The sequence below is a fragment of the Diabrotica virgifera genome, chromosome 10 (genome assembly GCF_917563875.1).
Source record: "Diabrotica virgifera virgifera chromosome 10, PGI_DIABVI_V3a".
Lineage (NCBI taxonomy): Eukaryota > Metazoa > Arthropoda > Insecta > Coleoptera > Chrysomelidae > Diabrotica > Diabrotica virgifera.
The window spans coordinates 80,480,975-80,625,153 of NC_065452.1; the positions used below are offsets into that span (position 1 = coordinate 80,480,975).

The window sequence follows — 144,179 nt, forward strand, 5'->3', positions numbered from 1 at the left end:
CTTTGTTAGATAAATATAAACATTTATTTGAAAAGTCAGTTGGTGAAATAAAAGGGTTAGAGGCTGAAATTTATCTAAAACCTGGTACTAAAGCAAAATTTTGTAAGGCCCGTCCTGTAGCTTTTGCATTACGCCCTAAAGTTGAGGCAGAATTAGAGTCCTTAGTAAATCAGGGAGTCTTAAAGAAAGTAGCATTTTCGGACTGGGCAACTCCTATTGTTCCTGTAGTTAAACAAAATGGGGACATACGCATTTGTGGTGATTTTAAAATCACATTAAACCCTTGCATTGAAGTGGATGAATACCCTTTACCTACACCAGATGACCTACTTTCCCAATTAGCAGGTGGGGACAAATATACAAAAATAGATATTACGAAAGCTTACTTACACTTGCCAATAAAAGATGAAATGAAACATTTACTTACATTAAACACCCATAAAGGTTTATTTCAACCAAATCGATTAATGTTTGGAATTGCTAGTGCTCCTGCCAAATGGCAACGTTTAATGGAGCAAATGCTACAAGGAATAGATGGTATTTCAATATTTCAGGATGATATAAGAATTACAGCTCCAAATAATACCTTACATTTACAAAGACTTGAACAAGTTTTAAAGAAATTATCTGAACATAATTTACATATAAATTTGGATAAAAGCGAATTTTTCAAAGACGAGATTGACTACTGTGGATATAAGATGAGTAAAACGGGTGTGTCTACTAGTGCAGATAAGGTAACTGCAATTGCAAATGCTCCAATACCTACAAACAGAACTCAAGTTCGGAGTTTCTGTGGCCTAATTAATTATTACAGACGTTTTTTAAAAGATACTTCTACAATTTTACAACCATTAAATAATTTACTTAAAAAGAATGTCAATTTTAAATGGTCGAATACTTGTCAAACTGCGTTTGACAAAGCAAAAAAACTCATTTGTTCTAGAAATGTTTTATGTCACTATGACCCAAATTTACCATTAGTACTAGCAACTGATGCATCACCCTATGGGGTAGGTGCAGTACTTTCACATATCTTTTCAGATGGTACAGAGAGACCCTTACAGTTTGCTTCTCAAACTCTTACTACTACACAGCAAAGGTACTCACAAATAGACAAAGAAGCTTACAGCATAATTTTTGGAGTAAAAAAATTTTACAATTATTTATGTGCTAGGAAATTTACTTTGCTCACTGATCATAAACCGTTAGTTCAAATTTTTGCACCTGATAAAAGCCTACCAGTTTTAAGTGCAACAAGAATGCAACATTATGCAATTTTCTTACAAGGTTTGAATTATGACATTCGTTACAAAAATACAGATTCTCATCTCAATGCTGACGCACTTTCACGTCTACCTATAAAATCAGAACAAAATTTCACACATGATGAGCCAGATATTTTTGAAATAAATCAAATTGAAACTTTGCCTACAAATATTAGAGATCTAGCTTTTCATACAAAAAATGATCATACCTTAAAAAAATTACTTGTTGGGTTAAAAACAGGAAAACCTGTTGATAAACGATTTAGCTTCAATATAAATCAAGCTGAATTTTCATTACAATCTGATGTTATTATGAGAGGACAAAGAGTAGTTATACCTACTAAATTGAGAAATAAAATTTTGACAGAATTACATACTGCACATTTTGGAATAGTTAGAATGAAATCTTTAGCTCGTAGTTATTGCTGGTGGCCTCACATAGACCAGGATATTGAGTCACTTTGTAAAAATTGTTTAGAGTGCAATAAGCACAAGAACAACCCAATTAAAGATAATTCTCATATATGGGAGCCACCAAAATTTTGTTTTGAACGAGTGCATGCTGATTACGCTGGACCTTTCAATGGAGGTTATTATTTTATATTGGTAGATTCCTTCAGTAAATGGCCTGAAATTCATTTTACAAAAAATACTACTACAAAAACTACTATTGAAATTTGCCGAAAAATTTTTACAACTTTTGGTATTCCTAAAGTTTTTGTTACAGACAATGGTAGACAATTTGACTCTCATGAGTTTAGAACTTTTATGAAAGATAATGGAATTACACAAAAATTTACTGCACCCTACCATCCTGCAACTAATGGACAGGGAGAGAGATATGTCCAAATACTAAAAAAATGTTTAAGGGCTATGCGAAGTGAGGGAAATGACAGGGAGTTTGAATTATGTAAGCTACTTATGCAATACCGCAGAAGCCCACATACAGTTACAGGTAAAAGTCCCTCAGAACTTATGTTAGGAAGACAAATAAGGAATAGATTAGATTTACTTAAACCTTCATGTAGTGATAGAGTTACCTATACTGATATGAGTCTAAGAAACTTTGATATAGGAACTAGGGTTTCCGTGAGGGATTATTTTCATTCTAAATGGCAATTTGGCATTATTGTACTCAGATTAGGGTTATTGCATTATTTAATTCAGTTAGATGATGGTAGAACATGGAAACGTCATGTAGACCAAATACGGCAAATTGGGGAATATACTCCATCTCAAAATAATCCAACATGTTACATTCCGGATACCATTACTCACAATTTGATTCCGAGGGAGGCATCAATTCCAGAGCACAGTGTCTCACCACCACCTACCGAAGTGATTACTGATGAATCCGAAATTTCAAACAATATGGAAAGTTCGAATAGTGTACCTGGGGCTCAAACTGAAACTGAGGAACCCATTTTAAGGCGTTCCACTAGAGTAAGGAAACCTGTTACCAGACTGAATTTGTAAGTACTTTTACTTCTAGTTAACTTTTGTAATTCATGGTCAAGGGAGGAGGTGTTATGTTCGTGTAAAACTCCCTTAACCATGAATGTAGGTTGGTACTACTGTCATCTGAACGACAGCTGTCACATACTTAATACTGCGATAGAAAATGGAAACCATGTGCATAATTCTTTAAAATAAAGTATTTTACATCGAGTATTATTTCATTACAAATACTTACGTCCTTTAAGTACAAAGGACTTGACATAGGTATTTTACGTCATCCTTTTGTTGTAGTACTTGATTATTTATTGAGACGGTTGGGCACGTATCTTTTCGATTAGTGAACGTTATATGTACTGACTTGCTTTCGTTTACTTTAATTCGCCATGTTTGTAACCAGATATTTATACTGTCGAGATTTGTCTGGAGCAGTTGCGAGGCGATGTACGGGTTTGAGTGAGCTGCAATGATTGCTGTGTCATCTGCATATGTGGCTGTGATGATGTTTTGGCTTGTAGGAAGATCTGCTGTGTAGAGTAGGTAGAGAACTGGTCCAAGGACACTACCCTGAGGTACTCCAGCATTGATTGGATATAAGTTAGTGCACTGATCTTTAACTTTTACAAGGAAATGGCGGTCGGAGAGATAGGACTTGAGGATTAGAAAGTAGTTGAGAGGAAGGACTTTTCTTATTTTGTATAGCAAGCCAGTGTGCCAGACTTTATCAAAAGCCTGCGAGACATCCAAAAAGGCTGCAGAGCAGTATTGCTTCTCTTCTAAGGCTTTGTTTATGGAATTGCAGACTCGATGAATTTGCTCGGTGGTAGCATGTTGTTGTCTAAATCCAAACTGGTGGTTGGGTATTAGCTGCTTTTCCACGAGGATTGGCTGTAATCTGTCTAGTAAGAGTTTTTCAAAAACCTTTGACATCACTGAAAGTAGACTGATAGGTCTATAGGACTTAACTTCTTCTACAGGCTTGCCTGGTTTGGGTATTAAGATGATTTGTGCCACTTTCCACAAAAGGGGATAGTAACCAGTTCTTAAGATTGCGTTAAAACTCTGTGTCAAATATTGCACGCCTTTCTTGGGAAGTTCTTTTAAAATTCTTGCAGTGATTAAGTCGAACCCTGGGGACTTTTTCGGATTCATATCTGTTTGGATTTTGTTGAAAACTTGTTTGGCTGTGAATTTCTCCAACGGTGCTTCTAGTTGGTATGGATATTCTAAATACAATTGAATATTATCTTCTGCATCAGAATTGTTGTTTTGGGCATGTGGTTGGAACACTTCCTCCAGGTATTTGGCAAAGACTGTAGCTTTTTCGTTGTTACTTTTAGCCCATCGTCCGTTACTGGCCCGGATAGGCGGATTAGAGAGTTGTGGTCTGTTAATCTTTCGTGTTGCCTTCCATAGCGAGTATTCGGAGGTTTCCGTAGCAGATAGATTTTGTAGATATCGTTTTATGTCGTTGTTTTTATTGTTGTTTAACAAAGTTTTTAGTCGCGCTGTAGCTTGGTTTAATCTATTTTTATCCTGGGGTGCACGGGTTCTTTGCCATACTTTCCTTAGTCTTCTTTTTTCTGCGATTTTTTATTTTATTTCGTTGGGTAAATCTTTGTGTATGATTGTTCTTGGTTGTTTAGGTGTTGACTGCCAGCCAGCTTCCTGAATTATCCTATTTAATTGATTTACTGCTTCGTCAATTTCGCCATCCGATTTTAGTGGGATGTTTAGGTCCAGTCTCTCATCAAGGATAGCCCGGAATTTAATCCAATTGGTATATTTACTACTTAGATATGGTGGAGGTTGTGTTTCGAGGATATTCGTAGATATCATGACCAAGACAGGAGAGTGGTCGGATGAAAGATCGAAACAAGATTGTGCTGTCTGGGATTCAAGTGGTATTCCTTTAGTCACACAGAAATCAACCAAATCTGGAATTTTGTTTGTGTCTGTGGGCCAGTATGTGGGTTCGCCAGTAGATATGTATTTAAGGTTGTTGGTTTCCATTGCCATGTATAATTGCCTACCTTTCGGAGTTATTAGCCTGGATCCCCAGTGAGTGTGTTTTGCGTTATAATCGCCGCCTGCTAGAAACCTGTTTCCAAGTGTGTTGAAGAATTCTTGGTATTGATTTTTGGCTATAGTATGTCGTGGTGGACTATATATTGCAGTTACTGTTAAAGGACCGTTCCAGTCTTCTATGCTAATACTTGTTGCTTGTATATAGTCTCTTTTAAACTTATTTAACTCGTGGTGTTTTATAGATGACTTAATTATGATTGCAGTTCCTCCATGTGCAGTGCCATCTGGATGTTTGGTGTTATATATTGCATAGTTGGGAATTCTCAGATAGCTTCTATTTGTAAAGTGTGTTTCAGATATTAACATTATGTCGATGTTGTGTATTAGTATAAAAGCTTTAACTTCTTGAGCATGATTTGTTAGCCCGTTGGCATTCCAAATAGCTATTTTTAAGAATTTGATCATTTTGTTAATTTAGTGACGACGGTGGTGAGAAGGTTTAACAGTGTACCCATTTGTTCCATCAGGACTTTTAACATATTCTTTAGTTCAGCCATGTCATTTGAGGCGGGAGTATTGGTAGTAATTACTTCTGTTTGGTTTGTATTACTATTCGTAATTTGTTGTGAGTTATTAACGATTTGGGCGTAGGTAACTCCTGCTTGGACATGTTGTGCATGATTAATTGGCATGCTAGGCCTGGGTCTAATCGTTGGGAATTTTTTCGTTTGTAGCTCCTTGTATACCCTGCAACCTTTGTAGTTTGCTGGGTGGTCTCCCTCGCAGAGTACACACTTGACGTTGGCACTTCTTTCTTTATTAGTGCATTGCTCTGTTGCATGATCCCCTGTGCACTTTACACATCGTGGTCTAAGGTGGCAGTATGATTTGGTATGTCCGTATCGTTGACATCTAGAACATTGTGGTATCTCTCTTTTCTGGTACGGTGGTTCAATTTTAATCTTATGGTTTAATAGGAACTCAATGTCATATATATTTCTATTATTATCAGAAGGTTCCAAGTCGACGAAAAATAGTGATAGCTGATCTTTAGTTTTAGGGTGTTTGATGTTCCAAATGTTTCTAACAGTGTGGCCTTTCTCTTCTATTTCCTTTTTTATAAGATTTTTGTCCATCGAGTAATGCATGTTCTTAAGAACAACCCTGAAACTGCGCTTTATTTGATAAGTATGAAACTCTGTCTTTTTTTCCGATAGGGCTTTTGTTATTGTACTATAGTAGTCAGAAGATTTTGGCTGAAGTTTAACTTGATCGGAGCTAAGAACTTTTAATTCGTAATTATTTTCAGCAATTTGGTTTAGTAATTCGATAAGTGGGGGTATGTGTTTAACTCCCTTAATAAATATTGGAGGCGGTTTGGTTATTTTCTCTTTTTCACTTGTGCTTTCATTGTCATTTATTTCATCATCTTTTGACTCGCTATTTAGTGCCTCGAATCTGTTAGAAGTGGTAGTCGGCGAGTTCAGCCAGTAATCGTTTATTTTTGTTTGCTTTACAATTCTTTTGTCTGGACTAGTTCGATGTCTTTTGTTGGAGTTTTCGACTGTTTTCCATTCGGTTTGATTTAATGAGGTGGAAGGTGGGTCAGTATATTGGGGTTGCTTTAAGGGTTGAGAGTAAAATGTGTTTAATGGTTGAGAAATTTGCATATTACCTTGTAATTGTTGATCAGTGCACATTTGATATTTTGGAGCGTACGCCACTGGCTGCTGACTAGTACCCATTGCGTCGCATTGCATAGGTTCGTTAGATTGCAGAATATTCCGATTTATCGCCGTCGAAGCGGAATCCATTTTCGCTTTTTGGGTCCCATTAACAATCGTTTAATTTGTTTCACCACGAAAACTGGATTTTTATTTTTGTATTTATATTTAACTATAGATAAGCAAACTGGTAATATCGACTGTCTCGTTCGAAATTCAAACAAAGACTATGTATTTATATAAATTTAAATACCTAATACGATGTCAAAATAGTTACCTTTTTGGTTTTCGCATTCACCATACAGGTGTTAAAAATATAGGTAAAAAAACATAACCAGTCTGACTCCTTGAGCAACCATTGTACGCGCAGGTTCTTTTTATAGTCGCTTCAGTTGTCTTATGCAACGCTTACGAAACGATGTTGCTTCACAGGAGGTTGCCTAGGCAACGTCAAGACAACTCAAAAATCGTCCACCAAATTAGTGCAGAATAGGGTCGTCTTCTAGGCAATAACAACGTTGTAACAAAACGTTGCCACGCGGTAGACAACTTTGTCGCGTCGACAAATTGCTACTTGGGTACATTTCTTCGAAGAATGTCGCACCTTCAAACATAAAAAACAGGCTTTCTTTTCTGACAATGTTCGTCGTTTCTGTTCCATAGACAATTTTTGTGCTTTAAAACAATTGATACTGTCATGCTGTCCTTCGCAAAAAAATACACCTGTCAACCTCATAATTTATCAACCCAGCAGCGGTCGCTGATGGCTGATCAGTTCCTTGCTTTGGTAATTTTATATTCTTCTTTTCAACCAGGTTATTGGATTTATATTTATTTTCAGTCGATAAACCAAAACCTTCCGTTGCTAAATTAATTTTTTATTCATTTTGAACTTCATTTTGTAGAAAACTCATTAGCCCACTTAATCTTGTCTCCAAAGTTGAAACTTCTGCAGATTCTTCGACATTGTGCATGGATACGGAACCAGAAGGCCTTAAAAACTGTGAAGATCTATGCCATAGTCTGATCATATCCTCCGGTAAACATGACTCAATAAGGGGATACAATATTGCCGCATATTTGTCAGCAGTTATGCCTAAGGTCTCAAGTGAACGAAGTTGACTCTCTATCATATCATATAGTGCAGAAACATTACAAGAACTGCTAGAAACTCGACTCAAAATTAACTTTAAGAGCTCCCTAATATATATTCTGCAGATCCTCTCTGCCAAACCTAGACTTCAAACTCTTTATAATTTTTGAGTAATTATCGGCTACTGCAGGAAAACTCTCCACTAAACGTCTGCCCTTACTACCGTCTACAGTGGCTTGTATCAAATAAGCTATTTTGTCGTTTAAGTCAATCGATGGATCATCATGCACTACTTTGAACTGCGACCAAAATGGAAGCCAATCTATCAAGTCCCCAGAATATTTCTTGAATTCGATTGGAGGTAATTTAAAACTGCGCTTACCTTTTATTGATGACTCTGAACTTACTAAACTGGGTCTGTCTTCACATTTGTACTTCAGTTCATAGTAGCGTGTGCTGTATCTATCCTTTGCCTCCATCTCACTGATTAATTCTGCTTCGGAAGCCTTTTCGACCATAGCTTCAAATACCGCACTTTCCACGACACAAAGCTCATTGTACTTAACTTGTAAAAGTTCCCACTGTACACTAATTTGTTGCCAGGGTCGAGTGTCCACCGTTTCAGATAACAAATTGTCCAAAACATTAGCAGCTGTCGTAAAAGCAGTACGAAGCACTGTTCGGCGTTTTGTTTCTAATTCCAATGCCATATTTTCTCGCTTAAAAAGGTAATAACTTCGGCCGAGCCTCACGACAAACGAATTTATTCGCCGGAAAAAAGTTTACACTAAAATAAGCGGAAACAACTAACTTTTAAGCACGCCCGTATATAAGTCCTTATCGCGGTCGCCAAATGTTACGTTGGGATGTTCACGAGTTACTTCACGCAAAGATCCCTATAGGTTCGAAATTAAATTATAGAAAATAACTTTCGATTACAGAAAATTACCCTATTAAAAATACGCAAGTGTAGCTTAAAACAAAGTTTTTATTTGGATGTTATCCGAAGAATGTTACAAACTCGACTGACTTAAAAACATAATATCCAATATATCTACACATTCCTTAAAAGTGCAATACATTCTTATCATAGGTTTTAATCGCAAGTGGGCTAGTAAGCCCATCATCCATTGACCTTAAAACAACGAAAAACAAACCATATGGCTCGCCGTATGTATAAAGCAGAAATATCTTTTAAACACGAACACTGCCATATACTGACTCGACAATACTGTTAAAAGTGTGATGGAATGATTCTGCTGCATTTGTTGTCCTCAGTAACCCTTCCAGAGTAATATTATTGCAATTCCACATGTCAATTGCAAGAAATAAAGTTGATGTCCCTAAATAATAATATAGGAAAGCCAAAAATGTTATTTACGTTTGTTGTTTCGTTATCCTGCTATATTAATTATCTCAAAATAAAAACTAATTGTATTTCTGCAAAAGAGTCACTATGAAAAACCACGAGAAACTTTCTTTACTTGTCTATGAGGAAAACATAAGTGAACATAAACAATAAACAAAAATCACCACAAAAATATTCTATTGTTTGTAGAAAAATATATTTAAAAACACTAATATATTCTTTCCACACCTTTTCTGGACTGATACATACATAAATTAAAACATTTAGTAACTAACTCCATACTGCCTGTGTGCGCATGCGCGCAGATTAATAAAATTTCACCCTCAATGAAATCGCGCCTAAAGAAGTATAACTTCAAAAAATGTATGTATTCTTCAACATTATCCCTAATCTTTTTAAACAAATCTTCAACTTCACTTTCAACATCTATAATAACTGTCAAAAGGTTGTAGCCTCTTTTTTCGTCAGTGTCATCTTTGCAATTTATGCAAAGCTCGGTACATTTGATTTATTTTAAGAAATTGTGGATAATGTGGAAGAAATTAATGAACCTGTACAAAAACTGTGTAGAATTAACGAAGATCAATAATTATAATCATACATTTTTTTTTTTCAATTTGAGAACGTTTTTGTTTTCAATTAATTTTAAATCTAAAAATGTACGATTAAGTAATTATAAATTTTGTTACAATAAACATATCTGTTTAAATATACTGAATAGTCTATTATGAAGATCCAAGAAACAAATTGTCACCGATTCTTAGATTAGTAAATATTTATTTTTTCTAAAACTTTACATTTTTATAAAAATTGAAATAAATCAAAACACTCTGTACTTAGGTATAGTCTAGCTTATTTTTAAGGCCAATTTAAAAAATTCATCAGGTATACCTTATACCCTACTATAGTAGGGTGTTCCATAAAAAAATAGATCTTTGATATACCACTCTTTTTTGAAGCACCCTGTATATTTCACATTATTTTTAGATTGTAGTGTTAATGGCCCTGTATATTTCTATGAAGAAATTTTTTTTAAATCAAGCCCTTTTCCGTACAGACACCAAGGAGAATAAAATGAACCACCCTGTATATAAATATAGATATATACTATAATTATTATATTTTAATATTTATTCACAAATTTATAATATTTTATGAAAATATTTATCAAAATATATTAGTGTTACCACAGATTAAAGTTGGATTTATAGTTTGACGTAGCGTAGACGTAGACGCAACGCAGACGGAAGAAACGGACTGGAAACGTAAGATCATCATCTCATTGTTTGATTTGCTTGTCTAGAAAAATGCTTTAGAAGAAATGCGAACAATGTGTTTCCCTGTTTAGGATTTTGTCCTCTTCAGGGTTTGAGGTGAATGTTTAGTGTTGGCAGCAAAAGCAAACAGTCCGAAAAACACACTGGGGCAAGCGCCGTGTCCTGGTGTTCTTGGATCCTTGGTTATGCCGGACGGTGGTGTCCAGAAGGCTAAGAAGTCAACAGAGAAGAAAGTTTGATGGATTGTTGTTGGTTCCATAGACATTTACGTGTACTGTCCGTGCTTTGCTCTCGACCAGTCTCCCTAGAAACCATTGTACAACGACAGGCGAACCTGCGTCCCTCGTCGGCGGTCAGGAGGTGGCTTTGAGCGCAGCGTGGACAGTGAGCGTTCGAGTGGAGAAAATAGTTGCGGCTATTTTCTTGGGACGAACAGGTATAATTGTGCAATGAAGTTGGGAAACCGCAAAAAACCAACTTCTCCCTGTTCGGGGTAGGGAAGAGGAAATGTTAGAGGTGGGTACGGTAGGCTAACGGGGTAGCCTCAAGGATGTTTTCGTACTCCACCGGGAGTTCGTCAATGCATGTTTGCATTAGAGCGGACGGTACATGAATCTTTTTGCGTTTGGGCTTTCGGTGGAGTACGTGGCCGGAAGATGAACAGGAACATTTGAGAGATTCTTGTGTGTCGGAAGGGGGGCCGTTGATTACTTTGATTGTGAAGTTCCTGTTCAGAGAGTTTATTCTCTCGGTGATTTTGGGGGTGTTCGAGATGTTATGGATTTCGTTTGAGGGATATCGCCAGTGCTCATAGTTACATCTACGCAAGATTCTTCGCTCTGTCCTCAACAACCTCTCTTGTTTTTGTCTTGAGCAAAGAGAGTAGATACATGATTTGTACTCCATGACGGGTCGAATAAAGGTCTTGTAAGTGTGAATGAGAGTCTTCTTGTGTGTCTTGCCAATTTTTCCCGAGAGAGCGTTGAGAAGTCTGGCCCTGTTCCTTACCCTATCTAAAGTTGCCTTTAGATCTGCGTCCCAATTGAGAGTCCTGGTAAACAGTACTCCCAAATAGTTCACAGTCGGGCTAACAACAAGCCTTTCTCCCAACAGACTCAGAGGATGTTGGTCGTCATCATTACAAATGATTCTATTTGACACAGAAGGGGCGCGAAACACAATTGTTGTTGTTTTGTTCGCATTCAGCGTGACTCTCCACTTACAACACCATTCGCCGACGCCGTCCAACAGAGCCTGGGCTCTTCTGAAGAGGAGTCTTGGGTTGTATCGAGAGGTAGTTGAGAGCAGAGTCGTGTCGTCTGCATAGAGAAACAGCCGAGTACCTGGGATATTTTGGTTAGTGATGTCGCTGTTGTAGATGATGTACAACAGCGGCGCTAGGACTGAACCCTGGGGAACTCCAGCTTGTGGAGTGAAGGGGGTGGACTTTTGATTGCCTATTTTAACTCTGACAGTACGGTTGTGGAGGTAGGAGTGTACAATTTTGGTAAATTGGAAACGTAAGAAAATAATATGCCAATTTATAATTCGACGTAGCGGAATTTTTGCGCATGAGTAGAAAGAATGACTTAATTCAACAACATAGCCTATGCCCTATGCTATAAATTATACATTATACGAACCGTAAACAAACTTTGTGTTTATTTATTTATACTATTATTTATTATAATATATAGGTATCCGTTTTGGTGTTACATGGATTAGGAAATACACGAAGGTATGCTCCTTAGTGCAGTGGTATTTCCAACTATTTTGTTTCATTTCCTACTCTTTAAAATATTTAATGTTTATTGGATTTACCTATCGTATATGTGTGGATACCCCAGAATTAGACTAATAAACAACTCATGTTTATCTGAAATATTGAAACTACACCATGATATATTTTTATTAAATTAATAACTTAAGGCCCGGTCTTTTCACCTCCGAATAACTATTTATTGGGAAGTTTATCCGGCAGATTTCATGTAAATCTGTCAAATAAACCTCCGAATAATAGTATAATAAATACTTTTATTCGGAGGTGAAAAGACCGGGCCTAATTGTAACAAATAATTAACAAAATTCAAATATGTTAATAAACACCTTAACCTTACAAAATGGATGAGGGCGTGTCCACTTTGGGCTTTGGGTGACAGAACAAAATTCTTGATTTTGATTGGCCAGACATAAGAAACGCACTGTAAAAGATGAAAGTTGGTCAACTCTTCCGTTACGCTACGTTTCTCTTACGTTCCGTCAGGCGCTTGCGTTCATTTATAAACAAGAGTACACAAAACTCGGTGTTGAACTTTTCCAGTGCGTCTACGTTACGTCTACGTCTATGCTACGTCAAACTATAAATCCAATTTAACCCAACATTGTTGGGTTAATCTGTGGTGTTACCGTTGTAAATGAATGTTGAATAAAAAAGTCAATTTTCCAGAATTTTCCGATTTTTCCGGTAAATGAAAATTAGCTAGTTGTTATTCGTCGAGTTACCCCAATTTAAAATAAAAATGAAGGCTCTACGTTCTCTGGAAGCTGAGATATTGTAAAATTTTTCAAGCTCTCCAAATTGAACTTTCTATAGCAAAATCTCGACGCGCGAAACTGGACTCCGACATTCTACCCCATCACACGCTCCCAGCTCAGTCAGCGTGAGTAACTTCACTTTAAAGGGTTATTACTCGTTTGAAATAGAAGATATTCCGTACTTATCAATTGCAATATAAAATATAGATATTTATTATCATTCTGTAAAAATTTCAACTCTAAATATTTATAAACAATACAGATGTGATTTTTCAAAAAAAAAAAGTATAACTTGGCTATTATTGGTCCTAGAAAATTTGTTTTTCTTTTTCAATATGTGTTTTTTTACCAGCTTTTTGGTACAATCAATTATAATTATTTATCAGAAAAAATGACAAAGATATTATAATTGTTTATAAGGAAAAAAACTCACCATTTTTTTATCGACTTGTTTAACAACATTTAAAAAACAAATATATTATTTTTTTTTCCTTTCTTAGTACTTTGAGTCTTTAAGAACTCATTTCCCTTTGTCAAAACGCTCTGAAAATACTCCTTGGGCAAGAAGGATTGTTTAAACATTCAATGTCTGGGATAAACATTTACATAACTCGTAAACTAACAAACAGATCTTCTTGAAATTTTGTACACTAAAAAAGGCGCTTAGTTACCTTATGGTCAAGATATAATCAGTTCCTTTACGGCCTATTTTTTAAAAGTTATTAACATTTACAAAATAGTGCAAAAAACGTCGTTTTTTTGCAATTATCTCGGTTAATTATTTATGGATTTTAACTTATAAAAGTTCAGATCAATCGTTTTTTCTTGATACACAACTTTCATAAAACAACTTCTGCTGTAAATGTGATACTAAAAATGCTATAGGCAAAAAACCATATTTTCTGAGTTTGGTCTTTGTTTATAAAAAAATGAGGTCGATTTACGAGTACCTCTGTATTCTGTATGTATTTTTAATTAACTATATCCCCCCTACGAATTTAGCACCTTCAATAATACCTGTATTGATTTTTACCCTGAAATCGCTCATATTTATTTTTCTACCCTGGTGTATAATAGCCCTTTAGGGGTCCTACTCGTCCTACTTCATAGGAGCGCCTAAAGATACAGTGCGGCTCCCTACTTTGCGCATGCGTCAAAATATTTACAACGTTGTCATGTTGTTTACACATTGACATCGCCGGGAAATTCAAAATGCTAGCTCCTTGCAAGGAATCTTTTATTTTGACAAATGACATAATATTTTTGTAATGTAAATATAAAAATAACCTATAAAAATAAAATTCTATTTTGTTTTACCCTTAGACAAGGTTTTACCTGTACCTGTAAAAGGGTATTAAGCAAATATAAGATCATTGAAAAGAGTAAAACGTTGAATTTAATTATTTTGTCAGTTAAAGAACAACATAACCATCATACAATATGGAAATGCTATTTTAGGTTTAGAAGTTTTTAAATACTTTTGCATATTATGGGTATATAAAATGACACCATTGCAGAATCTTCAGTCAGACAGTAGTTGAAGTGCTGTATAATCAATCACAAATTGCCTCAAGAATTGTTATAGAAAGAATATTTGGTATTTTATGCAGAAAAGATTCCCCATATTAGTATGTGAAATGAGATGCAAGTTACCTTTTGTTTGAAGAATAATATCAGCTTGTATACTTTTACATAATATTGCAGTTGTTAATAGAGAAAACATTGAAATACTGGAAAAGGGGGATGCTGTCATTTAATCGAACAAGCTGTGGCAGTACCTACATTTTCAACCATGAGCAAATCTAGTGTAACTAAATGTTGTGTGTGTGTGTTTGTTTTAAAATATTATTCTCCATTTAACTCAAGCCTAAATGGTTCCCACATAACCATTTTATGTTCTTGGTAGATTCAATATTCGATAAATAGACTATTGATTATGTATTTTAGAAAGGGACTACAACGTTAACGGGGTTTTATTGTTTCATATAGTCAATGGACTTTTAAATATGAAAAACCCGCGGAGTGCTACCATTTAAAGGGGTGAGTTTTTGAGAAAGGGGTGAATTAATCCCTAGGCACAGGACGAATTAGGGTGAGTTCTATGCACTTTTGGTACAAACACATCTGCAGGAAAATTGTTCCAGGTTAAATTTACTATCGAAACATTACATTTTAAAGTTAAAAATATTTTTTTTACAAAAATATATTCAAAAGAAAAGCAAGAAAAAAAACTTCAATCCTTACTCTTTAAAATGACATTTAGTAGAAGTCTCTATGATTTATGATTTCCAAAATATGATTTTTCAAAGTTCGCCACTCACAGCGATTTTGGCCCATTTTCCTTGTTACTTCTCAAACATCGTTCTGTAACTTTTTTCTACGTAGCTTTAGGTATATGCAATGTTACATTTAATAGGAAAAAAGATCAATTACCTTTAAAAAATTTTATACTTTTAATGATTTTTGATATATTTTACGATTATTTTTAAATTTCTCATAACTTTTTTTATTGTATATGTAGGTATATAATTGGTAGGTATATTATTGTCTAATAAAAAAGAAAGCTTATTTTATTTACTTTAAAATGGTGTATCGTAAAAAATTCTGGGACTATTTTTAAACAAGATTGGAACCCTATGGAAAACTTTTTTATTATTAACTTTATGAAAAAAAATTATAATATGCAATCATATTATACGGATACTCTTGGATATCCTACGGATATCGTGTTTAAGAATTGTCCTAGAATTTTTTGCAATACACCATTTTAAAGTAAAGAAAATAAGCTTTTTTATTCCACAATGTATATACTTAAACGTACAAGAAAAAAAGTCATAATGAGAAATTTGAAAAAGCATAACTTCCTTAGAAAGAGCTGTATAAATAACCTTATACAATAGACTATTTTAAAGGTAATTAATTTCTCTTTCTACTATTGCATATACGTAGAAATGTGCACGAAATAGTTACAGAACAATGTTTGCGAAATAATGGGGAAAATTGCCCAAAAATGCTGTGAGCGGCAAACTTAGAAAAATCCTATTTCGGAAACTATAAATCTTAGAGAATTTTACCAAACTTCATTTTAAAGAGGAAGGATGGAAGTTATTTTTCGCTAAAGCAATGCCTATACCTATATCCCTGTGGAAAATAGTTATGGGGCTAAAAACAAAATTGCTTTCTTTCATGTTTTTTTCTTGCTTTTATTTTGAATATATTATTTTTGTAAAAAAAAATATTTTTGACTTTAAAATGTGATGTTTGGATAGTAAACTTAACCTGGAACAATTTTCCTGTAGATGTGTTTATATCAAAAGTGCATAGAACTAACCCTAATTCGCCCTGTGACTAGGGACTAATTCACCCCTTTCTCAAAAACTCACTCATTTCAATGGTAGCACTCCATGGTTTTTTCTAATTTAGAGACAGATATGAGACAATAAAATCCCGTTAACGTTGTAGTTCCTTTTAGTTCTCTTATTTTGAACATAATCAATAGCCTAAAAGGTTTATTCCAAGAATAAACTTTTACTAATATTCTAAGTAACTACATACATGAATGTGCTCAGTATATTTGGTCCGAGAATATTCTTCGAAGTATATGCAAAAAACATGAAATTTAGAATGTTTTTATAGTACATGCTATGCTTCTACTACACACATACTGAAAAGAATATATTCCGACGAATGTTGGTAGTGTATGGATCGAACATGAAAGGAAAATCATTGTTATGTAGTATAATGTTGATAATTTTATTTTTATTGGACTGCAGTTTGTTAATAAATTTATAAATAAATAGGTATATTATATTGGTGACTGATTTGATTTTAAGTATTTTATTATTAGCAATTTATAAATACATGATATTGGTGTTTGATTTTGAGTATCCTTTAAAATTTATTTTATATCTCATTCTGTTAAAAGGACTTCCACAACTAGCAAAAATGTATGAACAAGGAAGTTATTTTAAAGGACAAAAATAATAATAGAAAAATTAGCTTTATGGTGTTTTTTTTATTAATTTTTTTGACAGTATGTTTAAATAAACAAATGCTGATGACATGAAAATGAAAGTGTAATACATACTTTTGGCTCAAAACTTTATAGATTATGGGACTTATGTCCCCGTTAAACCTCGGTTAGCTAATCAGGACAGAAAAGTACCTCTTTGGGCCTCCTGCGTTGTAATATCATGTATAATCATAATATCATCATCATTGGCTCCGCAACCCATGGTGGGTCTTGACCTGTTCCAGAATCAGCTTCCTATCCCTCACCTTGGTTTTCCAATTTCGCACTCCTAATCATAATAATAAGTACAATTGTGTTTATGTCTATGTTATGCATACATTTCTGTCCTGATTAAACCCCGGTTAGCTAATGGCGGTTTAACCCGGACATAAAGTACCAGCCCTATATCTAAATAATAAAGGATTAAAATTCCAAAAACCTTTGTTTTATTATATTAACCTGTTTATATTGTTAATGCCATACGTATATTATGTTATATCTTTTGAATTGAACTGTACTTTTTAATCCAGAATTTTAACAAATCCTAAGCTTTTCCACAATTTCACAAGCATATTTGTGCATTCAAATTAATTGAAATTACATCTTATATATCTATACCTACTAAAAATATTTATTTCTTCACAAAAATGTCTAAATTAATAATTATAAAGAATGTCTATGTGATTCTTGTAATTAACAGTTTAAAATTATTTATAGCTTCAATAAATGTCCTTGTTTCATATTGATTTGGGTCAAACCATGCATAATCTGTATCTGAGAATAAACTTTTATTTAGGAATCCTTTTTAATGAATAAAACAGGACATACATAACCAACTAGTTCCAAATATCCAAAATATAAAAATAAATCCAATATCCAATAATCCTATCAAAGATGTGACAGTGACAAATACAAAATACAAAAGTCGCGTTTCTTGTTTCTCAACGTAATCACAGTTTTTTTGCTTATACGAATCAGTTAGTTCACTCTAGTTTTTATGCGGTTCCTGCGCTTGCAGAAACTCCTAGCAGACTGCGCAGTAGACTAGGAGGAAAATGTTGCTGTTGCAAGATTTAAAATATTCCGATAAAGAATATTCCAAAATTATAATAAAATAATTATGATTATCGATTTTTTTCAAAAAGCTGAAAATTAAATTCATAAATGGTAAAATGCTTTACGTACACACTTGTATAAAATTTGAAAAATAATATTTTCTAATTATTGATTGAATGTATTCAAACAATTAATCACAAGTAACTATCTAAATTGGTGACATTTGGCAACAGTGAGTAGACCTGGTTTTTATAAACAAACAGTTGTTTATTTAGAGTTATTTATTATTGTTTTCTGATATTTTGCAATTGTTAAGTTGGTTTACTTCGAATTTAATATGCATTACTGTGGTATTTCTCCAGTTTTCTAAGAAGGTTGGTGATTTTGAATTGGGATTATGATGAATTTAACCCAAAGGCAATGTGTGTTTATTTATGTGGCAAAATTCCAGGCACCATAAAAATTTGAGTTTCTTCCTGTTGCCCATGGATGAAAATCGGTAAGAACGTAAATTCTATTTAATATCATTGACATCATTTTTGACGTGCTGTCGTTTTAGGTTTGCAGAATGAAAAGAAATTGTTCAATGTGATAAACTTCTATGAACAGTCCTCAATATTGTTACATTAACTTTTAAATATGCACTTTACATCTTGAGGAGCAGGCCTTTGCAGAAATACTGAAAAGCGGGTTGCAAAACAATGCAAAATAAAATAAATGAAATATGTCTTGAGATTAAACATTCAAGTTAAAGGTGTGTTCTTTCTTAAACTGGAATGATAATTTTGTAATTCTGTAGGCACATCTATTGAGAAGTTACAACCAGTGGAAAAGTGCCTTAAGGGAATCTATGACATATATAATTGAAGGTATGAGTATATGTTTCAAATTAATTGTTGGATGATTCTGAGAAAGTGTAAATTTTTTTCATGAATTTGGTACGTTACTGTCTTTATCTAAACTCTAAAAATCATTGACATCTATTTTGAAAAACCATGTTCCTAGAAACCATTGATAACAAATATAGACGGTTACCTCTGCATTCGTTGTATCATCTTACTACCCTATCCATAGTGAGTCTAATTTTTAAATCTATAATAATTGTTTATGTGCTGGTTTCATAAAGATGCTTCAAAAATCTATATGGGTCTTACTAGGCAGCACAGCCATGCCTTTAATAGCTTTTCCAATTATATTTTCAATATGCTTATTCTAGTTAAGATTGCGGGACAAAAAGACCACTAAATATTTGAGTTCATTTTTAGGTATCAGCATTGGCTCTACAGCCCATGGTGGGTCTTGGCCTGTTCCAGAATCAGCTTCCACTCTTTCCTATCCTTTGCTTGTCTTTCCAATTTCTCACTCGAGCATGAATTTTTGGTATATATGGGATTATATTGTGATAACGACCAGATCTATGAAAGAATAGTATGTTGTTAAAGAGGATTGTGGTGACACTATTCATGAATATCTGATAATATTGGTTAATGTGAATGGAGTCCAAAATGGGGTTTAGGCTGTTATATAAAAAATTATGTCATTAGCATATGGAAGTAGGGCGACATTATCTGGTATTAAATTATGTGATTGAGGAGAATTAAACCTAAAAACTCTATTTATTCTGCTAATCAATATGATTTTAATATATTTTAATATAAAACATATGTTATTCTTTCTAGGGACATCTCCTCTGAAGGAATTACAATTATTTGCCAGTATGTCAAATGAATTTTCAACATCAGTCATACTTTCATGAATTTATTGATGAAAATAAAACTAGGTACATGATTTATTATTTACTTCCAAGGGATTCTAAGATACTATGTGTAAAAAGTCCAATATGCAGTGATGAGCATGCTAATAACAGGCAAAATATGGGATATAACGCCAAAGATGGGAAACATGGGATGCATTCTGAAGTAAAAAGAGATGAAACTGAGAGAAATTATCGATATAAACATATAAATTAACATTACATTACATAGTTTCCCACCTTTAGACGTATCAGATGAGTATGAGAACTGTCACTGTGCCAGGAGAATTTTATAAAATACTCATGTCACAGATATCTAAAGGTGGGAAACTATGTAATGTTATCGTCGGCTAAGAGTGTTAACCTGCTAACTCCATTTTTCACTGTGAGTGATATTGGGGTAGTTTCTAGGTCTGTGTACCTTCATACCATGTCCCACAAGCCCGCTGGTTCCACTGTAGTTTAGAGATAGCTATTTCCAAACTACATTGGTGTCGACGGGTTTGTGTGGTGGTGTATGAAAATACACGGACCCAGAAACTAGCCCAATATCACTCAAAGTGAAAAATGGAGTTAGCAGGTTAAAACTCTTATCCAAGGTTATGTTAATTTATTCGTTTATAACGATAAGTTCCACTTCTACCAGTTTCATCTCTTTTTATCTCACAAGTTAATATATTTTGCCGGTTATTAGTGTGAGTGCTCATTACTGTATATTTACGATTCTGTGATTTCTCAATATGATGCTGAGTAGGTATAGATCTAAGTAGGTATATAGTAGGTATCTACAATCCTTTCAAAACAGAAATTTATAAGTTCATTTTATGTACCTATTAAACTTTATTTTAAGGATGAATTTGAAATGCTTGTAGGGAATATATCTGTAAAAAATAAAATTGGTATTGTAAAATTGAAATTCTCAAAATATAATTTATAATTCGAATGTATTATTATTTTTTTCCTCTATAGAAAAGTCCTCTTATTAGTTTTCTTATTAGCTCTTGACAAGACATCAGTACTTCGATTTTTAGATTTCTCACAAGGATTCAGATCCGGAAGATCCTGCGTAGACGCCAGTACTTACTTAATTACTTATTCCTCTTCACTCCATGCGGAGCATAGGGCGTCACTGTCTGCCTCCATTCTGTCTTATCCTTTGCACTGATCTTTATTTCTGTCCAGGTTTTCCCAATAGGGCTTTTCATTTACAGTCATTTGTTTCGAGCTTCTGTCATATGTCGTATAATCCGTGTATATTCATAGATATAACAGAATAGATTAGGCCAGTTCGAAAAATAGAGTAACGCAGAACAGTTCGGGTTGGTGGTCTATCTTTCTCTCTCTACTGGCGCTCAGCTTTCTCTCTCTAGCATATGATGGCTGCCGCCTCTGTGTAACTGTCGTTCTATTACTCCCACCTCTTGGTAGATACGCTCACACTCGCACGACAGACAAAGATAGCTAGACCACCGTACTTGATATCAGCGTTACACCCCGATGCATTGAGTGGCATATGACTAGCCTGATCTATTGTTGACATATCTCTGTGTATATTAGTATTATACACAGATTATACAACATATGACAGCAGCTCGAAGCAAATGACAATCAATGAAAAGCCCTATACCATTAATTTCTTTTTCAACACTTCTTTTCCACATTTCTACGGGTCTACCTGGTCTTCTCTTTCCATGTGGTGTATATTCTAGGGCTTGCCTCGCTATGTCTGTGTCAGGTCTCCTTAGTGTGCGTGCTCCATCCAACTCCATTTCCTTTTGCATATTATCTTAGATATACATAGGTTTCTGGTTAGTTCTTGTCCATAGCTCTTGGTTTGATATACGGTTTGGCCAGTAAATGTTAAGAATCTTCCTTAGGCATTTATTTATGAATACCTGCATCTGTCCAATACATTTTCTTGACACTTTCCAAGTTTCTGCTCCATATAGTAATACAGTCTTCACGTTGCGGTTCACGGTTTTAATTGTCATCTGATGTGAAGACCACATTTTCCTTAGCATATTGAATGCGTTTGTAGCGTAGACTAGCTGTAGTAGACAGCATATCTATGTTTTACCTGACAAAGGCTTTCGATCGCATCCAAGTCGAAGACGTCTTACACTTACTGTATAGAAGATACATGCCAATCAATATTATACGAACCATCGAAAACATCTATTTCCATAATCGAATACAGGCAAAGATAAATGGAAAACTAACACAGTTTATACCAGTACAAAGCCGAGTCAGACAATGGAACCCGTTAAGCCCACTGCTCTTTAATGTATCTAATAATGGACGAAATAATAGAAGCAGTATGTAAAGATCATAGTTACAGAATGGGGAACAAAAAACTCCAAATATTAGGTTATGCAAACGACGCCGCATTAATCGCCAAGACAGAAGACAATCTCCAAAGATTAACACACATCTTCAATACAACAGCCAAGAAATACAATATCAATATATGATAATATCAGCAGAAAAAACACATGTATGACATCTAAATACCCACTACGAGGTAAAATCGAAATTGATGGGAAAATATTAAAGCAGGAAGCAAGGTTTAGATATCTGGGAATAGATATACCCAGTTACGGAGATGTTGAAGAGGAAGTACGACAACAAAGCTTAAAAGCAAGTAAAGCGCTGGGATCTCTTAATGACACAATCTGGAAGAACGAACACCTAAGACAAGACACAAAAGCAAGAATCTATAAAGCAGCAATTAGACCTATATTGACATACACGGCAGAGACAAGACCTGACACATCTAAAACGAGACGACTACTAGAAACAACCGAGATGAAAATACTTAGACGAATATCAGGGAAAAGTCTGTTGGATAGAGAGAGATGCGAAAACATAAGAGGATCATGCAATGTAGAAGACACAAATGGATGAGTGACAAAACGGAAACTGGAGTGGAACGAACACATTAGTAGAATGGCAGAGGATAGGATAGTACGAATAGCACGAGATAAGTCACCAAATGGATGAAGAAGTATTTGCAGACTAAGAAAAAGATGGTGCGATAATTTAAACAATTTAGGAGGCTAATATTGAAGAAGAAACAGTCTTTAAAGCCTACCTACAAGAAGGAAGACTCCTCTTGCTACGGCGCGTCGAATAATATATCGCTTGTACTATCCCGGAGAATTTAAAACCGTATTTCCGATTGCATTTTTAAAACTGGAAGTCCTTTGCCAAATATCTCACCTTTAGTACCATCCTTGGATTATAAGCTTTCATCCGACACCTCATTTGTCATTCTATCTGGTTTAATGGCTGAGTAGTTGTGTTTACGGACAGACGGACGTATATAATTCAACGCTTTCACATTTTTTTCAAAACTGAGTGAAAACAATATTTCTTTAGAAATCCATAAATATATTCGCTAATAATGAAACTAATTTGCAGTGGTTATAGCCAACCTTCATTAGTGGAGTAAGTATTAGAAGAAGAAGACCAATGAAGATAAAGTAGAGCCCATTGTTAGACCAAAATTTTGTTTATATAGAAAAAATAATTTAGTTGAAAATAGTGGTACATAATCTCAATGAATCCATTAAAGCTGATACATTTAGTCTTCAGAACAACAGTAATAATTATTTATGAAACTATCGATAAATTGTCAAGAGCTTCGTAAACGTTAATTGTAGAAAAGTATTCCTTATTTCGAAAAATCTATTTCAAATTTGTCCTATTTATTTTCGAGCAGTGTATCAAAAATAATGTTGAGCAGTATAACACACGCTGTTATGCGCTTGCGTCCGGCTGCAAGGTCTCGATGCGCAGTGGGAAAAATGGAACATTTTTTCATAACGTACTTCACGGCAAGTGACTATACTGCTTGTTGTATAAACCTATATACTGTGACGTAATTAGGCATTCCAAATCACGTGATATAATATGGCTGCTGGATGGCAAAACTGTCATCCATGGGCGTATCCAATTATTAAACCACTTCATATTTAAATTGCTATCACAATTTCACAGATTTCGCTACACAATTAACAAAAAATCAAAACCAAACAGGATATTCTTTACAAATTTGTCAATATTTAATGTAAACATTAGATACGCGATGACCACCCCCCTTATCTATGTCTATGGACATGTCAGTTTAGCCATCCACCGGCCACCACTGACAGTTCATTGGAATCCCTAATTAGGGAAACTAACTGACTAACTAAACTGACATGTCCATAGACATAGATAAGGGGGGTGGTCATCGCGTATCTAATGTTTACATTAAATATTGACAAATTTGTAAAGAATATCCTGTTTGGTTTTGTTTTTTTGTTAATTGTGTAGCGAAATCTGTGAAATTGTGATAGCAATTTAAATATGAAGTGGTTTAATAATTGGATACGCCCATGGATGACAGTTTTGCCATCCAGCAGCCATATTATATCACGTGATTTGGAAAGACGCGGCTAAACACAGTATAGGTAATAGGTATTTAGTCCATTCCGAAGTTGTAGTTTTGTTTTGACATTTCCCTTCTGACATAACCTATATGTGTATCATAAAATAATATAATATATTATATACAGGCATATTATGCCTTTTTTGCCTTTACACTTACTTGTGAATTGATTTTTTGTTTTATTTATTTACTGAATATAGAGAGACTTTTAAACTGTTCAAGGTTGTTCTAGCTTTGTTGTTTTAAAATTTGTGATGTTTGTTATAATGATAATAGGAGTCTTATTTAAATTGGTGCATTAAAATTTGTGATGTTTGTTATAATGATAATAGGAGTCTTATTTAAATTGGTGCATTAAATTATATTATTAGCAGTAATTCCAAATGCGAATATTAGAGCAGGGCATTTAGCACAAAATAAATCGATTTTTAAATACAGCACCTAGAGATTTGCAACTTTTTGTATTGTGTTTAGGATGGTGTCAGAAAAAAGGTATACTATAGAAAAATGAGTGGAAGTGACCCCCGGTGCTCAAAAATCCTCCACACTCCAGAAGACAACATGTCTTAGCAGTGATCTTGGGCACCAGGTAGTGCATCCAGAAGGTGACGTGACCATAGACATGTTTAAGTCTCTAGACACGAAAAGTTTAAAGTCTCTAGGTGCTGTATTTAAAAGTCGATTTATTCCTATGTTTTTAGTGCTAATGGTCTATATGTTTCAACACTATATCATGCCCAAAACACGCCATAATAATGTGTTTTGAAATGTCATAGAAACCTCATTTGTGACATTATTTACTTTTAATATTATATGACTACTGCATATGCATCCAATTTTCTGTAATTCTTGACGTTTTCGTAATCGAATTTTATCTGCACATTCTTTTGGCACCATCCCTAATTCCTCTAATTTAATCTAATAGCCTTTTAATAGTCTAATGAGATATGATGTAAGGTCCATCTGCACCGATCTGTTTAATGGATTAAAATTATTTGATGTAATTTAGTATGTTTACAAATTATAAAAAAAGGGTGCCCGATATAATTTTGTTTTGACTATAATTAATGAATAATTAAAAAATTACTTTTTTTATATATTAAACAGTTATTTATGTATCAAGGGCATTAAATAGATGTTTATACCCTAAGGGCGACAAGCTTATAAATTACATAATTATGCATGTGGTGAATATAAAATTTTATGTCATAGCGGTTCATTGCGTCAGTTAAAGTTTTAATTTTATAATATAATAAATTAGAAGAAATACTGTATCGCAGCAGGTATTTAGTACTGTTGGTAGAAAAGTGATGTTGGTTAGCAATTTGGTATTAACATAAACAAAGTTTTTCTATGTGAAATTGTCAAAAAACTCAGAATTGTCAAAAAAGTCAGAATGCAAGAGAAATTCGATATTTCTGAAAAAAAGCCAATAAAGCGACTGAGAATCTATTACCAAATAAACGTATCTATGACAAGGAATATGCTAAATTTCAACCATGGATGACAGAAAATAATACTGAATGCGTAAATGAGACTGTACTACTGGCATACACTGTACAGGACGACCAAGAAAAACATGGAACAATAGGATAAGCAAGATTCTCAAAGAAAGAGGGAAGACATAGAGTGAGCCGAAGGAACTAGCTAGAGACAGAAAAGAGTGGTGTACATTTGTAGAAAAAAATTTAAGAGAGCTTGTACACCTCGACACCTTCGGGTATAAGAGGTTTTCGATTATGTATGCATGTTAATTATAGTCAGAACAAAATTATATCGGGCACCCCTTGTTTTTTATAATTGTTACCATACTAAATTACATATCCAATAATTTTAATCCATTATTAAACAGATCGGTGCAGATCGACATTATATTGGATCCTCTACTATAAATAAAAGATCCAAAGTACCAACAATACTGTCAGTAGTCTTAAAATATATTTATTAAAACATACCAACTGTAGAAAAATAATATAACTTATCAAATCTGTTTATTTAAAAAATACAGCTACTATTTATAATTATTATAAATATGATTTATACGTAATCATTTGATTTTAATTTCACACTATCACTTTGGACGGTTATAGTCTTTCTGGCATTATTCGAATTTCACTTTTATCCAATTGCGGTTGCAACTCCAATAGAGTCATGTAACAGTTTTGTAACTTGATTTGTGGACGTCCGTGAGAGCGGTTGCAACTCCACTGGAGATTCCTGTGGCAGTTCTGTACTGGAAACTGTGTCAGAGAAATCCTAAAAAAATATTTTTGTTAGATTCCAAAGCCACAAGAATAATGGAAACATATAGCAAAGGAATTTGAAGCAAGATTGAACTTTCCCCATTGCTTCGGTGCCGTTGACGGCAAATATATGCAGAGTATTCTACCAAATGGGCAAGGTTCCTATTTTTATAACTATAAAGGATTTCATAGTATGGTTTTGATGGCAGTTATAAATGCTAATTATGAGTTCATAATATACGAATTTGGCGTGAATGGGAGAATTTGTGATGGAGGTGTTATAGAGCAAACAATATTTTACAATAAATTAAAAGAAAATACATTATAAATTCCAGTCTTTGATCGCCTCAGTGGTTCAGATAAAATGCTTAGTGACGTGTTTATTGGTGTTGAAGCTTTTGCCTTAGCTCCACATTTCTTAAAACCGTTTAATCAAAGAGAATTAACAAATGAACGCAAAATATTCAATTACCGCCTGTCAAGGACAAGGCGAGTTGTAGAAAATGCCTTTGGTATTTTAGCTAACAGATTTTGAATTTTCCATACCACTATTAATTTAAATCTAAAAACTGTATATATCATTGTCATGACATATTGTGTACTCCATAACTTTTTGAGAATTAAATATGCTTCAACCTATACTCCCATTGGAAGCTTAGACGTTGACAATAGGAATGGTTTAAGAACAGAAGATTCTAATCTCATTGATATGCAGAGATAACATTATATAAGTATTTCCAGAGACGCCAAGCAAACTAAGGATAAACTTTTTTTATGGTATTTCAATAATGAAGGTAGTGTACCATGACAAAATAGCCATGGTGTAATTCATAATATAGTTTAATTATAGAATTTAATTCAAGTTCTAAATATTGTGAACGTAGATATAGTTTAATAAAGAAATTTTTTTAAATTAATCATGGTTTTTAATTGATAGAAACTTACAAAATACCTTTTCAGGTAGATATGATTATTCCACAAACGCAAATATGCAACAAATATGTGTGTCAAGTGTCAACAATAGAAATAGCAGGAAATTTCTTAGACAGTTAGAAATTCGATTAGCATCTTTTATTTCGACAAAAATTTGGCATCCATGCCCAAAATTCTGCTTAAATTTTTGTAGAGAGTAGAAAGACTTCCGGAGTGGAAATTGAAACACCAATCAGTAGTAAATTAAGAAATGCAATTTTCTTTACACCTACAACAGTGGCTCAATCCCATATGAACATAATACTACATTAAATATGCCACAAGAAAACAGTGTCAGAACTTAGCAGAAATACATAAGTTGATTAATTATTATATTCTATTATTATAAGTATATAAATTTTTTTTGGCAGTAGTACCCCAATATTGGAAAATTAAATACTAAAATGGTAAAAGAAATTTATATGATTTAAAAGAATTCTCTATTTTAGAATGAACTAAAAATATAAAAATAAAATATTGCCTCTTTTAATTTTTCAATCATTAAAGTGTATGCTTCATTCTCTACTTTTCACCTTCCATAATGCATGCCAGCTCAAAAATTTGTACAACTCTTCAATTAAGAATAGGTTTGCAATGCTTCTAATATCACTCATTTCGACTGTCCACCTTGAAACTTTTGCCGGACTGAACTTCTGATGACCACACTTCAAGTAAAACTGCACAGGTAAAATCTTCAGCATGTTGACGAGAGTACAGGCGGCGCTTGGAGGCTTACATGTGATACCGTCTTGCTGCTCTTACCTGCGCAAATGAGTCTCTGCAGACATGGTCTCAGGCAAAACGTAGTGTGTAGCCAGTGTATTATACTACAGACCTCAAGGCTCTGAGGATAGTCAGCATAATTTAGATTGCTCAGATTTCTGCATTATCATTATGAATGATATATGTACAACGTTATGCTGTCATGACATTTGCAAAAAAAATTGTTTGTATTGATGGTACCTATGGAACTAATATTGGTGAAGGCGTTGCTGTGACATACATGATTTCAAATAGAATGAATACTACAATTTCTACCTAATAATATCACTACAGATATGTTTATGAGAGATATAATGGAAACTTTTTATAACGGATGGACAGCAGTGATAATGTGACAGCTGTGTCTAATCGATTATTTTGTTCCTGGCACATTGATTGTGCCTGGAAAACTAATCTAACAAAAATTTCTGTAGTTGAAAAAAGAATGGAAGTATGTATACAAGTGCTTGAAATTTATACAAAGTACTTTAGAAGTTAACAACGTTTAAAAAGATTTGTTGAATTTTCCAACTGGAGAATGATTCTGGTACTGTTAAATTTTATGAGTACCTGAGTAAAAATTATAGTTTGAATACTAAGTCGGGGTTCTACTGTTATAGAAAGGAATTACTAACAAATACAAATATGTACTTGGAGAGTATGCACAGTATTATAAAAAGGTGAAACAACTAGATAAAAGCATGCATAATTTGACACACTACACTCGAGATAAACAAGTGGAAAGACTAATTCAGATAACAAAAGGTTTGTAAATATGTTTTGATTTAATTTTGTCAACATTTTTGTGGCTTTCAGGAAAAAGGACTGATTGATTGACTGCCATTAATTGTAGCCACAAATTATAAATTTGATATTGAAAGTGTGGAAGGAAATGATGAATTTAAAAAATGGATAATTAAAAATAAAACAAACTCAAAAATATGTACTGTTACAGAGAAACTGTTTAATGTATGTTATCTTGTCAGCTACATACTATGTAAAATATGCTACCATTCCTACTCATGTACTTGCCTTGATTATTTTATTAAATTAAATTCAATCAAATCTTTAATTCAATCAAATATTTGCCAGCACATTCACTACCTTTGTATTACATGAGTCACACTAAATAAATAAGTTCCAAGCAGTGATATTTGGGAAGAACTGGAGTCTTCAGCACCTACGCACACATCAAAAACCGAGGGATAGATAGAAATTACATGAGATACTATCTGCTCAGCACTGTAAGTAATTGCATTAGGTCAAAAATGCAACAGTGAAGATATTTTAATGACAGCCGTTAATCAAATTAAAGCTGTGAAAGCCAACAAATTTCACGTTGATCCAAATATGAGACTTGAGAAAATTCAGAAAGGGTGAAACAGGTGTCATTTTCTACCAAGAAAAAGACAGTGTCTACGTCTGGTAAACTATTAAGGAAGCCCAATATCGCAGAGTCCTCCAATTTGAATGAAGTATCCTCTAAATGGTATGTATTTGCATAATGCCTGTACCTATGTGTTGTGAGTACACAATTAAGTAATCAGCAAACTGCATGTCCATTTCTTGTTTAAGTTCACCATTATCTATAAATAGTTTTTCGCAGATTTTAAAACAACAAAACTAGAACAACTTGCAACAGAACAACTCCTCTATATTCAATGAAACAAGAATCAATTCAATTTCAATATACAACTCCTTGTATACAACACAATAAAACACAAAACATAGGTTAGGTTAAATAAAAAGGAAATGTCAAAACAAACTACAACTTCGGAATGGACTAAATACCTATTACCTATACTGTGTTTAACCGTGTCTATTTGGAATGCCTAATTAGGGATTCCAATGAACTGTCAGTGGTGGTCGGTGGATGGCTAAACTGACATGCCCATAGACATAGTTAAGGGGGGTGGTCATGGCGTATCTAATGTTTACATTGAATATTGACAAATTTGTAAAGAATATCCTGTTTGGTTTTGTTTTTTTGTTAATTGTGTAGCGAAATTTGTGAAATTAGGTTGTATGGTAACTTTGACATTGACAAATGAAATATTGTCATCGTGACGTCACCCAGACGATCAATTTTACGAATTGCTTGTAAACATAATAGGATACGTGGTTTGGAGGCTATATTTTGTTATTAAATATCGTTAGTGTTTTAATTTGTGTTTATATCTTGAGATATAATGTATCTATAGATATCATTAAGCGTTTTTAGTATAATAACTTAAACCCAAAACTCTTTTACAAGTGTTCAGATACATTTTAATGTGGTTGCGTTAAGTACCTACTTACTTACTGGATTGCAGCCATCTGAAGATCGTTTGAATAAACAATTATAAACTAAATGAATATATAAAATGGGGAAAATTCCCTTTATTGCACTGAAATTGTATTTTTTTTATAATTTATTGTTAACGTGAAACTTCACAGGTACCTATTGAATGGAATCATAATGTTTTCATAGTTTTAGGTATTATAATCAAGTACCTAACGTAATTAGATGCTCTTAAGGGAAAAACTACTAATTTTGATACATAAATCTTTAGTTTAATCTCTTTTTCACCATGTTTTACATGTTAGGAGGAATTTATAATAATGTGTACTACATGCATTATCCCCAATTCAAAATTATTATATACCTACTCAAAATCATTTAAAAAAGTAAATTGTATTCAACCCATTATTAATATACCTAGGATATTTTAATGATTTAGTCCCATATATACACAAGAAAGAATCTACTTCTGCTTTAATTAAGTATGTAGTAATGCTATTCCACTGCATATATTTAATTGCAATTATATTCTATGATTTTTGTAACTCTACAACTCTACAGGCATCTACCGCATTTTTTAAAGAATATATGAAATAAATAGTCATTAAAAATCCAAACGTATTTTTTTTAATATACATATTTTCAATACATTCCTACTTTCCGAGTTCATTTCAATGAGTGAAGTGAATGAATTTGAACGCTGTGTCTAGGTACACGCTAACGTGTACGCAAATAAAAAAGTTAGGTACACGCGAATTAAACTTCATTAAGCCAGTGACGTCATTATTTAGCGTACACAGTGACTTTATATTTTGGTACACGCTATTTTGATTTGATATGTTTATTGTTTGTTTGATAGAAAAATATTTGATATTATAAGGAGAGGGGAAGGGAAGCAGAACTATTCAAATGTTTCAAACTTAATAATGTAATAAATTAATGTGTATGTATTATATTCACGTTAGCGAAATAAATTTTAGTTGACATGAAATGTACAAAATATTGTTAAAGATTTGTTTACTACGTAAGTCAATTATACCAGTTTATAAACTATAAACCAATGCTGTTGTGTTTATTTCTATTTATACAGGGAATTGAACTTGTTACCATTTTCATAGAAAATATGTTAATATTTGTAAATACCCTATCCTATATAACATAATAAACCTTTATATTTTTGTGATGGGGAAGTTAAGAAGATTTCGAAAATAAAATAAAATATAGGGTGTTCCATTTAAAAAAAACATACGTTTGGTCTGCCACTATGTTATCGAACGCCCTGTAACATTTTAACTAATTTTGTAATATGAAGCTCAAAGTTTCCTACAATTTTTTTATTAACTTTTATTGCTATCTATTACTATAGCCGGTCTACTGAGCTTTATCACACTAATCAATCGCCCTGTATCTTTTATCTTAATACTTCTGCTACCGTTAATCATGAATTTTTGTCTCTTATCTTTTTCATACTGTTTTAAAATCATGTTAAACTCATTAAAAGAACTAAATAATTGCCCACATTCCATAGTTAATTAAAAAAACACTAAACAAATAAAAAAAAGAAACTCTTTACGAATCAATATTAAAATGTGAACACAACGCGATTAGACAAATTCCAACACTCGAACACTCGCGGTATATACTTACCACAGCATACACGTGGCTCAAGTTAGCGTGTATCCAAAAAACCAGTAACAGTACACGCTAAATAGTGACGTCACTGAATTGATGACGTTTCGCGTGTACCTAACTTTTTTATTTGCGTACACGTTAGCGTGTACCTAGACATAGCGGAATTTGAATGCAGCATTCTGGGTGACGTCACTCCCGCCATTAGATTCTCGACGCTGATTGGTGGAAAGTTACCATACAACCTGTCTATTTATGAACCTTGGGATACGCCTATGGATGACAGTTTCGCCATCCAGCAGCCATATTATATCACGTGATTTGGAATGCCTATTTCGGAAACGGCAACGTTGGAGTCGAGGACACGCACGCGCAAATTAGGGAGCCGCACTGTATCTTTAGCCGCTCCTCTACTTCATGATCCTATTCTGCGACATCTATTAGAAAATCTACGAAGTTAGCAACCCAGAGTGACAGTTATTACTCCGTTGGAAATGATGTCACTGTGTGTTTATATCTCACTCATGTCAATGTAAAATGAATCGCTATCTTCGTTTGATCCGTTGACAAGTGCAATTTTTGTTTTAAAATGGAAACTAGAGATTGTGAAATGGGTGGGGTGGTTAAAGTGGAATATATTTACATTAATTTTTTTTATTTTATTTGATAAATTAAGGAAAATATATAGATAAGCATGTAATCAAAAACATATTCTAGGCTGGATTATTTCTAGGAACTCGTCAGTGTTCCTGGAAATACGAATATACCTGTACTTGGGCCATTATTATGAAAACCACTGTAGATGTGCAAATTTATTTTATTGATGTGATAAAAGACAAAAAGACATTGGGTGATTAATGTAAGGGTTTTTCTTGCAAATGCTGCATTCAAAATGTAATTGGCAGTTTTTCATTCTTAAGAAAATGACATGTTTCCATTTTACTTTGTTGTATAGGAAAAAGTCGGTAAAGCTGTCAAATCTATTTATTTGATAAAAAGGAAATGCTGGAAGGGCATAATAATGTTAAAGGTAAGTCTGAATGATAGTCTAGCATTTTTAAAGGCTTTTTATGCCAATTATTATAAACATGAGTCATTAATACAATGTCTACATGTACATTTATTTGATGTGAAAAAATCCACTGACAAGAAGTGTTGTTACTAATTATTTATCATAACGAATAGTGTTTTCAACAATAGCTACCTTTCACAGTAGGTTCAGATTTGATGTAATACTTTTATTAAACAAATACTCTTACATTGTTTACCCATTACCTATTGTTCATTCAATTTGTGTGTAATAATGTATCTGAACAGATTCCAAAATATTGTATATTTATCAATGATATACACCACTGCTTCTAGCACAGTTCACCTCTTCTTTTTGCGGATGATCTAAAGTTCTACACAATTATCAACAATACAGAAGATTGTAGGTAATAATTTTCAACATTATCTTGATCGGTTGAGTGACTGGTGTATGTTGAATGCCATGGACCTGAATGCATCCAAGTGTCATGCTATTTCTTTTGGACAATCGAGAGACCCAATAGAATATAATTATAATGTACAGAATATTCCTGTCGACTGTGTTACTGAAATTCGTGATTTGGGAATTAATTTAGACTAAACTTTTAAATAAATAAATAGTTTATTTACGGTTATACCAATTACAATAATTACAATCATTAAATAATTCATATCATGTTTAACATAACAGTTTTAGAATTCAATAATAATAACATATAATTTACACAAGACAAATAAATAGAATAAATACCTAAATGACAGTTTACAGTGACAGCCTACATTGATTTTAAAAAAAAAATTTCAGCTTTTTTCGAAAACTATTGAGACAGCTAGAAAAAAAGTCTACATCTAAACCATTTCCAGATTGACACATTCGTCTTATAGGTCTATTTAGACAATAGTTTGTTTGTTGGAATTCTAAGTGAAAAACGTCCTTAGACCTTGTGCATCTTTTAGGAACCCTAAGACCTATTCTTTGCAAAATTTGAGGCGAATCTATCATTCTGTTTACAATCTTGAAAAGAAAAACCAAATCTAGCATTAAATGATGATTTTCTAATGTTGGTATATTCAGTAATTTTAAAATGTCACAATACACTATATCTTCTGAAGAAATCCCTAATTTATAGCCTACAAAGCGTATAAGTTTTTTCTGAACTTTCTCAATGTTTTCAATATGACATTTATATAAAGGAGACCAAATAGTGCTGGAATATTCCAGAACTGATCTAACCATAGAACAATACACACTTTTAAAACAATCAACATTATTGAATTCTGACAAGGTTCTTTTCAAAAATCCAAGTAATTTAAAAGCTTTATTACAAATAAAATTATAGTGATTTTTGAAACATAAAGTAGGATCAAAAAATACACCTAAATCTTTGAAAGTGTTTGTTTGTTCCAGAAATATACTATTTATAGAGTAATTAAAACAGATAGGTTGTGTGTTTCTAAAAAAGCGCATTATTTTACATTTATCGATATTAAGTGAAAGGTCATTCTTTGTACACCATTGTGAGAAATTGTTTACATCTTTTTGCACTTTTGCACAGTCTCTAACATCCTTAATAATTCTAAAAATTTTCAAATCATCAGCATACAACAAAATAACACAATTTTCAAAGATTTCTAAAATGTCATTTATGAAACAAATAAAAAGAATAGTCGATAAATGACCACCCTGTGGGACGCCAGACCTAACCAAAATCTCTTCAGAAAGACAGTTCTTGACCAGTCCCGGCGCTAGGGTATGAGACGCCTGCCTGCAAAACTAGTTTAGGCGCCCTTAGGTTTTTTTTTAATTAGTATTTTGTATAACACCAGCACAAAAAAACTCACTTTGGCGCCCCCCAAAAAGGGGCGCCCGCCTGCAGTGCATCCCTTGCAGGCCTGTTATTGCCGGCCCTGTTCTTGACTTTGACAACCTGAAGCCTGTCTGTCAGGTAGCTCTCCAACCACTCAAGTAGGGATCCATAAATTCATATTGCTTCTAGTTTTTTGATAATAAACTTGATAACCCGATCGAATGCCTTTGAGAAGTCGGTATAGATCAAGTCGACCTGAGCCCCTTCCCAAAGGCATCCAAAATGAATTCTTCTAGGATCACTAGATTTGTGGTTGTAGACCTACCCGGCATAAAGCCATGTTGTTCAGGAATAATTAAACTTTTAATTGAAAAAATATTTTTGAAGCAATAATTGACTCAAAAATCTTTGCAAAAATAGAAATTTTGGAAATGGGTCTGTAATTTTCTATACATGTTTTACTACCATTCTTAAAAATAGGAGAAATATAACTTTTTTTCCACTCTTCTGGGAGAGTGCCAGTACTTAATGATAAACAAAAAATTTTTAGTAATACAGGAGACAGAACAAAACGAATTTTATGAAACGAACTTTTATTTGAATCACATTATATGTCAAAAATTTCCAAATCTTTACAAATACTTGGTTTTATAAAAAGATGCACTAAAGACTTTCAGAATATTGAACAATTAAACTACTATATTGTTCTTTAGTTAGACCTTAGACCTCAATCTAGAGCATTGTTCCTGTGTATGGTCTCCATCTTATAATATTTGCATATCAAAAATCGAGACAATCCAACACAAGTTCTTGAAATTTGTAGCATATAAACAGGGTATACCTTTAAGTTACCTAAATCAAGTAAATTATCATCAAATTGAAACCCAACTTGCTTTTCTCTCATTGCGTGACTGACGATTAATTAAAGATGTAATGATGCTTTATGGCATAATTAATTCAACAGTGATGTCTCGGCTACTTGAGCAGGTTTTTATCCATGTACCTCTCGGTAGAACATGATTAAACCAAACTTTCTATGTTCCTATCCACAGAACCAACTATAACGAGCACTAAGATGGGTAAATATTCACTCTGATCTAGATTTTTTGCACCGAAGGTTGAATTCATTTCGGGCCTCAGGTGTATGTTTGTTTGAGTAGTTGTGGAATAGATAGTCATTATTGTGATATGTAAATCTGAATTACATGATTAAGTTTGTGATATTATTTATATTTTATTGTATTATTATTACTATTTTATTGGATTTTAATTATTGACACACATATGAAGAGTACAGGGGGAAAACGATTTGTCACATTTAAGTAGTTTTGAGATATTCCTAATTGTTCTTTAGTTAGACCTCATCTAGAGTATTGTTCTTGTGTATGGTCTCCATCTTATAATATTTACATATCACAAATCGAGACAGTCCAACACAAGTTCTTGAAATATGTAGCATATAAACTGGGTATACCTTTTGAGTTAAATCAAGTAAATTATTATCATCAAATTAAAACCCAACTTGATATTCTCTCATTGTGTAACCGACGAATAATTAAAGATGCAAGGATGCTTTATCTTTATGGCATAATTAATTCAACAGTTTTGTAACCTCAGCTACTTGAGCAGGTTGGTCTCCATGTACCTCTCCGTAGAACACGATTAAACTAAACTTTCTATGTTCCTATTCACTGAACCAACTATGCTTATAACAACTTTTTATCTCGAGCACTAAGATGGGCAAATATTCACCCTGATCTAGATTTTTTTGCACCGAAGGCTGAATTCATTTCGGGCTTCAGGCATATGTTTATTTGAGTAGTTGTGGAATAGATAGTCATTGTTGTGATATGTAAATCTGAATTACGGGATTCCGCAATTACCAAGGATTGAGAACTTGGTACTCGAGAACTTCTAAGAATCGAGAAGTTAGTCAAAAAAATGTCCAGTGAATACTTTCGCTATTAGTATGGCAGAAAGGTCATCAGGTGTTATACTTTCAACTGCTCTCAACATTATTTTACTATTTTTTAGTTACATATACTCAAGTTTTTGTGTAATTCGGTTTATAAAGGATTTTGTAAGAACCTCCACCATTTTTTTTAATATTATGCATGCATTTATAATTTTCTTAAGTTTATTTTATTTGGAGCAGTATTTTATTATACAGCAGTGTGAAGAATTATAATACACCAATATAAGACAAACTCATATTGAAAACAAAGGAGAATAGGCAACTGTATGACATACCACTTGCCAGAGTCTATGTCCTGAAACATTCACGTCAGTTAGGGGTTAACTTGTCAATTTATTGAAAGATTTCAAAGAATAAATCTGGACCTCGCAGGTAAATTACACACTATGTCAACATAGTGTTTTTTGAATAAGTTCCTTTAATCCACTTATTTTATTAGTTGGATTATACAGATTGGTTATATATTATCATTAAAATATGATCATATTGTCTTTCAACCAATTATGTTATATATCAGATTTTTATTAACATCCTAAGTGCTCTAAACTTTGTTGCAAACACACGCTAAGCACAGTTGCGCGAAATGACATAGTGTAGTTTACCTCTGAGGTCCAGAAATATTTATTTGACCTATAGAGTAGAGTAGAGTAGAGTAGAGTAAAGTAAATTTTTATTTGCATAAATTTTTAACATAATTGAGCAAATAACGTCACATTACTAACAATCACATATTAAAAAATGCTACTAATAATCACATATTAAAAAGATATATTAACAATACACTAAAATATACAAACAATACAAATTACATATATGCTGATCAAGGCTGATAGGCCAGGTACTCCACCACAGTATACGGCTCAATGTTAACCAGGTGTTGAAAAACCGTTTTTTTAAAAGCTTTATAGCTTGTTTCCCGTTGAATGTCAGATGGTAGACTATTGTAAAATTTAACGCACGCATACAAAGGACTTTTCTCTGTTAGGGACAATCTGTGAAGTGGAATATTCAAATTAAGGCTTCTTGTGTTATATTCATGATTTGGTTGTAGGTGATAAAATAAAGTAAAATTTTTAAAGAGAAACATAATACATTCATATATATAGACAGCTGAGAAAGTGAGTATATTGAGTGATTTGAATCGGCCTCTACAGGATTCTCTCGCCTTTAGTCCTAGGATCACCCTGACTGCCTTTTTTTGGACTATGAAGACAGTTGAGCTATCCACCGAAGCACCCCAGAAGACTATTCCATATCGCATAAGAGAATAAAAGTTTGCATAATATACCGATAGTAAGATTCCCTGGTCTAGATAGTTTTTCAAAACTCTTAATGAGTAGCAGGCTCTATTTAGTTTTTTTGTCGCATTTTTTATTTGTTCTCCCCAATTCAAGTTCTGGTCAATATGAAGACCAAGAAACTTAACTGATCTAGAAGGTTCTGTGTTTTGGGATAAAAGATTGACTGTATCTGGGAACTCTTCTCGTGATTGGCTGGTTCTAAAGTAAACAAATACTGTCTTATCAGTATTAAGCACCAGCTTATTTCCACAGAACCACTGTTCAGCCTTGTCCAGAGTTTGTTCTGCCACTGTGAGGAGTGTTTCTAATGTTTCTTCCCAAAATAGCATGTTTGAGTCATCAGCAAAGTTTACCAGGTTTGAGGAACCACTAATCACTGCATTTGGCAGGTCATTTATATAGACCAAAAAGAGAAAAGGCCCTAAAATACTCCCCTGTGGTATACCTAATTTTAAGTTTATCGGTTCAGAGTAAACCTTACATCCCTGTTTCTCCAAGCATACTTTTTGTGATCTATCTGTAAGAAATGATTTTATCCATTTCAATGCTGGTCCCTGTATTCCATAACAATATAATTTTTGCAATAGGAGAGCATGATCTAGGCTATCAAAAGCCTTAGATAGGTCTAAAAAAGCACCTAGTGTTTTCATTTTTGACTCTAGTTTTTCTAAAATTTTTGATATAAAATCATAGGTAGCTGTCTCAACTGACCTCCCTGCAAGAAAACCATGCTGCGAATTACTAAATAAGTTGTTTGTAGTAAAAAAGTTTTGTAGTCTGTAATATATTGCTTTTTCGAATATTTTTGAGAATGATGGAAGAAGGCTTATTGGTCTATAGTTCTCCATCTTAGTAGCATCACCTTTTTTATGTAGTGGCTTGACAATTGCCAGTTTTAGACTTTGAGGAAATTTACCTTGCCTGAAAGAAGTGTTGACTATAAAGGATAGAGGAAGACAAATCTCTGATGAAACAAATTTAATTAAGCTGGTTGATATTTCATCATAACCAGAGCTATGCTTGTTTTTTAAGTTATTTATTATATGGCCTATTTCTTTTTCTGAAACAGGAGTTAAAAACATGCAATGATTATTTTGTTCGATATTAATTTGAAAATTTTTTACAGGCTTAATTTTCTTTACAGCTTCAGCCGCAGCATTTGCCATAAATTGATTTATTTCATCAGAAAGCACCTGAGGATCACCCTCTAAACAAAAATTACCTTGATTTTTTGAATTGCCCTTAATCTCTTTTACCAACTGCCAAGCCATTTTAGTTTTATTTTCACTATTTTCGATTCGTTCCTTATAACAATTTTTTCGATATTGAGTGAGTAAAGCATTATACTTACGTTTTTCTGCCCTGTAAATATCTTTATATTCATCATTATTACTAGATAGTGTAAACAAAACATCAAGCCTAGATTTACAGTTTTTTATATCATCATTTTGCAAGCACTGTTGAGATTTTTTTTTATTTGTTGTATTTATCTCTTTAAGTGGAAAACAGTTTACAAAAATTTTTTGAACTATATTCATGAAAGTATCCCACTGATCATCTACTTCTAATGTCTCGATAACAGATACCCAGTCAACATTACTCAACATAAGTTTAAAAGAATCTTTATTCTCATTGTTAAATATTCGTTTTTTTGTTATATTTGAGTCAATATTATTTAATTCAAATTTTACCTTTTGAGCAGTATGATCAGACGTATGGGGATTGAATATAACAGAATCAAATATGTCTAGATTTGTAAAAATATTGTCTATACAGGATTTTTTGTTACCTTGTATGCGTGTATAGTCTTTGATGGAGGGTTTAATATCAAAGGAGCTCAAAAACGTTTTTAATGTACCTGGCCAACCTACACCATCAAGCAGCATATCCAAATTAAAATCGCCAGCCAGAAAAATGATGGAGTCCTTGTCAACTAGGTCACAGAGTATTTGGTCCAGTTTATCTATTAAAATTTGTGGGTTTTCGGTTCGGTATATGGACAGCACTACAATCTTTTTCCCATCAATTTGCACCTCTGCAGCAGAACACTCAAACACTGATCTTTCTGATAAGCTTGAAATGTCTTCCCGGGCTTTTGCAATAAACGGTTCTTTGATATATACCGCACTACCACCATGTTCCTGTGAACTGCCTCTACAATATGAAGATATCAGTTTGAAATTTTTCACATTGTAGTCCCTCAGTTGATCTTCTGTTTTCCAGTGCTCAGTTAGACACAGAGCAAAACATTCATCGTGGTCTTCTACAACAAGATTGATTGCATCAATGCTTGTTGCGATTGACTGCGTATTCAAGTGTATTATTGATATCTTTTGCTGTGTCTTCTGACACCTGGGTGCCTCTGAACGTTCTGAAAATGGTTAAATATTATACCATTAGGCCATAATTCTTCCTTCATCAACTGGGGTATTTTTAGTTCTGGTGCAGTTATTTTAAATGAACTTTTGTATTTATCTGTCCTGGTTTTCATTTTCTCACAGATAACGTTTTCATCCAGTTCTCTTTCTTTTAGGTAGTTGATAATTTCCGGAGTATAATGAAGAAATAATTTTAAGTTTATCCAGAGAAGCATTATATAAGTCTTATTTGGCATTGGTGAAGCATATACAGTGAGGATGTTTGAGTTGGAATAAATTAATTTTCTCGAAAATGCCGAAACAGGTTGATTTTTATTTTTAAATTATAATTTTTTTACATATATGTATATCATACTAGTGGCGTCATCCATCTGTGCGTGATGACGTAATCGATAATTTTTTTAAATGAGAATTGGGGTCGTGTGATAGCTCATTCAAAAGGTTTTTCAATTCTCTATTCACTAATGTAAACAATAACGTAATTATTTATACAGGGTGGCCAAAAAAATTTTTTAATTAAATTACTTAATTGAGACAAAAAGAAGAATGTATCTAATTTATTTAATGCAAAATATGATAAAATAGAAAAAAATGTTAATTTGAAAAATAAACATTACTTTTCGCTTAAATTAAATGTTTAAACTACTAAGAGGCAGGTGGGTGGCAGCTTTTTAACCTTCGGAGTACGAAGACTGGGTCAAGCGTGACCCGAAATTCACTTATTTCTTAATATTTCATGAAATAATTTTTTTACAAATCTGATTGATCGTAAGTTCTCCTTATTTGTTTCATTCTATTTTTTCGTGTATCATTCGTGAACATGCAAATTGCAGTTTTTCCTCTACGTAAAATCTATAATGACGGGTCACTCCTGACCCGGTCTTCGGATTTCGAAGAATTTTTCAATGTGTTTGTAGATACACGTAAAACGCAGCTGTCTCTGTTTACCAGTGAATGTATTCAAGGGCAAATGATTATGTTTGTAGAAATATTAGTGGATAGTTAACCTTGGGAGCAAATGTAGTGTCTAATAGGCACATGTCCATTTCTGATTTATATACCAAGTAAACCAAAGAAATACGGTATAAAGGCTTAGACCCATTGTGACACTGAAAATTTTTATTGCTGTAACTTTGAGATATATACTGGAAAGATTGGTGATCAATCTGAACGTAACCAAGGCCCAAGAGTTGTCAAAACACTTGCAGAACATTGGTATAGGTCTGGTCGAAATATTACAACTGATAATTTTTTTACCGACTTTTTTATCTGAAGAACTATTATCCAAAAATTTAACTCTTTTGGGTACTATCAGAAAAAATAGGAAGAGTTTACCCAAATCATTGCTTGAAATGACAGATCGCTCACTATATTCTTTAAAATTTTTGTTCACTAAAAACATTACCTTAGTTTCATATGTAACCAAGCCTAACAAGTTTGTTGTATTATTATCGACCTTACATAATGAACATGAAATTTCTGATGAAAACCAAAAGTTTAAACCAAATATTATTTTGGATTATAACAAAACCAAAAGTGGAGTCGATATTTTAGATAAATTGATCAGAGAGTACACATTTAAAAGAGCAACAAGAAGATGGCCCTTACGAATATTTTTCAACTTTTTGGATATTGCGTGCTACAATGATTTCGTTCTCTGGAATATGAAAAATCCCGAATGGAACAGCCAAGTAAATATAAAACATCGCAGAAAACTATTTCTGGAGGAGCTTGGAAAACAGTTAACCTCGCCCAATATAAACTGAAGAGCAGAAGCAATACAAGAAGAACCCACCGGATACCCTAAATCCGTAATCGCTGCAATAGAGACCACCAGTGTTAGTGTAAAAAAGCAAATCGAAGTGCCGCAATCTGCAACAAAACGAGGTCGTTGTTATTCTTGTAGGGGTAGTGACAATAAATATTCAAAAAGGTGTGATGTGTAAAAGATTTGTTTGTAATACCCATTCAAAACGCGAAGAAGTCCATATTGTCAAAATTAAATGCAACTACTGCCAAAAAGACCAGGATGGTGAACCATCTTAAAAAATTTAAATACAAAAATTTAGGATTATAATTTTTATGTTTCTTTGTTTTTTGTTAAATGAAAGATACTGTTTAATAATACTGACCATTTAAAACATCCTTATAAATAAAATGAGAATGGGTCACGCTTGACCCATCTTCGTAATCTAAGTAAGTCAAATAATCTCCGTACTCCGAAGGTTAATATCGAATTTAAGCGAAAATAATATTTACTTATCAAATAAACATTTTTTCCTGTTTTCGTACAACAGTAAAATGTATTTTAAATTAAATAAATTATATACAGTCTTTTGTCTTAATTAATTTAATTGGGCAAATTATTTATACACGGTGCCCAAAAAAACTTTTTGGACACCCTGTATAAATAATTATGTTTATATTAGTGAATAGAGCATTGAATAACCTTTCAAATGAGCTATCACACAACCCCTATTCTCATTTAAAAAAATCATTGATTACGTCATCACGCCCAGATGGATGACGTCACTAGTATGATATATAAGTATGCCAAAAAATTATAATTTAAAAATAAAAATCGACCTGTTTCGGGATTTATCTCCAGAATCGCCCATTCTCGAGAAAATGAATTTATTCCAACTCAAACGTCGTCACTGTATATGTCAGTTTTAACACTAGAAGCACCAGCATTTTTGCATACCTAGAAGCACCGGAGCGGTCAAGTTGACGGGTATTAGAATTTTATATCGCCAGTCGTTTTTGTATCCTTTTTTACTAGAAAAAACCTATATTGTGTTAATACCTACTAATAAAAGACATATTTAGTTAATTTAAATAAATTATTAAATTATTTAACCACAATTTATGCAGTAGCAATTTTTTTAAATTTTGCTTGTACAAGATATACACACAAAAATTTTACATAGGTATATGCCAAATTTCACATGTTTTATTTTTGTTGCAGTTCCCTGTTTGCCACTGCCTACGTTTATTATTTAATTCAGGTGTTGTATCTCTGATTTGTACTATCTAGAACATTTTTGATCATTTTTCTCTGGGACAACTGGTTTCCATGGTTAGCTCAAGTCTTCGTGTTTGAAAATTTTTGATTTGTATAATTCCATCTTTTCATTTTTTTTTTATTGACGAATAAATATCCTTTATTGCTCGGGTTATTGTTATCAGCTGCAACACTGCTGGTAGCCTGCTTTCGTAATACTTTTTATGCATCATGACAGTACTTCCTTTATTCATAAATGGTCCCATTAGATGGCTCTACTGAACTACATGTTCCCCTAGAAGTTGATTGTCTGGTCGTTGTTCATCTATCCCTAGGTAAGAAAATCCGTTCAATTAATATTTGGACTAGACATTAGCTGTAAGCCAGAATTTATTTCCAAACTTATCAGGTTTATACGCCATGTACTGGGTGAAGTGACATTTTGCCTTCGTGGGAAAAAGCTGTTCGTCAATAGATATATTTTAGCCAAATATAGGTACAGCAAAATATACAATTCTCAATAGATGGGTTCCATATTGCTGATGCAAGTGCAAATTTATCTGTTGATAATCGCTCAGATCTGTTACTTTTTCTCCATAATAAGGACGGCATTTTTTTATAGGTAGACATCAATATATTCAAAAAGTAATTACACTAAGTACCTACCTGTCAAAGAGAAATTGTAATCCTTAAATAGATGTACTAGAGTTCTAAATTATCAAGTTTCCAAAATCACTATGAATAGGTAATACAGAAGGTCAAAAATAGAAAGCAGTCAAAATGACTGCCCTGGTGCTTCTAGGTATAGAGTAGAGTAACACATCTCAAAAATTAATTATGCTAAGTACCTATAAAGGAGGAATTATAATCCTCAAATATATCTAGGAAAAGTCCTAAACTATCAACTTTCTAAAGCAACTATGAATAAGTAATACAGAGGGTCAAAAATAGAAAGCAGTCAAAATGACTGCTCTGGTGCTTCTAGTGTTAATGGTCAAATAATTTCTATACTAGGTACTTCACTGATTGATCACTTTTCACAAATTACATATTTTAATGAAAAAACAACTATCTTTAAAATTATTTAGATAGAAATAAATTCCATGTCAGTAACAAATTTATAAAAAAAATATATATTTTAAATATCCTAGAAGTAAATTCCCACTTTATGAGATATTTAGTTTAATCTCTGATAAGTTATGTGTTACATCAATAATTAGTCATATAGATAAGAGGCAATAAGTAGTAAACATTTTATTATCTATAGAAGGTGAAGAAAATCAATTGAGCAACATGGGAGCTACTAGAAATATGCCTTCCTCCAGAATAATTGTTCTTCAAGAACGGAAGAAACAACTGGAAGAAGCTTTAGCTAAAAGGAACCAGGAATTGAAGCAGTTATGCATTCAGGTAATTTTACAATTATTGTTTATTTTCATTCATTATACAATTGAATTAAAATAAATATATGTACATGATAATGAACTCATTTTATTTATTTAATGTTTACAAACATGACAAGTTATTATTTTATTATTATTATTATACAATGTTATCGAGCCAAAACAAAGCTTATGTGGCCCAAAGTACAAAATATTTGTAGGTCCTAAATTAAATAATATAACAAAACAAATTCTAAAATAAAAATTCAATAGAATTGGCTTTAAGAAAAAGTTCTTACAATAATAGCAAATTACAAAAAAAAATACCAAAATTAGAAAGTATACGACATAAGATCATGAAGAGGAAACATAAAATATATCCTTAAGTTTATAACTGTTTTCATAAAAAATTGCAAACATGTATAAAGTTAACATAATATTAGGTACAATTCCAGTTAGTTCTCATCAAACCTGTTTTTGAAACTATTTAAACTATACTAAATTTACAATCAAGATGCAGTAGAAATAAACAAACCAAGACACGTTAAATGCTACTAGGAGCACTCCCGAATCATAATTTACAATGTATAAACTTTGGAAATCATGATTTGGGATTTCAATGTATATGCATTGTAAATTATGATTCGGGAATGCTGCTAGTAGCACTTAACGTGTCTTGGTTTGTTTATTTCTACTGCATCTTGATTGTAAATTTAGTATAGTAGCTTCTACTATGTCATTACTTCACGTCATTACATAACTGTTCCATTTGTCAAAAACTCGATTACTTAACTAAAATGTTTTGCCTTACAGTAGTTTTAAAAGACTCCTTTTTAAATTTATAGTTATGACCTCTTAGTCTAATAACATCTTCGCTGATATTAAAAAAATTTGATGTTCCCCAAAATTTCCTTCTAAGAATGATATGATTATGACATCGCCTCTTTCTCTTCTATGAGTTAATGGAGACAACTTCAGCTTTCTTAGTTGAGTTTCATAGTTTATTCTTTTATAATTAAAAGGTAGCTTAGTAGCTCTTCATTGTACTCCTTCTAATAAATTAATGTCTCTTTGCACATGTGGTAATTATTTTCCGATCATTTCTGATTATTGATACAATGAGTACTTTATAGTGTACTGTTTTGTTAAGATTTATAATTATAATTTAAGGAGGCAGAACTGACTGGGGTAACACCCCCTGAAATGCCCTTGGAACCAGGAGAAAACTTCCCTACCATAAGAAGACGTATAGGAACTTCTTTTCAGCTACCTGAAACACTGGTTAAAAATGCTAGTGACAAAGATGAAATGATCGCAGCTTTAGAGCTGGAAATTCAACTACATGCCAATATGGCAGAAGCAGCTTTGGGCTTAGCTAATGAACACAATATGAGTAAGGTAAGCAGAAATGTTAATTAGGACTTTATTCTTCTTTTTTTATTTGTGGAATCTTAACCCTTTGCAGTCGAACATGATAACAAGTAAAGTGTCATACAAATCTTTGGCACATACTACATGTACTGTGTCACTGTTTGACACATGAAAGTGCACTGAGGTCGTCGTGGCCGTTTAATCAGTCCAATATTTCTGACAGCATTATGTCTTTTTTTTTCTATTTATTCTAGAGTATTCGTATTTGGTAGAACTGAACAAAACATATTAAACAAGCTACAGTTGAATTAACAATTGAATGTTGTGTTAATTATACTCTCATTCTCAATTAAACAATTCATGTTTTTATACTAGAATTTATTGTTAAATTTTATAAGCATATTTTAAAGGGAAACTTAAATTAAATTTAGGTTGAACTTTATTACAGACTAGTATATATATATATATATATATATATATATATATATATATATCTCTTTTATAAATTCAACAGAACTCCAGTAGATGGGTACTTTTTTTAATAATTGAACTGGAAGCCTCACTCTGTAGCACGTGCAAGGTCAAACATAATTGCATTTAAAATGATACCTGGATTTGCCGAAAACCCAAAATGTCTGATTCTCAACCGAAATGTATCCGAATAATTCAAATATCCCGTTAAAATTTTTATCTGTTAATGGTTAACAAGATTTACGGCATGCTAGAGATGCCAACGACTAATTCCGTGTTTTACGATTTTCATGTCTGACATGCTAGGCGACTTGTGGGCCAAATTGTTAGTAAATTAATACGAGTAGTAATGGTGTCACGTATAAAGCAGCGTTTAAACGCCGCAAAAATGCGAGCAATTTATTGTGACGATAAATTGTCGCGATTGATTATAAATTGAAACAACTCGATCGTTACAATAAATTGCTCGCATTTATCGCATGCGACTAAATCAGCGATAAATCGATGCGATGTACCATTTACACACAACGATAAATTGAAACAACTGAATCGTTACAATAAATTGCTGCCTAAATTTAAATTTAGACGCCGGGATAAATGCGAGAAATTTATCGTAACGATCGAATTGTTTCAATTTATCGTTGTGTGTACACGGTACATCGCAGCGATTTATCGCTGATTTAGTCGCTGCGATAAATGCGAGAAATTTATTTTAACGATCGAGTTGTTTCAATTTATAATCAATCGCGACAATATATCGCAGCGTCTAAACAAGCTTTTAAAAAATCAATAAAGCATAGCAATTTATCGTCACAATAAATTGCTCGCATTTATCGCGTCGTCTAAACGCTGCTTTAATAATATGCCAACGACCGCAAACGGTTAATACTGTATTTATCTGGTATGCCGTGATGTCAAACTCCATATCTACAAAACTTCAATCACTTGAATTCTTATATATATATATATATATATATATATATATATATATATATATATATATATATATATATATATATATATATATATATATATATATATATATATATATATATATATATATATTGTAGCGTGATTAGTGTAATTACTTCTAATTACAATAAAACTAGCGGTTCGTAATTTATATACGACTTTATTTTTTATTTATACAAGTTTACTTTACAAACTTTAGCTTAAGACTAAACTCTATTCACAAAAATTATGCCTTATATATCCTAGTCGTTATTCTCGATCATTCCGGGCTAAGCCAGCTCTCCGACTATCGTGTGACCTTCCAACAACCGCGCATCGGTTCCACGTATAGCGTGCTTTGATCTAGACTTTTCTCGGCTTACGCCTTGCGGCTGGTGACTCATTGTTTTGCTACATTGCTCCCCTCTTAAGATCTGAGCGTCCCGATCAGCAACTCTAGATGAAGGCCCAGGATGGCGGAATCTACACGACTCTCCAGCTTTGCATACACCCTTCAAGAAGAAATAACAGTCTACTGTCTTTGAAGGATCCGACATCTTCGGGTTCATGCAACACACAGTAATTCGTACGCCAGTTTCTCTGAAGACCACTTCAAGCATGCTTCTCACAATCTTCCAATCCAGATTTTCTACTGCATGGCCTATTTTTGGTAAAGCCAAATCTTTGATGTCATAATTACACACGATTTTCTTCAAATTACTTAGAGCACGCCATATGTTCTCATAGCTTGGCGTGTCCGTATAAGACTTCCTGGTCACCATATACAGCAAAGATCGAGGACCATCTTCCAATCGCAGTACTCTTCCAATTTTAGGCTGCTGATTTCTTAACTCGTCCAGGCGGCCGAACTTTCTATTGAATACGGACGAGATTCCTTTAGTCATCTCGAGGTCTTGGGCAACACAGTGGGCTAGAGAGACGTTTTCTGGAACACCAAACAGATCTTGCTGAACTTCTGTGGTCACGCCGAATCTAGCACTCTTTCTTTCTGCGTAATTTGACATAAATTCCTTAAAACTTGGCTGTGGTGCATCTTTCATCTCCTGTTGGAGGACTCGGGCTTCCTCTGTTTCATTTGAGCCAGCATATGGTGCGAGACGATTTATGTGAATAACTTTTGGTTTACCGTTTGGCAACTTCTTAATTCTGTATATTACGTCATTTATTTTCTTCTTAACTTCATACGGACCTTCCCATTGTCTTTGCAGTTTAGGACACAGGCCTCGACGACGTTGTGGATTATAAAGCCAGACAAGATCACCTACTTCGAAGCTTTCATTCTTACAGCGAGAATCATATTGATCTTTCATTCTGTCACTGGCTATCTGGATGTGTTGTCGGGCAAGTTCATGAATGTTGTTCATTCGTAACTTCAGGCGGTCTACGTATTCTTCGCCTGCAACATATTCCTCGGAAGGTCTGCAGCCAAACTCTAGGTCGCAGGGCAAACGAACTTCACGACCCAACATCAGGCAGGTTGGTGTTTGACCTGTAGTTTCATTCCCGGCCGAGCGGTAGGCCATCAGGAATAAATGAATGTGTTGGTCCCAATCTCGCTGATGTTCAGATACAACTTTGGACAAGTGTTTACCCAACGTTCGGTTCATCCTCTCGACCATTCCATCTGATTGAGGATGCAGGGGTGTTGTTCTGGTCTTATTGGCACCAATCAATTTACAAACGTTTTGGAAAAGAGCTGACTCAAAGTTTCGCCCTTGGTCGGAGTGGATCTCCAAGGGAACACCAAATCGGCTGAAGAATTCTTTAACAAGTACCTCTGCAACGGTAGCAGCTTCTTGATTCGGTAATGCATAGGCCTCGGTCCATTTCGTAAAATAGTCCATGGCTACCAGAATGTATTTATTTCCAGCATCGGTTTCTGGAAATGGACCTGCAATGTCGATTGCTACTCTTTCCATAGGACTTCCAACATTGTACTGTCTCATGGGTGCTCTCTTTTTACCAACTGGACCATTACCGGATGCACACAGTTCACATTTCCGGCACCATCTTCTTACATCATCTTTACAGTTCACCCAATAGAACCGTTCTCGAACCTTTTGCAGAGTCTTCGTAATACCAAAGTGTCCACCTGATGTACCGTCATGCAACTGACGCAATACTTCTGACACTTTACTTTTAGGTACAATCAACTGCAGCTTAGATTCTGTACCATCATCGTTCTCAAAGGTTCTGTACAGAAGATCATCTTTTAGTACCAGGCAATTCCATTGGCTCCAGTAGGCCTTGACTTCTGGACTACATGCACTAATGTTCTGCCAACTAGGTCTTTCACCTTGCCGCATCCAATCCAATACTCTTTTTATACATGGATCATCTTCTTGGGCGTTTTGTAACTGTTGGGGCTGCCATTGCTCATTAACTACGGTGGTTCGTCTCACGGGGCAAAATCGTTCCTCTAATTTGGCACAGTGATTACAATTTGCACTGCATGGTCGTCTCGAAAGGGCATCAGCATTTGAATGAACTCTTCCGGCCCTGTGTTCTATCTCATAATCATATTCTTGCAGTCGTTCTAACCATCTTGCCATCTGGCCCTCTGGATTACGGAATTGTATGAGCCATTTTAGAGCAGCGTGATCTGTTCGAAGAAGGAACTTTCTGCCGTACAAGTATTTATGGAAATGTTCGCAAGCCTTCACTACACCCAGCAGTTCTCTTCTGGTAACGCAATAGTTTCTTTCTGGTTTCGACAGGACTTTGCTGAAATAAGCGATGACTTTTTCCTGTCCATTCTGGATTTGTGAGAGAACAGCTCCTATGGCACTGTTGCTAGCATCGGTATCCAAAACAAATTTTCCTGCCTGTCCCGGGTAGCTTAATATCGGTGCACTGATCAGAGCCCTTTGTAGTTGTTCGAAAGCTTTTTGACACTCCTCACTCCATGTATATTCTTTGCCCTCCTCCGTCAACTTTGTTAGGGGCTTGGAGATATTGGCAAATCCTTTGACAAATCGTCGGTAATATGTACATAGGCCAAGGAAACTTCTAATTTCATGTTTATCTTTTGGTACTGGCCAATCTTTAATTGCATCAATCTTTTCAGGATCAGCTGTTACACCATTACTCGATACAATATGTCCTAAGTACTTAACTTCTCGTCGAAACATGTGACATTTCTTCGGACTTAACTTCAAGTTCGCTGCCCTCAATCGTTGAAAGACGTCTATTAGATTCTTGGCATGTTCATCAAAGGACCTTCCAACCACAATTACATCATCCAAGTAAACCAGGCATGTTTTCCATGTTAGACCTCTTAAAACTGCCTCCATTAATCTTTCAAATGTGGCAGGGGCATTACATAAACCAAACGGCATAGCCGTAAACTGCCAAAGCCCTGATCCTATCGAAAATGCGGTTTTCTCCCGATCGGCTGGCTCCATGTCTACTTGCCAATATCCACTTTTTAAATCGAGTGTGGAAAACCAACGAGAACCGGAGAGAGTATCCAATGTATCGTCTATTCTGGGCAAAGGATAACTATCTTTTTTTGTTACCGCATTGAGCTGGCGGTAGTCGATACAAAAACGCGTTGAACCATCTTTCTTCTTTACCAGAACTACTGGTGATGTCCATGGACTGTTCGATGGTTCAATTACCCCTTGTTTGTCCATATCCTTGATAATCTCTTCGGCTTCATCTCTTTTCGCAAATGGAAGTCGTCTAGGCCGTTGTCTGATTGGCTGAGCGTCTCCGGTATTTATTTTATGCGTTACTATGCTTGTTTTTCCCTTATCCTTCGTGTCAATAGCAAAAACATCTTGATACTCTATCAGCATAGATGTCACTTTTTCCGTTCGTTCATGATCAAGATCTTGGCATCTTTCAATGATCATCTCAACAAGCTCCTTTGGATACTTCGCCTTCGATGATTTCTCATTGGTATTCACAGAGCAAATTGAAGCCACGGGAACACACTGCCCGATCAAAGCTCCTCTACTTAACTTGATAGCAGTTTCCCTTAAATTCATAACTCTTACAGGGATCACATCTCGAACTTTTACCAAAGTTTTCGCCGTTAGGAACTCGACATTATCCACATCTTCGACCATCCTTAAACTTCCCTCTCGGCAGTGTCCATCAAGCATGGTCATCAGAATTTTCTCACTATTACCGGGTATGGTTACGTCGCATGTAGTAAGTAAGCGGATGACATCTTCTTTGTCGTCGTGAAAGGGCAACTCTTCACCATTGATCTTGAGAACTCCATTTTGAACATCCAATATTGCCCCCACTTTCCTTAGTACGTCCATCCCCAATATGAATTCGTCGGAGATCTCGGCAATTAATACTTGATGTTCAACTGTGGTCTGGCCAATGGATACTGACATATTAGCCTCGCCATATGTATTAATTAGCTCACCAGTCGCTGTTCTAAGCTTTACTGTTGCAGGTGATAATTTATTATGGTCTCGTACTACATCTGGACGTGCGATAGTTCTCGTTGCACCTGTATCCACCAAAAATGATCTACATCTATTACTGATACGACCTTCGATGTATAAGTTGTGGATTCCACCGGAGGACGTAAGGTTGACAGTTACTATGGGGGCTCTAGTTCTCGAGGTCGGCAGTTGCCCCTTGGTGTCGACCCGCTCTAGTTTTCCGACGGCTGTACGATCTTCTTACAATTACGACGAATGTGGCCTACGTCTCCACAATTCCAACATCTAGGCTCGCGTCTCTTTGGCATCTGATTACTTAATACTCTCCGTATCATTTCCTCCAGACGTTCATCGTTGTGTTCGTCACTTTCTTCAATGGTTCTTACTCTATGGCCTCGTGAAGTTTGACTAGCCGTTTCGTGTTCCAATGCAATAGCAAGTGCTTCATCTAAAACTTTCGGTCTTGCTAGTCGTAAAGCTTTCTGTAGTTCATTATCTTTCAGCCCATTGACGAAGGTATCTACTGCAATTTCTTCTAAAACGCTGTCTGGCACCTCTGGATAAGCCAACCGCACCACACGAGCCACATCTGCTTCAAATTCTTGCAGATTCTCACTTGCTCGTTGACTTCTACTTCGCAGTTGTGCTTTGTATACTTGTTGTAGATGGGCATCTCCATAGCGTTTTTCTAGACGAGTGAACAAGGTCTGGTAACAATTTTCTTGACCCTTGGGAATTGACCTTAATATATCTGCAGCATCACCTCGTAAAGCAGCAGTCAAGGAAACAGCCTTTTCTTGTTCGGTCCAATGATTGGCGGTCGCAATAGCTTCAAACTGTCTAAGATATATGGACCAAGAGGACTTTCCATCAAATGGTGGTAATTTGAATCTCATATTATGCGACGTTTCGTCTCTCGGTAGTTCATCTTTCACTAAAGGATCTAACGTTGCTGCATTAACTGATGGTTGTACTTTTGTATCGGTTATCCTGCTCTCTAGCTGTTTGATCTTTTCTTCTAAGGTCTCTACACTTTTCTGCATCTTATCGAATGTTCTAGAAACTTCTTCAAATTTCTCATTGTTCTGTTTACAAACTTCTTCTAGTTTTTCGTTGTTTTGCCTACAGACCTCTTTAATTATTTGAGAAGTCTCATCGAATCTTTTAGCAACATTTTCGAATTTCTCGTCGCTTTTTCTACTAACTTCTTCAAGTTTCTCGTCGCTTCTTCTACTAACTTCTTCAAGTTTCTCGTTGTTCTGTCTAGAAGTTTCATCGATCTTTTGAGAAACACTTTCAAATTTCTTGTTGCTTATCTTAGAAGTTTCATCGATCGTTTCAGAAACAGTTTTTAATTTCGATAAGATTACTTGTTCTGCTGACTGGAAGTGGAACGTCTTTGGGTCTTCTCCGTTCTTCGTGAGGACATCCTCGAGTCGTGCTTGTAGGACTATCTTGAGCCCACTGCTGTCCAGATCCCGTTCCTCGAGCTGTTCACGGAGCTGTTTTACTGTAAGTTCTTGTAGCAACATCTTTGGTCGGCACACACGTACTTTCCAAAATGTCTTTTAACAGTCTTTCCGAATACCGAACAATCAACGCACTTTAACTATTCCCGACGAATAAAGTTCAAAAGTCTTTTAAAGTCTCTCTGTAATTCACTTATTTATATCGCACTAAGTTAACCGAACACCGACACCAACTGTAGCGTGATTAGTGTAATTACTTCTAATTACAATAAAACTAGCGGTTCGTAATTTATATACGACTTTATTTTTTATTTATACAAGTTTACTTTACAAACTTTAGCTTAAGACTAAACTCTATTCACAAAAATTATGCCTTATATATCCTAGTCGTTATTCTCGATCATTCCGGGCTAAGCCAGCTCTCCGACTATCGTGTGACCTTCCAACAACCGCGCATCGGTTCCACGTATAGCGTGCTTTGATCTAGACTTTTCTCGGCTTACGCCTTGCGGCTGGTGACTCATTGTTTTGCTACAATATATATATATATATATATATATATATATATATATATATATATATATATATATATATATATATATATATATATATATATATATAATATATATATATATGATCGGTTTAGAACGTCTTGCGGCGTTGTCCGATTCCCAAATTCCATTCTTTCCTATTTTGCCACAGGTCATCCCTGAGGTCTCGCGCGCTCATCGCTTTCCGGATGCCGGTGGTCCAATTAACTTTCGGTCTCCCTCGCTTCCGATGTTCAGGAGGTTGCCATTCCAGACATTGTTTTGGAAGTCTCTCGTCATTCATTCTGTTTACGTGTCCATACCAGATCAGTTGTCTTCTCTCTATATCTTTCATTATTGTTCCTTCTATTCCCATTCGATTTTTAATGTCTTCATTTCTGATATGTTCTCTTCTGGATATACGTAATGACCTTCTGATTGCATCCATTTCCACTACTTCAATTTTGTTTTTGTTTTTTTCTGTAAGCCTCCAAGTTTCAGCATCATATAATAAACTACTCTTAATCATAGTCTCGTAGATATTAAATTTTCTCTTATTCGATATTTGAGTACTCCAAAGAATATTATTGAGACATCGGATTGCTCTTTTTGCTTGTATAATTCTGGAAGTAATTTCTTTGTCATCAGTTACAGTTTTATCAAATGTTACTCCTAGATATTTATAATCTTGGCAGGCTTTAATTTTTTGATTATTTTCCATAGTAAGATGAATATCGTTCTCTTCTGATCCAACACATAAGTACTTTGTTTTATCTATATTGACGTCCAATCCCCATCATGAATATTCCTCGACCAACTTACGCATCATGTATTCTATGTCTTCCCTGTCGTTTGCTATTACGACCTGGTCGTCCGCGAACTGGAGCGTGTAGAGGCATGTATTGTTTATCTCTATGCCCATTCCATTTAATTTCCTCTTCCAACCTTTAAGTGCTGCTGCAACGTAGATTTTAAACAGGGTCGGAGATATGCAACATCCTTGTCTAAGCCCCTTAGTTACTGGAAAGCTGTTAGTAAGTGAGTTTCCTATCTTTACTCGTGAACGTGATCCTGCATATAGATTTTTTAATGCATTGGTGAGAGTGTAGCTTACTGGTGAAGCATGTAGAACTTCCCACATCTTATTTAAGGGTATGTTATCATAAGCTTTTTGTAAGTCAACGAATGTCAGGTGCACTTCTCTGTTTCTGGCTGTTTTTTTTTCTCTATAATTTGTTTTAAACTAAATACGTTGTCTGTACAGGAGCGGCCAGCTCTAAAGCCCCCTTGTTCTTCTTCTTCATATTGGCTATATTCGGACTCTATTAGGTCTCTCAGTATTCTACCATACAGTCTACTGAGTGTGCTGGTCACCGAAATTCCCCTGTAGTTTTCGCAATTTCGCTTATCTCCTTTCTTATGGATGGATGAGATATAAGCCATTTTCCATTCATGAGGCACTGGATGTCCATTTAAGAATTCGACGAAGACTTTTGTTAGCATTCGAAATAGCTTAGCTGTTCCATTTTTAATCAGTTCTGCTGGAATACCTTCTGGACCGCAAGCTTTACCATTCTTTAAGTTTCTCACTGCTTTTATCAGACTTTCTACGTCGATATTTATATGTTCTCCTTCTATTTCTATACCTGGTGTAGCTATATTTTCTAGATATTCGCCTCGTTCTTCTGTTAACAATTTTTTATAGTGGTCCATCCATTTTTGTGACTGTATACAGTGTATGGGTACTTTTTCTTTATCATTCTTTTTTACGGAATTTATAAATCTCCAAGCTTCTGTGGTTTTCCTGCCACCTATATATGTGTTTATCTCCATACCTTTAGACATCCCATAAATCGTTTTTCTCCTTTATAACAGTGTTTCGCACTGCTCGCTTTATTCTGTTGTACTCTATTCGATCTTCGTCATTTTTAGTATTTAACCATTTTTGGTAAAGCTTCTTCTTGGTCAAAACTAGTTCTTCTATTTCCTCGTTCCACCAGAGTTTATTGCTTGGTTTGGTTTTTGGTTGTTCTCCTAACACTTCTTTGGCACTTTTCTGCATTGCCCAGAGCATGTTTTGATATAGTTCTGTTGTGTTTTCTAAATGCTCATTGAGATTTTGATCTAGTCTTCTTTGATACAGCTCTTTAGTACTTTCATGAATAAAGCTTTGAAGGTTATACTTAGGTTCTTTTATTTCTTCTAGTTGTTCTTCCATTTGATGTTCATTGCTTGTAATATAGGGAACTACAATCTTGCTTTTAACTAGAAAGTGATCAGAGTCGCAGCTTGCTCCTCTCATGACTCTAACATCATTTATTTTTAGCTCTGAAACTTGTTTCACAATGATGTAGTCGATGATTGATTTTAGATTAAGGGTTGGTTGCGTCCACGTAAATTTGTGTATATCTTTGTGTTTAAAGAAACCATTGGCAATTTTTAGTCTGTTGTTTTGACATACATAAATTAGTCTATTCCCATTATCGTTGCACGTATCTTCTCCGTAGATGCCTACAATCTCACTATTGTTTTGGTGTCCAGTTCTGCTATTGAAATCACCAAGAATTATGACCTCTCGTGTATTACCGATCTCCTCAATTACGTCATTGAGCTTTTCAAAGAATTCATCCTTCCTGGCAACTGGTTCATCATTAGATGGAGCATACACCGCAATAATAGTGATTCTTTTTTGATGTAATGCTATATTCATTCGTAGCAGATTTTCGTTGATTGCTTCCCAATCTGTTATATGTTTTTTCCACTTGTGTTTGATGAGTATGGATACTCCTCTTTTGGCTCTTTCGTCTTTACGTACTCCACTATATAAGTGTGTGTATTGTCCGTTTCTTTCTGAACCAACTCCTTTTTTCTTTGTTTCCGTGAGTACAACAATGTCTAATTTGATTTTTTCTACTTCCTTTATTATTATCTCAAGTTTCCCGGTTAGCGATTTGACATTCCAGGTTCCTATATTCATTGTCCTTTTCCGTAGCCGTTTTCGTCTTGAAATTTTCCTATCTACATTTCCGAGGCATGGTTTGGGTTTTTTGGTATGTTGTGTTTTTCCTAGTGCTGGAGAACCAGTCCAACGACTAAACCCCCAACTTGGAGGACCAGGATTTTCTGCCGGGGTTTCTTCCCCTCGATTTTATACTATCCCTAAAACCGTCGGGCTGCCACCTCCGCCCCCCAGACCGTTGTGAAGATCTTCTTCTCCGCCCTGGACGCCGTTGTGGACTTCATCCGTAACCCTGGACAAGGGACCCTTAGCAGGTACTTGAATTCTTACACCGTGTAATTATTATTAAACCCATTAATGCCCAAATTATTTTTTTCTGTCAAATTTCGTAATTTTTCTTATACATAATTATCAGCAATACCTATTTTTCTTATACATAATTATCAGCAATACCTATTGTTCTTACCCCATTAACCGCCAAGCAAAGAAATACTGCGATAATATGTAGTATATTTGATTAACTAGAGTAAAATAAACTTTAAAATTCGTAAAAAAATTGTTTTATACTTTGATAATGGCAGGTGTCACAACAACAAAATGGTTCGTTTTCGAACCTTTGGCGGAAATGAGATATAAAAATTGAAATACACAATTTTATTTTTTGTGAAAAGTCTCAAAACATTTAGAGTGTAAATGGACCTGGAAGTTTTGATAAACAAAAATAGTATGGTTAGAACATTGCCTACACCTTCTTCAGCTTCTTTCTCAAAACGAAGTCGAACGGCCCTCTATCTTTTTTGGAAATTATTTTAGATATTTCCAGTTTACACTTTCCAATCCTGTATCTTGCACTGTGCCAGTTGCATAAATTCGACAAATCGACATAATATTGTCTACAACATTACACAACCTCCCTTGTGAAGCTTCCTCCCCTCCCCCACCCTGGAGGTACGTATATCCACTACGTTCGTAATATTGGACCACCGAGGCACTGCCGCACGGTCGTTGGCGCACTGTTGCACGGTCCGGGAGCGCCAACTATCCACTATGTTCACGAACCTCTTGCGCTCCCTGCAACTGCTCCAATCGATACGGTACGCGCTCCTCTACATATAAACCGACACCAATTGGAATGCCGAGGCGGAGCGCGCACTGTTGCACGGTCCGGGAGTGCCTACCATTCACTATGTTTACAAACCTTTTGCGCTCCGCGCTCCCTCCAACTGCTCCCATCGATACGGCATGCGCTCCTCTACATATAAACCGCCACCTATTGGACCGCCGAGGCGAAGCGCGCAATTTTGCACGGTCCGGGAGCGCCAACCATCCACTATGTTCATAAACCTCTTGCGCTCCCTGCAACTGCTCCCATCTACATGCATGCGCTCCTCTACATATAAACCCCCATCTATTGGACCGTTGAGGCGGAGCACACACTGTTGCATGGTCCGAGAGCGCCAACCATCCACTATGTTCACGAACTTCTTGCGCTCCGCGCTCCCTATAACTGCTCAAATCGATACGGTATGCGCTCCCTTACATATAAACCGCCACAGATTGGAGCGCCGAGGCAGAGTGCGCACAATTGCACAGTCCGAGAGCGCCAAATGTGTCCACCATGTGGAGCAGTTGCAGGAGCTCGTAGCGCAAGCATAGTGGATACGTGTTTTTACACATAATAAAGAAATATCCCAACAAATTACTGCCTGTGCATCACCTTGAACTTATTCCTGATCAGACAGGATTATAATATGTCGACTTCCGCCAATGGTTCGTTATCGAACTTTTCAAACACGAGATTTGATGACTCAGAAATTTTTTTTTATTTTTACAACAATTGTACAAATAGGTTAAAAAAATAATGTTTTAATTTATTTGACCACAAAAGTGTTATGCCAATAAAATTACTACAGTAAAAATAAAGTTGTGTCGAAGGATTGAAAATGTCGAACATTTAGAAAATATTTTTGTGATGAAAGCATGAGTTTGGAAATTAAACAAAATTAAATTTAGTTACACTTATATCTTCTGGTTGCTTAAAAAATACAAAAAAAAATTAACGAATTGTCAAAAATAAATTCTACAAAAAAATGGTGCGTTTTCGCACCTTTGGCGCTAAATGGGTTAATATGGAAATATTCATGAAATTGTTTTATATCTTTGCATTTTTGAATTGTGATTCATCATATGAATAGATCACTGGGCGTTAGTGTTGTCATCATTACAAGTATGCACGAATGAGTTAAAAACAGTCATGAGAATTAACATTTTTGCATCTTATAAAATAAGTTCATGTTTCAGTACATTTTTCACAATATGTTAGTGGTTTGGCTTTACAATTTTCTCCTGGAAATCGTCTCTGCTGTTCACGTTTCTCCATGAAGTTTTCTTTTCCATCGAATTTTATGTCTGTAAATAGGTCTTCTCGATATTCCTACTATACTTCTTGTACTAAGAGTCAAGTTAAGTTAGGGAACTGCTACAGATCGACGATATGTCATCAACATCATTGGCTCTACAACCCATGGTGGGTCTTGGCCTGTTCCAGAATCAGTTTCCATTCCTTTTCCTTCGCCTTGGTTTTCCAATTTCGTACTTTTAACACTCAGTAAGTCGTCTTCTACCTGGTCCTTAAATCGTGCTTGGGTCTGCCTCTTCTCCTCACTTCATCCGGTCTCTGGCTATAAATGTGTTGCGATGGCTCCACCTCATTCATTCTCTCTAAGTGGCCTAGCCACCGCAGCCTGTTTATTTTGATAGATCTACCATATTTATGTAATATCGACGATATGTACTAAAGTAATATTTGACTTTTGACTCTTTTTTAGAGAAGCCATGAATTTACTAATGCCATATCAATCAGTCATGTGGATATTGGACAATGTCCACTCTCAGCCAGAATTAACCGGCCACCTTAAAAATGGGTCATTTTAGATGTCTTATATCTCCTAAACCTGTTGTCCGATTTAAGTGATTTTTTTAATATCTTATAGCCTTATTCCTTGACAATATCGTTATAATAATATTGTTGCTAAACAGGTAAATTTTCATTGTATACCGGGTGTACGAATCAAACTGTGTTTTTTTCTTAAAGTTTGCATCACCCTGTGGAATATTCTAGCATTTGTAGAATACTGAAATTAAAATCTAACTATAGCCTCATGCTTTCTCAATATTTTGTTTTTTGATTGATTCACTTATGTTGGATAATAAAAAAGTTAGGTGCTTTAACAACTAGACATGTTTTTTATCAATACAGGGTGTTTTTAAAAAAATTTGGCAAAGTTTAAGGGGTAATTCTGCATGAAAAAATAATGACAGTTTGCTTTATAAACTTCTGTCCGCAAATGCTTCGTTTCCGAGATACGGGGTATTGAAATTTTTTTGACAAACTGACGATTTATTTATTACTTTAAAACCGGTTGAGACATACACATGAAATTTGGTGGGTTTTAAGCCGTAGTTATTGCACATTTTTGGGCATACAATTAAGCATTTAATATTCACCATTGGCGCGCATACGGTGAATATTAAATTCTTGCCCTTTCTTACCTAATCTTACCAATTTCTTACCTAAGGGGTAATTCTTCAAAATTACCCCTTAAACTTTTCCAAAATTTTTATTGATAAAAAACATGTCTAGTTCTTAAAGCATCTAACTTCCTTATTATCCAACATAAGCGAATCAATCAAAAAACAAAAGGTTGAGAAAGCATGAGGCTATAGTTAGGTTTTAATTTCAGTATTCTACAAATGCTAGAATATTCCACAGGGTGATGCAAACTTTAAGAAAAAAACACAGTTTGATTCGTACATCCGGTATACAATGAAAATTTACCTGTTTAGCATCAATATTATTATAACGATATTGTCAAGGAATAAGGCTATAACATATTAAAAAAATCATTAAATCGGACAACAGGTTTAGGAGATATAAGACATCAAAAATGACCCATTTTTAAGGTGGCCGGTTAATTTTGGCCCAGAGTGTAGCTCTGATTTTAGTGGCATATTTTCAAACAAACCAGTAGTGTTGGCCATTTCCTCTATGAATATATTATATACTTGCGGTTAAGAAATAAACGTTTTCCTTTGAGCTTGTGATTCCATCTACCAGCTTGTGCGAGAGGTTCTATATGATCAAAATTAGATGCTATAGTAGCACACTTATTATAGTTTCATTTTACAAAAAGTATTTCTCTATTTACATCTAATCGAAAATCATATGATCCACAAGCTTCTGTACCAAAATTTTTTGTATTTTGTATAGGACTCTTCGCTAATCTATTTTCTCGCAAGGTTCCTGTTGCTCGGTATTCATATTTTTGTAAATAATAATAATAATAGTATCCCGTTTTATACCGCTCACGTGGCTTTGGGAGTATAGCAGGGTAGTCTGCTATATCTAGGGCCTACGATATACAAGGAAGGTAACAGGGCCAGTGCTACGCTTCAACCACCTGTTATTACCCCTGGTTTTACCCAAGGTACTCATTTTATTCAGGCTGAGTCGACCTGGGGCCTATAAACATTTTAAAAATGTCTAGTATATATTTTTGCAAATAAAATAATAAATCTCAGTTGGTAACTAAATTATTAAAAAATACCCAGTAGCTTGCAGGTTCAGAAATGCAAACAAATCAAGAACTACTCTTGATCTTTGAAGGTCAAATATTCGCGATCAGTTTTACACAGTAAGCGCCGGACTCCACTTGCGATTTGTAGTCGCGCGATTGTTTTGTCGCGAAGATTGAACACATGGTTTCAAATATAAGTCAATCCATTTGCGACTAAATAATCGTGGATTGACTTGTATGTATTTGAAACAATGTGTTTAATCTTCGCGACTACAAATCGCAAGTGGAGTCCGGCGCTAAAACAACAACAGTATTCGCTATTTCCACAAAAATTTCAAAATTTGTAGACGAATCGAATATGCTGCCGACATATAAATTGCTTCAATGAATTATGTCCATATTATAAGTACCAGTGTCCTATTTATAGATCAGTAAAATAAAACATGTAATGACGATTCAACAATTTGTATTTTCGAGTTTTATTTATGAAGATACTTTATAGTAAATATTATTCAACAATAATAATCCAGTAAACGATAAAAGAGGACCGAAATGAAACTTTTATTATTAAATGTGTACGAATATAAATGAAGTCAGCAAATTTGTCTGATGTTTATAATTTTTTTATTGAAACGATATTGAATATACAATTTCAATATACGAGAATTTCAATTCAGTTTACTACAGCATAAGATATCTATCGGTAATTTTTCTTTAATTTTAAACAAATCTTAAATCGTAAAAAAAACAAATTTTCAGTGATCTGTAAATAGAACGCTGGCCTATAATGGGTTTATTATTAATACGTGTATTAAATGATGTTTATAGACTATGAAGAGGCAACATCGATCTGAGTATCAGCAACATAAACAAAAAGGTTTAGAATTACAGGAAAAACTGGCAGCGTTGAAGGAAAAGGCGGCTGTAGAACAACAGAAACAAAAGAAAAAGCTAAGAGCTCCTGACAATATTAGCAATGGTAAGATTGTTGTATTAAATAATCTAATACTTAGATTTCCTTCTTTCTTTATCTTCTTTTCTTCAATTTTTTATCTTAATGGGAAGGTACACCACTCAGCTTTTTTAACATTACATTCTCATTCAACACCAATAATAACCGATTATGTCCAATAATTGCCAATTGCATAAATTAAAATTTATTAGTCACTGAGAAATTTTGATTACCACTGATAGAAATTAATCTTCTGAGAACCTGATTATGATTGGGTTTCTTGCGCGGAATTTAATTTCAAATATGGAAAATAATGATGGAAAATGATCAAATCATTCTACAAAAGAACTAAAATAAAACAGAAGAATTGGTTCGTGGACTAATTCCTTAAAATAGCTGAAAATAAGAATAGAATAACAGAATTGACACTAACAAACAACAATGAATTGTGGATATCAAACGAAAGAAAAAGGAATACAACAAAAAAGTACTACAAGAAATGTAAAAAAATTTCAGAAAGAAAAAGTATGTCCCTTCCACCAATAAGTTAAATAGTTAAAAGATTGAAAAAGAAGGCGGAAATCTAACGACAGAATATACAAAATAACGAAAATCTAAGAGACTAAGGGCCGGTATTTTATGTCTCGATTAAACCCCGGTTAATGGGGGACTTAATAAATGCAATTATAATTATTATTAAAATTATAAATAAGTATCATAATTATCATTTCATCATTTATTATAACGTAAGAGACCCCAAGAGGTCCCGATTAAACCCCGGTTAGCTAACAGGGGTTTAATCAAGACATAAAGTACCGGCCCTGGGAATATAAAGAGTGTCAAAAATAACAAAATGCCGGTAGAAACCAAAATAGTTACAGATATGTTAAAAATAGAACAAGACCTTCAAAAAGGGTGTTTGTATTTAACGATATCAAGATGATATGGAAAAATGTGCCCAAAGAGTGGACCAAGACTTTATTATGCCCTTTACGCGAACAGGAAGTATGTTATCATGTGAAAACTACAGGGTGTTGAGAGAGAGACTAAACAAATTTTGCGGAAGATAAGCTAGACAAACTTGTTGGACAAGTTGGAACAAGTTGAAAAAGTTATTCAACAAAACAAGAATATGAAGTGCTTACGACCAAAACTAGGAAAAACAGAAATAAATGCCATCAAAAATACTCAGGGAGAAGAGACCAACGATATACATGAAATATTAGCAATAACACAACAGTATTACTTAGACTTATATCAAGAAAAGCAACCACCGACACAAGAAACTCTTCAAAGATTGAAAACTAAAATAAAAAATGCTAACTCTGACCTACAACCAGAGATTAGCAAATCAGAAATAAAGAAAGCCCTGAGAGAAATGAAAAATAATAAATCACCAGGAAGAGACGGCATTATCGTGGAGATGATTAAAAATGGCGGAAAAAATACAAGGGAAGTCTTATATAGGGTGTCCCAAAAGTAGTGGAACGGTCGAATATTTCGCGAACTAAACATCGGATCGAAAAACTGAAAAATACGTGTTCAATCATTTTTAAAAATCTATCCAATGACACCAAACACCAATCCCCACTACACCCCCTAGAGGTGGGGTGGGGGGTAACTTTAAAATCTTAAATGGAAACCCCCAGTTTTTCTTGCAAATTTGGATTTATTACGTAAAAGTAGCCAACTCTTATTCAAGACATTTTTTCGAACTGTGGATAGGTGGTGCTATAATTGGGAAAAACGATTTATCCTGATACCATAGGTAAAATTATAGAAACGGTCTAATATCTCACGAAATACACTTCCAAATGAGAAACCAAAAAACAAATTTTTAATCTTTTTCGAAAACCTATCGAATAACAACAAACATGACCCTCCAACCCACCCCCTGGAGGTGGGGTGGGGGGTAACTTTAAAATCTTAAATAGCAACCCTCACTTTTTATTGCAGATTCAGATTTGTCATAAAAAATTAAGCAACATTTAGTTGAAACATTTTTTAAAATTTCTGATAGATGGCGCTAATAAATCGTATTTTTCCAATTAAAGCGCCATCTATTAACAATTCTAAAAAATGTTTCACATAAATGTTGCTTAATTTTTCATGATGGATCCGAATCTGTAATAAAAAGTGGGGGTTGAAATTTAAGATTTTAAAGTTACACCCCACCCCACCTCTAGGGGGTGGGTTGGAAGGTCATGTTTGGTGTTATTCGAAAGGTCTTCGAAAAATATTAAAATTCTGTTTTTTAGTTTCTCATTGGGAAGTGTATTTCGTGAGATATTAGACCGTTTCTATAATTTACCTATGGTATCACGATAAATCGTTTATAGCGCCATCTATCCACAGTTCGAAAAAATGTCTTGAATAAAAGTTGCTTACTTTTATGTAACAAATTAAAATCTGCAAGAAAAACTGGGGGTTTCTATTTGAGATTTTAAAGTTACCACCCACCCCACTTCCAGGAGGTGTAGTGGGGGTTGGTGTTTGGTATCATTGGATAGATTTTTGAGAATGATTGAATACGTATTTTTCAGTTTTTTGATCCGATGTTTAGTTCGCGAAATATTCGACCGTTCCACTACTTTTGGGACACCTTGTATACAGGGTGTTTCATTAATAATTGTCCATATAGTAACTGGAGAAACATTAGCACAAAATACGAAGATTTAACCTAAAACACTTAAATAAAATGTGGTTCCTTACTGAGTTACAGGGTGTTTTATCTTAAAATTAAAAAATTATTTTTGCTCAGCATTTTAAAACTATTCGACGTATCATTTTCATACTTGGCAGGAAGTATAGGTACTGTATAAACTACTACATTATGTCAAACAAACGTTTGTGGTTATTACCAGAGGGATACGACGGGGAAAGTGAATGGTTGACCCTTTCCAAATTCTACGCCACTGGCGGAATTGTTATTTTAGTTCAATTTTTGGATTCTCCAATACTTTCTATGAAAATAATATACTCTTCATTTGTAACGATAAAGTTATTATTTTTCGAGATATTTGAAGTTAAAAATGAAACGACACGGTTATTTTGATTAATGTATTGTGTCACTTCATTTTTATTTTCAAATATTTCGAAAACTAATTATTTTATCGTTACGAATGAAGAGTATATTATTTACATAAAAAGTATTGCAAAATCAAAAAATTACACTAAAATAGCAATTTCGTCAGTGGCGTAGAATTTGGGAAGGGTCAACCAGCCACTATCCCCTGTCGTACGCCTCTGGTAGTAGCTAAAAACGTTTCTTTATCTTAATTTAGTAAGGTGCACAGTACCTACACTTTCTGCCAAGTATGATAAGGATACGCCAAATAGTTTTAAAGTACTGAGTACAAATAACTTTAAAATTTTAATCATATGAATCATATCATAAATTAATTAAAATAACATGTGCCGTTTCATATTTACCTTCAAATATCTCCAAAACTAATGACTTTATCGTTACCAATGAAGAGTATATTATTTACGTAGAAGGTATTGAAGAATCTAAAAATGGCACTGGTGGGAGAGCATTTAATGCTAACTTTCCACCTTTTTAAGGGGAGTGGATGGACATCCAATTGCCCCAAAATGTTTATAAAGGACCACTGGAGCAATTAACAAGACAATTAGGGAAATTTCCTTCGATAATTTATTTATTTAATAAGTGTACTGTAAATAAGGGCTGATCCTAACATTGATTTAACTTATCGCAATTCTAGATAAAACGAGATTTATTTATACAAACATTAATATTATATAGTGCTTCGGGGGTGTGTAGAAAACAAAGGGGTTCTGTGAAAACCATGTTAACATAAACAATAACAAAAGAGCGATACATTTCTAAAACACGTAATTTTGCAACACAACGCGTAAACACATATCGTCGTTACTTCAGAGCGTTCTGAGTAAGACTGCACAATTTCGAGTTTATACACTACGCGAAGAGAACGCGGGGGGTATCGGCGGAGAAAACTAGTCATAACAAATCACGATTCATATTAGGGGAACAAAAACCAGTTGTTTTAGAAGCAAAAATGCATGAGTTTACAATTCCTTATATACGTTTTTAAAATATAACAGTTGGATATGTTTAAACTGAAATAAAAATAAGTTGTTTTTACAACATACTGCCCCCCGTTGAAGCACTAGCTTTAACACTACAGAGCATTACGAAGAGAAAACATAAAGAGACAATAAGAGTAATAGTGAACAACTTAATATAACAATACGAGTTAAACTATTAAACCTAATACATAAGATTAACATAATCCTTCACTAGGAAGGGGGCACAATTTAGTTATTGTGCGTTTGAAAATCCCATCCTTAGTCTTAACCGAGGCAATCCGTACGCGGCCATCTTTACCCGGAAAGACTTCAATCACACGTGCCAACGACCAGTAGAGAGGAGGGGTATTATCTTCTTTAATTAGAACAAGGTCATTAGGTTGCAAATTTTTGAACGGGAGAAACCAATTTGGGCGATTTTGAAGTCTATTCAAATAATCAGTCGACCACTTTTTCCAAAAAAGCTGTTGGAGTTTAGAGAGATTCTGCCAGATGCTAAGTCTATTTTCCGGGATAGATATATACTCCTGGTCGGGGAACGAGGTGAGAGACTTTCCTATTAAGAAATGACCAGGAGTGAGATATGTGAAATCGGAGGGATCGTTAGAGAGGGCACACATGGGCCGAGAATTCAGTACGGCTTCGATTTGGGTGAGTACAGTACTGAACTCTTCAAATGTAAGCTTGAGGTTACCTAACAATCTGTAGATGTGATGTTTAGCGCTTTTTATAGCGCTCTCCCAAAGTCATCCATGATGAGGAGATCGAGGTGCGATTGTTTTCCAACGAATTTGAGAGGAGGCGAGAAATTCCTGGATGGAAGATTTAGTTTCATTATTTTTTAAGAAATTATAGAGTTCATAGAGCTGATTTTTAGCACCGAGAAAGTTGGTTGCATTGTCAGAGAATATAGTCTGTGGGAGACCTCTTCGACTGATAAAGCGTTTGAGTGTGAGAAGAAACGCTTCGGTTGTAAGCCCACTGACTAATTCCATGTGAACAGCGCGTGTGGACATACAGACAAACAGAGCTATATACGACTTTATTAAGGGACTCTTACGAAGCTTGGAGGCCTTTATTAGAAAGGGACCGCCAAAATCTAAACCTACATGAGTGAAAACTTGAGAAGAGCATAAGCGTTCTTTGGGTAAATCAGCCATGATTTGAGCTGAGGGTTTGGCACTAAACTTGAAACAAACATGACATTCATGGACTATCCTCTTAATTTCACGCAGACCATTTAAAGGCCGATATCTAAGGCGCAGTTGGGAGAGAGTATTCTGAGGGCCTGCATGATGGAGTCTAAGATGTTCTCTTTTGAGTATAAGACGAACAACATGATTTCTTGAGGGGAGGAGGAGAGGGTACTTTTGATCGAAGGTGACTTCTGAGTTACTAAGACGTCCACCTACACGAAGCATTCCATCTTTGTCAATAAAAGGAGCAAGTGGTAGAAGAGACTTGTTAGAGATAATTTTATTGCCCTTGAGATCAGCGATTTCGGAGGAAAAACGTGAGTTTTGAAGTAATTTAATGATTTTCATTTCCGCATTTTGAAGTTCAGATACTCCAAGAGTACCGGATAATTTTTGGGTGCGAGGTTTTGCGTTATTAGCAAATCTGAGTACATAAGCCATGGTTCTCATATACTTCGTGAAACTGGAGTACCTTTCAGAAAGTATGACGAAAAAATCGACTTGAGCATTTCGAGTATGAAGAACAATTTTTCTTTCTTCAGGTAATTTATCAGAATTAAACTTGGGACTATATTCAGACAAATTTAGGTCAAATTCTCGTAAAAACTGAGGACCTTGAAACCAAAGAGTGGAATTGAGTATGTTAGAGGGCATCATTCCTCTGGAGAGGATGTCAGCAGGGTTATCTTTAGACTTTACGTGTCTCCAATGAGAATCAGAAGAATTTTCTTGAATCTGAGCTACCCTGTTAGCGACAAATTGATTCCATCTAGAGTGATGGGATTTGAGCCATGCCAGAACTATTTCAGAATCGCTCCACATATTTATAGAGCTAAGAGAGGGCAACTTATCCTTTATGATATCAACCACCCTAGTGGTAAGTTTACTGGCCAATAAAGCACCCATAAGTTCCAGTCTTGGAAGCGTTACGGTCTTTAAAGGAGCAATACGGCTTTTTGAAGCAATGAGAAAGCAAGAGACATTTTTCGAATTGTACGTAACTCGTATATAACAGCAAGCAGCATATGCTTTCAAGCTTGCGTCAGAAAAGGAGTGAATTTCAACAGAACAAATTTCATGACTTGAGAAAAGGGGTCTGGGTATACTCATATCCTTGAGAGCAGAGAGATCAGTCACAAACTTTAACCATTCATTTAAAATATTTTAATCTACGGGATCATTCCAATTGATTTTAGAAATCCAAATTTTCTGCATAATAATTTTAGCGAGCACAGTCACAGGATTAATGAGCCCTTGTGGATCAAGAATCTGAGCGATAATAGAGAGTACTTCCCTTTTCGTGTAATTATCCTTTATTGACAATTGAGGTACAGAAATTGAAAATGTATCAGTACTGGGGTTCCAACAGAGACCTAAAACCTTATTCGAAGCATTCTCTGGTGAAATAACATAGGCAGAGTTTGTAGAGAGAGAAGAAACATTTTCCAAAAACATTTTAGAGTTAGAGCACCATTTATGAAGAGAAATGCATGCCCTGTTGAGTAGGTCAGTTATCTCATTATGAGCCTTTAGGAGAGTTTGGGTGTCATTGGCTCCATATAGAATGTCATCTACATAGCAGCCTGTTAAGAGAGCATCGGAAGCCAATGGGTAGTTGCTTTGGTGAGTTTTAGCTAGCTCCACCAAACAACGGGTACTTTGAAAGCTTGCGCTTTTTGTTCCATAAGTTACGGTGTGAAGCTCAAGACATTCGATGTCCTGTTCTGGGGAATCCCGCCACAGTATATTCTGGAGGAATGTGTGATCAGGATGAATTTGTACTTGCCTGTACATCTTCTGTATGTCGGAGGTGAAGACATACGTATAGAGTCTAAAACGAAGTAAAATATCGAAAAGTTCAGGCTGAAGGGTTTTTCCTTTCAATAGGATATCATTAAGAGAGTAGCCACTAGAACTCTTCATGGATCCATCAAAAACCACCCTCAATTTTGTGGTTAGTGATTCTTCTTTTATGACACAGTGGTGAGGTAGAAAGTATTTATTTTCTAAGTGAATATTTGTAAGAGAAAGAGGAACTTTCTTGGCATGCCCAAGAGAAACAATATTCATGGATGAATGACTTGTATTGAGAGTATAAGCTTTCATGCTTCAAAAGTTTATTTTCTAGATTAATAAACCGTTTCTTGGCCATATTGTAAGAGTTGCCTAGACTTTTATGTGCCGTTTCAGAAGTGAGAGGAAGCTTTACCTGAAACCGACCAGAGGGTAAAATTTGAGTCGTTTTGGTGAATATTTGCTCAGCCAGATCCTCGGAGGTGGTGGACTTAACAGAGGGGGTCAACTCTTCCACTTCGAAGAATTGTCGAATTAAATCATCGAGCTTATCTTCCTCAGACGTGGACTGGACAAATAAAGAGACATTTGACCGTGTAGGAGACAACTGTGGGTGATGAATACTTTTATGATGTGCATGAAGGGGTACAGAGCCAAACATGATGTACCCTAAGTGTGTATTCTGGAGAACAGGGAGTCCTTTGCCTAAATGTATCAAACCGTCCAACAAGAGTTCGCTATATATATATCACTGGCAAGAAGAAGATCTATATTTCCAGGGACAGAGTAGGAGGGGTCTGCGAGAGTTACTGTAGAGGGAATATTAAATTTATTTCTGTTTAGGGATACTTGAGGGAGTCTACAAGTCAGATTATCTAAAATAGCACAGGAGACTTTGAAACCATTACCATTTCTTTTGTATGGAAAAATTTCCAGATCGACCATTTTGTTCGAAAATGAACTATGTTCAGAGATAGTAGAGATTTGCAATCTTTTGCTATAAGAAGAGAGATTTAATTTTTGAACCAACTCTTTAGAGACGAACGACGACTGAGATCCGTTGTCTAAAAGACATCTCGCGTGTATGGGTACGCCATCCTTTGAGTAAATAGTAACTAGAGCGGTTGCTAACAACACATCCCGCTTTACTGAGAGAGCAGAGAGAGAAGTCATCACATTTGAGACCTGAGAGGTTTGAGATTGAGAGAGAGAGACAGAATTACTTGGACCGGCTTCACCATCAGGCCAAGTGTTTTGTACATTGCGAGGAGTTGAATGATTTTGTCTTTGAGAAGACCTACTAGAAGAAGAGCTATTCCCATGGTCGTTGTGCAACAGTGAATGATGCCTACCATTGCATACAGTACATAAGCGTTGAGATGAACAATTTTGAGAAAAGTGCTTAGTACCTAGACAGTTGCGACACATTTTATTCTCATTAACAAACTTATACCTGTCCTGTAAGAGAAGATTAGCAAAATCTGTGCATGCATAAATAGTATGTGTAGTATTATTACAAATTGAGCATGTTTTAGAGTAAGAGTTGTTTTTACCATTTACCGAAGAGAAGAGAACCGTTTTAGAGGGAGCTTTATTAACTTTTTTATCGTTATGATCTGAAGAGTTTAACTTTTCCATAATGTCGCATTTTTTCTCTAAAAACTCAAAGAACTTATTTAGCGTGGGAATATCTTTTGACCCTACCTCGTATTCGAACGACCGGTGAGTGGTAAAGTCCATTTTTAGTAAGAATATTTCTATAAGCAAGAGATCCCAATGCTCGACTGGTACATTCATATTTTTTAGCGCGAGTACGGTCTGTTTTGCGGTGACCAAAAATTCCCGTAAGGCCTTTGCATCGGCCTTGACCAAGGATGGAACTTTCAAGAGGCGCTGTATATGTAAACTAATTACGCGCGAATTGTTCTCATAACGATTTCGAAGAGTGTCCAACGCGATTTCAAAGTTTTCTTCTAAAACTTGGATGTTTTCCACCAACTGGAGAGGTTCGTTGCGTAGAAACGATTTAAGGTACACAAACCGTTGGACGTCGTTGAGCTCCTGGTTGTTGATGATGAGAGTCTCGAAGAGCTGGTAGAATGTGCTCCATTCCGAGAATGACCCAGAGAAGTTTTGGATTCTGATTTCTGGGAGAGAAACTCTAGCACTAGCTAGACGTGAAGAAGTGGAACTGGGCTGGGGTGCAAGAGGCTGTAGCGCCTCCATTCTATGTTGAAGACCTGCCAGAGTTGAGAAGTATTTTTCTTCGACTTCTTCCCTATCGCGTTCTTCGGTGCCTGTTTCGTCCAGTTCCTCAATCTTGTCCATAATATCATCATACTTAACGTAACAATTCTTTAGCTCAGTATGACGGAGTTGGAATTTCAAGAGATCCTTCTCTTGTTCAGATTTAGTTTTCAACCAATTAGAGATACGAGTGATCTTTGCCTTAAACGGTGTACGTTGTTTCTTCAATTCTCCCATTGCGGATAGAGGTGTGTAAGCTTTGGAGATAATAAAAGTTCTGAGAGAATACACGAGAGATAAAAATTTGAGAGTCTAAAACACAGCTTAATGTTCTGCGAGAATATACGAGAAATAAAAACTTAAGAGTCTAAAACACAGTTTAGTTCACCCTGTATAATAACTAAGAGTCTCGGAAAATATTGTCCCAACTTTAATCGCCCGGTATGAGTCCAGCGAAATATAAATTCGACCGGTATACTAAAACTTTAGAGTCCGAACTTTTTGAAGAGTCCTCGTATAAGACCGGAGGCTAAATTATATAAAATCACCGGTGTGGCGCGACGCGCGAAAATAATAGCGCGAAGCTTTGTCTACAGTGACGCGACAGCAAGAGATAAAAGATTTGTAACGAGCTTACCAAAGTCCTATTCATTTGCACTACTTGTTTGAAGCACTTAACTATCACTTTGTTGAGGTTGTTTAATTTTAACAGGAAGAGATTTGATTTATAATGATAAATCAGAGTAGAATTGCGATATAGCCAATATGCGGGTCGAAGAACCAGAAATGGTGGGAGAGCATTTAATGCTAACTTTCCACCTTTTTAAGGGGAGTGGATGGACATCCAATTGCCCCAAAATATTTATAAAGGACCACTGGAGCAATTAACAAGACAATTAGGGAAATTTCCTTCGATAATTTATTTATTTAATAAGTGTACTGTAAATAAGGGTGATCCTAACATTGATTTAACTTATCGCAATTCTAGATAAAACGAGATTTATTTATACAAACATTAATATTATATAGTGCTTCGGGGGTGTGTAGAAAACAAAGGGGTTCTGTGAAAACCATGTTAACATAAACAATAACAAAAGAGCGATACATTTCTAAAACACGTAATTTTGCAACACAACGCGTAAACACATATCGTCGTTACTTCAGAGCGTTCTGAGTAAGACTGCACAATTTCGAGTTTATACACTACGCGAAGAGAACGCGGGGGGTATCGGCGGAGAAAACTAGTCATAACAAATCACGATTCATATTAGGGGAACAAAAACCAGTTGTTTTAGAAGCAAAAATGCATGAGTTTACAATTCCTTATATACGTTTTTAAAATATAACAGTTGGATATGTTTAAACTGAAATAAAAATAAGTTGTTTTTACAACAGGCACTAAAATAGTAATTCCTCCAGTGGTGTAGGATTTGAGAAGGGTCAACCATTCACTATCCCCTGTCGTACGCCTCTGGTAGTAGCAAGAAACGTTTGTTTATCATAATTTCATAGGGTGTCTAGTAGTCGCACTTTCTGCCAAGTATAAAAGGGATACGTCGAATAGTTTTAAAATGCTGAGCAAAAATAGTTTTTATTATTTTAGATAGAACACCCTGTAACTCGGTAAGAAACCACATTTTATTTAAGTGTTTTAGGTTAAATCTTTGTATTTTGTGCTAAGGTTTCTCCAGTTACTATATGGACAATTATTAATGAAACACCCTGTATATATTATTGAACAAAATACTAAGTACACGAAACATACCCAGTAATTGGAATGAAGCAATCACCCTATTATTGTTTAAAAAAGGAGACAAAAAAGATCTGAAAAATTATTTACCGATCACCTTGCTTAATGTTATGTATAAATTGTTAACTAATATATTAACCAACAGACTAACTCCTAAATTCGACAATTATCAGACCAAAGAACAGGCAGGATTCAGAAAAGGCTACAGTACATGTGATCACTTACTGACAATGAAGTTACTCATTGAGAAAATAAATGAATACCAAATACCCATATATATACAGGGTGTCCAGAAACTCTACCGACAAACGAAGACAGGAAATTCTTCAGATAATTTTAAGATAATTTAACCCAATTCACTTAGTCCAAAAATGCTTCCTAAGGGAGCTGGAGCTCTTTGAAGATGGCGTCTTCTAATTAGTTTTTCTTAAATACCTCCAGAACGCTTCTATTTAGAAAAACAAAAATTGGTACGCATATTTATCTTCAAGATATAAATCTAATCTATCCATTTCAAATTTCTAGTACTGATCATAGGCGTCCGTTCTAGGTAGGGCAACGGTTATTTTATCTTTAACTTTTTTTATCTTTAACTTTTATGCATTTCTGACATTGGATTATTAAATTGTGAAGTATTCTAGTACTAAAAGGTACTCTTGTTTTAAATCGGTAGGACACACCGTTTTCCAGAAAAATCAATTTGAAAATTTTTCGCTTTTTGAATTAAAAAAAAATTTCAAAAAAAACTGTTTAGAAAGACGAACACTGGTACATTTATTTATATTCCAGAGATAAATCGATTTCATTAATTGCGAATGTCTAGTACTGGTCATAGGCGTCCGTTTTGGGTAGGTCAACAGTTATTTTATAGCATAACTTTTTTGTCTTCAATTTTTGAGCATTTTTGACACTAGATTATTAAATTATGAGGTATTCGAGTACTAAAAGTTACTCTTACTTTATGTTGGTAAAATACTTCGTTTTTTGTTGAAAAGTTCTTTCAATTTTTTCTCAAATTCCAAAAACGAAAAACTTTCAAATCGATTTTTCTAGAAAACGGTGTGTCTTACCGACTTACAGCAAGAGTACCTTTTAGTACTAGAATACCTCACAATTTAATAATCCGGTGTCAAAAATGCATAAAAGTTCAGGACAAAAAAGTTATGCGATAAAATACCCGCTGCTCTACCCAAAACGGACGCCTATGTAAATATACATACCAATTTTTCTTTTTCTAAATAGACGCGTTCTGGAGGTATTTAAGAAAAACTAATTTCATGACGCCATCTTCAAAGAGCTCTAGCTCCCCTAAGAAGCATTTTCGGACTAGGTGAATTGGGTTAAATTGTCTTAAAATTATCTGAGGCATCTCCGGTCTTCATTTGTCGGTCGAGTTTCTGGACACCCTGTATATATGGCATTAATAGATTTTGAAAAGGCATTCGACTCCATAGAACACTGGGCAGTGAAACAATCACTACACAATAGCAGAGTAGATTACAGGTATACAGAACTAATCTCTAATATATACAGTAAGGCCACAACTACGATCCAACTTGGAACAGAATACACACCCCATACCCATCAAAAGGGGCGTTTGACAGGGAGATACGATTTCGCCGAAACTCTTCAACCAAGCACTAGAAGACATTTTCAAGAGATTACAATGGGAAGAATATGGAATCATCATTAACGGCCAATACTTAAATCACATAAGATACGCTGACGATATCGTCCTTATCGCTACAGACAAGGAACAACTACAAATAATGATACAAAAACTAGACCAAGAAGCCAGTAAAGTTGGATTAAATATGAATTACAGCAAAACAAAAATGATAACAAATCAAGAAGATGAGTTAAGAATCGTAGTTAAACAAAACCAAATAGAGGAAGTGAATGAATACATATACTTGGGACAAATAATAAAATTGAATAGAGACAACCAAACAGCAGAAATAAAGAGACGAACGAAGTTAGCGTGGGCCTCGTTTGGTAAGCTCAGCTTCATATTGAAGAATAAAAAATACCCTCAATATCTAAAAACGAAAATCTACGACCAATGTATTCTTCCGGTCCTTACATATGGATGTCAAACATGGACGTTCACAAAAGCGAATATGGACAGAATTCACAAAGAGCAATGGAAAGACAAATGATCAACGTAAGACTGTCAGATAGAAAAAGGAATTCCTGGGTAAGAAATATCACAAAAGTTAAAGATGCTACTCGTCAAACAGCTAAACTAAAATGGAAACTCGCCGGTCATACGATTAGACAAAAAAACGAAAGATGGAATAAAATTATTACAGAGTGGAGACCATGGACATATAAACGAAAGAGAGGGACACCACAGATGAGATGGGTAGATGACCTAAAACGCCAAGCCGGCTCAAAATGGATGCACATGGCTCAGGATAGAGAAAGATGGAGGAGCAAAGGGGATGCCTATGTCAAATATTGGATGTCGCAAGGCTAATAGATAGATAGATAGAAGCTAGACAAATATCAAGCTGAATTTGGAGATATTAGATCAGTTACAGATCATACTTTTACACTTACAGAAATCCATTCGTTGGTTCATAAATTTGTAGCATATATAAACTGCGCGTCATAAAAAACGGGCACCCTAAAAAATGGGTCATTTTTGATGTCGCGTATCTCGTTAACCTGTAGTCCGATTTAAGTGATTTTTTGAATTTATTATAGCCTTATTCTTTGTCAATATCCTTGTAATAATATTTTTGCTAAACAGGTAAATTTTCATTGTATACCGGGTGTACGAATCAAACTGTGTTTTTTTCTCAAAGTTCGCAACACCCTGTGGGATATTCTAGCCTTTATAAAATACAGAAATGAAATCCGTACTATAACCTCAGGTTTTCTGAACATTTTGTTTTTTGATTCATTCTCTTATGTTGAATAATACAAAAGTTATGTACTTTAACAACTAGTCATGTTCTTCATCAGTATAGGTTGTTTGTAAATAAGTGCGACAAACTTTAAGGGGCAATTCTGCATGAAAAAATAATGACCGTTTGCTCTATAAACTTATGTCTGCAAATTCTTCGTTTACGAGATACGGGATGTTAAATTTTTATTATAAACTGACGATTTATTTTATTGCCCTAAAACCGCTTGAGATATGCAAATGAAATTTGGTAGGTTTTAAGAGATAGTTATTGCGAATTTTTTGACTTGCAATCAAGAATTTTATATTCACTATTGGCGTGCATATGGGTAATATGACCGATCATATTACCCGTATGCACGCCAATGGTGAATATCAAATTCTTAATTGTATGTCAAAAAATGTGCAATAACTACGTCTTAAAACCCACCAAATTTTATTTGCATATCTCAACCGGTTTTAAAGCAATAAATAAATCGTCAGTTTGTAAGAAAAAATTCAACATCCCGTATCTCGCAAGCGAAGCATTTGCGGACATACGATTATAAAGCAAACTGTCATTATTTTTTAATGCAGAATTACCCCTTAAAGTTTGTCTCACTTGTTTAGAAACACCCTGTACTGAAAAAGAACATGGCTAATTGTTAAAGTACCTAACTTTTGTATTATCCAACATAAGCGAATGAATCAAAAAACAAAATGTTGAGAAAACCTGAGGCTATAGTTGAGTTTTAATTTCAGTATTTTACAAATGCTAGGAAATTCCACAGGGTGTTGCGAACTTTGAGAAAAAAACACAGTCTGATTCGTACACCCGGTATACAATAACAATTTACCTGTTTAGCAAAAATATTATTACAGGAATATTGACAAATAACAAGGCTATAACATATTCAAAAAATCACTTAAATCGGACAACAGGTTTAGGAGATACGCAACCTCAAAAATTACCCATTTTTTAGGGTGCCCGTTTTCTATGACGCGCAGTTTAGATAGGATCAAAAGGAATAAAATATATAAATCATTGAGCTCCTTGGGCATATCCAGCAGGTAGGGCAAAATGTTCAGCTATATATTTATGGAGGAAAATACACAGTGGAAAGAAATATAGTGCTAAAACGGTGCCCAATCATGAAATGCAGAAACGTACAAGAAGATCTCAAACAAATAGGAGTTCATAATTGGAATGAAAATAGTATATACAGGGTGTCCCAAAAGTAGCGGGACGGTTGAATATTTCGCGAAATGAATATCCGATCGAAAAACTGAAAAATACGTGTTTAATATTTTTCAAAAATCTATCGAATGATACTAAACACAGCCCCCACTCCACCCCTGGAGGTGTTGTTGGCTGGTAACTTTAAAATCCTTAAGAGGAATCCCCATTTTTTATTGCAGATTTGGATTCCTTACGTAAAAATAAGTAACTTTTATTCGAGACATTTTTTCGAATTATGGATAGATGGCGCTGTAATCGGAAAAAACGATTTATCCTGATACACTAAGTAAATTATAGAAACGGTCTAATATCTCAACAAATACACTTTCAAACGAAAAACCAAAAACCATGTTCTTCAAAAACCTATCGAATAACACTAAACACGACCCCCCTCTCCATCCCATGGAGGTGGGGTGGGGGTAACTTTAAAATCTTAAATACGAACCCCCGTTTTTTATTGCAGATTTGGATTCCTCATGAAAAAAATAAGGAATATTTTTATTCGAGACATTTTTTAGAATTGTTGGTAGATGGCGCTGTAATTGGAAAAATACGATTTATTAGCGCCATCTATCAACAAATCTAAAAAATGTCTAGAATAAATGTTACTTACTTTTTTATGAGGTATTCAAATCTGCAATAAAAAATGGGGGTTCCTATTTAAGTTTTTAAAGTTACCCACACCCCACCTTCATGGGATGGAGTGGGGGGTCATGTTTAGTGTTATTCGATAGGTTTTTGAAAAATATTAAACACGTGTTTTTTTGGTTTTTCATTTGGACGTGTATTTCTCAAGATATTAGACCGTTTCTATAATTTACCTAGGGTACCAGGATAAATCGTTTTTTCCGATTATAGCGCCATCTATCCACAATTCGAAAAAATGTCTCGAATTAAAGTTACTTATTTTTGCGTAAACAATAAAAATCTGCAATAAAAAATGTGGGTTACTATTTAAGATTTTAAAGTTCCCCCCACCCCACCTTCAGGGTGTGGAGGGGATGTCGTGTTTGGTGTCATTCTATAGTTTTTGGAAAAATATTAAAAACGTATTAAAGATATTAATATTAGAGATATTAATTAAATATTGCATTTTTAGCGGACGACACAATTTCACTTAGTACAAATGGAAGCGACCCTTTTATAAAGACTGATCCCCGTCATAGTATGAGTTCAGCCAAGCACAGTATAACAGGAGACAGTGCCGTAGAACTTAGGTATCGACAAGAACCTTCAAGGCAATACAGAATTACTGAGTTGCCATACATTGCAAATCAGCCGAATAAACCAGATGATGGACTGAATGGCGGCTTTTATAGATTGAGCTTAAATGGATATAACAAGTACATGGAAAGGTTTGTTTACTAAACTAAGTGATTAATAAGCTCAATAATTTTAATTTTTAACAATATTAAACAACTTCATCTAACGCAAAAATTAAATCACAGAATTGCCGTAAACATTTGCCATTATATAAGCTAGAATTGTGCTAGGTCGTGTAATATAGGGCGTCTTTTTTTGATCTACTAGAAGAGATAGTTATTTAGAAAACAATCTTTTTTGTACCACTTTTCTTATTCTTCATGTGCCTCATCCTTTAAGGACATTGGCGATCATCATGGCCTATTTTACTCTGTCTGCAGCGGTTCTGAAGAGTTCTATTGTTATTTTTCCACTTCGCTGCTTTAAATTTTTCAACCAGGACGTGCGTCGTCTCCCCGGTCCTCTTTTTGCTTCCACTTTCCCTTGTATAACCAGTTGCAGTAACTCATATTTTTCATTTCTTAGTATATTACCAAAATAGCTCATTTTTCTTTCCTTCGTAGTGTTGAGTATTTCTTTTTTCATCTTAACGTTTTCGTGTTCCTACAAACCAAATTTAGATGCAGAGTTAATAGGGAAAGAAACGAAAGACAACAAAGAACAAACAAACTGGACCTGGAAAAACTGAAGATCCAGGAATGTAAAGAGAAGTTCGAACAAGAAGTCGTAAATGAGTTAAGGACGCTAGAACTGCACTCCATAGAGGGCAAATGGAGTAATATCAAAACAGCAGTACTGACAGCAGCAGCGTCCACCCTGGGAAACAAGAAAAAGGAGAGAAGAAGAGCATGGTTTGATGACGAATGCAGACAAGCAATAGAGGAAAGAAATGAAGCACACAAAATGTACATAACAAGAAGAACACGGGAGAGACGAACATTGAAAGAAATGAAATTTAAGAGAATGAAGTAGATAATGGAGTAGAAGCTCTAACTATAGAGGAAGTTCTCGAAGCTATTAAGGCCCAGAAAATAAAGCTCCGGGAGTTGACGAAGTACCAGCAGAACTGTATAAGGTAGGTGGCGACCCCCTTAGCAAGTCACATCCACGCGCTCATCAAAGACATATGGCAAGAAGAGAAAATACCCGACGACTGGAAGAATAGTATGCCCGATCTATAAAAAAGGAAACTCCAATGCAAAAACTACCGTGGAATCTCTCTACTATGTACAGCATATAAAGTCCTCACATATATTATAAACCAGCGGCTCCAACCACTAGCAGAAAATATTATTGGAGAGTATCAGACGGGCTTCCGACGGGGAAGATCGACACTGGATAAAATATTTACAGTCAAACAGATCTTGAACAAATCATGGGAACACGATATTGATGTTCACAACGTGTTTGTAGACTTCAAACAGGCATACGACTCAGTCAAAAGGAACAAACTATACTATACATATATTGGCTGAATTGGCAATACCACACAAGCTAATAAGACTCATTAAAGCCACAATAGATGAAACTCAGGCATGTGTACGAATACAAAGCCACCGGACAGACTTTTTCAAAATTTCTCAGGGACTAAAGCAGTAGGCAAATGCAAACTGGACGAGGAAACCTACTGACCAACCGAACGGTTCAACTGGCCGCTTATGCAGATGATATTAATATTATGAGTAGAACATCAACAGGAGTACAGGAAACATAGGAAGAGTTAAAAACACAAACAAAAATGCTAGGTCTGGAAATTAACACAGAAAAAACAAAAATAATGACTCAGACGAGAAGAAATATAGTCCCACAAAACATACATGAAGATGACATTGAAACGGTTGGAAAGTTTACATACCTGGGAGTAGAAATATATGCCGACGGATCAGAAGATGGAGAAATACGGAAGAGAATAACGCAGGCAAACAGCTTATTTTGCTATCTCCCATATATTTCGGTCTAAAAGTGTCCACCGAAATACAAAGATGAGAATCTATAAAACTTTAATTTGACCAATAACATGCTATGGCAGTGAAGCCTGGGTCCTGAAAGAAACATCCAAAAACAAACTAGACACATTCGAAAGGAAAGTACTGAGGAGAATACTAGGACCTGTGAGGGAAAACGGAATCTTCAAAAGTCGATACAACAACGAACTTTATCAACCTTATAAGGAAGCACCCCTGTCAGACTTCATTAGAATACAAAGATTGCAATGGGCTGGACATGTGATGAGAATGGGAGAGAATAGGCTACCAAAAAGAGCACTGAATGCTAGAATGCAGGGAAAGAGACCGGTTGGAAAGCCAAGAAAGCGCTGGAAAGACACAGTAAACAGCGACGCACAAGCCCTTTTAGGAGTCCGTGTATGGAGAAGAGCAGCCACAGACAAGCAAGGGTGGAGGTAAAAAATAAAGAAGGCCAAGGCTCAATTTGGGCTGTAGTGCCGTAGAAGAAGAAGTTTTCGTGTCCGTTACGTGTTTGCCCATGATATTTTCTACATTCTTCGATGACACCGAATCTCAAAGCTGGCAAGTCTTTTTTCAGTTGCGTCCATAATTGTCCAGGCTTCAACTCCATACAAAAGGACAGATAATGGTTCTCATCTCAATACTCTAGTTCTAATTTCTATCCCCAGTTTTTCCATTGCAAAACACTGCTTTCATTTTATTGAAAGGTCTTCTGGTCATCTCAATGCGTTGTGTTAATTCAAGGCTGCGGTCCCATTGTTCATTTGGCTCACGTCCCAAACAATTATATCTGGGTACTTTCTCTAAAGCTTTTCCTTTAACATAGATTGTTTCGTATTCAATCTTGTACTTACTGACTTTCATGATTTTTGTTTTTTTTTTGTTCGGAGCCGATCCATATCTCTCATAATTCTGCATAGTACGATCAACCAAAATTTGCAGCCTTTCTGTGCTGTCTGCAAGGAGTATTGTATTGTCTGCACATCTGAGGTTATCACTAGGGTTCCGTTAATTATATGCTTTCATTGATGTCTTCTAGTGCCTCTTTAAACATCTCTTCTGAGCACATATTAAAAAGTAGAGGGGATAGTACACATCCTTGTCGTACTCCTCTTCTTATTGGAATTTTTGTTGGTGTACTGGAATTATGGCTTTCTGAAATCGGTATAAATTTGTAATGATTCTCACATACTGATCATCTACATATTTCTGTGTTCCATAATGTTGTATTTTGTCAAAGGCTTTCTCAAAGTCTTTACTACTTCTAGAGTATTCAAACTATCTAGGCTATTTAAGTATTGGGTTAGTTATAAATCGGAGGAACTAATTTTTAAAATGTGTGAATTAAAAGTTTTGTATAAAAAATAGGGATGCTAAAGATTTTCCAGAAAAACAATTATTAAATATATTATTGAGCTGAGATCACATAAGTTTATAATTTTGTATAAACATAAATAACTGGAGATACTTTTCAGGCGGGAAAACATCAACAACGTATATCCAGCTGGGTATATTACAGGATCTCAACAGTTTCAATACAACTCTCAAATGTCATTAAATCAACATATGCAACATAGTTTCCCATATCAACAAAATAGTCCAATTTCTCCTCATAATCCGCTTTTTTCTCAGCACAGTCCTCACTTGTCTCAACATAGCCCTCATTATGTTCATATTTCTCAGCATAAACCTCAGCACAGTCCTCAGAAGTTATCCCAGTACCCTCCGTATCCTTCAGAATTGGCTGATTTAGCTCATAGACAATCTAGTCCAACAACCTCGCTGTCTCCTAAATCTCATTATTATCCATCCCACCCTACACTTACGAGACAAAGTTATCGGCAATACGAGAGTGATGTTATGTATCGGAATCCTCATCAAATACAGCCCCATCAGCAATATGAGCAGATGAATGTTATGGCAGCAGGATTGGGTGGTTATTGGAAAAAAACCCAAACCGGTGAGCTGGTTTGGTACTCATCTTCAGTTGTGGATGGCACATGGCAAAGAGATAAAAGGTAAGCTGTTAAGGTTTTTTTTTTAGAGCTTACAGGTAGATAGATATATCGCGGTAAATGGAAAAGTGGCGCAAGTCACCTGAAAATCATTTTGAGACATTTAGGTTAATGAAAATGTTGATAAGTTAAGTCTGGTAACAATGATAATAGTTATTTTTGTGTTCACGTCCAGCATTGCAAGTAGTGAAACTTAAAAATAAAGTTATGAGAATAGCTACTTGGAATTCAAGAAGCTTGTATGCAGCCGGGAAATTAATAAACGTAACAACAGAAATGGAAAGACTGCATGTAAAAATACTTGGTATCAGCGACGTACAGTGGAAAGGATCCGGCAAATGTCCAACTAGAAACGGCATGTTCTACTATTCGGGAACTGATGATACAAACCACCGTTATGGCGTCTGAATAATAGTCGAAAGGGAAGTCAACAAATCGGTACTAAGTTTTACCCCATATTCAGAACGAATCATAGCAATCCAACAAAAGTCGAACAAAGGAAAAATTAACATTATTCAAGTCTATGCACCGACAGCAGAGAAAGAGGATGAGGAAATAGAAGAATTCTACAAGCAACTAGAATACATTCTGGAATCGACCAAAAGAGAAGAGGTCACCGTAATCATGGGCGATTTCAACGCTAAAGTTGATAAGGTGAAAACTGATGGATGCACTGGTGAATTTGGACTTGGACAACGAAACGGCCGATGTGAACGTCTCGTACAATTCTGCCAAGAAAAAGAATTTGTAGTAATGAACACAATGTTCAGATTACCAAACCGTAGATTTTACACGTGGACATCACCAAGGGATAATGCAGACAACATCGTCAGGAATCGAATCAATTATATACTAATCAGAAGCCGCTTTAAAAACTCACATCACGTCTACAAAAACCTATCCAGGCACCGATATAGAATCGGATCACAATCTGGTGGTGACTGTAATAAATATACGATTCAAGAAACTACAGAAAAATGCAGCTAAACAAAAGATAGACGTTAAGCAACTGAAAGACGCAACTATACTGGAAAGGACAAGAGAACAGGTAAACAACAATCTTAGAAACCTCGTTGCAAAAAATAGGAACACAGGCAATGTAGAGGACAAATGGATGGAGATAGAAAAAGCCCTTATGACAGCTCGTGAAGGCTCCTTAGTTCCAAGCAAAATTAAGAAAAAGGAATGGATGACAAACGAAATTTTGTACCTCATGGAGGAAAGGCAAAGAAATAAAACCAACAAGACAAAATACAAAGAAGTGAACCGTGAGATTAAGAGAAAAATTAGAGAAGCCAAAGAGAAGTGGGTTCTGGAAAACTGCAAGGAAATAGAAGAATATGAAAGAAAGTGCGATAGCTTTAACATGTATAAAAAGATCAAGGAAATAACAGGTAAAAAAGTGAAACAAGTATCCATCGTAACGGACAAAAAAGGTAAAATAATTACAGATTTAAATGAAAAACTGGCAAGATGAACAGAATACATTGAAGAACTTTTTGCAGACGAAAGACCAGAAATAGCAGTGGCAGAACCTACAGACGACACAACAGGGCCTGAAATCCTAAAAAGCGAGATAGAATATGCTATAAGGAACACAAAAGGGGGTAAAGCTGCAGGACCAGATGATATTCCTGTAGAATTGTTGAAACTTATAGACGACGACACACTTGAAATAATGGTAAACCTCTTTAACACAATTTATAGAACAGGCATCATACCATTTAGAATAGCTCGAGACAGACAGTTTCGCCATGTTAATCGCCAACGTCAAGAGGACTTGATAGGGCACGTTAAGAAGAAGAAGAAGCATCATACCAAAGAAATGGCTCTCCTCTACTTTTGTCACAATCCCGAAGACGAATAACGCCAGAGAGTGTTCAGACCACAGAACTATAGCATTGATAAGTCTCACACTAAAAGTATTTTTTTAAATAATTCACAAAAGAATATTTAATAAATTAGAAGAGGACATAAGCGCCACACAGTTTGGATTCAGAAGGGGACTGGTAACACGGGAAGCTTTGTTTGGTCTGAGTGTGTTAATGCAAAGATGTTTGGATGTAAACCAAGACCTCTACGTAGGTTTCATAGATTTTGAGAAGGCCTTCGATAAAGTCAGACACCAAAAGCTGTATGAAATCCTAAGAAGCAAAAACATCGACAGTCGCGACATTAACATCATATCCAGCTTGTACTGGGGACAAACAGTAAAAATCAAGGTTGATAATGAGTTAACCGAAGAAATTGAGATTCGTCGAGGTGTGCGTCAGGGTTGTGTGCTTTCTCCACTACTATTCAATATATATAGCGAAACAATATGTCAGGAAGCGCTCCTAGAGCAAAACATTGGTATGAACATTAACGGAGAATTAATTAACAATATACGATACGCTTATGACACGCTAATAGTAACAGATATCCTAGCAAATTTACAGTATTTGATGGAAAACATAAACACTCATACCAATAAGTATGAAAGTATGGTCTAAAACTGAACATCAAAAAGACTAAATTCATGATTGTAACAAAGAAGCTATACACCATTGTGAATTTATCCATAAATAATCAGCCAGTTGAAAGAGTTACGTCCTACAAATATTTAGGGGTTTGATTCACTGATACTAATGACCAGACAAGAGAAATCAAGAGGCGAATAGAGATAGCGAGACAATTGTTTGTCAAAATGAAAAAGTTCCTATGCAGCCGGGACATAAATATAAACTAAGAACGAGAATGTTAAGGTGTTACGTTTTCTCCGTTCTGCTGTACGGCATGGAAGCTTGGACACTGAAAAAGATAAACATCAAAAACATTGAGGCATTCGAGATGTGGTGTTACAGGAGAATGTGGAAAATACCATGGACAGAAAGAGTAACAAATCAAGATGTTTTGCTGAAGATGGGGAAGGAATGCGAAGTCATAAAAACCATACAAACGAAAAATCTGGAATATCTAGGCCTCATAATGAGAGGAGAAAACTACTCTCTGCTAAGACTCATAATCCAAGGAAAAATCTCGGGAAAGAGAAATGTGGGACGTAGGAGGATTTCCTGGTTGCGAAATTTAAGGGAGTGGTATGGGTGCAGTTCAATACAGTTGTTCAGAGCTGCAGCCAACAAAGTTAAGATTGCTGTGATGGTAGCCAACCTCCGATAGGAGACGGTACTACAAGAAGAAGCATTGCACGTTCCATGACTCCTTGTGTAACTTTTATTTGCGAATTTTTGCGCCAGTGTTAATGTCTCTGCTTTTTAAGTTTGTACGGGCAAAACACATGTATAAGCTTGTTAAATTGAAACATATCTTTGGTCAGGTTAGCCTTGGAAACAATTGTAATCACTCAACTGACGTTCTGAAATGTAGTTAGTTATATTTGTACACGTCACACTGATCAGTTCCTATCATTTGTATTTGACTACTATTAAGTATAGTGACTTCAAAATGGCGTTTGTTATTAACAATATATATTATATTGGTTTTATAGGCCTACGCCTTTCCGTTCCTAATCGCCACTCCTTTCTGTTGTGGCAGTCTTCCTCTCTTAAATTTCTTTCCGACATCGCCTTGGAGATTCCCTTTATCCATGTAGTTGCTGGTCTTCCTTGTTTTCGTTTTCCTGTGGGGGTCCATTCTAACACTTTTTTGGAGATTCTCCTTTCCTTCATTCGTCTTACGTGTCCATACCATACTAGCTGTTGTCTTTCGATGTCATCTATGACTGTTCTTGATTGTTGTAACAACATCTAGATCATAGATATTGTTAACAATCCGTCCAAATATAATCAGCGTGAGGCCATACTAATTTCAACCTGCGGGCAAGGTCATGTTAACAGGTTTTTTCTCAACCATGAAGGAGCCTTGCTCATAGAGTTTTCTCCTTTAAAACCTTTATAGGTAAACTTTAAACAAGATTTATTAAGCAATATGACCAAAACGTCCAGAAAAGCTTGCCATTCATCTGCAAGACAATGCTCTGCATTATGTCGCTTAAGAAGTTAAAAATATACAACGAAAGAAATAGAGGATATTAGAGTATCCACGCTATAGTTTCGATGTATGTATCGCTATACGATTTTCACATCTTTGAACTACTGCAAATGGCGTTAAAAGGCAATCGTTTTCAGATGGACGAGGAAATACAAAATGCCGTTAAAGAATTCTTCGACCTACAGCCACAACAATTCTTACAGGGTATGCATCGGTTGGTGGAACAATGGAATTAATGTGCAAAATTATAGTAGTAATTATTTGGGTGTATTTACCGATAATTTTTTTCTGGATGAAACATATGTTTTAATTGAACAAGCCTAGTGTAGTATATAGTACGTAGTAAAATTCACATTTCTAAGTTCTAATTAAATCATTTTTATTTTTAGATTTGGTAGCCTAGATAGGAGAAAAACTAAAAGAGTATCCAGTCGCATATCACCAAATATGGAGAATAAATCGGCTACTTTATCTACTGTTTCCAATTATCAAGGACAAGTTAGAAGTGCTTCTGTAAAGAATTCACAGGTAATTCAATTATTAAATTTAGAAACCTGAATGTCAAATACAATGATCCGTAGTAAACTTATTACACTTTAAATGTTAATACACAAACTGAGCAATGTGGAAAAAATGTATGCAACTAAGAAAAAAATTATCAGTATCATTTAAAGTCAAAAAGCTCAACTCAAGAAATTTGAGAGAAAGATACTAAGAAAAGAATACGGCCTGGTGCAAGAGGAAGAAGTACATGGAGAATCGAAGTAAAGACGAGATTAATAAATTAACTGAAGGGCACGGTATTGTTAAATTTGATAAAAGCTGGGACATGTTCAGAGACAAGAAGATATAAAACCATCAAAGAAAATATTATGGAATATTATGGCATTGTGGAAGGTTGTGGGACGTGGAAGACTACCTGAAAACTATGAATGTAAGACAATGGAGGAGAAGGACACAAGAGAGGTCTGAATGGAAAGACATAGCCAGACAGGCAAAGACTCAGACAGGGTTATGATGCCAAAAAAAGAAGTTACCTACGCTAAAAATTGGGTATGACCTATTAAGACAAATCGCAGTTTTCTCTCCCATAATTTTAATGTATTTCTTTTCCGTAAAACTAGTCTGATTTTAACCAGTCACACATATAAATTAGGTTTAGTTTTATAGTTTCTAGTCGTTATAGTTTCTAAGCATAGATCTTGGAATCCCTTCCTTTCAAGTTTTGCTTCAAGTTTCAGGTTTAATTTATTCTACGTTTTAGCCGTATTATGGCAGGCAACACTGCTTCCCCGCTTCCCACACCTGTTTCGCGCCGAGATTCATTCAGGAAATCGTCATTCTACAGTGACAATGCAACTCATTCTCATAAGCAATGTTGCCGATTTTAGCGGTTCCTTCAGTGGGTTATATGTAATCAAGCACTAATCAGTCTGTATTTTAATTTATCCTCTATCTTTTACGATTGTAGATACTTAGCCGCAGATCTCAAGATAATGGTCAATTAGTGAGAACACAATCTTTAGGTAGTGTAGGAGCTATAACAATAGATAGTGTATACCCAAATGATGATAGTTCTTCATATGGTAGCGATTGTCGGAACATGGATCCTAACCAAATGTCCAAAAAGCATAAAGAAAAAGAATGGTAAGAATGTGTAAAGAATAATATGAAATAAGGGGGCGGGGCTGTGGTTTGAAAATTTGGAAATTTTCCATTTTTTATTATTTTTTTTTTAAATGAAAGTACATAACTACTCTCTAAAACTTTCAGATTGAACGGAGCAAAATTACCGGAAATACAAAATGTTGAATATCCCTACCTTCGACTCTCTTTGCAGCAGCTTTGCGCCAGCGCGCTTGAGCGTAGTCCAACTGCTGTTCTCCTTATCTTTTGTAAATTATTCCGCGATTCAAAAACATATTCCAGTGTGCATCACTTTACGATTTGGCAGACAAAAAAGAAATTGAAAATTAAAAGTTGTTAAAACTTTAAACTCGTTTTTCTCAAAACTGCTTCTTTCAAAGGCGGTGCACATTGTTACTCAAAAACTACTTGACCGATCCACCTGAAATTTTGCATATATTTTCTTTCGACATTTCGTGAGGTAGCCCTGTCGAGATAGTTTTAGCTTATTTTTTGTTTAATAATAATAAATATGTTGATATTCAACTTCTTTTACAAAAAATTTTGCTATTTTAACTTCAGAGTGATACCAAAATCTCAAAAATCGTTAAACCTAAAAAATCTGAACAGTGTTACCTCAAGAAACAAGTTAATAAAATATTTTTGAATTTTTTGTTTCACATTATCCAATGATGAGCTCTGATATCCATCGCAAAATTTATTTTTGTTGGAGGGGTCTTTAAAAATTTTCCACCGTTGGCTTATTTTTCAATATTTTGCCTTGAATTTTTTTTTAATATTTGAATTGTACTGAATATGTATATTTAATTTTAAAATAACAATTCTACCATAGTTTAACCCTCGTAAGGCGCTGCACCCCAGACCTCGTTTTTCTCACCTATCTTTTTTAATAAATTTTTTTGATTTTTGTCCATTTTTTTATTCGTTATTAAATTCAATTCTAAACGTACTCCACCCATTACAGCATTTAAAACTCTTTGCGTTTACGTGCTTTTTTGAAAAAAATGACTTTTGGATGCAAATGATGAAAATTTCGTATCCTGAATTGGACGTTTCTGATGTTCCACCTGGAGCTAACAGAGCTACGGGACAAGATCGGTGTTACTTATGTCAGAGAAAAAAGACCGAAAGTCTCGGCATAACTGTGTTGTGTGTAAAAACTTTGTGTTGCTCATTCTGTGAAAAACTTCATGTGTTTGTCTTAAAAATTATGTTTTGTACTAAAATAAATAAGTCCTAATTATCTTTCAAATTAATTTTCTCGACGTTCACATATAAAAAATGGATATACAGATGGGGTGCAAATGCACCCCGCACCGTTGTTTACGTAAGAATCTAAGCACCGACTTATGAGGGTTAAAAAAAAGAATGTGTGTGTGTACTTTGTACGCATGTAAGGAGTTATACTTCTATTATTATGATTTCAACGAAATTAATATACTTTAAACAGTTTATTTATATTTTATTTAAATATTAAACTAATTTTAATACTTACTACTTTTCAAAAAATTTTATTAAAACAATACCAAAAATTAAAAAAATAAAAGAATAAAACACACAAACACATTGAAAAATGCCACAAAAATGATTTCTGAATAATAATTGTTGGAAAAATTTCAACTAAATACGTATTTTCTGAAAAACAAATATAATAATATACTTACAATCATAAAATGTATAAAAAAAAATAAAAAAAATAAAAGTTTGTATTGGAGATTGAAACCGCGTACATTGGCGCGGTTAGTTTTGAAATTCAAGCATCTTTAGATTTTGGCTACAGAGGCATATGCATCATGTTGGAAGATAAACCAACTGAACGTTTTAAATTTTTGACACTTCTGAATTTAACCAAATTAGTTTGATTTTTGTGGAATTGAAATATTAAAATACAACAAAACAGTAAGAAAACATTATTAGATGAATATTGGTAGAAATTTTGTTGGTAATCAAATTATGTAAATCAAAGCATTGCATACTAGGTAGGTTTATTTTACATTTTCCAAATAGGTAGTTACCTATGCAATTTTTTATTACGATACTGAAACATTTACAATTACGTACTTACCTTTTGCTTTTAAAAACTATTTAATAAGTCACTACAATTATAATCTTGCTTTTTTCTCTGCCCTCACAACAATAAAAACTAATATACAGAACATTTGTTTACCCATAACCGACATATTGAACAATTATTGACAGGCCATTGCAATTACCCAATCAGAGCACGTTTAACGTTTCAGCTGCGCCCAGGACCAAGACTTTTGATGAATTCGCGAACATATAAATTTACTCCCAACGCGCCTAAAGAAGTATAACTTCAGAAGATCTCAAAAATGTGTTTCAAATAAGGATTTCAAACCATACTCGCGCCTTAGCGGCATTTTATTAATTGTGAAAACGTCCGTCATGTAAATATTGAGTGTATCTGCAATTCTTACGATATTTATATATTTATTTTTATTTATTTAGGTTAGAGACATCTTTAGACGGTCCGATTTCCCCTCAAGGACCTCCATCACCAGTAAGTTCAATTTCTCCATCACAACCACCACCTGCAGCCGTATCGTCTCATCCTCAGCCTCCGATACCTGTTTTTCTAACTGAAGATAAAGTTCCTAAAGAGATTCCAGCCGAATCCAACCCTTCACCAAAAGTTCGCGAAACCAACATCGAGCTGTTTAATAATAACATACCAAAAAATTGTACAATCGTTCAAGCAGGACACTGTAAGCCTTACCATGAAGAAACCAAACCGTTTGAAATGTCAGACTTTTATAAATACTCGACGAAGTTCAAAAAATCACCAGTTAAAACGGATGCTGAAGGGAATAAGCCTAAATTATCTGTGAGTGGAAGAAGCCAAAAAAGTTTAAGTGACAAGTTTGAGGAACTTCCTAAAAGCATGTCTTCACCTAACTATCAAAATATAAATAATAGGTAAGCATTATCGTGCAATCGACATACATTAATTAATTGCGTCATTTAACACAGTACTCTTTCTAGGTATTTTCTACTTTCTCTCTCTCTCTCTCTCTCTCTCTCTCTCTCTCTCTCTCTCCTCATTCCTTGGTCACTTCTTTCTTTCACCAGAGTCTTCGTTTGGTCTGTCCATCTTGGTCTTCGTCATTCTTTCCTTTTACCACCAATAGTTCCATAGCCCAATGTTTCTATGAATATGATTATGGAAAGTGGAAAAGATTCCAGATGACCATCATGTAACGCTTTTAATACATTCTTTTGCACGAAATTACTAAAAGAAGGGACAGAATCTCTTAGAAGATGGACAAAAAAAGTGTATATTTTGCTTGTTACTTAATATGTACACCTGTACATTTGAGCATGCATTGGTGTATATTAATTTTCGATATGAGAGCCAAATATGACGACCAAATACTATGGCAGTATAGGAAATAGCAATGATAAGTGTGTAAATGCGATTAAAAATACATTGAAAAAGAACATTTAGATCAAAAGAAATCAGACCTGAATATGTCAGATTTTCAATAAGGCAATGTCTAAAGACATTTACCAACAAATGAACGGTGGTGATTGTGGAAGCCTAGATGAGCAAGTGCTATGACTGCATGGGTAATATGTTGGACAGTGTTCGAAATGTGGGTCTACAGAAGAATTCTATGCATGTCCTGGACCGAATTGGAAGAGCTTTATATGAAAGAGAGACTATTTAAAAAAAGTAATCGAATATAACTAAATTACTTTGGTCACATAGCTGAAGAACAGGGATATGAAACTATTGGTAGTAGAAAGAAAGTACACTTGTATTAAATAAGAAATCAGAACTTGATACCTCAAACTTTAAAAAACTACTGATTGGATACATAATGTATAAGGGCAAAGGCATAGAGATAATGACGATGATCAGTAATTAAAAATGATTGTAACTGACCGTTTTTTGTAGTGGCACCCCTACACCCTTACATAACTCCCTTAATACCAGTTTGGAGTTGGACCGTCTAGCGGTTTCCGAAAATTTCTCCGACGAGATGAATGCTTGGTACAAGGAACAGCGCAAGACAAATAATAATTCAGATAACAGTACCGCGAAAAGCAGATCAACAGCAACGTTAGTTTAATTTTGTTTTTATTTATACAAAGAGTACAAGGCTAATAAAAAGATTGATAATAATGTATATAACAATGTATATATTCTTAGGCAATAAGAAGAATGCAGAGGTATCCTCGTCTTGTTACACGCTTTTAATACTCGATTTGCCGTACAAAATTAATGAAAAATAATATAACAGCATAACTTATACTCTTTTCTGATATCATCTAATCTTGCTTGTGATATATCCGTTCTCAAACATCGTTGTCAGTGCGAAACCACCTTGTAGAAAACGTTTAAGAGGCAACTTGCCATCTAATGTCATAAGTATGGCTGCCAATTGCGTTCACATATTCCTTTTCAGTAAATTGCATTCCTCGCACATGCGCACTAACTTCCCCCTTACTACTAGCACGAAAAGTACTGCAATCTATAGTGCCAATATGTTGCCATACGTACGATGGTTTTATATTTTCTGAACTTTCCTATGAATCTCTTTGGATCCAAACACCTGCGACAGAGAGAAGTATGTTTTGTTCGCAAGTATTATTCTTTTCCGTATTTCCTCCTCCTCAGTTATCCTTGCGCCCAGGTATGTAAGCTATTTTACTACTTCGATATTTGCGTCTTCTATTGTCAAAGTTTCTTTGGTTCCTAGGGGTTTAGTTTTATCTACATTGCCAGCTAGCCCTATTTCTTTCGCATTTTCTTTAAACTACACATACAGTTCTGTGATGTATCTTGCTGTTTGTCCCATTAAGTTTACATCGTCTACATAAATCACAATCTGCTTAGGCTTATTAAACAATAAATTTTTGGGTTTAAAATATATTCCACACAAATCTTAGATAGAGTCGGAGCTAGCCCATCTCACTGATTTAGCCACTTAGTTATATGGAAGGGGTCTGTTGATTTTGAACTCGTACTTGTACTTCTGTGTGAGTCATGGGAGCTTGAATGAATTTTACCAAATTCTCGCATAATTAAGTATATTTTATCTCCGTTTATGTTATCATAGGTTTGTATAAAATCTACAAAGATTTGGTAAATATCTGTATTGTGCTCCCATGTTTTAGCTAAAATTTGTTTTATGTTGAACAGCTGGTCAATACTAAACCGTCCTGGTCTTCTCCAATTTTTTAGAATTTCAGCTGGTATATTGCCTGGGGCTTTATTATTGTTCAGTGCTTTAATGGCATCCATTATTTCCTGTCTTGTGGGTGGGTATGTTAATTCATTACTCTGGTTCTGATCTTCTGTTATCTCGAAATCCGCTACTGCAAAAGAGGTGTTTGTTTGTATTCGCCCTGTTAGCAGACCCTCGAAATGGTTTTCCAGCTTTCTTTTATTGCGGCATTGTCACTGATAATTTGTCCTTCACTATTTCTAAAAAGATTGGTGTGCGGTTTATATCCCTCTATGAGTTGTTTCAGTGTTTAGCTCCTCTAGTGTCATCCTGATTGAAATCTTCCTCCATTTTTTAGTATTTGATCGTTTTCATACCTCTTCTTCTTTCTTCTGCATAATTTGTCTGCCTTTCTTCGTTCTTCTTCCTATTTTAGCGGCTTTCTTGTGTTCTTTTTTGAGTATACTCCACGTGTAGTTCATTTATTTTGTCAAGTGTGTTCACACCTATTTAATTTCAGTATACAGGTGTTTGGTAAAGAATGGGCCATAGCTTAACCTTAGATTCCTGAGGTTAAAATAGGTCGATTTAAGCTAACTTACTTTAGTACAAAAGTTGATAATAATCGAAATACAGGGTGTCAAAGTTAAACTTTTATTTTATTTATTTTTGAATATTTCCTGACAGGCATGGGACATCAACACGAAATTTGGTAAGTGGTGCTGGTACTGTACACCCTACTAAATTATGTTAACAAGCGTTTCTGGCTACTACCAGAGGCGTACGACGGGGGAACGTGAATGGTTGACCCTTCCCAAATTCTACGCCACTGGCGGAATTTCTATTTTACTGTAATTTTTTGATTCTCCAATACTTTCTATGTAAATAACATATTCTTCATTCATAACGATATAGCCATTAGTTTTCGAGATATTTGAAGCTAAAAACGAAGGAGCATAATACATTAATCAAAATAAGTGTGCCTTTTCGTTTTTAACTTCAAATATCTCGAAAACTAATGACTTTATCGTTACGAATGAAGAGCATATTATTTGCATATAAAGTATTGGAGAATCTAAAAATTATGCTAAAATAGCAGTTTCATCAGTGGCGTATAATTTGGGAAGGGTCAACCATTCACTTTCCCCTGTCGTACGCCTCTGGTATTAACCGGAAACGATTATTTAACATAGTTTAGTAAGGTGTACAGTACCTACACTTTCTGCCAAGTACCATAAGGATATGTCAAATAGTTTTATAGTACTGGACACACATAATTCTTAAAGTTTTAAATAAAGAATAATTTATTAAAAAAAAAAGAATACTTTAAAATAATTTCACATTTACAGAAAGTGTAGGCACTGTACACCCTAATAAATTATATTAAATAATCGTTTCTGGCGACTACCAGAGGCGTACGACAGTGGAAAGTGAATGGCACTGAAAATGTAGGCACTGTACACCCTAATAAATTATGTTAAATAATCGTTTCTGGCGACTACCAGAGGCGTACTACAGGGGAAAGTGAATGGTTGACCCTTCCCAAATTCTACGCCACTGATGAAACTGCTATTTTAGCATATTTTTTAGGTTCTCCAATACTTTCTATGCAAATAATATATTCTTCATTCGTAACGATAAAGTCATTAGTTTTCGAGATATTTGAAGTTAAAGATGAAAAGGCACACTTATTTTGATTAATGTATTATGCTCCTTTGTTTTTAGCTTCAAATATCTCTAAAAGTAATGGCTTTATCGTTACGAATGAAGAGTATGTTATTTACATAGAAAGTATTGGAGAATCAAAAAATTGCACTAAAATAGCAATTCCGCCAGTGGCGTAGAATTTGGGAAGGGTCAACCATTCACGTTCCCCCGTCGTACGCCTCTGGTAGTAGCCAGAAACGTTTGTTTAACATAATTTAGTAGTTTGTACAATACCAGCATCACTTATCAAATTTCGTGTTGTTGTCCCATGCCTGTCAGGAAATATTCAAAAATAAATAAAATAAAAGTGTAACTTTGACACCCTGTATTTAGGTTATTATCAACTTTTGTACTAAGGTAAGTTAGCTTAAATCGACCTATTTTAACCTCAGGAATCTAAGGTTAAGCTATGGCCCATTCTTTACCAAACACCCTGTATTGGATTGTCCATACATTCATATTATCTTCCTCTTCCACTCTACTAGCACGAAAAGTTGTGCAATCTACTTGCAATCAGCTGCTTGCAAGCTAGTTCTCGTTAATGTATACACATGTCATTTAGAAGACAATAGCTGGTAGGTACAAGTTACTGTCTTGTTTTACTAATGACCATACGTATGGAACAATAGATATGATAAATTATATTACATAATCTTCAGATGTTTTGAGTACAGTCTTACCAAATTCACTTTGTATTTGAAATTTGGATGCGCATTGGTGTTGACGTTTGGAAAATTGAAATTTTCTCAATTTTATTTTGGTCACATCTCACCACGTAAAATACCTGCACGGAGATTCTTTTCCTGTCTCGCTTATGAGTTCCGCGGTCTCCGTTCTCTTTGTGCCCATCTCAAACACAAAGTGAATTTGGTCAGACAGTACTTAAATCGTGGATCATAAATTCATTTTTTAACAAAAAAATAAAATAGTTAACAGGACGGAGATGCCAAACTGTTCTTTTGTAAATGTTTAGATAGCAGATTTATTACTGAAAAAATTTCAGTATAATTTTTAATTTACTGACTGTTCTACAAAGTCAAATATTAAAAATACAGTACATAATTACATTTTTATTTGACATATGGGTGTTTTTCGTGGGAAAATGATAAGAAATATTTTGTAATAAAAACGATATAAGTATAACAGATGGAATAATTTAAGTACTGAATATTTTATCCATGACATTTTTACTCGTCTGAGAAAAAATACTTCAAATTTAAACACATCGCCATGAATTTTTAAGAGTAATTTATTTAATGAGTTCGTTGTCTTAAATTAATATAAATGAAAGTACTACCTACTCTAATTTTTTTCAAAAGTATAAAAATCAAGAAAAATACATTACCCTATCTGACAAAACTTAATTACACATACTGGGTGTTTTTTATGTATATAACTTTAAAATGAATTAAAACTTGTAAATTGTATTGATTGTCACGAAATTAGCTTTATTTGAAAGGTAAATTTGCCATGTTTTTATTTAAATGCCATATCTGACGGTGGGTGTAGAATACCCAACAGGTAATAGTCCAACGGTGTTAATTCGGGTAATCTTGGAGGCCAATTCGCGCAATTATGCGCTCACCAAACGGTTCAACAAATCGATTATGGCACACGCTGCGCGACAGGTTGCACCATCTTGTTGATACCACAGCTACCCCGCATTAAGGCCATTCAGTTCAGGAACAAAAAGTCATTGATCATGGCTTTATATCACCATTAACTGTAACGTTCTAGCCGGTGTCGTTTTTGAAAAAGTAAGGAATAATGTTTCCTTCGGTCCTCAAAACACAACAAACAGTCAAGAAAATTAGGATCTACAGCAATCTAGTTTTGGACCTATTCAATTCTGTTTTGAGTTGGATTTTGTAAACCCGCAAACTAAGATAATTTGGCAAAATCTTCCAAAAGGGATGGGCACAAAATTGTGCATGATGGCGAATATATTCATTTGGTCATCACAGTCTCTCCATCATAAGATGGCCAACAATACTGAATACCAGTAGCGGATCTAGAAATGTGCCGTGGGGGAACTTCCGATGAAACACCAACCAAAAGACATAAAAAATATAAACTCAAACTGCATAAAAGACATAAATTATAACTTATATGAATTAGGTTCCCTTAATTTTCCTATGTAGTTGTTTATTGGGTTAACTTTGTCTGTGGTGTAAGTTTCATGAATTTTTGACCTTCTGTAGGGGGATTTGCTCTACTCCCCGCTGTGGGTTGTAAAAATGTCTGAATCTAAAAATAACCCGAGAAATAGTTTTTTTTCTAATTTAAAAGTATTTTGCAATCTGTTGAGTGTCAACAACAAAAGTAATGACATTGACTAAGGACAAGATAGATTTTACCCACTGGTAAAATCAAAGTACAATTTTTATAAAGTTGTATAGAAAATAATTACATTTTATAACTACTAACTAATTAGTTTAAAAGATTACTCTAAATGGTAAGTCCAGTGGTTTGAACCACTAAACCTAGACTGTTCTTGGGAATTGTCTAGCTAGGAGGTTAAGTGTAAACTGGTTTTCATGATCCTCCAACTTGGCAATGTATGCAGCGCTACGTTTTGTGATGACTTCTTGTACCATATCCATTTTAAGGTTCTCGGTGAATAATTCTGTTGTTGATGTACCAAGGTGCACTAGTGATGGTTCTGAGGGTTTTTGATTGGAAGCGTTGGATGATTTCGATGTTGGAGTGACTGGCTGTTCTCCATAGTTCCAACCCATATGTCCAGATTGGCATAAGTATTGCCTTATAGAGCAGCAATTTATTATCCAGAGATAGTCTTGATGAATGGCCCATTAACCAATACATATTTCTGAATTGGAGACCTAGTTGCTTTCTCTTGGTTCAGATATGTTTCCTCCATGTGAGACTTCTGTCCAAATGAATACCAAGATATTTTACCTCGTTGGCTGATGGTAATTGGTGATTGTTTAAAGTTACAGGAGGACAAGTTTCTCTTCGTGTTGTAAATGTAATATGAATAGATTTTCCTTCATTGACTTTAATTTCCCATTCCAAAAACCAATCTTGTATTCTGTCTAGATACGCTTGAAGGAGATGCGAGGCATAAATAGGGTCAGTGTGTGAGGCTAGGATTTCAGTATCGTCGGCAAATGTTCCTAGCATCATTTCTTCTGTAGGTGGTCTCTCCTCTAGTGGTTCCTGAAGAGTTGGAGGTATATCTACGGTAAACAAGAGATACAAGGTAGGTCCCAGCACGCTACCCTGTGGTACGCCAGGTTTGATAGAATAGAATTTGGAAATTGCATCTTGGTATTTAATAAAATAACACCTACTTGACAAATATGACTCAAGAAGAATGTAAAAGCTGTGCGGTAATGTCCTTTTTAGCTTGTATAGGAGACCTTCATGTCATACCTTGTCAAATGCATGCCTAACGTCAAGAAATGCCGCTGAACAGTACCTTTTGGCCTCAAAATTAGCATTTATATGTTTTACCACTCTGTGAACTTGTTGGATTGTTGAGTGATGGGGCCGAAATTCAAACTGGTGGTCTGGAATTAGATTTTTGATCCAGGGTTCGAATTTTTTTACTAATAGTTTTTCGAAAACTTTAGACGTGATTGGCAAGAGGCTGATTGGCCTGTACGATGTAGTTTCTTCTTGAGGTTTCCCCGGTTTTAGAATGGTTATTATCTGAGACACTTTCCATTGATCAGGAAAGTAACTTAAGTTTAATATGGATTGAATATAAACGTTATAAGTTTTATGAATTTGAGAGGTAATCCTTTCAACACTTTTCCACTGATCAAGTCGTACCCTGGAGATTTTCTATCGTTTAAATTATTAATAGCTAAGATGACTTCGGACGATTTAAATTTCGGAATAAGCAAACTCATTTGATATGGACTTTGAAGAAATGAAAATACGTCTACTTCCACAGGTGAATTCATTTGATTGGGAGTAAATACTTCGGAGAAATACTCTGCAAAACAACGTACTTTCTCTTCTGCACTACGAGCCCATTCTCTTTCCGATTTTCTTATTGGAGGTGACGGATTGTTTCAGTTTTCTCGTGGCTTTCCATAGCGAATAATCGCTATCTTTAGTGGAATCTAAATTTTCCAAGTAATACTGAAGTGATCGGTTTTTGAGATCTTCGAACAGCTTTTTTAATTCCCTTGGTGCACTATTGAATCTACGCTTATCGGCAGGATCTCTCGTCTGTTGCCATCTTTTCCTCAATCTTCTCTTTAGCAAAATTTTTCTTTGACTACTTGTGGGCAGTCATTTATTATGCATTTATCTTGTATTGTTGGTGCTTGCCAGGCAGCTGATTGGATATTTGTAGTTAGTTATTCCACAGCAAGAAATAGGTCCTCTTTGGTTTTTAGTGGAATGTCTAGAGACACCTTGTTCTCCAGGATAGATCTGAATTTTGGCCAGTGTGTGCGTCTGTTATGAAGTGAGGGGATATTTCTTTAATAAGTACCTGGGTTCCAACTGTGAATAGTATAGGCGAGTGATCAGAAGATAATTCGTAGCATGATGTAGCTTTTATATTAGACCTAGGGGTGTTCTAAACCAAAGCAAAATCGACCAAATCGGGGATTTTATTTCTGTCCGAGTCCGAGGGCCAGTATGTTGGTTCGCCGGTTGATGCATAATCCATATTATTTGACTCTATGATATTTAGTAGAACTCTACATCTCGGAGTGATTAGTCTTGATCCCCACCTGGTATGTTTGGCATTGATAGTCCCCTGCTGCTATGAAGCGGCTCCCAAGTGAATTGTAATAATCTTTAAATTGTTAGTTTGTGATAGAGTGTCGTGGGGGGCAATACAGCGCAGATACTGTAAGTGGTCCATCCCAGTCTTCAACCACAATATTGGTTGCTTGAATATGATTTGTTTGGTACTCGTCAGCATTATGATGTTTTATTGTATTTCTAACTATAATAGTAGATCCTCCATGTGCGGATCCATCTGGATAATTAGTAGTATATATAGTATAGTTTGGAATTTTAGGTAACTTTTTTGTGTGAAGTGAGTTTCGGATACTAGCAGTATATCTATTTTATGAAGGTGTATCACTAGAAATAGTGTTTTTAATTTAAAAGTTCTATATCTCTAAAAAACACCTGTTATAAGTCGCAGTTGATTCAGTATTAAACCGCTAAATCTTAAACAAATTTGAAGTTTTTTCTCAAAACATAAAAACTTTGTAGGACATTACGTTTAAAGATGCATATAAGAAGTTAAGACTGAATTTGAAAAACTACTATGGACATTTTATACTACTGTTAATAGTCTTGATCACAAACTTTTAAATATCAATAGTTATATTTTGTATTTTACCAATACACACGAACAAGAAAATGGTACATTTTATAGTGATTAATAAGTACAGCAATGTTATTTTTGAATGGTCGTATTAGATGGGAATTTAAATGGAAAAAAGGAAACGATATTAACGTTTGCAAAGAAAGTAGTTGCACTTCCATCTAATGCACTTAATGTACCCAAAAACTTTGACGAACTAAACTTCATTTTGGAAGTGCAATAGTCTGAAAGCCTTTTTCTTGCATTCTTTTAGCACTTGTTCCATTTTTCTGTTAAAGAAGTTTCCACCTTTTTTCCATGTCATGTTTTCACTTGGGAAGAGATTCGTAATAAAATTTGTCTCTCAAATTATAAATTTATTTTTTAATGTCAATAGTCTCTACTCAGTGTTGTATTCTTTTTTGTGTGTAGTGAGATAAAATCGAGGAAAATTGTTTTATGAATTAAAAAAGGATTTATTAAATATAATCTATATTCTGTTTCTAGTATACAATTGAATCTAAAATAAAAATATTTTTTATACATTTTTGTGTGTTAAAATGTTACATATATGATATATCAAAATGTTTAAAGTAAACTTATAATAATATTTGCACATCTTAGACTCTGTACACATGAGCGTGTTAGACGCCGCGTTTGCCTAATGCGCGTTTCAAGTACCAAAGGAACAAATGCTATCGTTCACACGCAAGCGCGCATTTAGCATAAACGTCGTGAAAACGTAGCGCTTGTAGAATACACTTCAAAAAGTGAAAATTTTGATATGGAACTATGTATGTTCAATGTATCTTTTAAACTCATAGATACAGTAGAACTCCGATTATCCGTGCTATGATTTTCTATTACTCAAGTTGTATTTTTGAGGTTTTATCAAAATAGCGTCATCGTAAATCACTTGACGGAAACTCTATATGACGAAAGAGAGACTCATAATGAAAGATTTATTTTTTCTGGTATCTTTTTATGGTAGGTACATATCGGTGGCGCCTAAAATCCCGACAGCCAAAATCCCGACGGCCAAAACCGACACGCCAGAATCCCAACACGCCAGAATCCCGACATGCAACAATCCTCGTTTAAGTAAAAATTCCGACCACTACATTTTGAATATTTATTGTTTCCTTTTCAAATACAATACCAAATCATATTATAGAGTATTTAAATTGGAAAATTATTACTTACTAATAAGTACGGGTACTAATTATTATGTATTTTAAAAGAAAAAATTGTTTAAACACTTCATTTTATAATATAAAAGCTATACTTACTGAAACGGAGGGTTGTAAGTGACATGATAATATATCTATTATATGAAAGTAAACTTGAATTCAGGATTTGATTATACATATATTATTGGACTATATATTGGCAAAAAAAAATAATTTAATTCATATAGCCATGTTAGAAAATTTATTTAGAAAATTAGTTCATATTAAATGCTAAATACTGTTGTTTAGTAAAAAAAAATAAAAAACAGATGACCATAAACAAGAAATAAATGTAATTATATGTCAAAAAGAAACTTATCAAACCTGTCGGGATTTTGGCCGGTCGGGATTCTGGCGTGTCGGGATTCTGGCGTGTCGGGATTTTGGCCGTCGGGATTGTGGCTGTCGGGATTTTGGCTGTCGGGATTTTGGGGTAGACCCGGTACATATGTATGTGTATACGTACATATGTATTATACATAAGAAATACATGTTCGGATTATCTGTGCTTTTCAATTATCCGTGCCACCTCCGGTCCCGAGAAGCACGGATAATCGGGGTTCTACTGTATATCGAAATTGTATATTTAAATGACATGCGGAATATTCTGTTCTATAAGTATGTTTATTATTTATAAATCATAATATTTTCCATAAAAATTTGTAATTAAAACAAGTACTCATATAGCAGTACAACAGATTCTTAGTTCCTAGTTGTAATGTTTTATCAATAAATTATTTGTATTTCTATTTCAAATTCCTAGGAAGAATGACAGGCAGCCGAGTATCTAACTCATCTAACTCCATAATTATACTGGCTGTCGACTAAACCGCGTCGCTAGCGCTGTCATGTGTACGGTACCACTTTTTCAAGCCTGCGCTTAACGCGGCGTCTGCCGCCCTCATGTGCACAGACCCTTAGATAATGACATTTAATAGATAGTATACTGGAGTGTTTGTCTGTTAAAAATACTTTTATTTACGTTAGTCTGTATGTTTAGGGTTTTTATGAAATTTGATCCCTTATTACATATTCCAAATGTCGAACAAACCTAAATATGAGACCATTTCTAGTATTTACAAATATTTTGACCACCATTATATCTTTCTCGCTTCTGATTGAAGCAAATTTTAAATACCAACATTCTAATATTTGTGTCATGTGAGCGAGGTTATTTTTAAATTACTACTATAGGGGATTTAGTTATTGAAAGATTAAATTAACGAAATTATTTGACGTGTTTGTGAGTTGAATTAGTATAATTGAAATTATTTCATCCTTTGACTTCATAAACATTTTCCTTTTGACTGCAAAAAATCCTCCACCCTGTAAATTTTTGGAATTAAGAAATATTACTTCACCTCTTTCATTTTTAAATTAAAAAAATATCATTACTACTAAATGGTCTGATAAGCAACCTTTGAAATGAAAAACATATTTTTCCAGAACATTATTTTATTTTATTCGATATAATCCCTTTTTAGCTCAATACTTCTAACTCTTTATGCCGTCCGAATAATCCGATTCTGGAAGCTCTGCAAAATAGGTGTTTATTTCGTCAATTATCTCTTCGTTCGAGCTGATTTTTTTTATTTACGAGCCATCTCTTCAGATTTGAGAACACATTATAATCGGAGGGGACCAAATCAGGAGAATAAGCCGCATGAGAAAGTAATTTGAAGTCCAACTCGTGCATTTTTCCATTACCATAACGCTCTTGCTAGTTGGTGCATTATCTTGGAGAAACAATACTTTTTTCTTCTGGCATATCACTGAGTTCCTGTTTCAGTTTTTCCAATAACGCAGAGTAATATTGGCTATTAATAATTTTACCTTTTTGAAGATAGTCAATTAAAATTATTCCTTTGCAATTCTGTCAAATGTTGGTTCCGTGAATTTCGTAGTGGCCGTATATCTACATGAACAACGTACTGGACGGCCCACCAATGCAGTTAAACCAGAAAATATGGTGAAGAAAGTCCACAAAATGGTTCTAGCTGATCGTAAAGTGAAGGTGCGTGAATTGGCAGAGGCCACAAAAATTAGTAAAGAGAGTACTAGTCATAGTTTTAACGAAGTTTTGAATATCAAAAAATTATCTTGCCGATGGGTGCCGCATTTACTGACCATTGACCAAAAACATGATGAATGACTACTTCTCAGCAGTAGTTGGACCTTATGAACTGTAATATGTGGTGCATTGTACACTGTTAAATTGGCTGAACTGCTGAATTTACAGCACAATCTGTCAGACTTTTGGCTTCAATTGGTAACCTTTGAAGAAACTACACACCAGAGAACAAAATGAACGCATAACAGTGGACTGAAGCCGGCGAAACTGCTCCAAAGCGTCCAAGCGTCGCTTAATGAGTCAAAACGTTTATGAACACTGTATTTATGGAGTAGTCTGAAGGAGCATTAGTGCCGTAATATTTCACCAGCTGTTCTTTTGTTTCCTTCGCCGTTTTATTTCTCAGATAATAATGTTTAATAAGAGATCGATAATAGTTTTTATTCATATGCGTCATTTTTTCAAACAATTTAATTTTATGCAGCTGTCAAAAATATAGTTATGACCGCATCGGTTACGTATCAGACCACCAGGTACTTGATTTCTTAGCATACTTTATTTAATTAGCAAGCTACTAAAGGAAATGGTATAATAGCGAACATTATTTTTAAAAATGTGGAAAACATGTTATTTTTTTGTCTGCAAATGTACCTTTCTTTCGCAATTTCTGACATCACGTTTATAAAACATTTTTATATGCTTCTGCTTCAACCTCTGCTCAATTATCAGCTCATACAGATCCAGTGGATGGGTACCATATGTTTTTGAAGTCACTTGCTTGTCACCAAAAAATATTTGCCGCCTGCGATCTAATATGGCTCATTCATGCAAGATCCTGTTGACTGTTTCAGATTTTCTGCTACAGAGTCTAGCTCTCAAGTCTCCATGAAACAATCCTATAGAATGCAGGTATTCGTTGACTGGCGCATGTCCAGTAAGGAAGCCTGTCATGACTCTGAGCTGATTCATCTTTGTTTTTCGCACTACTTCAGCCCTATTAACACATATCCGTCCAATATATATTTTGCTATGTGTTTTTCCGGGTATATTTTCCCAGTAAGGGTTACGCTCGATGCACATTTGCGCCTTTTCAAGCTGCGTGCGATAGCTGGCGGTTCAGCAGTACGTGAGTTGAATTTATTTACTGCACACTCGAGCTGAACCGTGGCGTGCAAGCCGCGTGGACCGAGAGCACGCCCGTTTCTGCTACGCCGCCACGTGCACGCGGCTTGAAAACAAGTCATGCGGTTTAGCAGTCTGTACTGGGCAATCAGTGAGTACACGTTAACCGCGCGATGGATTTCAACGTAGATACAGAGCTGTTTATTTCTGGCGTGTATTGCCCCCCGAGAAACCGCTCAAATGTGTGTTGACGGGAAACTTGGCTTGAAAAAAAGCAGCTTGCAAAGCCGCACATGTGCATCGAGCCTTATATTTTATCTAGCTTTTTCCGGCCGCGAACAATACTTTTTGCCACTCCCACCTAATCTGCACCTAAGGATTTTATAGCTGATGTTCTATCTGGACTGTTAGACGTATATACTATCTTTGTTGGGACACATAGAAACAAAGGAAAGATATAATGGAAAGTATATTTTAAAAAGAAAAAAATACTATTTCGGAAAAAAAATGTATAGGTACGTTAAATAATTTAATTATAAATAAGGGTAGTGTAAGTATTTTGAACTGTAATATTTTGTTATTTACACTGAATGTTTGTCTTACCAATACTCAAATTGTTTTGTTTATTGTCTTACCAGTGAACGTTTTTATACAAAATATTGTTTGACAGCCTGTTTTTTATATTCTGTACTTTTGTTAAAGTATTTGTAATGATCTCTCTAAAGTTAATATGTTAAATTTATCTGTAATTTTTAGATATTCGAGTTTACTTTGTATTGGTTGTGATTTCTAGGCAATATTTGGGTTTTCATTAAAAAAAACCAAAGGATAGTGCCTTAAAAAGGGTTTATAAATATTTTTATATTAATATATTTTCATATTATTTTTTTTTTATTTTATTTTCCTTTTCCTTTTTTTTCTACTTTTTTTTCCAAGTAATAAAATTGTATTTTGGGTAATTCCAATTTATTAACATAAAAAGAACAATTTTTTTTATGTAAACGTTTTATGAAGATTTCAAAAAAGCATATGACAGCTGTGAAAAAAAAATATTGGAGATACGGACTCTCCGATTGTAAAAAAGACGTGCTTCTACGATTATAGGAATATGTATTGAAAATTTCTTAACTTTTATGGAAGCAAACAAGATTTGAGAGTATTTTCTACAAACGGCCACAGCTTCTATCGCCTCTTCGTTTAAAGAAATTTTACGTTTTAATTTTTTTTTTTTACTTTTTTAAGTTGACATTTTTTTCTCGAAGCTATCTGTTATAAACTGGTCGTACTACGGCTAATCGGCTTATTGTACATCTTCCATTCTCTCATGATTACCCCATTCTAGGATTCTGGAACCCTGTACCAGCTTATACAGGTCTAGTGGATGGATACCATATATTTTTGGAGTTACTTGGTTGTCTCCAAAAAGTGTTAACATAACATGTAAAATTCTGTGCTTGAAATACAGAGGTATATTCTCCTGTGCCCTGTTTTTAAACTAGGAGAAGTAAACTCAAAAGACAGGATCACACCCAATAATGTCACTAGAAAAATCACCAGATTCATCTTCTTTTTTGGTTGATCATGTCGGGCTTCGACGGTAATCCATAAATGTTAAGGCCGCGTCTCACCATCAAATAATTTGATCAAAAGTTTGAGCAAACTTGACGTACTTGAGGAAGTACGTCAAAGTGACGTTACAATTGCAGTTTTTTTGAAATTCTAAAAATCTGTGCTCTCACTATCAGTCTAGTTTGATCAAATTTTTTGTATTGAGTTGTCTAACTTGTTTGTACTTTATTTAAAATTAAAATTTTTCATTATTATCCACAATGAACACTCAGGATGTGACGTCACTAACTGTCACTTTCAGTTTGCTCAAACCAGTTTGATCAAATTATTTGATGGTGGGACGCGGCCTTTATACTAATACGTCGCTAACGAGTTCTAAAGACAACTGTTGTTTAGATAAATGCAGACTAAAAATTAAAAAAAATACTCAGAAAACACGAAAAATCGCCGATATAATTTAATTAACCTATGAATTTTAAATACAGTAGAACCCGATAAGTCGGCTCCCGATAACCCGGAAGTCCGGTTAATCCGGACCGATTTTCATCAAACATTTCAACAATTTAAAATAAAAATGTATGTAATATAATATTTGAGAGATAATAGCCCAATAAAATAAAATAAAATCAAAATGTAATTCCGTACAGGTTGGAATAAATTTTTTATTAAAGTTTAGGTCAAAACAAAAGATATTTTCAAGAAAGTATATGATTCATATGAGGGGATCATTGTTTAAATCATTAAAAATTGGTAATTTTTGCACAAAATTTACTTTTTTAACTGCTGCGGCAATTCTTGTTTTTATTAAGGATTTTACAATTTTTTCTGCAAAGATGAAGAAACAGCCTTTTAGATGAGACTTACTAAATTAAATTTGACCCATAATTAATTTAAACAATTGTAAATCAAAATTGAAAAACAAATTTCCAAAAAAATATTTGCAATATAAATAAGCAGTATAAAATATTTTGTTTTGCAGAAAAAGTTTCGCTATGATATCACTATAAATTAACAAAAAAATTGGTTGATAAATATTGAGTAGTTTATGAGATATTTAATTTGTTTATAAAAAATTACCATTTTTTCAATTGCAAAAACGCGGTTGTTGCCGATAGAGTATACAAGTTTTAAAGGTCTCATTTTGTTTGCTTTTATGTATATTTTCGATAAATGTATTGACAAATTAAAATTTTAATTAAACACCCTTTCAAAATGGCGTTTGAAAATTGGTGTAATTTGTTTAAAACTTGTTTTTTTAATAACATCACCGGGATCAAAAATTTTGAAATTATTTTTCGATACTCGTGTTTCTGGTAGTTTTTGACACACTTACAAAAGAAAAAAAATTCTAGATCCATTTTTTGCCGAGATAGCTTTTCCAAGTTTAAAAATTCATAATTTGTTTATTTATCAATATTAACATTTTAAAGTGCGTGAGTACATCTATCAACCCTACTACTTAACAATGTTTATACATAGAGTTAAAATTTTAGAATATTTTAAAAAATAATGATTTTCGTAGCGACCTTAACTGAAAACTTTTTGCATGAAGACTGATGTAGTAGTACTTTGCAATATCTTCGTTAATAATGGACCAATTTCAATGTTTTTTTTAGTTTATGTTAGCTTATAAAAATAGTAACATGTAAGTGACACTTTTAACAATAAATATTCGTCAATTTGTTATAAACAATTTTTTTTTTAATTTTTTTTTTCTCTAGATGTTATAAATAAAAGTTGACAAAAGATTTTTTATAAAAAAATAATACTGAATTAGCATTAAAAATTTGTTAAAGAACTTTTTTCTTTGTACAATATTGAAATATATATGTATTTTACATTTAATTTTATAATCTTTTTAACAGGTAATACACTAAAAATTGTGTATATTCGTTAATTTATATTCACTTATATACATTTGTTTATATAGAGGTTGTCCTACATTTTTTTTATATATTATATTTTGTATTCACATTATGTTTGCGAGAGTTTGCCAATGATTTGTACAAAGAAAAAAGTTTTTATGATTCTTTAACAAAATTTTACTATATTGTTAAATTTCTAAAATAAAAATTTATTTTAATACTCTTTTGTGATTATTTTTGGTGCCAACTTTTATTTATCACAATACTAGAGAAAAAAAAATTGTTTATAACTAGTTAATGATTATTTATGGGAAAAAGGGTCATACAGATGCTCTTATTTTTATATGCAACCCCAAATTAAACGAAAACATTGAAATTGGACCATTATTAACGGAGATATTGGAAACTACTCCTCCGCCAATTTTCATACAAAAAGTTTTCATTTAGGGTGCTACCAATATCATCATTTTTCAAAATATTCTACAATTTTTATTATGTATATAAATGACATTGTTAAGTATTAAGGTTAATAGATGTAGTCACGCACTTTAAAATGTTAATATTGATAAATAAACAAATTAGGAATTTTTAAACTTGGAAAAGCTATCTCAGTAAAAATATATCTAGAAATTTTTTTCTTTTGGAAGTGTGTCAAAAACTACCAGGAACACGAATATCGAAAAATAATTTCAAAACTTTTAATCCCGGTGATGTTATTAAAAAAACAAATTACACCCGTTTTCAAACGCCATTTTGAAAGGGTGTTTCATTAAAATTTTAATTTGTCAATACATTTATCGAAAATATACATAAAAGCAAACAAAATGAGACCTTGTATACTCTATCGGCAACAACCGCGTTTTTGCAATTGAAAAAATGGTAATTTTTATAAACAAATTAAATATCTCATAAACTACTCAATATTTATCAACCAATTTTTTTTGTAAATTTATAGTGATATCATAGCGCAACTTTTTCTGTAAAACAAAATATTTTATAGTGCTTATTTATATTGCAAATAATATTTTTTTGGAAATTTGTTTTTCAATTTTGATTTACAATTATTTAAATAAATTATGGGTAAAATTTAATTTAGTAAGTCTCATATAAAGACTGTTTCTTCATCTTTGCAGAAAAGTATTGTAAAATCCATAATAAAAACAAGAATTGTCGCAGCAGTTAAAAAACTAAATTTTGTGCAAAAATTGTCAATTTTTAATTATTTAAACAATGATCCCCTCATATGAATCATATACTTTCTTGAAAATATCTTTTGTTTTGACCTAAACTTTGATAAAAAATTTATTCCTTACATGTATTGTAATTTTATTTGATCGGTCTATAATGTGTATTTGTGTAATTTGAACTATACGATAGTAAAAGTGATTCATGGTACACGGCGGGCGGCAGAGCGACGTTCATTGTCTTGATTTATCGGAAACAACAGGCAACCTATTTCAATCCAACTGTCTTAGCATTGTTTAAAAAAGACTATTTAAAAAATTATTTTTTTAACAATGGTCTTAGTCTTCAGTGTTCTTAAATAACATAATAACATCGTTCCGATTGTGACTGTATTGTGTGTAGTAGTCTTGTATTGTTGGCTTCCGTTTGCTTAGGCTTGTGTTTACGTGTTTTTAGTAATTTAGATGTGTACTGTGCATAGATATTTCATGTTATTTTAATTATAACGGAGTTTATCTGTAAGTATACCATATTTTATTAATTTTTACCATATTCTCCGGCTAACCCGGATCGGCCGCGGTCCCGATTAATCCGAGTTATCGAGGTTCCACTGTAGTGTCAAAATTTGATAAATGTCAATAGTGTCAAAGTTTCATGATTTAGTGGAGTAAACTTGCCTTCCGTTGGACCAATTACAAACAAGCATTACACCGCGGTAAATTTGAATTACCAGTTTAAAATCGAGGTATAGTGGAAAAGAAATGTTCAAATTTCGACCACTACCGAATCTTCCTGCGCCCGAATATCCCCGATGCTTCTTCAGTTTTAGACCCGTTTACCATGTATAACGCCCGGTTTCATAATCAACTTAAAGTGAACATTAACTAAAGTTCACTTTAACGTTGACATTTACCCATATGAATTGCATTGACAAGGGTAACAACTTAAAGTCCACTTTAACTGATTATGAAACCGGGCGTAACCCTGTTAGATTTCATCTCACAATACGAATTTACAAAAAAATTTTATTTTATAGTATTTTTATTTACTTTCTATGTTAGAAATAATATTTCTAACAATTATTAAAGCTAATTGGCTCTCCCCAAAGCCATAAATTCCACAAAAAGAAGAAGAAGAAAAAAATACCTACGCATTACTACACCCTTCCTCGAGGCACTTACGAAATTTTTTCAAAATTGCAAAATTTTTCATCAAGTTATCGCGAAAAAGGATAAAATATGAGATTCTATCTAACGGCGCGACTACTCGCGGGTTAAGCTTGTCGCTCACTTATGCGCTGCACTGCGAAGCGCGGAGAAAAACGTTGCTATGTTTTCTTCATGTAGTTAAATATACCCGCGCGTATCTGTGCGAGGAACACTCCTTTTATAAACCTTCTTCTCCGCGCTTCGCTTCGCCGTGCAGCGCATAAGTGAGCGACAAGCTTTAGTCGGGTGTTCCCTCTGCCCCGTTCCTCTCGTGAGTTCATATCCGCTTGGAAAGGTACTTTAGGTACCTGGTTACCAAATGGTGGGAAATGATCATCCATTCGATATCCCTAATTTTTATAAATCGGGTTTTCTCGCCATATAGCATCCTTACCACCCTCCTTATAATTATATGTAAAGGGGTGGAGATTTGGTGGGGCCTCTATAATTGCTGTTGGTGTGCCCCTCATGCTCCCTGTGATTCCGTATATTTTGCTGAATTCTACTAGTATTTTGATTAAAGAGCCATCTTTCGACAAAGTAGCTTATGTATATTTGTATGAACTCCTGATTAGTAAACTGTCTAATGGTTCAGATCTTTGCTAATTTAATAATCACAAGGTTCTACCAACATTAAAATTTATTTCATCATAATACCTATTACTAATATTTCATAATAGATATTACTGATAAGAATAGGTCAAACAACATAGTAATGCAGATTCCATACTTATGACATTAGCGCCAGTCATGTCTGAATTGGACTTTGACCGTCTGGCAATAAAATGCCATTGGTTGTTATTGGGATTGTATTGCCAGACGGCCAAAGTCTGATGTAACTGGTTCCAATTTCGGTAAGCATTGGATCTGCATTACCGACCGCTCCGATTTTTATTACGCTTCAGTGCCTTTTGCTATCAAACTATTCAATATCTGAATCATATAGATAGCCTCACTAATCGTGATGTTATACCGGCTATACGTTTGCTTTTTAAAAAGTAGATGGTGTTGGTACACCTTTTAATATAACGGCTGATTTTATTTACGGGAAGAATATACATAAGCTACTTGGTCGAATACAATATCTGGGACACTTAATGAGGGGACCGCGATATGAAATGCTAAGACTGATAATACAGAGGGAAAGATAAGAGGCGGAAGGAGTATAGGAAGAAGGAGAGTGTCATGGTTAAAGAATTTAAGGGACTGGTTTAGATGCAGTTGTATAGAACTCTTTAGAGCAGCAGTGGATAGAGTAAAGATAGTGATGATGATATCCAACCTCCGATTATAGCCCGATCAAAGAACAATCTGACCCCAAAAAAAAATAAAGGAGGGATGAAAATTTGGGAATAGGTAGTTGAAATTGTCTATTATTATACAGGGTATTTCATTGGGAAACGGAAATACTTTAATTGTGAATAGAGGTCACCGAGGCGGTTCTACGTATACTACATTTTTTGCCCTACCGACTTTTATAACCGACAGGGTGTTTTATCGATTTTGCCAATTTCTTTCCTAAACCATAACTTTAGAACCACCCTGTATATTTTTTTGATATTTGGTACACATATGTCTCATTCAAAACCCAAACGACCGACATACTAATCACAAGAAAAATTCAGGTCCGGATTAAGAAAAAAATATAAAGTAATTGTGACCTTAAAACAACACCGGTATATTAAAATTATGAAAATCTGTTTGCATATTTAAAAAGAGCACAAAAACTTAGTCTAACCGTTTGCTTCAATTTTTCGGCCAGACAATTTTATGACTTTAATTTTGAAATTATATTTGATTTTTTAAGAACTCTGACATTAAAAAGCAGGTACTATTAACTTTTAATTATAAATTATTAAAGCTATTGAATAAATACTTATTTTAAAATTAATCAATACTAATTTACTACATTGGAACGACCCAATTATTAATCACACGAAAAATTCAAGTCCGGATTAACAAAAAAACATAAAGTAATTGTGACCTTGAAAGAACACCCTGTGTATTGACATTTTTAAAATTTGTTTGCACATTTGAAAACACCACAAACATCTGAGTTTATTGGTTTGCTTTAAGTTTTTGTGGAGGAAATTTAATTACTTTAATTTTGAAATTAAATATATGTATTGATATTTTAAGAACTTTGAAAGTAAAAAGCAGATTTTTAAAGCACTTTTAACAATAAATTATTAAAGTTATTAAATAAATATACAAAAATAGACGGTTTAGTTTTATTAAATAAATGCCCATTTTAAAAATAATCAATACTTATTTACGACATTCGAACGACCCACTTACAAATCACAACAAAAATCCAGGTCCGGATTAACAAAACAATATCAAGTAATTGTAACCTTGAAACAACACCCTGTATATTGAAATTTTCAAAATCAGTTTTGCACATAGGTATGAAAAGAGCGTGAAAAACTAAGTTTATTCGTTTACTTAAATTTTTTGGCCAGATAATTTAATGAATTTAATTTTGAAATTATGTCGAAATTTTTAAGAACTCATAATAAAAATTTCGATCTAATTTCAAAGGTAATGTCATTAAATTGTCTGTACAAAAAATTAAAGCAGGACATTAAACTTAATTTGTCGTGCTCTCTTCAGGTGTGCAAACGTATTTTAAAAATTTCAATATACAGGGTGTTTTTCAAGGTCACAATTACTTTGTATTTTGTTGTTAATACGGACCTGGATTTTTCTTGTGATTAGTAAGTGAGTCCTTCTAAAGCAGTAAATAGTAACTGATTATTTTTAAAATAAGTATTTATCTATTAACTTAAATGATTTATTATTAAAAGTGCTTTAAAAACCTGCTTATTAATTTCAGGGTTCTTAAAATTTTGAATAAGTATATTTAATTACAAAATTAAAGTTAATAAATTTTTGCACAACAATCAAAGTAAACCGATAAAGTCGGATTTTTGCGGTCTTTCCAAATGTGCAAACAAATTTTTAAAATGTCAATATATAGGGTGTTGTCTCAAGGTCACAATTACTCTATGTTTTTGTGTTAATCCGGACCTGGATTTTTCTTGTGATGAATAATTGGGTTTTTCCAATGTGGTAATTAAGTCTTGATTCATTTTAAAATGAGTATTTATTCAATAACTTTAATAATTTATAATTAAAAGTTAATCATACCTGCTTTTTAATGTTGAGTTCTTAAAAAATTCAATATAATTTCAAAATTAAAGTCAAAAAATTGTCTGGCCGAAAAATCGAAGCGCACCATTAGACTTAGTTTTTATGCTCTTTTCAAATATGCAAACAGATTTTCAAAATTTCAATATACAGGGTATTGTTTTAAGGTCACAATTACTTTATAATTTTTTGTTAAACCGGACCTGGATTTTTCTTGTGATTAGTATGTCGGTCGTTTGGGTTTTGAATGAGACATATGTGTACCAAATATTAAAAAAATATACAGGGTGGTTCTAAAGTTATGGCGTAGGAAAAAATGAGCAAAATCGATAAAACACCCTGTAACTCGGATATAAAAGTCGGTAGGGCAAAAAATTCAGTATAACTAGAACGGCCTCGGTAACCTCTATTCACCATTAAAGTATTTCCGTTTCCCAATGAAACACCCTGTATAAGAAAAAGTTTACAATTCTACATCCCCTCCACATTACAAAAATAGAGCGGAATATCCCCCTCTCAACGGTGAAAAATATACATTCAAAATAAGTCTGGAATTGGATAAAATGGCTAATTCTAAGCAACTTTTGTTCTATAGAGTTTTTTCCCTTAGTCAATACTTTTCGAGTTATTTGCAAGTGAATATGTTCATTTTTAACAGAAAAACAGGTTTTTGGACGGTTTTTCGGAGATAACTCCAAAAGTAAGTATTTGAGCGAAAAAATATTCTTATCAAAAATATAGCTTATAAAAAACTGAAAAAAATGTTGTATGCTTGAGGTCTGTAGACCCAGTAGAAGCAGAGTTGTAGCTAATGAAAAGTAGGTTCTTCTTCATCAAATTCCAAATCGAATATTTCAATGTGAAATAACCCAAAAACGGAGCACTTTTCGTGGAAAATTCATTTCAACTTTTTTAAACTGTTTAAAAAAAGGTTTATTTTTGTTTTTTAAAAAAACTTGTAACAATAAAAGTAAGTGAGTTACGCTCAAAATATTGTTGGTCCCTTTTATTTTTTGGTAAAAAAATCGCGAAAATCACCCCCTAATTAGCATCACAAATAAATTTTATCGTTACCACTTCACAAGTTACTTTGCTTATGTATTATTTATATGATCTGTAAGTTTCATCGGTATAAAGTGCTTAATTTTGAAAAAGCTGTAGTTAAAATGGCTTGAACGAGTAACTAATCATTAATTTAGGCAAATTTTGAACAGCCATAGCATAACCACTTTTTGTCTAAAAAGAAAACAAAAAAACAAAAATATTCAGAAAAACAAAACGTACATTTTATTACTCTTTAAGATTTTTGGTATTACTAATAATTTTTAAGTTAATTCCATAAACAATTCTATTTTTTTTTCAAAATAAAAAAAAAATGTTTTATTTTAAGCCCAATTTTTTTTTCGAAAATGAGCTCTTTGAACCAATGAAACTTATAGATAATATAAACAATATAAAAGTAAAGTAACTTGTGAAGCGGTAACGATTAATTTTATTTGGGAAGCTAATTAGGGGGTGATTTTCGCTATTTTTGTACCAAAAAATAAAAGGGACCAACAATATTTTGAGCGTAACTCACTTATTTTTAATGTTAGAAGTTTTTTTTTTAAAACAAAAATAAACTTTTTTTAAACACTTTAAAAAGTTGTAATTAATTTTCCACGAAAAATGCTCTGTTCTTTGGTTATTTCACATTGAAATATTCGATTTGGAATTTGACGAAGAAGAACCTACTTTTCATTAGCTACAACTCTGCTTCTACTGGGTCTGCAGACCTCAAGCGTACACCATTTTTTTAAATTTTTTATAAGCTATATTTTTACTAAGAATATTTTTTTCGCTAGAATACTTACTTTTTGAGTTATCTGCGAAAAACCGCCCAAAAACATGTTTTTTTTTTGTTAAAAATGAACATATTCACTCGCAAATAACTCGAAAAGTATTGACTTAGTGAAAAAACTCTATAGAACAAAAGTTGCTTAGAATTAGTCATTTTATCCAATTAAGATCCAGACTTATTTTGAATGTATATTTTTCACCGTTGAGAGGGGGGTATTCCCCTCTATTTTTGTAAAATGGAGGGGGTGTAGAATTGTAAACTTTTTCTTATATAATAATAGACAATTTCAACTACCTATTCCCAAATTTTCATCCTTCCTTTATTTTTTTGGAGGTTTTCGTAAATTTTTTTCCCTGATCGGGCTATTAGGAGACGGCACTTGAATAGGAAGACTTGGTCGAAAGACGACTCTTTAATAACCCTTAGGTAACAAATTCTCCTGATCATGTTTTTAAAACACAGATACTTAACGCATTTGATTTTGTTCTGGTTCACCACTTCTTTTGTCACACCTCAGTTTTCCCTAGAACCGTGTTATGGTATCCAGTCCAGTTTGCTGTCATGTATCTAGTGGTATCAGTATTGTTTGAGACTCGGGAAAGTGCACCCTGAAAAGTTTTTTCAGGGTCTCTTCATCATTCAGTGTATTCACCTGACTTCTTTTGGAACCAGGGGCTTCTTATCTAAGGGTCTTTTAAAATAACTTTATGGAGCATTGACATTTCTGCAGTCTGGCCTATCTCCTCACAATGCCTTCTTCGTGATTTTCTTTTTGCCCTTCTCAAAGAAACAAAGGCCCGAATATATAAGTCAATTATTAGGCCAGTTATGACTTACACGGCCGAAACAAGACCTGATACAGTAAGCAAAACACAAAGACATCTGGAGACCAACGAGATAAAGATCTTAAGAAGGATTGCTGGAGACGGACTACAGGACAGGGTAAGAAGTGAGGAAATCAGACGCATATGTGGGGTAGACAATATAAATACCTGGGTAAAGAACAGAAAAGAAGAGTGGAATCAACACTTAAGCAGGATGTCTGAATCAAGGATAGTAAGAATAGCCAGAAGAAGTATAGGACGCCCAAGGAAAAGGTGGAATGACAATTTAGGGACAGAATGAAAGGCACCGTTGAAGAAAAACAGGCAGTACCTATATAAAAGAAGAAGAAAGATTATTCGAGATGCCAACTTAGTGTACGTTCAGAGTGGAGCGTAGAAAGAGCAGCGAGTCAAGAGTAAAGAGCAAAGCGGCGAAATCAAACTACTACTGGGAAGCGGAGGTACATAGACTAGGGCGTGATCCGAAGGTCGAGCAATCTGTCTAGCAAAGAGCATAGCGCCGAAATCAAAGCTATTAAATCAAACCAGTTTGATTTCTCCGCTCGCACGCGCTGGTACTATTTCGAAAAATGAATCTCGATGTCTTGATAGCGGAAGTGTTCCAAAGGGAACCGTTGTGGAATCAGAAAGATTTTCAACGTCATAATCGATACATTTTAGACAATAACTGGATTTTAGGCAATAGTGCAGGATCAGTTACCACCACCCGAACACGTAAACGATCTTCTGATGAAATAGGAAACGCTTTGATTCGCCTTGAAGAGAAAAAACTTGACATGGTGAGAAATAGAGCAATGCAGTCTCAATAAGTTGATGATAATGAATCTTTCTTCAACAGCCTCCTAGCATACATCAGACCCCTTTCACAAGCAGACAAGCTTTTACTTCGCTTGAGTATACAGGAACTTGTTTACGATGTGGTATTTGGTCAATATACAAATGGCCAGAATCCATCAACTTCTACTCCAAGGCAAAGCTTTTCCAATCCACCAACTTCTACTTTATGCCAAAACTTATCCAATCCATCGTTTATCCGATGAATTTGTAAATTTATAATAGTAGAGAGATATCGCAAATGCAAACGATAATATCGTGTCAAGACGTAAATAACGTATAACGTTCTATTTCAGCACAGGCAACAAGAGAGTTATCGCAAATGTTCTGGGGCGGGGCTTAACGTTATTATGACAACCGACGTTTACAATGTAACCTAGAAATTAATTTTGAGGAATACTGTAATTGTTTTTTATTGAAAAATGAATTTGGATATTGAGCTGGTTGACATGCATTTTAATTTTAATGATTTAACCAACAATAAATATAAATAGTTAGTATAAAAATAATATAAAATATCTGAATAAATAATATCCTAACCACAAAAAGTAGTCTATTGTAGACAAAATAAAAATGCACGTGTTTCCCAACATAAGATGATTCACAGTATTTAGTTTATAAAATTTGTATTCTATACATTATTTTTATGTTTCATCCCAAATGTCAAATTAGCGTTAACGTTATTACCGTCCCTTATTTCAACCTAAATAGCGGGACACGCTATCCGGTATTAGCGTAACATTCATTCTGCGCTTGCGTACATGTCAAAATAGCGTATTCCGCTATTAGCGTGCGATAAAAATGCATTTGCGATATCTCTCTAATATCTAACTACATGTAATAAAAACTTTTGATAAATAAAATATCTTATAATGACAATGACCTCATTAAATATGTGTCATGCCAACCTTAAAGTTACATTAAAGACGTTCAGCAGGTAAGATGGGGTTCTGGTTAAAATTCGTCCATGTTTTGGTCAATTTGTTTTGGATTTTTTCGAGTAGATAGTCGGAAGTCTCCACATTCATCCTGAAATATGCTTTGAATTTGACGAGATCCTCCTGAGGCTCTTTGAATAAATAGTGAAATCCATCTTGGCCTCCGCAGGATTGATTAATAGGATGAATTCCCTCTCCCACGAGTCAGGAAGTACCAGGTTTTCAATGATGAGTTTTCGAAAAAAAAAAACTGTCAATGACGGTCGCGTGGGAAAGAACTGAAAGACTCGCATGCTGCTCTCCGCTTCCACTCTGAACGTACACTTAGACAGCACAGGAACTATATTTAATATATCAGGCCAATCAGAACACGCTGACGTGAACATCATTAGCAGAACCACGGCCTATCAGCGGCAGCAGAAACAATGGAGCTGCACATTAGCCAAGTACAACAAAGTTTATCCTGAATAATACATCCAAGAGCCTAGGGATGTAGATATATAGATTTTACGATAGAAACCCTATAAATCATGTCTATAATGTATCTTTTTAAGAAAGGTAGTGTATTATGAAGAGTAAAATCCTAAAATCGAAGGGAAAAGGGATCCTGGTAGACGACGAACATCCTGGCTGAAAAACATTCGCGGCTGGACCGGGTTAAACACACAGACGCTTTTAAGAAAAGCAGAAGATAGAAACTAATTTGCAATGGGTATAGCCAACCTTCATTAGTGGAGTCGACAGTAGAAGAAGAAAGGTTACTCAACAACTTTTGGAGCGGTTTGTAAACATTTACACAAGCAAAATTCGATGGAAAAAAATCTTACTATAATAAGTAAATCTCTCTAAAATGGGTAGCACCAGATATCTTTTCTTCTTGATGTGCCTATCCGTGACGAATGTTGGCGATCATCATGGCAATCTTCACTTTATCTGCAGCAACGCGGAAAAGCTGCACATATGTTGTATTGAACCACGTTCTGAGGTTCTTTAACCAGGATGTTCTTCTTCTTCCACCAGATATAATAGAATATAACTTCATCAGAATTCCTAAGGAGAAGCTGCAGAGTAACAAGGAGAGATAGAATAAATAACATAGAGATTAAGAGAAGAATGGGAGTGAACTCAGACATAATAGACTACATCGAACAGAAGAGATTAACCTGGTACGGACATGTCAGAAGAGCAGACCAAAATCGGTGGATAAAGCGAATAACAGAGTGGAGCCCGATAGGAAAAAGGAAGAGAGGCAGACCCCGAAGATCCTTCAGAGATGAAGTAGACGAAGCAATGGAGAGAAGAAATCTACAGAAAGGGGACTGGCAAGACAGAAAGAGCTGAAGAGAACGGTTGAGTGAAGGAATACAGTGAAAACTGTGGAAATCCTTAGTAAATATATATATATATATATATATATATATATATATATATATATATATATATATATATATATATATATATATAGGAGCAAGGTTACCAATTTTGGTCAGGTTGTTAGAAGACCCGCAGTCGCAAGGCTACAACTAACATTGCCAAGGAGGTAAAGCTACCTGAGGAAATGAAAAGCCATAACATTATTAAATAAAATGATGTTGGATAATCGAGTACAAATATAAAAATAAATAAGCAAAATCATTGACAAATACTCGTAAAGTGAATGCGAATTTAGTTGAAAATATATAAAATGATGAAAGGTCATCATTCCATACATTTCTGTGCAACTATTTACACCGGTGTTTCGGCCTATTTGGGCTTCGTCAGTATAGTGTAGCAAGTTAAAAAAGTTGTTTGTTAACTTGTAAAAGGATTACTACAGGAGCAAGGTTACCAATTTTGGTCAGGTTGTTAGAAGACCCGCAGTCGCAAGGCTACAACTAACATTGCCAAGGAGGTAAAGCTACCTGAGGAAATGAAAAGCCATAACATTATTAAATAAAATGATGTTGGATAATCGAGTACAAATATAAAAATAAATAAGCAAAATCATTGGCTAATACTCGTAAAGTGAATGCGAATTTAGTTGGAAATATATATAATGATGAAAGGTCATCATTATATATATTTTATATATTTCCAACTAAATTCGCATTCACTTTACGAGTATTAGCCAATGATTTTGCTTATTTATTTTTATATTTGTACTCGATTATCCAACATCATTTTATTTAATAATGTTATGGCTTTTCATTTCCTCAGGTAGCTTTACCTCCTTGGCAATGTTAGTTGTAGCCTTGCGACTGCGGGTCTTCTAACAACCTGACCAAAATTGGTAACCTTGCTCCTGTAGTAATCCTTTTACAAGTTAACAAACAACTTTTTTAACTTGCTACACTATACTGACGAAGCCCAAATAGGCCGAAACACCGGTGTATATAGTTGCACAGAAATGTATGGAATGATGACCTTTCATCATTTTATATATTTCCAACTAAATTCGCATTCACTTTACGAGTATTAGCCAATGATTTTGCTTATTTATTTTTATATTTGTACTCGATTATCCAACATCATTTTATTTAATAATGTTATGGCTTTTCATTTCCTCAGGTAGCTTTACCTCCTTGGCAATGTTAGTTGTAGCCTTGCGACTGCGGGTCTTCTAACAACCTGACCAAAATTGGTAACCTTGCTCCTGTAGTAATCCTTTTACAAGTTAACAAACAACTTTTTTAACTTGCTACACTATATATATATATATATATATATATATATATATATATATATATATATATATTGATGTGATCTTGATTATTGATATGAGATAATATTCTTATATGTCATTTAATTTAATCAATGCATTAATAATAATCTAATTAATTTACCAGATCACATATCAATATGTTTTCAATCTCAGGGCTTTTTATAAAATTAATTACTTACTTACGTGGCTTCTAAGTATTTCTCAATGGTTCCTAATCGGGATAGGAAAGAAAAGAGTAAAATAATACACACATATGGGTTACAATTATAATCAAAATATTGTTTATTTTATTTAAATGGCAATCACTGCTTAATATTTGCTAGATCTTATTATTCTTAAACATAACATTTACAAATGGGAATCTTATTTCCTTTTGGTTTCCAATTGAAAGTTTTTATTAACATTTAACTATTAGGATTTATTAGCAACAATTCTATTTAAGTTTGATGAAGCTTTTCTGATATTATTTATTATGTTCTTCAATTTATAATGTGGTATTTAATACGAAAAACCCATACATTCATGTCCAAACAAATGAGACTGACCTTTTTCTGGTGAACTGAGAATGTCTTCACACAAGACCCGTTTCCTGCTATCCTTGGCTGCGATCAAAACCTCGTCCTGGCTTTCAGTAATGTTGTCCTTTGAAAACTAGCTCGTATAGCTCTCGTTCCTGCTTGTGTCGTGATGCTGTATTCTACCTTTTTCGAAACTGCAATCAGCTACCGGGACACTCTTGGCTCAAGGAGGTTCTTTTACTCTCAACCTGGCCTACCTCTCGTTCCACGATAGATACTCCACACTCACGGAACTACACCGGCTTTCTCACTCTCCGTACACTACCGTCTACTACTGGACTTCACTTCTCGACAGCTCAAAACATTCTGATCTATATTTGTCATTCATTTCCCTACTTTCTAAATATCCCTTCCAGATTCACAAATCAACCTTCCACCACCAACTCTCATTCGCAGTATTCCTCAAAACCAATTTTTAATCTTTCTAAATATGCTTAATGGATTTCAAAAAAGAAATAGTTAATTCCCATTCTAAAATTACTTTCTACTATTTACAAAATTTAATGACCTATTCTCTATTTCAACTGAGTCTTATTTAGCATCGGCTAATGATCGAACCTTCCGCGAACAACGATAATGACCTATTATCGATTCCAACTGAGTCTTATTTAGCATAGGCTAATGATCGAACCTTCCGCGAACAACGATAATGGTACGCGCCATTCACTTTGTTTATTCTAAGCGCATTTTCCCGAGTTTCGTTTAATCACTTCTTAAAATTAAATATAACAATTTGTTGTATACAGGTTGTTCTACATTTATATGCCCGTGGTTGAGAAAATTGAAAATATTTTATATTAAATTGAATCCTTTTTATAATTATCAAAATTTAATTTTCATATCAAATAGAAATATAACAATATATATATATATATATAAAGAAGTTTGGTATTATTGACTGATAATATGTAGACTTTAGTTTTTTAGAAATTTATATTTTACCCTTAGAAATAAATGACTGCAACCTCAATAAAAAACTAAAGTCTATATATATATATATATATATATATATATATATATATATATATATATATATATATATATATATATATATATATATATATATATATATATATATAATAAGGATGTTAAGTAAGCGAGTACAACTATAAACATAGAAAAGAAAAATCATTGGCAAATAACTCGCAATGTGAATGTAAATACAAAATTAACAATACAAAAAGATGGAATGCAACTGCAGACACGTGTTTCTGACTCATTAGTCGTCATCAGTACAGTATAGCCAAGTTAGAAGAATAATAGTTTAACTTGGAAAAAGATCACTACAGGAGCAATATTACCATTTGTGACAACAGTGTCAGAAGACCCTGCCTTTCAGGGCGACGACCAACACAGTCACGGAGGTAAAGCTACCTGAGGAAAGAAAAGCCAAAACCTTATACAATAAAGGATGTTAAGTAAGCGAGTACAAATATAAACATAGAAAAGAAAAATCATTGGCAAATAACTCGCAATGTGAATGTAAATACAAAATTAACAATACAAAAAGATGGAATGCAACTGCAGACACGTGTTTCTGACTCATTAGTCGTCATCAGTACAGTATAGCCAAGTTAGAAGAATAATAGTTTAACTTGGAAAAAGATCACTACAGGAGCAATATTACCATTTGTGACAACAATGTCAGAAGACCCTGCCTTTCAGGGCGACGACCAACACAGTCACGGAGGTAAAGCTACCTGAGGAAAGAAAAGCCAAAACCTTATACAATAAAGGATGTTAAGTAAGCGAGTACAACTATAAACATAGAAAAGAAAAATCATTGGCAAATAACTCGCAATGTGAATGTAAATACAAAATTAACAATACAAAAAGATGGAATGCAACTGCAGACACGTGTTTCTGACTCATTAGTCGTCATCAGTACAGTATAGCCAAGTTAGAAGAATAATAGTTTAACTTGGAAAAAGATCACTACAGGAGCAATATTACCATTTGTGACAACAATGTCAGAAGACCCTGCCTTTCAGGGCGACGACCAACACAGTCACGGAGGTAAAGCTACCTGGGGAAAGAAAAGCCAAAACCTTATACAATAAAGGATGTTAAGTAAGCGAGTACAACTATAAACATAGAAAAGAAAAATCATTGGCAAATAACTCGCAATGTGAATGTAAATACAAAATTAACAATACAAAAAGATGGAATGCAACTGCAGACACGTGTTTCTGACTCATTAGTCGTCATCAGTACAGTATAGCCAAGTTAGAAGAATAATAGTTTAACTTGGAAAAAGATCACTACAGGAGCAATATTACCATTTGTGACAACAATGTCAGTAGACCCTGCCTTTCAGGGCGACGACCAACACAGTCACGGAGGTAAAGCTACCTGAGGAAAGAAAAGCCAAAACCTTATACAATAAAGGATGTTAAGTAAGCGAGTACAACTATAAACATAGAAAAGAAAAATCATTGGCAAATAACTCGCAATGTGAATGTAAATACAAAATTAACAATACAAAAAGATGGAATGCAACTGCAGACACGTGTTTCTGACTCATTAGTCGTCATCAGTACAGTATAGCCAAGTTAGAAGAATAATAGTTTAACTTGGAAAAAGATCACTACAGGAGCAATATTACCATTTGTGACAACAATGTCAGAAGCCCTTCCTTTCAGGGCGACGACCAACACAGTCACGGAGGTAAAGCTACCTGAGGAAAGAAAAGCCAAAACCTTATACAATAAAGGATGTTAAGTAAGCGAGTACAACTATAAACATAGAAAAGAAAAATCATTGGCAAATAACTCGCAATGTGAATGTAAATACAAAATTAACAATACAAAAAGATGGAATGCAACTGCAGACACGTGTTTCTGACTCATTAGTCGTCATCAGTACAGTATAGCCAAGTTAGAAGAATAATAGTTTAACTTGGAAAAAGATCACTACAGGAGCAATATTACCATTTGTGACAACAATGTCGGAAGACCCTGCCTTTCAGGGCGACGACTAACACAGTCACGGAGGTAAAGCTACCTGAGGAAAGAAAAGCCAAAACCTTATACAATAAAGGATGTTAAGTAAGCGAGTACAACTATAAACATAGAAAAGAAAAATCATTGGCAAATAACTCGCAATGTGAATGTAAATACTGACATTGTTCTAGAGATACTAAATTCTGACATTGTTGTCACAAATGGTAATATTGCTCCTGTAGTGATCTTTTTCCAAGTTAAACTATTATTCTTCTAACTTGGCTATACTGTACTGATGACGACTAATGAGTCAGAAACACGTGTCTGCAGTTGCATTCCATCTTTTTGTATTGTTAATTTTGTATTTACATTCACATTGCGAGTATTTGCCAATGATTTTTCTTTTCTATGTTTATAGTTGTACTCGCTTACTTAACATCCTTTATTGTATAAGGTTTTGGCTTTTCTTTCCTAAGGTAGCTTTACCTCCGTGACTGTGTTGGTCGTCGCCCTGAAAGGCAGGGTCTTCTGACATTGTTGTCACAAATGGTAATATTGCTCCTGTAGTGATCTTTTTCCAAGTTAAACTATTATTCTTCTAACTTGGCTATACTGTACTGATGACGACTAATGAGTCAGAAACACGTGTCTGCAGTTGCATTCCATCTTTTTGTATTGTTAATTTTGTATTTACATTCACATTGCGAGTTATTTGCCAATGATTTTTCTTTTCTATGTTTATAGTTGTACTCGCTTACTTAACATCCTTTATTGTATAAGGTTTTGGCTTTTCTTTCCCCAGGTAGCTTTACCTCCGTGACTGTGTTGGTCGTCGCCCTGAAAGGCAGGGTCTTCTGACATTGTTGTCACAAATGGTAATATTGCTCCTGTAGTGATCTTTTTCCAAGTTAAACTATTATTCTTCTAACTTGGCTATACTGTACTGATGACGACTAATGAGTCAGAAACACGTGTCTGCAGTTGCATTCCATCTTTTTGTATTGTTAATTTTGTACTTACATTCACATTGCGAGTTATTTGCCAATGATTTTTCTTTTCTATGTTTATAGTTGTACTCGCTTACTTAACATCCTTTATTGTATAAGGTTTTGGCTTTTCTTTCCTCAGGTAGCTTTACCTCCGTGACTGTGTTGGTCGTCGCCCTGAAAGGCAGGGTCTTCTGACATTGTTGTCACAAATGGTAATATTGCTCCTGTAGTGATCTTTTTCCAAGTTAAACTATTATTCTTCTAACTTGGCTATACTGTACTGATGACGACTAATGAGTCAGAAACACGTGTCTGCAGTTGCATTCCATCTTTTTGTATTGTTAATTTTGTATTTACATTCACATTGCGAGTTATTTGCCAATGATTTTTCTTTTCTATGTTTATAGTTGTACTCGCTTACTTAACATCCTTTATTGTATAAGGTTTTGGCTTTTCTTTCCTCATGTAGCTTTACCTCCGTGACTGTGTTGGTCGTCGCCCTGAAAGGCAGGGTCTTCTGACATTGTTGTCACAAATGGTAATATTGCTCCTGTAGTGATATTTTTCTAAGTTAAACTATTATTCTTCTAACTTGGCTATACTGTACTGATGACGACTAATGAGTCAGAAACACGTGTCTGCAGTTGCATTCCATCTTTTTGTATTGTTAATTTTGTATTTACATTCACATTGCGAGTTATTTGCCAATGATTTTTCTTTTCTATGTTTATAGTTGTACTCGCTTACTTAACATCCTTTATTGTATAAGGTTTTGGCTTTTCTTTCCTCAGGTAGCTTTACCTCCGTGACTGTGTTGGTCGTCGCCCTGAAAGGCAGGGTCTTCTGACATTGTTGTCACAAATGGTAATATTGCTCCTGTAGTGATCTTTTTCCAAGTTAAACTATTATTCTTCTAACTTGGCTATACTGTACTGATGACGACTAATGAGTCAGAAACACGTGTCTGCAGTTGCATTCCATCTTTTTGTATTGTTAATTTTGTATTTACATTCACATTGCGAGTTATTTGCCAATGATTTTTCTTTTCTATGTTTATAGTTGTACTCGCTTACTTAACATCCTTTATTGTATAAGGTTTTGGCTTTTCTTTCCTCAGGTAGCTTTACCTCCGTGACTGTGTTGGTCGTCGCCCTGAAAGGCAGGGTCTTCTCGACATTGTTGTCACAAATGGTAATATTGCTCCTGTAGTGATCTTTTTCCAAGTTAAACTATTATTCTTCTAACTTGGCTATACTGTACTGATGACGACTAATGAGTCAGAAACACGTGTCTGCAGTTGCATTCCATCTTTTTGTATTGTTAATTTTGTATTTACATTCACATTGCGAGTTATTTGCCAATGATTTTTCTTTTCTATATATATATATATATATATATATATATATATATATATATATATATATATATATATATATATATATATATGCTTTCTGTTGTTTTCCGGGTTTGACTCCGCGTTGAATAATTTTGGTTTTGAGAAAAACCATTATTTTGACGACGTTTCGGCAAGATCTCACTTGCCATTGTCAAGTCAGGTAGTTCCGCTTCTCGCTGCTGCTTGAAGTAAACTGAATTCTTACTCACGATACCGTCACTTATGTAGTTGATCCTGCTGCTGCTTGCCCTGCGCGAACTCTGGCTCTTGTTATCGGTCCAGTGTAGGTTGCAGTCGCCGGAGGGATGTTACGCGTGGATGTTGTGGCCTGATTTATTTTGGTCTTTTTCTTCAGTACCGTTTTCCATGTTGTAGGAAGCCGTTGCGCATCATCTCTTTGGTTTAAGCCGTTGGGATTTCTTTCAATTTCTATCGATTCTCTGATTTCCCGTTTTCTTTTTACTTCGATGTTAGCTAACATCGTTGTTTGGTTCAAGTTTATTGTGTGTCCTGTATTTGCGACATGTTGAGCCAGGGATGACGTGGTTTCTCCCCTTTCGATAGTGTTGGGTTATTACTGTACTGATTTATTTATTTGTGAACTATTACGCGAATTGACTTTTAATTATTATTAAATAAATAAAAGACTTACTTGAAATTGTTTAATTTATAACACTTACAATTTAACACTTAATTTTACAACAATATATCTAATTTATTTTACACTTACATACTAACTTATTTAATTCATTTGCAAATATTTATTTATCTACTTTAAAAATACATTTCAAACCCGTTCACAAAAACGTAACAATATAATATCGCGTCGAAATTAGTAAATGACTCACTAATTTCAAATCCCCTATTTATACATTTTATTACAATGTTCCAAAATAAGAAAGACTACACGAAAGAACCCATCCCATTCTAGAACAACAATCGAAGGGTTATTTACACAAATATCAAATAAGCATTTTCTAGAAAGAAATATCGAGGTTAATATACCTGTTAAAAAGGTCTCGGTCATAAATCAAATTATGTAAACAACCTCTCACAATAAATAAATAGGCAAGGAGCTGAAAACAGTCGCGTGACAAAATCACGTCACATTGCCCCCTCCTTAAAAGAAGGTTCCTCCTGGAACCCTGGCGGAACTCGAACTGGATGCCGGTATCTGCAACTGGACCCACTTCTACAACTCCCAGTTGTATAAAAGTGGCAAGGGACGGTCTTCGCTCCGCACCAGTAACTATGCGGATTGCAACAGACTAAAACCTGGACATCGGTGTCTTTAAAGATTTCTTCCACCATATTGCGGACAACTCTCCAGTCTAGTTGGCGGCATTCTAACTTTGGCATGGCTAACTTTTGCACGTCGGACTCCAACACGTGCTCTCTCAATTGAATTAAGGCATCCCATACATCTTGGTAGGTAGGTTGGTCATGGACAGTATGGGCCAGTGAATAGTCATCGGGAAGTGGGAGTAGATCTCGATTTTCTTCATTGGTAACACCATGTCTCGCTTTACCGGTACCTCCATAGGCCCCCATGAACTCCTCAAACGTGAGGTCAGGTATTTCTCGAACTTGGTTTACTTCCACTTCTTCATCTACGTCGTGGTCTCCCTCGTACGGCGCCAACCGGTTATGGTGGACTATCATCGGCTTTCCCCTAGGAATCTTGCTTATTCGGTAGATAACGTCATTGATTTTCTTGACAATGAGGTACGGACCTTCCCAGAACTGCTGCAACTTGGGAGAACAACCTGTTCGCTTCTTTGGATTATAAAGCCAGACTTTGTCGTTCTCCTTGAAACATCCCCTCTCGGCTTGGGTATCGTATCGTTTCTTCATTCGGTCGCTAGCGATCTGAAGATTAGAACGGACCAACTCATGTATATCGTCCATTCTTCTTCGTAATTCATTCACGTAATCCTCACCAGCAACATCTTCTCCAGGTCGACATCCAAACTCTAGATCACAGGGTAGACGCATCTCACGTCCAAATAGGACTTTTGCTGGTGTTTGGCCAGTTGATTCATTAACAGCAGATCTATAGGCCATTGCGAAGAACGGAAGGTACTGGTCCCAGTCTCGTTGATGATTGGACACCATCTTTGTCAAATACTTGCCGACTGTCCTATTCATACGCTCCACCATTCCATCCGATTGCGGGTGATAGGCCGTGGTTCTTGTCTTCTTCATGCCTAGTTTATCACAGATTCCTTGAAATAGATCGCTCTCAAAGTTCCTTCCTTGGTCACTATGGATCTCCAGAGGTACTCCGAATCGGCTGATACAGTCTTTGATTAGCACATCTGCAATAGTGGCGGCCTTCTGGTCTGGAATTGCGTAGATCTCAACCCACTTCGTGAAGTAATCCATTACCACCAACATGTATTTGGACCCATTGTCACTTTCTGGAAATGGCCTGGCAATATCCAAAGCTATTCTTTCAAACGGACTTCCAACATTGTACTGTCTCATAGGAGTCTTTCTTTTCCGGTAGGGTCCGTTAGTTGTAGCACAGGTAGTACATTTCTTACACCAGTCCTTCACATCGTCGGAACTATTCATCCAATAAAATCGTTCCCGAATTCTCTGAAGGGTTTTCTTTACACCAAAATGCCCTCCTGATGGACTGTCGTGTAACTGACGAAGTGCTTCGGCTACTCTGCTTTTTGGAATCACTAACTGTTTTCTCCTCACTGAACCATCATCATTTTCTATTATTCGTTTAAGCAAGCTGTCTTCCAAGATAAATGAGTCCCACTGGGCCCAATACGTCTTAACTGCTGAGCTTAGGCTTGATATTTCTTGCCAAGCTGGTCGACGATTTTCTTCTTTCCATTTTCGAATCTTTTGTAAAACTGGATCGTTGACCACTGTTGTTCTTAGCACTGCTGCTTCCTTTGACTCCGTTTTGTTGCAATGGGAACACTCTGCTGGGCACGGTCTTCTAGATAGAGAATCAGCGTTCCTGTGGCTAACTCCGGCCCGATGCTCGATCTTGAAATCATATTCTTGAAGTCGTTCAATCCATCTGGCTATCTGACCCTCTGGATTCTTAAACTGCATTAACCATTTAAGGGCGGCATGGTCGGTTCGGATTAGAAACTTCCTTCCGTAGAGGTATTGATAGAAGTGTTCCACTGATTTTACTACTGCTAGAAGTTCTCTTCTCGTGACGCAATAATTTCGTTCAGGTTTTGAAAGCACTTTACTAAAATATCCAAGGACTTGTTCCTGTCCTCCTTGAATCTGCGACAGCACTCCTCCAATTCCCACATTACTTGCATCCGTATCTAAGATGAACTCTCCTTCTGGCAGTGTATGGTATTATAATATCACCCTGTACAAAAGATGTTTAAAACTCATTCAAAGTCATTAATCCATGTAGTATCTGTTCTTGGATTCAATAACCGCAAGTAACATTGAATTGTCATGTTTTGTTATTATTTAAATGTGTATATAAACATTAACTCGGTCGAGAAAGAGTATTATGATTATCGATGTAGTTGGAAGGTATTCACGTATAGGATAGGTCAAGTTAATATTGTAAACAACTTATGTACTGAATCATCGACTTCGAATTAAATATAATGTTATCGGAAAACCTGAGTTTTAATTAATTGGGACCAGAAGGCAGTAACATCACACTATTTAATACATGGCTGATCCTGCAGATTAGAGGAGGTCTTCTGAAACGAGCAGAGATGGCGGCAACAAATTGGAAACGGAGGCGGCGAAGATGGACCAGGACGAAGATGGACAGGAAACCCAGAAACAAAGACAAAGTGATAAAATGTAAGTAAGAATGTCTATCTTTATTAAAAATGCTTCCCTCGTTTTTATATTATTATTGAACATTGAATATTTATCTTTGCTGATTCTTGAATAATTTATGAAGTATCGATTTTGTTTTAAGAATATCTATGAATTTTGAAACATAAAGTGATTTTGAATTGAATATTTTTATCAAAGTCTATTATATATGCTATTATTGAAGTTTTATTAAATTTTGAATTTATTTGAAAAATCTCTATCGGATTTCGATTTTTAGTACGGTTATTTTTGAATATTCTATGGAATATCGAATTTTTTTTTTCAAAAAATTTCTATCGAATTTTGAGATTTAAACTTATTTTGAATATATTTATTTAACTTTTGCATATGCTATTTTTGAATATTTATTGAATTTTTGTCGAATATGTATACTATTATTAAATTTTTATTAGCCAGTTGTTTTATTATTGATATTTATTGAGTAAATGTAGTACATTTGCATCGATTTTGTTTTAAATTTTGTATGATATGAACCTGAATTAATATTTTTTGAGTGATAAATGATATTTTTTTAATAATGATTAGTGATGACATACGATAAACATTGCTATAAGCAAGATATATATTTTTAACGAACCGACCTGATGCGTCGAGACAAGGAATTTGGAGAAGAACTATATAGATAAGAAGAAGAACTAACAATATTATAAGCTAAATATTATGAGGCGACTTGAGACAATAAGAAACCCACGGCTCTTGTCAAATTAGGAAGGTACTAAGTGATTTATAGAAGCTTGAACGCTTATTAAAGACCCACTCTGTGTTTTGAAGGGTACCTATTTTATTCATGATTATTCGTGAATAAACAACGGCCTCAAAGCAAGGGATTGAGGTTGTGATATTTTTAGAAGAATTTGAACCGCATAAAATACCTATTTCGTGTTTTGAGTTAACTATACCACCTAAATGGTGCGTACAGATCAGGGCGAAAATTCGGGTTAATATTGGCGGAGAACTAAGACATCCGAGTGAAACCTCTTTTATTAAGGTAAAACGAAGGTATAGGAGCTAGTATATGAAGTGATGATTATGATGTTATATGAAATGATATATGAGATAAATGATATATGTTTGTTATATGAAATATGTATATGAAGATGAATTATGTACACTGTAGAAGTGTTATTATGTGGAGAAAATGAACAAATATAGTTGTAGTACCAGACAAGAAGAAGAAGAGAAAAAAAGAAAATTTTTTTATTAAAATATGTGGGAAAAATGAAAGAAGACACATAAAAATTGCAAGAAAAGAAGCAAAATTAAGAAGATACTAAGCAAATAAGTAGCTAATCATTGAATTATGTCTAAGAATTAAAGTTGTAAATTTTTTTTGCTCTAAAGTAATGTAAATTATAAATAACTTATTTTTAAATGTATATAATGAATTCAGGTTAAATTTTCGCGGAAAATGGAAGTGTTTGAATTAAGGATAGACAATATCTTACAATAAGTGTTAGTAGATAGTAAGCAAAGGGACACAAAAAGTGAAATTTTTAGACATTCAGCAACAGAGATTAAATCTTTGTTATAGCTACAAAAGAGTTATTAGAAGTTTAGAGAAATATTAGAAATTTTTAGAGAGATTACATTTTTATTATCGGTACATTATTTTAAAGTTAGTAAGACATATATAAATAAATCAAAAGAAGACTGAAATAGGAATTATTAATAGAGTAAAGGATACATTTTTTTACTTATTCAAGTAATATTAGCTTAGCTTAGGACTTTTAGTTAGATACGAGATTTTTAGTTAGGTAGATTAGATTATTCCCCTGCTTATAGGAGATGCATATAGGCACTAAAAGACTATATTAAAAATCCCGATAGGTTTAGTCACTGTTTTCATGTGGACACTGTTTTGTGAATGGAGAAAAGACTAAAAAGCAAGACGGAACAGAAAGTGAATTAGTGATAATGATAAACAATTTTTAGGATTAAAAAAAAAACTCTGAAACCTACCATGTTACAGTTAGTTAGGATAGTTAGGAAATTTAGTTTTTGAAAATAGTATTAGGTAACCATAAACATTTTTGTAAAAGGGAAAGAGGAGCATCACATTTTAAAAATATGTAATTTTAACAAAACGGGGAGGTATGGTATTATAATATCACCCTGTACAAAAGATGTTTAAAACTCATTCAAAGTCATTAATCCATGTAGTATCTGTTCTTGGATTCAATAACCGCAAGTAACATTGAATTGTCATGTTTTGTTATTATTTAAATGTGTATATAAACATTAACTCAGTCGAGAAAGAGTATTATGATTATCGATGTAGTTGGAAGGTATTCACGTATAGGATAGGTCAAGTTAATATTGTAAACAACTTATGTACTGAATCATCGACTTCGAATTAAATATAATGTTATCGGAAAAGCTGAGTTTTAATTAATTGGGACCAGAAGGCAGTAACATCACACTATTTAATACAAGTGGATACCCTAATATTGGCGCTGTAATTAAATGCCTCTTCAAAGTTTCAAAGGCCGTTTGGCAGTCTCCATCCCAGCAATAATCCCTTGCTTCCTCTGTAAGTCGCGTTAATGGCTTAGCAATATCTGCAAACTTCTTAATGAATCTCCGGTAGTATGTACATAGTCCCAGAAAACTTCTCACTTGATGTTTATCAGTTGGTTCAGGCCATTCCTTAATGGAATCGATTTTTCCTTTATCCACGGCCACTCCTTCTTTGCTGACTATATGACCTAAATAATTGACTTTACTTTGAAATAGCTGGCATTTCTTGGGGTTTAACATTAACTGGGCAGATTTAAGTCGATTAAAAACGTCTTCTAAATTCTTCAGGTGGTCTTCAAACGTCTCCCCCAAAACGATTATGTCGTCTAAATACACCAGGCACGTTTTCCAAGATAACCCTCAACACATTTTCCATAAGCCTCTCAAATGTCGCAGGAGCATTACAGAGTCCAAACGGCATAACGTTGAATTCCCATAATCCAGATCCTGTCGTAAAGGCCGTCTTCTCTTTGTCCACTGGATCCATTTCTACCTGCCAATATCCAGACTTCAAGTCCAACGTAGAAAACAATTTACTTCCAGCCAATGTGTCCAACATGTCGTCGATCCGAGGCAGAGGATAACTATCTTTCTTGGTAACATTGTTCAACAAACGGTAGTCGACACAGAACCTCGTAGTTCCATCTTTCTTCTTGACCAGGACCACCGGAGAGACCATGGGCTCGTAGAAGTTTCTATCACCCCGTCTTTCTTCATTTCTTGAACAATCCTTTCAGCTTCCTCTCTCTTCGCCTGTAGTAATCGTCGAGCTGTTTGACGAATTGGCCTAGCGGTACCAGTGTCAATTTTATGTTTGACAACTGTCGTTCTTCCTGTCTTTCCTCCTTTCGGTACGAATATGTCACGATATTGCCTAAGAAATTCTCTTAATTTCCTTTTTTCCATTTGATTTAGAGATTGGCCTGCAACTGCAACTATTTGGTCGAACTTGTCGTTGGAATTATCTGATGTTGTCGTCTGCCGGATTATGGACGTCACGGGTACACAAGTTCCTACTTTTGTCTCCTTCTTGATGGTCACTGGGTAGTCATTGACATTAATCAATCTCACGGGAATTTCTTTAGCAGAAGTAACCAATTCCTTTCCAATTATGATTCCTCGGCCAACCTCCTCGTCGTGGTTCCATGGCTCCATCATAACAGGTGTTCCTTCTTCTACAATTCCCTGTAGCCGCGCTACGATGATCGTTTCACTCCTCGCAGGCACAACTGTATCTTCTTTAATGGCTGCTAGCACAGTTCTGTCATCATGTGGATGAAGAAATACCTCCTCGTTGCCAACTTTGATTACCCTATTCTTAAAATCCAATTGAAATCCATGCAAATTCATTACGTCCATTCCTAATATAACATCTTCTTCGATATCTGCAACTATGACAGTATGGACGAACTTTTCTGCTCCAATCCGTAATTGTATCTGGATTTCTCCATGGGTGTTGGCGTTTTCACCTGTGGCAGTCCGCAGTCGCAACCTCGTTGGTAAGAGTTTCTTACGGCTGTTTAAAACTGACGGTCGTATAATGGTCCTGGTCGCTCCGGTATCCACCAACAATGTATACTTTTTACCATTTATTTCTCCATCCACATATATACTATCTTCACGACATTTCAAAGAAGCTATTAGTATGAGAGGGTCTTTGGAAAAGTTGCGGGTCGAAGCTGCCCCCCTAAGGCCGACCCGTTCTAGTTTTCCTGCTGGTGAGTCTCTTGATTGTTATTGTACCTAGGGTACTTACATGAACTCCGTACGTGTCCTATTTCACCACAGTTCCAGCACCTTATGGTCTTCGTTTTCTTGGATGCAATGTCTTTCATCATATTAACAAGCTGGTCAAGTTTGCCCTCATCCTGTTCCTCTTTCACAGTCCTCACTTTACTGTACCCACCAGAGGCCTGGGTAGCTGATTCGTATTCGAGGGCGGCAGACAAGACATCGACCAGCGTCTTGTGACGAGCTAATCGCAGTGTTCTTTGCATTTCATGATCACGAAGGCCATCAATAAATGTTTGAACAGCCAACTTTTCCATCATGCCTTCGGGAGCTGTTGGATATGCATATCGTACTAACCTCGCAATATCGACCTCGTATTCTTGAAGTGCTTCATCTTTCTTTTGTCTTCGATTTTTAAACTTCGACTGATAGACATGCTCTAAATGTTCGTGTCCGTATCGCATATTCAGTCTCTTTTTAAGCTGCTCGAAGTCATCTGTCTCCTCTACGGCTATTGTCTGGAGGACATCCAAAGCGTCGCCTCGTAGAGCAATAGTGAGGTTTACAGCTTTTTCTTTTTCGGACCATCCGTTCGTTTTGGCCGCCGATTCGAACTGTTTCATGTAGTTGTTCCATGATGACTTTCTGTTGAAATTTGGCACCTTAACACGAGCATGCCCTACACTCCCTTCAACCATCGACCGTGGCTCCAATTTGTATTTGGTTTCATCATCTTTAATGTCTGTTAAGATGGGTTCCATCCCTTTGTCTACTTTTTCCGTTTCCTCCATTTTCTTTTCTATTTCCTTGATCTTTTCTTCAAAAGTAGATTTTATGGACGATATCTTGTCGTCAAAATCCGAAGTGACTTTAGAGATCTCGTTAGTCATTTTGCTGTCAAGGGATGAAATATCACCCGAAACTTTCTTCTGTAACGATGCAATGTCTGTCGAAACTTTCAAAACATCCGAGGAAACTTGGGAAATTTCACTAGAAACCTTGTTCTCTAACGATGTAATGTCTGTCGAAACTTTGTTCTCTAGCGATGTAATGTCTGTCGAAACTTTGTTCTCTAGCGATGTAATGTCTGTCGAAACTTTCAAAACATCCGAGGAAACTTGGGAGATTTCACTCGAAACTTTGTTCTCTAACGACGTAATTGACGAAATCAAAGCAGCATGCTTGTCTTCAAACAAATAGGTTTCTGGATCTTGACCCTCTTCTTGAAGAGCGTTCTTTAGACGTTCGACTAGATCAGCCTTTTTCCCAGTAGAACTCAGGTCCCTTTCTTCCAATTCAAGTCTCAGGTCTGCAATTTTTAGCTTACACAAGGTAGACATGATCACACACTTTATTTATTACGATTTATATTTTATTTATTTTTAAAAGATTCAACACTATATTTAAGTCGAAAATTTATGTTGATTTTATCCACTTCTGATCACCAGTTGTTGGGTTATTACTGTACTGATTTATTTATTTGTGAACTATTACGCGAATTGACTTTTAATTATTATTAAATAAATAAAAGACTTACTTGAAATTGTTTAATTTATAACACTTACAATTTAACACTTAATTTTACAACAATATATCTAATTTATTTTACACTTACATACTAACTTATTTAATTCATTTGCAAATATTTATTTATCTACTTTAAAAATACATTTCAAACCCGTTCACAAAAACGTAACAATATAATATCGCGTCGAAATTAGTAACTGACTCACTAATTTCAAATCCCCTATTTATACATTTTATTACAATGTTCCAGAATAAGAAAGACTACCACGGAAGAGCCCATCCCATTCTAGAACAACAATAGAAGGGTTATTTACACAAATATCAAATAAGCATTTTCTAGAAAGAAATATCGAGGTTAATATACCTGTTAAAAAGGTCTTCTTCTTCTTCCTCTTTATAAGCAATTCTGCTTGTTCATTGGCGGATTGATACCTCTATGGAAGGTTGTCGCTCCATCTTTTGCGCGGTCGGCCGATACTTCTTCTGCCGATTGGTGATTTATCTCGTGCTATTTTGACCACACGTGTCTCCCCCATTCTGGTTATATGGTTGTTCCATTCTTTTTTTCTATTTAGTGTCCATTCGTTTATACACTGTACGTTACATTGTCTTCTAATATCTTCGTTCCTCTTTCGATCTCTCAGTGTATTTCCTGTAATTCTTCTCAGTACTCTCATCTCTGCCGTTTCCAGTAGTTTTTGTGTTGTGGCTGTATGGGGTCTTGTTTCTGATGCATATGTCATTATTGGTTAAAAAGGTCTCGGTCATAAATCAAATTATGTAAACAACCTCTCACAATAAATAAATAGGCAAGGAGCTGAAAACAGTCGCGTGACAAAATCACGTCACAATAGCATTTCGGTGTTCTTCTCGTCTTACCTGGATTCTTCGGTTGGTCTGTCCAATGTACGACTTTCCACAATCCCCACACGGAATCTTGTATACCTTGACTTTCTAACGATATTTTGGTTTTTGGTGTTGGTTAAATAGTTGAGATCTTTCTGTCCGTATTAAATATCGTTTCTATCCCTTATGTTTTTATGTTTGTACAGTGTATTATTTAATTCTATGGTAATTGTAAAGTTTTTACAAATTATATTGACGAGTCAAAAATGTCTACCAAATATAAATTTAAATGTTGCACCACAAAAGAATTTAATAATATTATATGTGTGGTTTGTCTGAATATATTTCATCCAAGCTGCCTGGAAAGAGATTTAAAGCACTTCATAAAAATTGACAGTAACACAATATACTGCTCTACTAAATGCCAGCAGGTTAAAGATGATGAAGAGTTTAGGCAAACGACTTTTGGGGAGGAAATTAAAAAGTTTCAAAAATTGTTGACTGAGAAAGACTCCTATATTATGCGCTTAAAGAAGAGTTCTGAAAGTTTTGAAGAAACAATTCTGGATGCTGAATATAAATATATTGATAAACTTGACAATCAAAATAAACTTATTGATGGGTTAAAAAATGAAGTTAAAAATGTCAAAATGACAAATCAAGAATATTTGCAGAAAATCGTTGAAAGGGATTTGACCATAACAAAATTGAATAGTTCTATTGAAGAACTGAACGAGATGAGCAAGAAAATGATAACCACAATACAAGTGTTAGAATCTGAAAATGAAATGCTTCAATTAAGCAGAAAGGAAAGTCAACTTAATCTTAAACATGAATTCGAGGAGACAATTTCTAATCTAACCAACAAAATTGTAATTTTGGAAAATGAAATTAAGAAAATGGAAGAATTAAATAAATTGTCAGAGGAATTTGGAAGAAACCTGGGTGAAGAACTTTGTCAAGAGAATTTTTATGGCCCCACAAGAGCTGCACAAAAAGAACCACAGAACACCCAGACCTTGAGAGAAGTACGAAATCCAAAAAAGAAAATAGAAAATATAAAATCATCAACTTTTTTAGAACAGCAACTCAAGCCAATAAAAATAAAACGAAATATTCTACTTCTTACTGATGAGACCACACGAGGTTTGAGCGGTGAACTTAGGCGTCGTTTTCCAGAAGAAGAAGTGAATATCCAAACAATTATTAAGCCTGGTGCTTCACTTTCTGGGGTCATTGAAAATATTGACTGTTTAACAAAGAACTTTAGTTCTGATGACTATGTAATTATTTCAGCAGGTTATAATGATTTTGTTTCATATAGAAATCCTAGTATAAAACATGTTAATATGAAACTAAGACAATGTACTAACATGAACATAATGTTTCTCTCTGTTCCTACGGGAAATGATCCTAATGCCAAATATATTTCAAAATTTAATAACAAATTAAGTGACTTCTTAAGTGTTTTTAATTCATATTATGAGCACTCAATCTCATTCCTAAATGTAAATAATTCATATGGGCATAGACTGAGCAACTATAGAATTTCATACCTGTTGGAGAATCAAATAAAACATTTTAAAAATAATAAAAATTTGATATTTATTCAGTTAAAAAATACAACACCACCCAATGAACATAATTCAGAAAGCATAATTGTTTTAGATGATCTTGGTGAAAATTGTTGCACTTTTACAAGACCAGAAAAAGATTTGGATTTTCAGTTAACGCCAATAATACAACTTCAGACTTAGAAACTGACAAGTCAGAATCTTCTTTTAATTTAACTTTTCTCTTATTTAATACTCAGTCAGCTAGAAATAAAATTGATGATTTATTTTTAATGTTAGAATATAATGACTTTCCCAGTGTTCTGTTATTGACTGAACACTGGCTAGAAGAAAATGAATACTTGTATATTCCCGAGTATTCCATGATTTCACATTTTTGTAGAACAAACTTTATACATGGGGGTACTGCTATTTTAGTACACAACTCTCTATTGCAAGAACTGGCTTTTGTTCAGATAAATTATGAGGATCTTATTGAAGAAAAACAATTTGAATTTTCAGTTGCACAAATAACAAATTTTGATATCTATATTATTTGCATCTACAGATCTCCAACAACCAGTGTCCAGATTTTTTTGGAAGGGCTGGAGAACTTGTTGTTGAGGATTCCAAAGTTTTGTCAAATAATCCTGACGGGTGATTTTAATATTGACTTTCTGAACTATGATTGCAATGAAGTAAAGAAAATAAAAAACTTACTCACTTGTTTTAATTTAAAAATGCATGTTAATGAAGCAACACGTGTCACTAAATTGTCTCAAACTCTAATAGATTATTTCTGTTCTAACTTTGAGAAGGATTATGTTCAATGTATTGTATTTGACCCCAATCTGTCAGACCATAAGGCAGTTGTTGCTTCTATCAAAATTAAGAAATTTAGTAAAGGTAAAGATAGTGTAAATAAATTTAAAATTGGTCGCCTGTATAGTAAATCTAACTTTGGTAAATTTAGATTAAAGTGCGAGAGTCTTGACTGGTATTCTCTCCTATCACAATCGTCTGAGCCATTTAAATCATTTCATAATACAATATGTGAATTTTTTGAAAGGTCTTTTCCTAAACAAAAGATTAAAATTAAAAATAGAAAACCTTGGATTACAAATGGCATTAAAATTCCTGCAAAACCATGAGATCGCTCCATTATATCAAAAAATATTACCAAGATGAATGGTTTGTTACCTATTATAATCAATATAAAAAGATATACAGAAATGTTATTAAAACTGCAAAAGAAAACTGCTACAAGCATAGAATACAAAACTCCTCAAATGTAACTAGGGAAACTTGGTCTATAATAAATGAATTAAGGGGTAAACACAGATCAGGTAATAGTCATCACACTCCACTTCCAAATGACTGTAATGAATTTTACTGTAGCATAGCCGAAACTTTAACAGCACGTTGTATGGTACAGATCCTATGTCATATCTGAAGAAAAGAGAAGTTATGTGTCCCTTCATAATTTATGATACTAATGTTGAGGAATTGAAAGAGATATTTAAATCAATCAGAAAAAAAACTCTTCGGGTTATGATGACATCTCTATAAGAGTTTTCAATAATCTACCAAACTCTGCTTTGGATGTTTTATCTATTTTAATTAATGATAGTTTTAATGCTGGCACATTTCCCGATTTCCTGAAGATAAATGTTGTAATTCCATTGCACAAGGGTGGAGATCACATAAACCCTTCCAATTACAGGCCAATTTCTCTGATACCTACGTTGGCAAAAATAATAGAGAAAATTGTTAAAGCAAGATTAATACAATTTTTAGAGGTTAACCAACTACTAAGTCCGAAACAGTTTGGTTTCCGTGGTAGCACTGGCACGACCGACGCGATTTTCAGTTTTTTAGAGATAGCTTACAATAATATTAATTTAGGCGAGATGGTTGCGGCAGTGTTCTGTGATTTAACGAAGGCTTTTGACTGTGTCAATCATGGTTTGCTGCTGCAGAAGCTTAAACACTACGGAATTAAAGATAAGTCACTGAGTTGGATGGAGTCATATTTGTCGGGTAGGAGTCAGTTTGTTAGAACAGACTGTGACTCTGACTTGATGAATGTAACTTGGGGAGTGCCCCAAGGCTCGGTATTGGGACCAGTTCTGTTTTTGGTATATATAAACGATTTAGCCTACCTTGATGTATCTGCTCATTTCACCCTTTATGCAGATGATACCACTCTTATATGGCATGCTAAAGATTTGAATGTCTTACGCCAATCTGTAGGTAGGGAACTCTTAATGATTGGAAATTGGTGCACGGCGAACTTTTTGACATTAAACACTTCTAAAACCAAGCTTCTGTGTTTTAAACATGTTATGCCTGAATTACATCTGGAACTTGAACCTCAGCTGTCCGTCAGGTTTCTTGGCCTGAATATTGATCCTGACCTTAAATTTAAATCGCATATCGAAGCCTTGAATTCAAAACTTGCATCTGGATGCTATGCAATACGGTCGACTAGAAGGGAGCTTGGTTTTGCCCAAGCAAGAACTGTGTACTTTGCACTAGTAGAGTCACATCTTAGATTCGCAATTCAGTTTTGGGGAGCGTGTAGTCAGGAGCTTTTCAGTAGTGTGTTTTTGCTTCAAAAAAAGGCAGTACGCCTGTTGTGCCAGGTAAATTCTAGAGAAACGTGTAAACCTTTATTTATTAAACACAGTATCCTTACACTTGTATCTCTTTTCATTTTGGAAACGGCAAGCATTATTTTTAAGAATAAACATCTATATGAAAATAATAATCGATCTGGACGATTTGCTAGCAATTTAGCTTTGATTACACCTAGAAGCACACTAGTCAAAGACTCATTTATTTTTAACGGCATCAAAATTTTTAATAAACTACGTAGTGAAATAAAAAATTTGGAAACTATTAGAAAGTTTAGAAATTCATTAGATAGACTGCTCGCTAAGAGGGCCTATTATGATCTGACAGAATTTTTTGAGGACCATTGGAGCTGATGTATTTGTGATCTTGTGTATTTTTTTTTTTGTCAATTTGTTTGTCATTATTGTTTGTGATTTAGTTTTACAGCTTGTAGTTTGTTTGTTTTTTATTTTTGACAATACTACATATTTTGTAGTTGTTATATAATGTAAATGTGTTATGTGTTATATTTTATATTTAGTCATATTTTAATTTAATTCATTTATTTAAAACTCTTAAACAGTGTTTGTCAACAAGATTTTTTCTTAGACAATAAACATATATTCTCTCTCTCTATGTTGTGTTTTCTCAGCACTCTCCCTATTTTCTCTGTCGTACCCTTCACATATGGCAGAATGGTTTTGCCGATCGGTTTATTGTCTTCTGTAGGGTCCTTATCTCTTCTTCGAGCATTTTGAGCTTTTTCGATGTTGTATGTTGAGAAGCCGTTTTTTCTTAACGCTGTTTTCACGTTATGCATTTCTTCATTTTGATGTTCTTGGTCTGTCAGTCTTTCGGATCTTGTAATCAAGGTTTTGATGACTGAATGCAATTGTGCAGGTAAGACGAGAACACCGAAATGCTATCGAAAGGGGAGAAACCACGTCATCCCTGGCTCAACATGTCGCAAATACAGGACACACAATAAACTTGAACCAAACAACGATGTTAGCTAACATCGAAGTAAAAAGAAAACGGGAAATCAGAGAATCGATAGAAATTGAAAGAAATCCCAACGGCTTAAACCAAAGAGATGATGCGCAACGGCTTCCTACAACATGGAAAACGGTACTGAAGAAAAAGACCAAAATAAATCAGGCCACAACATCCACGCGTAACATCCCTCCGGCGACTGCAACCTACACTGGACCGATAACAAGAGCCAGAGTTCGCGCAGGGCAAGCAGCAGCAGGATCAACTACATAAGTGACGGTATCGTGGGTAAGAATTCAGTTTACTTCAAGCAGCAACGAGAAGCGGAACTACCTGACTTGACAATGGCAAGTGAGATCTTGCCGAAACGTCGTCAAAATATTGGTTTTTCTCAAAACCAAAATTATTCAACGCGGAGTCAAACCCGGAAAACAACAGAAAGCACATATAGCTCCCGCGGAAACTTCAAGTGTAACATATATATATATATATATATATATATATATATATATATATATATATATATATATATATATCAAGCAATGATAAAATATATATATATATATATATATATATATATATATATATATATATATATATATATATATATATATATATATATATATATATATATATTGTTGTGATCTGCTTCTTGTTAATTGTATATTGATTATTATTTATTTAATTAATCATTTAATTGTCGCAAATCATATATCAAAATTGAATAAAAAATCTCAGGGTGCCTTTTAATATATAAAAAAAAAACCAAATTATCTTACGTTATATTTATCTTCTCTCGTGGGTTCAGTATCTCTGAGTTGATCCTAATCGGGATAAAATAGGGAAAAGAAATAAAGCAAACTATTAGAATAAAAACACAGAATTGTCTTTTATTTATCAAATTAATACTCTGAAAACTATCGAATCTAAAAAACCTGTGGACACAGATGTCCGAATGAAATATATACCACTTAAAATTATTATCTTTACAAAAAAACAATTTATCGGTTTGTTCCCGATGACTTTGGTAAAACAAATTAAACCAAACAAATTTATGTCTTCGCAAGGTTACCTATATTTACTATTTATATTTTGAAATATTGGAACTTTAATTCATATGCTTTTTACTCAAAAATTTATTTCCCGAACATAAAAATCTCTTTCACATAAATTGACTGACCTTTTGCTTCCCTCACTCGGATGTCTTCTCGTGACCCCAAACAGCTCTCCCTCGTTGATTATGTTAAAGGCTACTCATCAAAGCCTCTCTCCTTTGTCCAGCTTCAAAACTGTCAGCATACCAGCACTAATTTTCCAACAAACCGTGTTTCTTTGACACGTTCT

At 34.5% G+C, this 144,179-nt stretch overlaps 1 protein-coding gene and 2 long non-coding RNA genes across 4 annotated transcripts; 2 read left to right on the plus strand and 1 right to left on the minus strand.

Moving 5' to 3' along the window:
* Positions 1-13,853: 13,853 nt before the first annotated feature.
* On the plus strand, positions 13,854-20,513 carry LOC126878746 (uncharacterized). Its single transcript, XR_007695760.1, has 3 exons — positions 13,854-18,316; positions 18,377-18,686; positions 19,497-20,513. It is a non-coding gene; the product is annotated as an uncharacterized LOC126878746 (long non-coding RNA).
* A 5,463-nt stretch (positions 20,514-25,976) lies between these two features.
* On the minus strand, positions 25,977-29,762 carry LOC126878743 (uncharacterized). Its single transcript, XR_007695757.1, has 2 exons — positions 29,494-29,762; positions 25,977-26,258 (listed from the first exon to the last, which is right to left on the minus strand). It is a non-coding gene; the product is annotated as an uncharacterized LOC126878743 (long non-coding RNA).
* Positions 29,763-32,377: 2,615 nt separating this feature from the next.
* On the plus strand, positions 32,378-106,051 carry LOC114344635 (uncharacterized). Of its 2 annotated transcripts, none has more exons than XM_028295463.2 (10): positions 32,378-32,919; positions 44,652-44,794; positions 45,937-46,164; positions 62,350-62,500; positions 78,761-79,004; positions 82,367-82,909; positions 87,286-87,424; positions 88,368-88,543; positions 91,013-91,480; positions 92,463-106,051. In XM_028295463.2, the coding sequence occupies exons 1-10, from the start codon at positions 32,892-32,894 to the stop codon at positions 92,635-92,637; spliced, it is 2,295 nt and encodes a 764-aa protein (XP_028151264.1). In that variant the 5' UTR covers positions 32,378-32,891; the 3' UTR covers positions 92,638-106,051. The 2 variants fall into 2 exon arrangements, with proteins under 2 accessions (XP_028151264.1, XP_028151263.1); XM_028295462.2 differs by having other exon boundaries at positions 32,380-32,919; positions 78,761-79,016.
* The last annotated feature ends 38,128 nt before the right edge of the window (positions 106,052-144,179 follow it).

Coding starts and splice junctions, on each gene's coding strand:
- LOC114344635 (XM_028295462.2), top strand. CDS start 32,892: ATGCTGGAAGGGCATAATAATGTTAAAG. Junction 32,920..44,651: donor AGGGCATAATAATGTTAAAG/GTAAGTCTGAAT, acceptor TATTATCTATAG/AAGGTGAAGAAAATCAATTG. Junction 79,017..82,366: donor TATAACAAGTACATGGAAAG/GTTTGTTTACTA, acceptor GATACTTTTCAG/GCGGGAAAACATCAACAACG.